The sequence below is a fragment of the Pyrus communis genome, chromosome 3 (genome assembly GCF_041283825.1).
Source record: "Pyrus communis isolate YQ-2024b chromosome 3, ASM4128382v1, whole genome shotgun sequence".
Classification (NCBI taxonomy): Eukaryota; Viridiplantae; Streptophyta; class Magnoliopsida; order Rosales; family Rosaceae; genus Pyrus; species Pyrus communis.
Genome location: NC_142567.1, coordinates 23,783,669 through 23,923,117, shown reverse-complemented (window position 1 = coordinate 23,923,117; position 139,449 = coordinate 23,783,669). Strand labels below are relative to the sequence as shown.

Here is a 139,449-nt window from a genome sequence, read left to right as displayed (position 1 = left end):
GTTACCACCACCGCTGTTGCCACCACCACCACACCACAATCATGTCACCACCACTACCACTACAACCACCACCACCACCACAACCATACCCGCCACCACTACCACCACAACCACAACTGCTACTACCATCTTTGGTGCCACCATCACCACCACCATAAACACAACTGCCACCACTATCACCACAAACACAACCACAACTGCCACCATTGTTGTTGTCGCCGCCCCTACCATCATTGTTACCTCTGCACCCCTTTATTGGCTCCAACACCACCACCAACACAATCACTATCCTCGCCACCATTGTTGTCATCATCGTCCACACTATCATGTCCATTTTTTTCATATATGCAATTATATCACTTTTACATTAAAACTTACCAAACATTTTTACACTACTTTTCATACTCACAACACTTTTAAAAATACAGTTTATCAAGCTCAACTGCTTTATTTTCTGTTCAACTTTTGGCCTTTGATATGTTTGGTGTTAATATAATACTTTCCAAATAAACACAAATAATTTTGGTAATGTTTAGTTGAAATACACAAATATACTTCATTCTGGTGAATAATGTAAGTAAGAATTATGCACCGCAGAGAGCGTCAAAGGCAGTTCTAAAAGAATCATATGAGTTATAAGTGATAGACCTACACTAACAAGAAGAATTGTCCAACTCGCATGGTAGAGAAATCCCACATAAAGGGAAAGAAATCTTACTGATTTTAAATTCTTATGATACATTAAGTATCGAAAAAGTAAGGGTTGAAGGTGGATGTTAATTAATCTTGTGAACCATATGCTAACCTAGGTTATTATATGCTAAAGATACAGGACAAAAGGTGGGAATTCTATCCACTAATTGGGTTTTCCTTTTCTTGTGTAGCTTTGCTAAAAATTATAAACTATTGGTTCATAATAATTACGACGACATGGCAAATTACTGTGATAGGTAGGACTCTTTAAGTAGTCAATTACGGCAGATCAATAAAGAAAATATCTGTAACATGCCCCAACTTTTATCCACCTTTATGTTAGCGTCACAAAATCTTCAACTTGTCTCCCAACTTTAATGCCTAACTCATAATTCAAAAAACCAAGGAGAGAACATCAAAGTTGATATCATTAATTTGTCATTTATATATTATTTGAGGTAAGTAAGAACTAAGGATTAGCAAGCTAGAGTTTCGACCTTTATTTCTTTCTTTTGCTTCTCTTTTTCTGTTTAATCACCTTTTCTTTTTCAGAAAGAGAGCCCATATGGTGTTGTAGGTCGAAAAATATTATAGATTTTATCTTTTTCTGTGGGGCTGCACCACAATGGACGAGGGGACTCAACATCAAAGCTTCAGCTTCGTCTATAAGGAATCTTCTTTACCGATCATAGGCGGTACGTAGTATATCTAAGTTTAATTTAAAAACCATACGCTGTTTAGGTAACATGGAAATAGCGTACTCTCAATTTTCTACTGTTTGTATTTACGAATATGATCATGTAATAAGTATATCGTTAATCGTACATGGAAATTCGCACTGTCAACGATATCAACTTTATTGACAAATATTGATAGCAAATATCCGTAAACTTTGGATACCCAATACCATATGGTCCATGTCCTGGTGTCTCTCTTTCCTCATTGTGATACAGCTTGCTGCCCTCTCTTTATGAAAGAGACATTGCAACATACTTCAAACACATTTTTATAATGTTTTGTAAGGGATAATCCGCAAGTGAAAATTCAAAAGATGAATGTTTTCGATTATACAACTTATACAGTGAAAGTTTATTATTCGCAGGAATGAGTTTTGTGGTCTTCCACGAGAGATGCAAGTATTCTTCAAAGAGTATATATTATTCATAATATATGCAAACAGAACGTCATATTAGCACCCACCTCCAATCCAACCCTTACTCTTTTATTTTATTGTAAATATGTTTATAACTAAGATATTTTAAAATTTATTTAATATAAAAAAAGTTACAAATTTAATATAAGAAAGTTTAACATTATTTGAAATGAACAATTATTTACAAAGAAGGATTGCAATGGCTGCATGCATAATAAACTGAGAAAAGATTGTAATTAAGTGGTATTACGTCTATAAAAGGATGAATTTCATTCAAGAGAAGATAGAGAGCTAATATCTGTCTGAAGATAGTGCGAGAGCCAAAGTGATCCTTCCTCTATCGAGACCTCAATACTATACAACGCAATATGTAGTTAACTTATAGGGTACGTTATTACGAATTCTAGGAACTAAATAAAATATAAAATAAATCAGGCGCTGATTAATGCCTTCATACCATCAAGAATCCTCTGTGGCAAGAGGCCACGAAGTAGGAAATTGCTTCTTTACATGCTCAACATGCTTGGTTTTTAGTTCCTCTTCCATCACATAAAATTTGATGGATCTGTTGTTAGGTATAAGTTAAAATGAATTGTTAAGGGGTTTTCTGAAGCATGTAGTGACTACTCTGAGACTTTTAGTCCTTTTGTCAAATCTACAACTGCTTTAGATTGCCCATTATGGCTGGAAACTCCAACTCAAAAATGTCTTTTTACATGACATTAAGTGTACATGTCTTAACCACAAGGTTTTGTGCATAGTGCTCATCCAAATTTTGTTTGCAAATTGAATGAATCTTAGAAACGATTCACAAAATGTTTGCCTCATTTAGGATTAAAATCATCCTAAGCTGATTTTTCTCTGTTCGTGAAGGCTGATATAGATGGGTTTCTAATTGTTCTGCTTCAGTATGTTGATGACATAATACTTAAAGAGAATCATGAAAAATCATTTCAAGCTATTATGTCTCAACTTTCAACTCTATTTGATACGAAAGATTTAAGGTGTTGAGAGCGATGAATTCTATATCGGAGAAAGAAGGGATTTTGTATGTTCTTACAAGTGGTTGGATTAAACTCTATATTGCCAACTGATTTTATGGTGAAACCTCAACTTTCTTCGTGGCATCAGAGTAGGTTATCCCATGTGTAAAGCCCAACGACCACACGTGCTCCACATCACCAGATTTGTGTTGTCCACGTATTAAGCTTGAAATTTTATCACACATGAGGCAGCTTGTTGGGATTGATTCCCACATCAGGAAAAGAAAGTTCCTTGCATGTGCTTACAAATAGTTGGGCTACTCCCCCAAATTGTGGAACCTTAACTTTCTTCATAGGGGATCCGCACTATTTTTTGGGTCTTAAATTTGCCTATAGAAATCAGGGTTATTTGCTCATCAGTCTAAGTATGCTTCTGACTTTCTTCACAAGGCACAAATGTTTGATTATAAACCTTGTACTACTTTTTATCATCCACATCAGAAACCCCTCAAGAATGGCAGTCCCTTATTCCCAGATCTTTCTTATTACTGAAGGATAGTGGGAGCTCTTTAATATTTGACTTTTACTCAGCTTCACATAGCCTATTCAGTTAATCAAGTTTGTCAATTTATGAATGCTCCATTGGAATCACATTATCTTGCAGTTAAAAATATACATAGGGATCTCAAGGAAACAATATATTGTAGAAATTGTATGGATTACTCAATTGCTCATGATTTGCATATTTCATCACCTTATTCTCCTGTGTTACATTGTGGCAATGTCTTAGCTATGGCTTTGGAAACTAATCCAGTCTTGTATTCAAAGGCTGAACGCATTTAAATTGATTGTCACTTTGTGAGAGAATGTGCTCAGAAGGTTCTTTATAGGTGCAGTTTGTTTCTTCTTCATATCGATATGTTGATATTCTTACAAAGGTCCCTGTTATCCTCAACTTTCTTTTCATTGTAACAATCTCATGTTTAGTTCATAAAATTGCTCAGTTCATAGATTGAAGATTGTTATCAGTTTTCATACCATTATAAAGTCAAAAGCAACTCTTTTGTTCTAGCTAGTATTTTAATTAAATTTAGAATATTATTTATTATTTTAATTAGAAGATATAAAGTATTTAGAAAACTAAAATAACTCCTATTTTGATTTTTCTTTATATACTGACTTTATGTGTTTTAAACAAATGAACAATATATAGGCTATTCCTTCACACCAAAGAATAGAATAGCTTTATCACCATAGGACTTATACGAGATTCTTTTTTTTTCTGAGCAAATCATTCTTCATTGCATAAGCCCATGACAAGTAATTTCCCGCTGGAAAGGTAGCTTTCATACCATAAAAGCCTGGTGGGAACCTTAGCCACAAACAAGTTTTACAAACTCACTACTAAGAGATATACGTCAAACTTGCATCTATGCGTTAAATCTAGAACATGATCCAATCAAGTGTAAACAACTTTTACTCGATCAAAATTCTAGCCAAATAGGAGTTTACCTATAGGGTGGTGCTATCCATACACATATTTTTACCTATCACACACCTCTCTTAATTTTCAGCCGTCAGATCGAATAAATTAAAGAAGATCAATAAACAAAAATTAACAAAAATGTGTGAGAAAAAAAAAAATGGTATGTGAATAACACTACCCACCTATATTGCACTTGCGTCCATGCACCTATATTGAACTTGCGTCCATGTGTTAAACTTAGAACATGATCCAACAAAGTGAAAACAACCTCCACTTGATCAAAGTTCTAGAGTGTACGGTTTCATTTGTCTATATATAATTTTGACCAAATCACAAAACAAATGAGAACTTTTTTTCAATGGAAAACCAATGCCATTGGGTTTTCCCAAGGGATACCAAAAGAGAAAAAAAAGGTTCAGATAAATGTTAAATCTTCAAAAGCATAGAAAAATTTAAGATGAGCCTCTCAAACTTGGTCCCATATGGCTCATAATAATGGACAAAAGATGGGGAGTGGGGGGTTCTTCTTGTACATCTCCTGAAATTAAGAAAGCATGGGCCGGTGGCAACAGATAGGACGGTCGACGTCAATCTTTTTTCAACAGATGCCTGTGGTCGGAAAACCCTACTACCACCTCATCCACTGCCGGGTCCCAACTAGGAAAAACCTTCATAACAATAACCTAGGAATATATAGTTATATACGGACGGCGGAAAATATTAGTTCTTAACCTAAACGCGTCTGAATATTCATTACGTGTTGCTTAAAAATTTCTTTTATTCTTGTTTTTAATAGTTGTGTTGATGAACTTGATATACTGCCTACCGATGTGATGTATCGAATATGCCTTGTGTATTACGTTTTAACTTCACCATCTAAGATTTAAGAGTATTTAGATGTTAAGCAGAGAATAACTTTCACGTGGGAGAGGCATCTTTCAACCTTGCACTTTGATTCTCACACATGTATTCTAATTAGATCTTACGTAGCAAGGACCATGAAATCAATGTCACTAATCATTTAAGTCAATGTTTAAAACATGCAAATTCTAATTAAAATTGATAGTTGTTATTGACACTTCAAAAAAATCATCATATATTCGTCTCTGGTGTGAGACCACTAAACGCCATTTTTATAATCATTCTTGATCATGTAATAAAAACTCAGCAATATATGGTTTCAACAACATCTTTCTTATTTCCCATCTTAATGTTTACAATAATTCTATTTGAACACATAAAATTGACAAATTTGATGACACACTCTTAAATAAAGATAGGTTCAACAATGATTATGTGTCTAAATAACAGAACTTGTTAGTTTATTCCTTGTATTTTTCCTTAACAAAGTTTTAATTTCAATTTTAATTACTTTAACTAACATTTATTAATTTGTACTTTATGTGAAGATCGACGTCTATGCATGGTTGGAGCTACCTCATAAATCTTTTTGTTTGGACACCATTTAATATTGCATGCAAATCATCGTGCTTCCTGCTGCTGATATTAATCTTTGAAATGATCAACGTGCAGGAAGATTCTAGTTGTTTGTAAATCGATCCGAAATCGAAAAGCCTGAAATATATATATATGCATGGTTGGTTAGTGGTGTTGGAATCTAATTCTCCATGCATTTTTCAGAGTACGGCCTTTTCGCTCATTTCCATGGCAAAAGCTACAAACTCTACATGTGGAGAGATTATATTAGTTGGAAAAAGGAAGCAAAATTGCAGCTTTAACATATTCACTTGTCCATTTGATCACGCTCTCTCATACAGACCCACAGGGGATAAGCTCTTTGCGCGTAGACAGATATGTGCTTGCCCCACAAGGACCAGTGCACTTTTGAGTTTGATGTATGTAAATTATGAGTGAATGAGAAACGAATGGTTTCATGGCTGGACCTAATTGCCAACTTTTTTGTTACAAACCCTGCATGGATCAAGCATTATAAGGGGGGTCAACTACAAAAGCAAAGTTGTTCGAATCTCCATTCAATCTTAGCGAAACATGATATTCGTACCACTTCTCAATCAAGACTATAGTCGTGCATTAATCATAGATGGCAACAAGGTGTCAGAAATTGGCTAGCTAGGGCATTTCTAAACTAGATGCTATACGCGCACGAATAATTGGATAAGTTTGTAAAACAGGTGGAAAACATATAGGAGTAGGATTCTCTCCCCTCCTATTACCATCCCTTAGGAGGCGATGGAAGGGGATAGAGATTTAGGGGAGAGAATCCTACTCCAAACATATATTTGTAAGGACAGTCATATAGCTCCTAGTAAAGTAACTGTTTATACTACCCTTTGAAAAAGATGTATTAGCATTCCGTGGGATAACCAAAATTTTTAAATAATGGGGTCATATAATCAATTAAAAAGCTTTATTGGGCCACTTCGTCAGGCACTTAGTGAGTAGGCACCTGCCGATTCATGTTAACATATGTTGAAAGTTTATACCAACATATGTTGAAAACTACTAACACTTGTGGGCTTGTCGAGGGTGGATGCAGGATACTGTGGAGTAATGTTGAAGACTACCAAGTCTTTTCAACTAAAGTATTTCATACAAGAAGAGAGAGAAGGAAGACAAATATGATATAAGAAAATAGAAGAAGTAGGAAGATGAGGTTGTAATTTAGTTTGTTTTAACTGTTTATAGGGGTCAAATACAATATAAAAACAAATATGCATGGGGTTTTGAAGTTATTGCGGTCAAGGACAACCAATAACCTCATGTTGGCTCAGCCACTATCGGTACTTTTTATTTGAACGATAATTATGTAGTACTACATTCACGCATAAGAACTTATCTTGAAGTGCAATAGGATGTCCATAACGCAAACACCCACTTTATTACAGTAATAACAATATGATTGTATTTTATTAACTATAACCTTACTATGACCCTTTTATGTAGCACTGCAAGAAAACATGGCTTAGGTGGCGACACACATTCTTCACATAAACATGCAAATTTGTCACATTTAATTATATGTGACAAAATTTCAACGTCACAAATCTCATCACCTGTATAGCGTCACCTATAGTCCGTATGACGAATTTTACATTTGCCACATATTTTTAGTATATGTGGTGCCACTCGCGTCACTTACTACCAATATGTGTGACAGTATGAGTCACAACATACAACATTATGTCGCGTCACTTACTACCAATATGTGTGACAGAGTATGAGTCACAACATTAAACATTATGTGACCTATTTTTTCGCCTCGTGTTAGATTTATAAGTGATACTTTTGTCGTCACCCAATATGATCCCATAATGATATTGTTGCACTTGGTCAATATGAAATTGTCACATATTCCCTTGATATGTGGTGCAACTTACGTCACATATGTTTAGATCAAATACCTAACTATTTAGGAATAATATTTGACAAATTAATTGTTTTTTTTTTTTCAAAGATTAAAAAAAAAAAAAAAAAAAAAAAAAAACACCAATTCATCACTGGCTCATACCTTTTGCCTTGGGATCGATGGCAATCCATCTTTGTATCTTGCCTGTTTGTGCCTCCACCTTCTTCCTATCTTCTAATTACCTTCATCTTCTGGTTGTGGTCACTCTCACTTTGGTGAGGAGAATCTTTACGGTTGTGATTGCTCTCTTTGTCGAGACCTTTGTAGCATCTATGGCGTACTGCTCAAACTTGAACCATTGAATGGCGACTGGCTGAGATGGTGATTTTTATGCTTCTTGTGGTTTTGTGCACATTGCAAAGGACTATGAGGAGGAATTAAATGTTTTTTTTGGTAACTCATAGCAATGCTTCTTTGTTGATGAATACATTATCATTAAAGGGTGGTGTAGTCTTTTCCTTGTGGTGCCTTTACGGTAGTTCTACAACTTGCAAGGTTGAATTAGTCCTTGTGATTGTTAATATTCTTGATGGTTGTTTGTGGATCCTTTTGGCTAAGAAATTGTATCGTATTCTTGATGATTTGTAATTATGAAGTTGTGTTTCTTCTGTAGTTTGTGACCTTTTGATTTGACGTATGGCATGTCTGCTCTATGTACGATGTCGATCCTTCTTATTAAAATTTCACTTGATCTAAAAAAAAAAAAAAAAAATTTATCGTTATTTTTATGTAACCTTGCATTTGTAAATTTTGACAATTATAATATAACTTTAATTACTTTTCGTTTTCCTATATTCGATCATGTCATTTTGTTGTACTAGATTTTGTGCGAAAATTTGATAAACTTTGTAGGTCCAAGCATGGTTCATCATCAATATTATCGATATTGTCTCCACTTAACCATATATTACTAAGTCTTAAGTTTTATTACAAAAGGCCTTGGTGATATCAGGGGTAAAAACATTTCATATGTTAATTGTATATTATTTTAGGAGAAATTAGGTTCACATCCTTCTTTTTGTTACTCCATTTATTAAAATCCTATTAATTTTCAATTTTTTATCAAGGTCCTTAGGTATTAATAACATCATTAATTATTTGAATAATAAAATTTTTTTATTTTTTAAATATATTCCTTTAGTGTTAAAAATGTTACAATTTGTCACATCCCAGCCCGGGACGGATCACTTCCCGGGCCCACTCCACCACCGTAGCACGATATTGTCAGCTTTGGGCTTACCATTCCCTCACGGTTTTGTTTTTGGGAACTCACGAACAACTTCCCAGTGGGTCACCCATCATGGGATTGCTCTAGCCCCCTTCTCGCTTAACTTCGAAGTTCCTACGGAACCCGAAGCCAGTGAGCTCCCAAAGGGCCTCGTGCTAGGTAGAGATGAGAATATACATTTAAGGATCACTCCCCTGGGTGATGTGGGATGTCACACAATTAGTATATTTATATTTATGGCTAAATCTTTTATCATATATTTTTATTTTTAGTTTGTACCTATTTTTAATTTGCAAATATTTTTTAAGGGGCATTTTGATATAGGCGCCTCGTTTTTTAATTTTTTAGACTAAACATATACTCCTTTTGAAAATTTGATCAAGCATTTTCCTAAAATTTTGGTTATTAATTTTAGTTTTGCACATAAGTTTATTTTGTTTAGAATTTTAGTTTTTCACGACTTTTCCTAAACATTTCGTTTTTTTTTTTTTTCCTTTTCCTCTCATCCCTATATTTATGCATTTATTATCCATCTCTATGCATTTTTTTTATTGCTTGTTATAATTTTACTTTTTTTTTTTTGTGAATATAGTAGAATATTTATAAAAAAAAAATTGTCAGATTTTATTATTTAGAAGACCAACACATAATAAAGATTTGTTTGATTATATAACTACATCTAGTTACCTATAAAATCAACTCATTTAGTTTTATAGTGGATTTGATTTTTTGTATTTCTCGGTACATTTGGAATGTAAATGTAAAGGGTTATCAGATAGAGACATTTGGTTTTGTGGTACATTTGTGATTTTTTGTTCATTTGGTCTTTTGGTACATTTGGAATCTAAACGTACCAAAAGGGTTATCTGACAATGGGCACATTTGGTTTATCTGTACATTTGAAATCTAAACATACCAAAAGGATTACACAACAATGGGTACATTTGATTTTATGGTACATTTGAATATATTTGGTTTCTCGGTACATTTGAAATCTAAAAGTATCAAAAGTCAATACTTTTGTTCTCAAATGTACCATAAGTTTTAAGTATATTTTGTATATATCTATACGTGAAAAAATATATATTGAAGACTTTTTATTGAGACATTTTTAATAGAAAGAGATTTTTTTTTTTTAAATACTGATAATAAGGTAATGAGGAATTAGTTAATTAATTTTTTTTTTATTAAGAAAATGTCATTTAATGTGTAGAAGGGGATTGACGAAACTAAATTCCTATATTGTAGACAATTAGTTGCTAAGTTACGTTATGCCTCTATATAAATGCAATTAAATTAATGACATGGAAATTAAATAAATAGAAAATTATTGAGGTGGCAATTGATCAAAGCACCTTAATTAAATCTTTAAAATGGATGAATGTTTAATCTAACAACTATAGAAAAGATGTAAGGCATTCTAATTTTCCCATTTTTTAATTTGTACCAATTTTCTTTTCATTTTTAATTTGTACCCATATTTTTTAAAGTTTTATTTGTGTTTGTGCCCATGTGTATAATGTCACGTGACATTGTATATTTAATCAATGATAGAAAAATTACATATGGTATATTTAAATTTTATGCCTAAACTTTGTATCATATATTTATATTTTTAGTTTGTACCCACTTTTAATTTGCAACATTTTTTTTTTAATTTGTAGTATTTTCTTTTTAGTTTTATTTTGTACCCATGTATTAATTTCTTTTAGCACCTATATTTTTTTAAATTCATTTGTACTCATAATTTTTAATCTTTTATCTGTACCCTAATTTATTTATAATGTACCCATTCTTCTTTATTAATGTACCACTTTGTTATATGTGAAATGTACCAATTTTTTTGTAAAATGTATCAATTTTTTTAACACTATGGATACATTCTTTTGCCATTTATTATTTCTTATTTTTACATAATTTTTATCCATTTATTCAATCAAAATGTTTGAATTTTTTTATTGTAACCGTTTCTAATAGTATTATAATGAGGGATTGTAAATTTATAGGATTGTAAATCTCATAAAATATCGAACAATTAATGTCAAAACTATAAAAATATAAATATTAATAGTAATTTAATGAGGTGTACAAAGTCAAGGGACCTTGATCAAACTTTGAATAATATTAATAGTATTATAATGAGGGATTTTAAATTTATAGGATTATAAATCTCATAAAATATCAAACAATTAATGTCAAAACTATAAAAATATAAATATTAATAGTAATATAATAAGGTGTACAAAGTCAATGGACCTTGATCAAACTTTGAATACTATTAAGGTTTTAATCAAATAATGTTAAGGATTAGGGATCACATCCAAAGTATCCCATTATTTTATTTATGACCGATATGAGATTCTATTTTGGAACATAAATATGGTTACTCCATAATTTATGTGAGTGTGAATATACAAATGTGACCGAAATAAAATTCTATTGACTAGGTCATATATATCTTAGTCCATCTTTAATGCACGATCAATACTCAAAATCTGACCTGCGAAATAGTACTACGGTCTAGTGGTATTCCTTTTCACTTGTAAGTGAGAGGTCTTAGGTTCAATTTTCGTCAAATGTAAATTTGGATCACATTATTGCTAGTCTATTGTGAGGCTTAGTCTACTTCCCACCCCTTAATGTAGAGAATAACGTTTGTTTAAAAATAAAAATAAAAATAAAAATAACTCAAAATCTGACCTTTATCTAAGATCCAAACATATACCCGCATGAGTTTGACTCAAAATTCAAATGGTGAACCTGCATGGAAGAAAGGAAAGAGAATCTAATTAGGTCCCACCATCCCAAAAATTCCTAAACATTTGAATCATGGCTTAGAGCAAAATTTAAAATAATTGCTACAAGTCTTATCCAGAATTATCTATAAACTTAAATTAAGAACTTGAATTTAGGTTTAAGTTTAACACTGGAATGTGCATGATGATTATATTCCTTGGAGATGATACAAGCCTATAAACTATAACGAAGCTTTTCATCACTACACTTGCAACTCTGACAGCAAATGGAGAGATGCTACTACACAGTTAGCATCGTACCGATATTACTTAGCTGGGTTGCTTTATAGACTAGCTAGGAGCCTAGCTAGGAGGCGTGGCTAGCCATACGAGAAAATAACTAGCACAACCGCAAAGTTACAACTGAACTGACCTCTGCCACCAAAGATTAAAGCCGCTCTTTTTCGATCATGCATCAGCACAGCTTTAATCTGATCAAAAGAATGATCTGGACTGATCACCTACTACTGCTTCACAACACATGATGATCGACCAAAAATATACACCTCCGGATATAGAGATGTGTGTGTGTGTGTGTGTGTCAACACATGAGGATCGACCAAAAATATACATTTCCGGATATAGAGATGTGTGTGTGTGTGTGTGTGTGTGTGTGAACACAATAGGATCGACCAAAAATTATACATCTCCGGATATAGAGATGTGTGTGTGTGTGTGTGTGTTTGTCTCGATGCCGACAAAAAATAGTAAAATTTGAAACGAGGTTTAGTCTAGCCAAGGCTGCATGCTGAGATTAGGATGAGAGAATTTAATTCACTTTAGTAACAGGCAGAAAAACAACTACTGAACTGTTAAACTTGTTAAGTAATTTGTTCTTAAAGGAAAAATGTATGGGTTGGTTTAAGCATTTACGTTTTTTTTTTTTTTTTTGCTTACAATACGTTTTTAACATTGGTTGCAACTCTTACACGATTTTTTATAGGACAAGAATTCAAACTCTAGAGTAATTCAAACAACCAACTACCTTTTAGTGAAATTTTTCTTCCTAAAATGAGCAAAAGTTCCAAATTTGAATCCACCCTACTGCATATTGTTAATGCTCAAAATTAAGAGGTTAACAATGACTAGTGTGGTCGTGTGATTGGCTCTTGGTAGGCTCAAGATTGCAATGTTAAGAATTGAACAACAAAGTTTTAAGTGATTTACTCCTCAAAATTGGGTTACGTCCACTGAGTCATTCATATATCTTGACCGAAAACTAACAGATAGCGCTCAGCACAAACTAATTTCTTTTTTTCTCTTTTTTTCCTACTCGTCCTCCTCCTGTAGGCCTTCAATATGCCCCAAGTCCCTGGGCTAGAGTCTTCCACCACCTTTGCATGTAATGTGACAAATAGACTTAACCTGCTAGCTTCCCCTCCATCCTTTAGTCCACATGCAAGTGGCAATGAAGTGACATTCACTCAGGTCCACTTGCATGTTTTCTTCTTGGGACAACGCGTACCGAGTGCCTTGCTTAGTCTTTGAATTTGTGAGAAATCAACACCCGAGTGCTTGATTTGTGATCAACCTTTACGTCCCTTCATAAGCTCTTGTTAAGAGAAACACTTCAGTTTGGATGTTACGTCAATTGGACATCACAGACGAAGCAGGAAAGCGATAGAAAACGTAGTTTTAGAGCCTCGAATAAAGCATGAAGTGTTCAAGCTTTGATTCAGGGAGACTGCTTTTCTAGAGTTTTGACAATTCCGCTAAAGCATGGTGATTAAGACAGAATAAACCACTTTTAACCCATATCTACACTACCGTCACACCGAAAAATTACTCATCTTGCACCCTCATCCGCCAACCACCATTACCAATTCTCGCTGTTTCTGATAACTAGAAGAACACACAAGAAGAACAGAAGAAAACATCAAACCGCAGCAGGAACACAACCCACGTATGTCAAATTAGCACAGGTGGGTGCTCGATCGTGCTATGATCATCACAATGCACCCACATAAGAATGTTGAGCTAATTCAGCTCATGTTGGTAACAGCATTTATTAAAAAAATAAAGATAAATTAAGCCTTCATTCTACCGAGGCAAAGAATTAGGTTTACAAATTAATGGAAATTTTCCTAAAACCGAATTAAGCTGCAACAGAAATTTTCAAAAATATTATGTCCAGAACTTCCCATACCTATTGAATCAAACAGGGAAATTATACGTGAACATTCTCTGGTGTTGCAATAGAAACAATCTCCATGCTAAGCCTCTGTTACTGATGACTCCAAATAATCATGCATCAATTTAAACGATGTCCCCTGCGAAACCAAACTACTTCCGTCCCCTACTCAGCCTCTGCAAGTGATAATTGATGCTTCCCATTGACTTTCGGTTTTTGTTGCTCTGTAGCGAAAGAGTCAGGTGCATTAGGATAGACTTCAAGTAATGAAAAGAATAGAGCGAAAAACGGAAAACAAAATGGAGATGCATGATCAAAGGAGAACAACAGAAAACCTACCTGAGCCTCCATACAAGTACCCAAAAGTTCCTTCTGCTTTACACACTTATCATCACAGAGCTGGTTAGTAGCCATGCAGTTGAGAAATGCTATCATTTCCTTCATGCAAGGTTTGTGAAAAGTCCCAAATTTCTTTGGATTTATATACACCGTACCAACTTTCCGACCCATTCTATAACTAACACCTGTCCAAGCAAGAAACTGTTAGGTTCACTCAAATCTTGGAAGAAGAATCTGAAAATTCCAGTAGCAATTAAATCGAATAAATCATGGGGAAAGCTGCCATGAACATGACCACAACCATTGCTTTTATTTAAGTTAACACGACTACTTTCACCAAGGTGGAAGGCTCATGTAAGGTCTTATCCAGGAGAAAACCTGAAAATCTGGGTTCACAAAGTTGCACAAACATTTTACATAAAGTGGCAAATGCCGTAACCCCTTGCAGTTCGACTACTGACCCAAAAATGCCGCATAAAACCCAATTTGTTGCTCAGAATTCCAGTCTGCACTCCAAACAACTGTCTCGTCCAAAGACGGTTGTTGTAATCGGGGTGAATAGGTTACCCACGCCCTGTGACATAGGCTCCTAGCTGTTTTAATTCTATAGGTAAAGACTAAAGACCAAAGACCAAATAATGATGGTCCTGAAAGTCCTTTTAGAATTACTTACTGGTTTACAAGTATGCACATTCATCATATGCTTTTTCCCACTGCACCTTACAAAAGATTCGAATTGAAAATAGTAAAATAAAATTAAAACAGCGAAGCCCTGAAAGAACTGTATTCAATGGATGAAACGCACCCATCATTGTAAAATTCTTTATGCGACCAGTTCCACCATAACAGAAACAAGCGAGCTCACAAACTTTGACAGAGCAAAATTATAAAGCTTGAAACCAATAATACACACTCTCTCAAACTATCAAAACAATTGCAATTCAATATTACAAAGCTCGAAAATCAAGACGCGGCACAATCAAATCTTCATTCGATCATCAGCAAGCCCAAAAATGGTACACAGGTATAGGATTCAAAACAGTAATGAACAAAAACCCAGTTTGTACAGTAAATGAGCAAGAACAAATTAACCAATTGCAGCATCAATCAGCGAGCGCAAACTAACCCACTTGCACCGTAAACCAGCTAATAACAATTTATCCCAGCAAGAACATATTAATTCAGTCTAAGTGTTAATCAGCAATCACAAAATTGACCCAATTGCAGTGAAAACAAAAGAATGAGCACTAGATGCAAAATGATTATTATATTCAATTAAATTAACAAACTTTACATTTTCCCCCAATTATCACGACCTAGAACACCCTTTGGATCAAAATCAAGTAAAAAGTAAATAACAAACCCAATTCTACAAACACAGAAACGAAAGCATGACAAGTAGAGAAGAAGAAATGGAGGAAGGGAAGAGTAAATTACTGAATCGGTGGCTTTAACCGCGGAGAATGGCCACTCTAGGGCTTGCTGCTCTTTCGAATTTTTCTTTAATTTTCTCCTGGTGATTGATTTCCAGAGAAAACGCCGAAGTTGTTCGCAAATGGGACGGAGAGCAAAAGCTCCTAAATTGATTTGGGACTGGACAATTGGCCCAAATTGAGTAGCCCCGATTCAACTCGGGCTTGGATAATTGGCTTTGGGCTGGCCTTATTAAAATAGACAGATGAAATTAACAAAAATTAAAAAAAAAAAAAATATATATATATATATATATATATATATATAAAAGGTAAACTGGATTTCTATGATTCTCGTTCTCTCGGTCTCCAAACAAAAACTTTATTGTCACCCGGTACAGGTATATTGCCTCAATTGTCTTTGTGGCAGATATGTATTTGTGTGGTGCTTGTGTTAGTTGTGGTCAGGGAAGGGTTTTACTCTATGTCTGTTTGTGTAAATTCTTTCCATACCAATGTATTAGTCACTGGAGAATACGTATCCATATGAAAACTCATATAACTAGTAACGTTCATCAATTGCTATAACTTCTTGTAAAATAACCATTTTAATCTCAATCCTTTATATCAAATCTAAGAGTGAGTGATCATGTTTTACCTGATCACTTGGTGCATGAGAGCATTCTTATCTTCTCACTTTCATTTGAAGCATTTTCATTAGGTAGAAAATAAAACGGATTTTAACAACAGTTTGTTGGAGAAGTAATAATTCGTGTAGCCGTTGAACGTAATACGTGAATAATGAACTTTGATACTATGTTATAATTGAGTTTAAATGCTCTTCGTATATCTACCACAATTATTTATGCCCATCTAAAATTGACAACCAAGAAAAAATAAGAACATTACGAGTGGACATGCAACGATTTTTTAATTTCTCCGATAAAACCCTTGGGGGGGGCGTTTGTTACACCTCCTTAGGAGGGACTGGCTTGGACTAGCTTAAATAAGACTATAATCCTATGTTTGGTAAGGTTCTGGACTAGAATAAGTGAGACTTGCCTCGACTACAAGGCACTCCGCCCTTCGCTAAACCTCGTTAGCTAGTCCCCTGCTTTCGCTTGGTATTAAGTGGGACTACGGAAACGAGGCGGACATCCAGTTCCAGTTCACGGGGTCCGCTTCTTTTTCTGCATCACTGTCATCGTGGCCATGCCGTGGTGCTTTGAATCGGGAAGTTGGCTTTTTGAGAATTGGAGGAGTTCTCAGGAGGGTTGGGTCTTGGAATTGAGAGGGCTAAGATTTTTTTTTTATTTGATTTGGGGATTTTGAAAATCGGAGGGTTGAGACCTCCAAACCACGAACTCACCCCATCTTCCAAATATGCTTACGGATTTCAAGTGCAAAGGAGAAGGATGGAAGATTTGAATGTTGATTGTGAAAAGCGTCTAGTATGCAAACCAGATCTTGATTGTATAAAGGCTCTACATTTTGACAGCGAGGTAATTTGGATTCCAATACCCCAATACAAATTCTCTTAATCGATGAAGAAAATTAAGAGATTGATGCAGGATTTGACAGAGAGGGAATGATGGGGAAGAGATAAACGATGAAGGATATAGGAAGGAAAGGAAAGAAAATGTTCTTGGTTCCATTCATCTCCAGACTTCACCCTCTTTTTTATTAATTTTTGTTTAATTTTCAAGTGAATTAAAAATTGCCAAAAAATCATGGTATGTGACTTAGTCCGACATTGCACCAAACGCTTCACTAAATTAATCCAGCTTAGTCGAGTCCAAGCCAGTCCAACTTAGTCCCTGAAACTAATCCAGTCCGAAATAGTCCGGTGCAATAAACGCACCCTTGAAGTGTTTTTTTTTTTTTTATAAAAAAATTATAGTTGTTGACTTTTTTTGAATTTCGTATTAAATTTTTTGATGCGTACTCTCAGTATACCACACGCAAGAGTTCCTCTAAGACCTGCTGCATGTGTTATGAAAAGTCAAAAGGAGAAAATTGAAATCCTCTCCATTGTATGGAACAAAGGTAACAACTTACCGTTAGCAATCAAAGCCAACATTGCAAAAAGCGAAGGAAGCTAAAAATCATGTCAGATACTATAAATCGATGTCCTCCTAGTATTACGGCGGGCAGCGTATACGCAATTGGGCACACGGAAATTCCTATGATCGTTGGAGTGGTGAAGCCAATGTGGTGGTATGGTCGTCTATGATGGATTTGGATCCTCTCTTGAGGTAATGGAAAGGATCATCCTCATCAATCATTGTGGGCCGTTGAATTTTTATCCAACGGCTACAAACAGAAGGTTCCTTTAAAATTATAATGATTGTAGCCGTTGGATAAAAATCCAATGGCCCACGATGATTGACGAGGAGGATCCTCTCCATTAGCTTAGAAGAGGATCCAAATCCGTCTATGACCTTAATAATTTTAAAAACTTTATGTATATTTGTACATATATTATATTTGACTCTATAAACAGTTAGGACAAACTAAATTACAATCTTCTCTCATCTTGTGTGAAACTCTATTATGCACACCAAATGCTCGATGAATGCCTAAGTTGACTAGTATTAATAGTTTTCAATATTACACCATAGTTTTGTATAGCCATCCTCTACAAGCCTATACCGATCATCGATGTTGGCAAGAATCGATAAGTTCCTAACAGGTGCTCAACGAAATTGTCCAATAAATTTTTTTTTTTTTTCCAAAATTATGGCCGTGTTAGTTGAAAATCTTGGATCCACCACTAAACCCTTGATTATTATTATTTTTTTTAATTCCTAAATATTCAACACTCAATCAAGTTGATGGATGATGAGCGAGGGAAACAAAAAAGAAAAGTTGGTGGGTATATGGACCCTTCTCAATATCCAATGTACCAACAGCACTCCACTAATTTGCACCAAACAAGCAACTAATCAAGTTATTTTCTTCATCCTCCTTGATTGCCAATTGTCCATAATTCAAATTGCTTTAGCTTGAAGGCGTGTCATGGTTAGAAATCAATCATTTCATCAGTAATTATTAATTATCTAATCTCTCAAAGTATCTCCAATGTTATCCTTAAAATTGTTCCTACTACATATATGTTCTGGTATCCTCCAATGGGCCAAAAATGGAGTCCCTATAGCATAGGGACTCGCCATAGTACTAAAAAAAAATCTCATGTATAGGGGTGTTGTAGGAACTCTCAATGGGGAGGGGTTCCTAATCTTTTTGAGTTGGGTGATGTCCCCACCACGCGAAGAAGGCGTGAAGCTGTTGTGCAACTACAAAGAACGCACCCAACACGCGCGAATATTTCTTACTCGCATTAGTCAGGGGTGGCCCTCGCTGCTTTGTTCTTTTGCTTATCGATAGGAAATCAATGGTCATGATAGGTTTTTTTCTTTTTTTTACTATTTAGATCAACGAATGTGAAATTAACAATAGTTTTTATTTTTTTAGTCCCTACATTTAAGAATTCTACTATAACAACCTCCCTTTGGAAACAATATTCCTCTAAGAACCTAAATATTCTCTTAAAACCTGTAAAAGAGTCCTCAAGAGTGGTGGTAGAGACCCTAAATTAGGGTCTACCATTGGAGATACTCTTAAGGATTGAGGGTTGAAAGAATTAGAATATCTAATTTAAAATCAACTGGGAATGCTCCAAATGTTTAAAAAAAAAAAGTTTACTTTTATGCATTACTATGTTTTCGACGTGATATCCTCTCACTACATGTAATTTTTTGATAATATGTTTACTTACAATAAATGAGAATTGAAATCCTATTGAATCATTTGTGTTTACTTATATGATGAGTGTGGAGCAAAAAATAATCATAAGGCGACACGTGGATTTTTGGATAGAAGAGGATAAAAATACCTTTGAGGCATACTGGGATTTCTACCCGCAAGCAGCAAGCAAACATCCCTCAATCAAGTCAAAAGTGCCCAAAATATGTAACAAATTCAAAACTATTTCATCCACCCTCATCCTATATTCTCCACAAGGTAATTATTTCATAACCCCCAAAACATTTCTTTTAAATTGTGTTAATTAGTCAATTAATGGATTTATTACCTAATCAATATATTAATGCCTAATGAACTACAAATTACACCAAAAAAATACCACAAATGGCGGGTCCTTATTCTCCTAATAGGGCCGGCCATATCCCTATAAATAGCTCTCCATTCTCTCAAAAAACTACTTCCAAGTCTCTTGCAAAGCTCTACAAAATTATCCAAAAACTCTTCCCTCAAAATTCTAACTTTGGTATCAAGGGTTCTTCGACCAAAGCCCTCCCCCCAAGAAAAATTCATCGTGGGCGTGTGAGACTTTTTGGCCTTGACCAAAGGTGTGATTTGTTTTGTAGGTGCAATTTTGTCCAAGAAGGAGAAGACGGCAATTTGCATCCATAGATTGGTGTTTTCATTGAGAGCTGAGTCTCACACTCGTAGAAGACTCTCACATCCAAGGTTTTCTATTTTCTTGTCCATTTGTAGATTTTTCGTACATTCTTATTATTAGAATTTTTTATTTGCAAAAATTCTTTGATAAAATGTAAAAGAGAAGTACAATGGCTAGAAATTTAGAAAATTCAACAAATGAAAATTTCAACATTCAAGAGATGAAACCACGACGATCCACGAGGCTAAATGTGACAATAGGTGGACTGGCACCACCACCACGAGTTTCCACCACGGGAACCACCACGGTGGCTACCACGATAGCTACCCACGGCAAGGTCCATAGTGTCACCATCACGGCCCGAGCCGTGCCATCCAAGGAGGCTCACGGCACTAAGGCCACGGCCCAAGCCATGTCATTCCACGCCCAACATGAGCCCAATGTGTTGCTAAGCCGAGCCCAAGCCTTACACCCACGTGCATCATATGCCGAGTAGCCCACGTTCATGGCCTAGCCTACTCTCGCCAAGCAACTTACTCCCGCGACATTCTAAGCAGCCCAAATCGGCCCAAGACTATCTCAACCATCTGGACTAACAATCTAGCGGGGGGTATTTTCACCACGTTTCTCCGCAGATTTGACATTTTCCAATTCAAATCTCGTGCCCGGAAGGAGGCATATTTCTTCCAAGCTCTTCCAATCCAAATGGCGAGCGCCCTTGCATAATAGACAACCTTGGTGAATCAACTCTTGTAACACATCGAGATCCAACGTGCCCTGAACGAAGTGTCCCGAAGAAGGACAAGGGCAGACGAACCTTTCCACGAGTGTTCTGGCAAACAACCACTTGACCAATCACAAACCAAGCGTTCTAACAAATGACACTCCCGACTGGACCTCTGAGATAGTGTATACTCCCATCTTAGCGTGTGGAAGAGTGTGCACTCTCAGTTAGGCCCATGGACAAACATACACTCACTGTTAGGGCCACACTCTGATAATCAACATGAGCAACCTTCCAGGCGAAGTGCTCGTTTGCGGCAAAGCCCGCAAGGAGCATCTTCCACCTTACATCGGAGTAAGTAGCATAGAGGACGAAGAGAAGCAGTCACTCAATCCGGTTCAAGTTCAACCAGTAGCCTGTAAGTTACCCGCTCGCCTGCTAGGAACATACCACACCTACCGCATACGCAGCATAGACGAGTCGAACACATGGAAGAGCAGCCTAGACCAACAGGTCACCACCGGGGGCAGCCGATAGCTTTGCCACCCCAACAAAGGCAAATTCAGGAAGAAGTAGAAAGGCTCCTGACTGAGCGATTGCGTAATTTCCTGCGCAACGAAGTTATTGACAAGGCGTTCTGATAAGACATGACCAACATAAGCAAGTCATCTTTCAATGACAAGATCGAGCAGACGGGACTACCCCATTTAGATTGCTGGATATAAAAACTACTTCTGGTCCGACAAATGTAGCATCTCAACCTAATGACATGCTTGGGGCAGACGAATACCAGAAGGACACACTAGCCCAACTACCAAGAATTGGGGGCAGGCTAAGGATTATTTCGGTTATCCCAAAAGTCCAGTTTTCCTCTGATGTACTCACGATAATGATTTCCATGTTCTCCAATGCGAAGGGGTAAACCAATTCCCCAACACCTAAAAGGGTATGCTCTCCAGCGCGAGAGGATAAACTAATTGCTCTCCAGTGCGAGAGGGTAAACCAATTCCCCGACACCCATATGGGTCTGTTCTCCAGCACGAGAGGATAAACTAATTGCTATCTAATGCGAGAGGGTAAACCAATTCCATGACACCCATATGGGTTTGCTCTCCAGTGCGAGAGGATAAACTAACTGCTCTTCAGCGCGAGAGGATAAACTAATTGATCTCTAGTGTGAAAGGGTAAACCAATTCCCTGACACCCATATGGGTTTGCTCTCTAGTGCGAAAGGATAAACTAATTGCTCTCCAGTGCGAGAGGGTAAACTAAATCCCTGATACCCATCTGGGTAAGCTCTTCCGTGCGAGAATGCCACATAACTCAAAAGATCGAATGCTTGAAGATTAACTAGGCAACAAATGGTCAAGGGGCAGCAGCCACTTTTACACTTAACAGTTCACTCATCCGACACTTCATCTTCAGCAACTCCGATCTTGGCAGCTCCATCGTTGACTGCTCTATTTACGACAGCTAAGAAATCAAACTCAAGCAATTTCGTCATTTTTGGCAAGCAGCCTAGATGTGGCAGCCCAAACTGTTGCCCATGCCACACCACTTCCTCAGCCCATGCCAAGCCAATCCTTGGCTTCAATCAAGCCGAGCAGCATAAGCAATGGCCCCTGCCAAACCACCTCTTTAGCCCATGCCAAGCCGACTCCTGGCCCCTGCCAGTTAACATGTCGCACCACCCTGACGGCTGCCTTGTGACATCATTTTCCACAAAGAAGACAAGAAAAATGAAATTTTTCTTGCAACAGTGTGGCATGGAGAAAACGAAGAAATCAACGAAAGACGGTCCTTTGCACGGGTAATATGTAAAAGATTGCTAGAGGAGGGGGAACAAATATCCTCTAAACTTTCTCTCTCTTGTAGGGTAAAATAAATCACTCTTCAAAGTTGATTTAATAACCCACTTAAGGCGGACTTAAATAGGCTTTGATAGAAATTTATTTCCCTTTTCTAGAAGGATCTAATTTCCTATTAAAAAGGGAATCTACATCAAAATAGGAAGTAGTCCAAAGTTTCCTACAACAAGAAAATCTCTACACCTGTTGTCCTTTTTTGCGAGCAGCCCAATAAATGTGGGGGCATCCGTAGAGCCAAAAATAATCACAAGGCGACACGTGGATTTTTGGATAGAAGAGGACAAAAATACCCTTAAGGCATACCGGGATTCCTACGCGCGAGCAGCGAGCAAACATCCCTCAACCAAGTCAAAAGTGCCCAAAATAGGTAACAAATTCAAAACTATTTCATCCACCCTCATCCTATATTCTCCACATGGTAATTATTCCATAACCCCCAAAACATTTCTTTTAAATTGTGTTAATTAGTCAATTAATAGATTGATTACCTAATTAATCTATTAATGGCTAATTAACTACAAATTACACCCAAAAAATACCACAAATGGCCGGTCCCTATTCTCCTAATAGGGCCAACCATATCCCTATAAATAGCTCTCCATTCTCTAAAAAAACTACTTCCAAGTCTCTTGCAAAACTCTACAAAATTCTCCAAACACTCTTCCCTCAAAATTCTAACTTTGGCATCGGGGGTTCTTTGGCCAAAGTCCCCCCCCCCCCAAAAAAAATTCATAGTGGCCGCGTGAGGCTTTTTGGGCTTGATCAAAGGTGTGATTTGTTTTGTAGGTGCAATTTTGTCCAAGAAGGAGAAGGCAGCAATTTGCATCCACAATGAGTACTAGAGAAAGTGTGAGTTTCTCCATAAAATCTCTAATCCAATACTTGAATATCATGAACCAAATCAACTAGAGCGTACAGTTGATTTGATTCATTTTCCTTGATGTCCTACTGCATGTTATCAGATTCCTTACTTCTCCAATTCCTTTATATATTAAGTAAACAATCCTTAACATTGAAGTCATCTCATTATTCAATTTATTGACAAATCTCAAAGTACATCCATATTCACATGTAACGGGTATAATCGTTTAACCATTGCCTCTCCTATAGTATTCGTCAAGTGAGCAACACATGATCTATTGTGAGAGGATTAGTGCATGCATTCGTTACGTGTAAGTTTTTCTGTTATATCGTACGTACAATGTGACAATAATCTCCTTCTCAAACATGTTTTGTTACAAGCCATGGAACTCCAATCATCTTACCAAATAATTATGTCTTCAGATTTTTGCACTGCTGAAATGACTTCAGAAATTACAGCATGCATGTGCGAGTGATAAAAGAAAATTCGCAGCAATTGATCTCCATATATTTGCTTGTCATGGGCCATGGCTGGTGTGTCACTTCCAGAACAAAACTACAAAGTAAGTATAATATTATTCTAAATTTCATTTATGTATGCAAAACCAACAGCTTTTGAATATTCGTGGAACAACTCGATCTGCTTTTGTTTGTCTCTTTATATATCCAGGAGGCCGCCATGACAGCCAAACCTTCGATCGATAGAACCCTAGAAGGAGGATAGGCCAAGAAATTCTGGCCAAGCTAAAAACTGAGGTCCCACCTTATTTTCTGCAAAATTCTTCGGATTAAATTATGATTATTTGCTTCAAATAAGATAGATAATGTTGGATTTTGGGATTCTCTTGATTATATATTTCAAAAGTAATGTTTAAGATATGTATATTTCAAAGAGTAATGTTGAAGAAACTATTTTTTTTGTTAATACTACGACATATTTGTATTAAGAGGCGAATAGGTTATATAATCAGATCATCTGTGTAAGTCATAACGCGTTAGCGCACGTACTCTTTCTCTATCTATAGGCAAGATTCTATCCGGATCTATGAATCTTCTCAGCATCAAATTTTGAGATAAACCACATAATGGGACAATCATTACAATTTAGTATCAAGCTCGTAATTTTTATGAGTCGAACTTAAGACTTTTACGGTACAAGTATAGAAACGAGCTTTTGATATATGTATTAATGGAAGCATGTTTCATTCATCTTTAGTAGTGGCTCACTTTAGAAATTTTTTTTTTTTTACTAACATAAAACATTAGGGGTAATTTACATGAGGTTACAAAATATTTACATTAAGATTATTGGATCAATCAACATTTTATGCGTTTAAGGAGAGGTCAATGAAGAGAAAGTTCAATAAGTGATATTGATCTTAGTTTGGACGAAAAATTGTTTATACTAGCTTTAGTTGAAGGTCAAAATTGTGTCTGTTGACCTACGTTAGGAAATAAAATATCTATCAACCAATGCCAAACTATGAAATACCTACTAATCATATATATTTGGACGAGAAACTTTCAAAACACCAAGAAACTTTTAACTCAATTGCTAGAAATGAACTACAAGGCCAATAAACAAAGAACTTTCGAGGTACCAATGAACTATCCAAGAACTAGAAACCTATTACTAAAACACTACAAATGCACCACAAAGATGACGGACTTTCAATTCATTTAGTCATTTTTCAAGTCCTATTTAATTTGTGTGGTGCAATCCTAGCACATTTGACCTAAATTTCATGAAGCTTTAAAGTCCAGGAAAACTAAACGACTGTATCAGTTCGTATTAGATCCTAATGGAATGAGTTGGTGTCTCAGGCATATTGATATTTCAATCAAAATTATAGGATTAAACTTGCATACAAATTAAGTGTAACGGAACGAGGATATTGTAATGACTAATTGGCTTATTGTACGTTTGTTGTTTAGTAATATGAAAATAAAGTGTAGAATAAGATATTTGAAGTGCTAATAACAATTCCTTTGAGTATTTGGAGAAGTTGAAAAGTATTAAAATTTAGTTGGGCCCACCGACCCAAGGTTTTAATCGGATGGGGCCATCAAATTGACAGCCGCTTTGGGATTTTTTGGACCACAATCCACATGGAGTGGAACTTGCTATGTTTGTTTCCCAGCTCTAAAATATTATCATTTTGGATAAACTAACGATTGACTCTCGAAATTATTATCCATCGTTGAAAATTGAACCGTTGAATTATTTTTTTGTTACATTAACTATTTGAATTATTGAAATCAGCCAATTAATTTCTTACCATCAGATTTGATGAAATTTTATCCATTTTATCGTCAAATATTGGCACGATTTTACCCTCAAGAGTGAATTATGCACTAATCACGTACCAGTATTTGATGGTAAAGTAGAAAAAATTACCCAAAAAAAAAAAAGTTTAGGTCAATTTCAATTAGAATAATAATTCAAAGGCTCAAACAACAGCTTACTCCTTTTTTGTGCATTAGCCAAACACACAACAATGCTTTCTTAATTCAAAACTTCATGAGGAAGGATGTTATCTTTGTCCAAGTTTCCAAGTAGTAGTGTGTCTTTAGGAATTCAAATTTTGAAAATTTGTATTATTGCAGATTAGAATGGAGGAATAGATACTTGAAGAATGGGCAACTTTTGGCCAAGTCGCGTGATAACAGCGACATTACTTCTTGTTTAGGTAAAAAGTCTAACCTCTCACAAGCAGCACTATTTCGGCCAAGTCGAGTACAAAGTCTTCCTCTAAAGGCAAACCAATCATGACACCTGTCCTTTTGAGCTTTAGACTGGCCACTCCAAAGATTTTATGATCGAACTTGAAATGAGAAGATAAATATCACGAGACTAAGAACTAGTTAGTGTCTGTATCAAGATTCAATAATGCATATATACTTGATGAGATGATTGTGAAAGCAGAGCGTATATGAAACCTGATGTGCCCAAAATCGTTAACTAGTTAGTCTCCGTATCAAGAGTCAATATTGCGGATGTACTTGATGGAATGATTGCAAGAGGAAAGCATATATGAAACTTGATGTGCCCAAAATCTTCTACTAGTTAGTCTCCGTATCAAGCTTCAATGATGCAAATACACTTGATGGGATGATTGCGAGATGAGAGTGTATATGAAACCTAATGGGCCCAAAATCCTTTTCGGGAAAATGGAATTTATCGTTGAATGGTGTTTGTTTTGTTAATAAATGTGACATTTGAAAGAGAAAATATGTTATGTCGTCGATGATATACGTTTTTATGTTTACAACACTCACACACAATTGCAAGGCAAATTGTCCCCCTTCCTTGGAAGACGAAAAATAGAATAAGTCCTTAAACTTAGCTCAAGCGGTGAGTGATAATAGTAATGTGTTAGAATTAGCATAGCTAATCACCTCCAATAAGACCCCAAAAAATTGTTAAATAAGACCCACAAAGCAGATTACCTGTGGATCAATTTTTATTAATTGCATTAGCTGAACAAATTTCAACAAAATGCAATACCCACTTCTGCCCAACATGGCTTAAGATGAATACGACTGTACTAAGTGGAAGCCACCTAAGAACATTAAGAAACCTACCTACATCGAGAATGTTACTATAGCGGGATTCCAAGTCAATCACACACTAACACGTTACAGTCTGTGACTGAAAAGAATATCCTTACAGTAGCATTTCCATTGTAGTTCTTCTCGAACCGAATCTTCAGACAAAGGATTCTAAAACCCTTTTCTAGCAAACATGACTTAAATTGGTAATTATACCAATATAAAGGTGAAGAAAAACAATGGTAAAGGAAGAATGAGATTAACCTAACCACATGATAGTGAATAATGATTAACCCACAAGGTCCCCACTTGAACTAACCAACACCTTAATCACTCCGCACAATTTGTCAATTTTGTCCGGAATCCTTCATGAAAGCTCAGACAAAAATGTTGCAGACCATTCATGGTTTTTTTACCCTACCTCCCCCAAAAGCCCGAGTATACAGTATCTCAAACTAATAACGCATGCACCTCTAAACAAACCCGCAAGCTAAAAAAATATAAGTAATGGCAGTGTAATGAAGAAGATAAAAAACCCTTGCAACCTCTAAGATTAATACAGAAGTAAAATCCTTTTTCAAGACTAATTAACAGAAGAAAAGAATTAACAGAGATCTCTTGGTAATTAGCAGAGATCTAATTGCCCCATCTTGTCCTGTTGGTTTGAACATGTAGGAGAAGAAACCAGTGGAAGTACCTTGGAAGAGCTTGGAGGATTCTGATGATTCTCCTTGTTCTTGCCAACAATGAGTCTTATAAAGGACCCCTCTCTCTCTTCTGCTGTCGTTGTTGAATTTGTTGAAGCTTTAGCCCCACAATCTTGAGCTGCAGAAGCTGCAGAACCACCATTTTTAGCTGCCCTTTTCTCAGTTTCCTCCATCAATCTCCTCAGCAGCTTCTCCTCTGCATCTCTCAAGAACTTGAACTTCGGAGGGGGTGAAGATTTCAGCCTGTTCATCTCAGCCTCTGTGGAGGATTCAAAGAGTGGGTTGAATCCATGGTGTTTGTAGGCCTCCAAATTGCTCAAAGGTGAAGGTTTTACTGATGGGGAGGGCATAGGGGAGAGAAAAGGTGTGTCCACAGCCAAAATTATATCACTCAAGCTTCTAGTTCTTGACCCTTTTCTGCTACTTCTAGATTTCCCATCTTCTGATTCCAAATCCTCCTTTTCTTCCTCCTTGATTGTGAACAAAAACCTTGGTGGGCCAGCCAGATTGTGCAGCCTCATCAGCTCTGAGATTTCCACATTTTCTTCCCCATTGAGCTTCAACAGCAAATCCTTTCTAGAACCCTGTTCCAAATCCGGCTCGCTACTTCCATTGACATTCACATCTGGCTCTCTCAAATTCTCATGGGAATTTGAATTTCCATTGCTGCTGGTGTGAAGAGAATTGGGTTTTTTGAAGCAATTAAATTGGAAGATTTCCTTTGCCTGGTTGCTGCTGATGTAGTCATCATCTTCTTCCTCTTCAATCTCTCTGTTGGTGATTCTCTTCTTCCACCATAGCAGGTAATAAAGCTCTGCAACAAGTGCCAACAGCAGGCACCCAAAAACCACGCTCAACCCAATTCCCAATCCACTCAAAGACGTCATATTTCTCTCTGGAATTTCATAGCCTCATAGCTTCCAAAATCTCTCAGTTTTCTCTACTATAAACGAAACCCACAAGCAAAAAATAAGAACCCAGAAATTTAAGCCACTGAATAACAGAATAAGTACAAATTCTCTAAAAAGCTAAGAACCCACAAAGTAAACTTTTGAAACTTCTGAATTTTTCACACGAATTTTACACACTACAAAAATCTCCACGGAAGTTGCCTCAGACGCACGCAACGAAGAAAAAGAAATCAGGGACTGTGAAATTCGGCGGAAAAAGAAAAGCAAAATATAAACTTACCTTTAAAGTCCAAGATTTCAACCACCCAGAAGGGCAACAGCCACCACCACAACTTGTATAGAAGTAGAAGAATCAACGGAGGGTAAAAGCTCGAAGCTTTGTTTGCAACAGAAGGTCAAATTAACATTTTATTTTTTGCGAAGCATTCAGTGAAAGTATAAGGCTTTTTTTTCTTCTTTTGAAATTTTTTTTCGACTTTGATGGTTTTGGTTTTGATAATTGGAAAGCAACCCACATGGATTTGGAAAAGCGTGTGTGCCAATTTAATCATTTTAAAAAAGGAAGTTAAAAAAAATGGAAAGGAAAGATTAGGGTTCAGAATTGACAGTAGGTGAATGACAGCTTCTTGTAATATTATCTAAATTAAATATCCTCCGTAATAGAGAAGTGTTAATCGCACTCTAGTATTTTATCTTTCCACTCAAATAATCGATAAGGATTTTAAAAGATACATAATGATAATAGGTTTGGTGCTAAAAGGTAACATCATCTCTAGACTTACATTGAATTGTGGAAGGAATGAAGAAGCTGAATACAACAAATAAAAAAAACAAAAAAAACATCAAGGGTGATGATATAAAGAATTCTGGAACGAAAAAGTTTAGATAAGCTTTCTACTTAAAGGATAAGAAGCTAGCAACTAATGATGATTGGATATTCATGATAGTTATTGGAATGCATAATCACGCAGCAGAGCATTTAAAGGATCATTTATTTTGTTGATAGATTATCATTGGAGGAGACTTCGTTGTTAAATAAATAACATTTTAGTTTTTTTTTTTTTTAAATATCGGTGGGAAAATAGCATGTTAAAGGTTATAGTAAGAATAATAGTGGATTTTAATTTTTTTTTTTTTAACTTTTAAATTGAATGAAATTATTATATAATTAAAAAAATAACACATTAAGGCAGGTCTAGCAACTCTCCTGCAATACTATTGTTGAAACAAATAACTTCTTTTGTTCCATAAATTTCATACATGTCACATCCCGGTCCGGGGCGCATCACTTCCCGGGCCCGCTCCACCACCGTAGCACGATATTGTCCGCTTTGGGCTTACCATTCCCTCATGGTTTTATTTTTGGGAATTCACGAGCAACTTCCCAGTGGGTCACCCATCATGGGATTGCTCTAGCCCCCTTCTCGCTTAACTTCGGAGTTCCCATGGAACCCGAAGCCAGTGAGCTCCCAAAAGGCCTCGCGCTAGATAGAGATGGGAATATACATTTAAGAATCACTCCCCTGGGCGATGTGGGATGTCACAATTCACCCCCCTTAGGGGCCCGACGTCCTCGTCAGCACACACGCGACCAGAGTTAGGCTCTAATACCAATTTGTCACATCCCGGCCTGGGGCGCATCACTTCCCGGGCCCGCTCCACCACCGTAGCACGATATTGTCCGCTTTGGGCTTACCATTCCCTCACGGTTTTGTTTTTGGGAACTCACGAGCAACTTCCCAGTGGGTCACCCATCATGGGATTGCTCTAGCCCCCTTCTCGCTTAACTTCGGAGTTCCCATGGAACCCGAAGCCAGTGAGCTCCCAAAAGGCCTCGCGCTAGATAGAGATGGGAATATACATTTAAAGATCACTCCCCTAGGCGATGTGGGATGTCACAATACATGTAGTATGTAGTTATTAGTTATACGATGAAGAAGAAAAATCACGTGTGGAGTGCATCTGACAAATTATTTATTCATTTTTCTAAACAAAACTTATTATTTTCTATTCATTTTTCCATATTTCATGCAATGTGGGAATTAATACCCTCGCACCAATTATTGTATATCTATTTAATAAGGGACAGATCTTTAGCATTATTTTTTTTCTAACACATCTTTTATTATATGTTTTTGTGAAACCCATTTCGTAACGTATTTCAACAATTTAAGTCATCTATCTTTTATATATTCTCTCAAATATCATGTTTATCAAATTTGAAATCATATGGCGGTTAAACAGGTTTTAGAATTTTTTTGTAGAACTATATTCGTCAATTTTCTTTCATGCAAATGTCTTAATAATTTTAAAATTGCCTAAATTTTTACAAAAAATTATTTATGAATAATATTTTAAAAGATAGAGTTTAGGAAAAAAGTGCATCAGCCAAGCTGCCCATCAGCCAAGCTGCCCATCCACATATTATTTATGAATAATATTTTAAAAGTGCATCAGCCTAGCTGCCCATCCACGTAATACAGCGTGATTTAGAGGGACACCGCCAAACAATACACTTGTCACCCATCATCATCGACCTGGCCTTTCCTGGTGACCTTCAACCTCCTGCAAAAGCTTCTTCGGCCAACAGATATAAAATCCTTACTTTCTGCAGACCCAAAAAAGCAGGAAAAAGGGTTTAGTTTCCTTCTTCTTCTTTTTTTATTTTTTATTTTTATGTTTTTTTCTGGTTTCTTTTTGTGTAGCTAGTTTCTTAGGAATGAACTTGGCACAACAGAAATGTATGCTCTTTTACGACTGATATGATCAAACGATCACGGTTTTTAGTCTTTATTTGCAAGGCAAAGGTAAGTGCGTACGAGAGACGTTTCATCCTCTCTCTCCAAGCAAGGAGTTTTGTTAACTTGGTGTCACCCCATTATGGTTGGTTTTTCTAGTTTCACACAACCTTCACTTATATGTCACTCTATGGAAAAAGCTTAGAGCGGTGACCTTCCTTAATTCTAGCTTTGGCATCTTTCCTAGTGGACAGAGAGAAAATTACAACAGAATCTTGATCAAATATATTGTGTTTTGTCTTTTAAGTTAAGTAATTAATTCACCTCTTTTCCACACATATTCCCCTTTTATCTTTTGTTTCCTTGTAACTTTTAAAGAAATTCAAGCCTACAATTACAAACCGCTAAACTCCAATGAGGAGAAATGTTGGTTGGAAAAACTATATTTCATACAAGTTAAACAAAACCATGTGAGTATGTTTTCTTGTTCAACACTTTAACTTTGGATTAACGAAAAAGATCATAACAACTGAGGCAATATGCCACTTTGTTCAACAATATTATTTATAAATATTGTTTCAAGTAGCGCTTTTTTTTCTTCATAAAATACTTCCAACAAAAACACTTACGAATCTTAAACCATTTTAAATCGACATTCTAATTTATAAATCTCCGTCTCATCTCTCTTATGAGTTTGGCAAAAAGTATTTGACTATATTTTTTGAATTCCTAATATTTCAAATAGTTATTATGCGATTTTTTTCCTTAATGAACTAACTAAAGGAGGCAAATACGGGGTGACTCAGTGGTTAGGGACGAATTCTAGGCTCGTATTCCACACAATACGTCTTAGGTTCGATTCCTGATACTGGTGAATTACACGATGGTGGTCAGAGGGAGGTTGAAATGCTTCTGTGCGTCTTACTAACCTTCGAAAAGTAGATTAACGTGACAAAATCATTAGGTGATCTTAAAAAAATAAAAAAATAAAAAAAATAAAAATAAAAATAAAAAAAAATAAACAAATAAACTAACTAACTAACTAAAAACTAAATAAAGGTGGCAAGATTTGGGTTTTTGTATATTTGTATTGGCAAGAAATAAATAAACTCCTCTAATTTACGTGGAGAGTAATTCCTTTTTTATTTTTTATTTTATGAATAAACGAGTATATTAGAAAAAGAAGAAAGGACTAAGCCCAATTAACTCTTGGGCTTTTGGCACGTGTCATTGAGAGTAATTTCAAAACAACTGCATGGCAGGTCAATTAAAGCTTGGGTTGGCGGATGGAATTCAATCAATGAAAATTGGTGGAGGCCCGAATCAGTAGGGGCTTGTGCAAGGCATGCGCCCCTCTAGTTGTCAAATTAACATGGACCTAGGGTGTGCCCATTTTTTGAGTCATTGATGATCAATGCGATGTCAAATCGGAAATATTTGTGATTTGCCCCGTCATCAAATGAAAAGTTGATTATCATAGGATCATGATTTTTCAAAATTGAAGTAAAAAGGATCGGAATACACGTACTTTAGAAGTCTGTTATGAATTCAACAACCTTCATTATAGAGCTGATTAAGCAGATCATCAATCCCACCATCATTCTGTTCCAAAATCAATAGCGCAAAGTCCGTCAACTTTGCTGAGATAAACTATGCTTGTTTCCCAAGATTCGGGAACCTAATCCAACAATGAATCATCAGGTTTTCTATAATATTAGAGTTCTTATAATTGGCATACGCATCAGGTAATCACATTATAAAGAGAATACAATATATACTTCCTAGATATCCAATGGGATTTATTTGTTTAATAAGGATTATACTATCCTAAAAAGCCATCTCCTCGAATGGTGTAAATACACGCTTTTAGGATTCATCTATGGTAGTGCAATCTTTGCATACTTATTTCTTGCATGTTGCTTGAGTCTTAATATTACTTACTAACTTGACCGCCGAAAGGCATTTGACCGACACACCCCGGTCCTTGGTTGTTTGTTCTTTCACAGGTTAACAAGTTTGGGCATCTCCACCACACGCGGCAATGCACAAATTTAGTTCCAACATCTACCATTTTCGATCCAAATCTGAATCGAACCATGTTAGCCATCTAGGCAATTTTGGAGACAATGATATTTACACGTGTTTGCTAACGCATTTTATTACAGATGAGTCTTACATAAATTAGTAGATTTTACTTTTATTAAAAAACATATTAACAAATGTGTCAATTTTATATCTACAAATCATATTATTGAGTGTTAGGATGTCTTTTAAATATAGGAGCCTGTATCGTATGGTTCGTGAGCAAGGGGGATTGGAGTGGATTTTCCTTTCCAATACTATCCAAACCTTTTTATGATAAACCAAAAAACACCCTTTCGAAAAGCTATCTCACAAAACTCTACCTACACACTTTTGAATAAGGATATTTTAGTAATCAACATGAGTGTCTCACTCCCGGTCAAGCATACTCCTATCGTTACTAAACAGCTTAGTAGGAATTGTATCACTCCCATCCCTACTCACTCTCACTCTAAGTACGTAAACATGCCGTCAAAGTTATTGGCTTAACATTTGTTACTACTACTCTGTACGTGCAAATTAAAGTGATAATGACTCTATTAAAAATGGGTCATAGCTACATAAAACTATTAATAAACGAGAATAAAAGTTATATCTTATATGACTGTATCCACAAAAATAGTTAATAGATGATAAACAATAGATGTGAGTCAGACTATAATCACAAATTTTACCAATACAACACAACACGAAACGACATCTACCCTAATTCGAATGGAATGAGCCTCAATCCTCAATCCTCAATCCTCATCAACATCAACATCAACTCACACGTACGTAGTCTGTGGATGGACACGTGATACAAACCCCTTGGACTTTATAATGACAAATCACACAGAGAAAAGGTTACGGGTCAAAGGAATGATATGAATCATAGGTCGGTGGGTGGACAACGGTTGTATCATATATATATTACTAATTTACTAGTACAAGTCTACCTGGAGAAGATATGAAGATATCATTTAATTACCATTATAATTATTAATTAATGTTAACCCCAGGTTGGGGTTGGCTGCTTAAAGAAATCATTAATTAGTTAATTAATGTTAATGAGGAGGAAAAGCAATTAGCTATGAGGCTGTGTGTGTGTGTCGTGTGGTCAGTGTGATGGTGAAATGGTTGGGACTAATATTTGACCGTTTAAGGTGAGTGGTGTGTTGGGGTTCGGAGGAACTGCCACCTGTTTTGGATGGATTTTATTTTCTAAAACAATAACGCGGACAGCTGGCTCGTTCTTCTTAAAAACGCGGTTTACATTTTATTTTATTTTTAAAATAAACAATATTATTTGCTCCTTATTATTAACTATTCTTTTTTATTTATAAGTAAGATGCATTAGGTTTGATTTTCGTTAAAAGCGAATTTGAATCACATTATTACTAGCCTATTATAAGGCTTAGCTTACTCCCCACCTCTAATTAGTGTAAATAATATATCATGTATCACGTGTATATATGGGCATTGGAGGCTTTTGTGGGATGAGATTTCCATTTTTTTTTTAAATGGGGATTAGTTGTAAGGCTCACACATTGAACTTCAAAGATCTGAACCGTCTACTTTTTAAGTTGCACCTCATAGATTATCTTCACAAAATAGTAGCAAATAAATAAGCCAAATTGGAAATATTTGAGACATCTAATTTAGTTCAAAGCAATTGACGAACACTTTGTCTATAAGAGACAATAAAATTTCATTGTGATAATTAAATAGGCAAATAGTTTTGGATTGAATTGAATTGTTTCAAGGGTGATCTATGAATCGAGACTTACAAAAAAAAAAAAAAAAAAAAAAAAAACAGTTCAGATCATTAAAGTTCGATTTAGAGTAGGTCCCACAACTAAGCCCCATTTAAACAAAATGTGAATTTTTTTCTCTCTTAAAGCTTGTATTTGTATTAGTGTTTGAGAAAGGATACTTGCTAGTTCCTCTTTGTGAAGATCCTGGAGATCCTCAAATCACATTCGTTCTGACACATCCCGACTGGAGTTGAGGCATGATGGCCGTCATCCGAAGGTAACGTAACCAAAGGTGCAATGATGTAAAAATGTGGATAAATTAAAACCAAAACTAGAACTTATTTAAACTACTAAAGTGAGTACGCAGTAGTGGGTAGAACCCATAAACTACAAATGTTCAGAGTATAGATAACATAAATGTAAAGCAATTGAACTAGAGAAGTACTTATAACACTACTGGGGATAAGTTCCTACGTTAAAATGGAGATATATCAGAATCACCGGGTAATCCTCAAGTGCCACAGAGTAGGTCAGCTATCTAGGAATTAGAGAGGTGAAAAACAAAAGGGTCAGTGGGCACAAAAATAAAGGTTTATAAAACACAATTATTTTCCAAACATATTAACCCCTCGCTGTAAAACATTTATAGTTTCCAAAAAAATCATACTATGTATAGGTATGGAATCAAATGCATGCCAATAGTAAATCCAGAAGTATGCCACAACACAGTAAGTCAACAGCAATATAAATGTAATCACGTGCTCAACAATCTATACTAGCATGCAAGTCAAAGTTGCCTAATGTGACATGTACGACTGCACCTATGGCTCATCAATATATGATAGCACACGAATCGGAGTCACCTAATGCGACTTGCACGATAGGCTAGGTGTAATAATAATATACGCTCTAGTGCTATAATCACATGAAGACTAGCGCTATTCGCTATCGTATACAAGTTGGAATTGCCTATTGCAATCTGTACGACAGGACTAGCACTTACTTAGATCCAAGGCGAGCGTGCGATGCTGATGTGAACAACACGTGAAAGACTAGCCTGACCCTTGGCTGAGCACTAACACCTAGGTGTAGCAATGATAAGCAGACTATATGAATGTAAACATGCCATAATGATTCAACAATTTCAATCAACATAATAACCTTACCTAGACCTACCTGCGAGTCCCGTAATTATCTTAGCATTTCACAACAGTATAATATTTATGAGTAGGTAAAATGAATATAAAATGCATATGAATATGCCATACAATATATAAACCTCAACCACATAACAACATTTTTAAAATTTAATAAATCATGGCATAAATGCATAAATCAATTTAAAAGCATTTGTCGAAACTATAAAGTGTGTGCGTGTGTGTATACGAAAACAAAAATGCCCATTCACTGGTATGTCGATGGATCGTAGCCCTTTAGTCTCGTTTGTCCTCGGGGTAAGTCTTCCCTTTATGCGAAACAACTAATACTAAAAACTAGGAATAATTCTCATAGTTTGCTCAAACGGAAGGTTTGAATATAAGAAAAATGTTCTACTTGAAGTCACGGACCCACACGTATCAACCAATCACCGGTCGAAGGCCGGACACGCCCTCATTCACGACCCAACTCAATGCCACACGCGCAGGCGTGCGCCTAGCAGAAATTGACAGAACCCTAACAGACGTTGGGAATATTTCGTCAGAATTGATGAAATATTCCGTTAACGCCGTTAGAATATTCTGTGAAGTCTGACGGAATATTCGTCATCTTCTTCGATGGGTCGCCGCCATCTACCGTCGTTGGCCGCTGTCTGGTTTTGCTGGAAACTGGAAAAAATGGCTGCATTATGGGGAAAAATTCAAACTCGCATAACTTACTCAATTCTCAACCATTTTTGATGAAATTTATATGGATTTGAAGCTTGTGACAAGGAGAAAAAAATCGTACCTCTTAAAAATCCAAAAGGTGGACGAAAGAAGACTGAAAAAGGCTCAAAAAGTTTGGCCAAAAACTTAACTCCTTGAATTCACTGGTTTCGACGTCAACTCGACTCCAAACTTAGTCTAGGGACTCCAAGGAGTTGTGTAAAAGCTTCCCCGCATTCTAAAACCTTGTGACTTGGCTTAAAACTCGTCGGAGGAAAACTCACCGAGTCGGACCTTCCGAGTTGGCGAGTCAAAACTCATCCATTTCACAATCTGGTTATATGGTTGGGTTCGTGGTGATGAGAGGAACACAATGAAGGTGATTTGGAGTTCGATATATGAAGTTTTGACGTCGTTCTTGAGGGTTGCAGAGAAATAGAGCTTTGGTGAAAGAGAGAGAGAAGATAGTGAAAGGCAGTTTCTGATTGGTGGAAATGGAATAAGGGTAATGGTTTCTGATTGGTGCAAGATTTGAGGGATTTATTTGATTGGTGAGGAGGGGAGTTAGGGAAAAAGGAGTGAAGGTGAGGGTTTTAGGAAAAGTGATGGATTTTGGTGAGGAAAAGAAGGAACACGGATCCAATTTTTAAGGAAGATAAAAGATAGGGTTTGTACAAAAGAAGTCAGACGAAATCTAACATGCCTTATCTGGAACAGTAGTTTCCAATACTAAATAATTAACACATACGTGTACAATTCTACTCGTTGTTAACATATTTTAACGAAACGTAACCTTTTCGTTACAAGTCTGATTCGAGCCTAACTCGTACTCACGCATTCGCAACAACAAGTACTATTTAATTACGATAGCAAGAAAAATAATTTAAAGCTGCATAGTCACGTCCACATCACGTTGCCAATAAGGGCACAAATGTCAATTCACATACACGGGGAGAAATTACATAGAAAATTAGGGACGGGTCGTCACATGTTCATCTTACATCATGCGGTCAGAAATCATTGTAATTTTTTATTATTTAAAATTGAATATAAACAGTACCTGACGAAAACTGGCCACACGATGCACAATAAACGGATGTGATTGGAGGATCCCCTCTCTTAATGTTTAATCAACAACTCTGGCATGCACGGTGAGCACAAATTGGTCTCTCTTAATCTTGTTTTGCCTTCATATTTGCTCATTCTCATCGTAAACATGTATAATATAAGAGTAATGCTAAGTAAACTAAATTTATAGACTAAGAGCTCGTTTGGTTGTGCTTTTAAAATGGCCAAAAGTGCTTTTAGAGAAAATGTTTTTTGGTTCCAAAAGCACTTTAAGTGTTTTTCCAAAATTTACTTGCATTTTTACTAAGGATTGGTTCCAAAAACATTTTCATCAAAAACGCTTTTAGTTACTTTAAAAGCACATCCAAACAAGCACTAAATTTGCAAACTAAATGATGTGTCACCAATAAGAATAAGCACGTTAATCAACACATAAGTAATAATTCAATCATTAACTTCTATGTCATTTAGTTTATAGAATTTAGTCTACAACATTTAATTTACAGAATTTAGTCTACACATTTTGTCTCTCTAGTATTACCCATAATATAATATAGAAAATATTAGAGAGGCCAAATTTTTAAACCAAATAATGTATCACCAATACAAAATAAATATATTAATCAATACTTAAATAACAATCTAATCATTAACATCCATATCATTTAGTTTATAAAATTTAGTTAAAAAATTTGGTTTCCTTAACATTACCCATATAATATACAAAAATACTAAGGAGAATCTATCACTCTATAAATTTTATGTCACTTCATATTTTTGGTAGTATTTTATAATATTAGCTCGAAAATTTAGTTAAATTATAAGATAAGAGATAATTCTTAAAAAGTATCTTTGTGGGAGAATTCCTTAGCGTTTCCTTTATAAAATTATCACCCTACCCCACCCCCCGCACCAACCCAAACCGTGTGCAAAACTCGTACATCCAACGGTCCACATAGTAGAATCCATATGGCACACATTATTATATATATATTACCATGACTTTTCTTTTACTTACTCTACTTTTATATCTATGTTCACTGTGAAGTGTTGAACCTGCGAGGAAATACAAAAAGCGGGAGGCCGGAGGGTATTTGAGGAAGAACAGCATGAAATTGCGTCACACACACACACACACACACACACACATATATGTATATATGTCAGTCGTATCATAAATGTCATCACCAACTTTACCTTATCATCAACTGAGTAAACGAATGATTCTCAAAAGCCCAAACGCCACACTCATCTTAATTTGCACTTCCGCTTCCCCTTCTACTTTGATCGTTGCTTAAGTAACAGGCACAGCCGCACAGGCACCCCCAATTGACTTGGGCAGTGTGTGGCAGCGGGACTAGGAGGAGCCCCACTGAGTAGTGTACGCAGAGCTTATTGTACGACGGTCATGGCGTCAGATGATAGTATGACCATCCGGTCTTGTATCTCCATGCAGGAAGACGAGTACGATGAGGATACCGATGATGGGTTTGATCAACTGCCCCATCCCCATAACTTGTCTAGGCTATTCATGTGTTCCGTATCTGGTACAGATCGTGAGGATGTTATGGATTATGATATTGATCATGATCATCATGGTAACTATTACTACCATGGCCAAGATAAATCCCAAGCAGACACTACCGCCGGCATGAATATGTTCATGTCACTCTTGTCCATGGAAAGCTTTGACCGGGACGTACTGGAAGTTGGGCTGTCATCCGACTCCGACAAGGAACCCAGCTCTTACTCACTTCCGGCAACACCCCCAAGACGAAGGGCTCCAGGTGGAATGCCCCATTACAAGCATCGCAATCCCATGCTGCATAAAGAGTACGCCAGCGAGAATGAAGCTCAAACAGTCATGGGCAACATTTCCAGGAAGAGCAGAAGGAGAACAAGAAGGACGCGAATCATAAACGATCGACACTCATGGCTATCGGCATCACCAGACAGAGGATACATAGCTGAGAAGAAAGTTGATGATGATGATGACACGAAGGCCACCAATAATAGGATGATGGCGCGGACGGATAGTAGTCACCTTGGCCATTGCCATAGCTTTAGCGGGGAGACTGAGGGTGGGAGTGTGGTAGTGATAACGAGGCCCAAGGGAGGGAGGAGGTCCCTGTGCATGGACATGGAGGAAGTCAAGGCTTGCAGAGATCTTGGGTTTGAGTTGGAGCACCAGCATATGCTGCACGAGATGCCCCTTAATCTTTCTCGCGCTGCCTCCACCCTTGACACCAACACTTCCTGCAGTAGCGGCGGCAATTCCCCCATCGCCAACTGGCGCATCTCCAGCCCCGGTACATATGCCTATGCCTGCCTAGCTTCCATCTTATATATGCCTTTCCTTTTATTCCTTCTCAATTCTCAAACTGACCAGCCAAAAGTCATTTTTCATTGCATTGATCTCACAATTACCGGCATCATCTAAATTCGGATCTAAATTATCTCTACTCCAGGTGACGACCCACGGGAAGTGAAGGCTCGAATCAAGGTCTGGGCGCAGGCTGTGGCATTGGCATCCACATCACGACAAGGCATCTGAGCTGACTAATCCACAGAAATGATCGCTTATTCTCTCAGCATGTGGTTTTTCAATTTACCTATTTCGCTTCCTACAGTTATGTTTGGGTAGACCGTACAAGAAAGAGATATCACTGGGGTGGAGGGAATTCCCGGTATGTTATGTAGAATTTCCATTTTTGCTTCCACTCAGCACATTTTTTGTTCTTCTGGGTTTTGGATAGATTGCATCGTTTCGGTTTCCCTCGAAGGCTTGAGGTTTCTGGTTGACGTTCCTCGATCTTCATCTGAGTTCACCGTATTTCAGCGCTACCACTGCAGCGCAGCTTCTCCACATTGTAAATATAGTAATATACTGTAACTGATCATTCTTTTTCGTGATGACAGTTTACAAACATACATGATTATGTTCATTGTGTGTAAAGATTTTCAAGATTCAGTTTCATGTATCCATTTTGTGAGGCGTTTCCCATTGGATATTGGCAATGGGAACGATCGATATTGATATTGTATTAGTTATGAAACATATATACAAAAGTTCATGTTCCTACATAGTCCTAACGTTATCTGATATCCGCTGCCAAAAATCATCGGAATATCACTAACAAAATACTAAAGCAGAGACAAGGGAAGAAACAATGCCATGTTTTACTTGGACGAAACTCAGTGCAGGAGGCTTAAACCAAGTCACTGGCCGCTTTTAACCCTAATTCGGCTCTCAAAAGTAAACTGTGTTAACGATTACTACCCGCAGTCTGGCCGAAGGAGAAAAAAAAATACAATAATAGAAGGCTACAAATTCCAAAATCTCTGCAAAACTCACTGAACAGATTGATACCACATGCAATGGACAACAACAAGGCACTTAGCAGATCGATTTAGCATGGCAAAAGATAACCTTGTCGACTGGGAATAAGTCATGGGAGAGATATCCTCACTGCAGATAGAAGATTCATTTCAGTCTCTCGCAATTGAAATGGAGAGAAGAAATTGGGAAAGGGTATCAAAAGCTGAGAAAAACGAAGGCTCTTCTCATAATTTGAATGCTCAACTTACTCATTGGTTGCTAACAAGCTGAAAGCTTGTGACTGAATTAACACACCAAGGAGCCTTATTCAAACCAACAATTTTTCCCAACCCAACGATGGACACCCAAGTTTCACGAGTGACGCCGGAGGCTCAACTAGCATGCTAAAAATGAAATTACCTTGGAGAAACTGGATGTGAGAATTCATTCCTATACCAGGAGGATCGGCAGATGGAGGGTCTAAACTTGCTTGGAGATGATGAAAACAACTACAAAAGTCAAAATCCTTGACAAACTGATAAACAGTGAGTACCGTTTCTGTCATGCCTTACATGTTACGCATCAAGGAACATTCCGACGTCACTCGGGCATTTCAACAAGTCCCGGAACTCATCACAATGTAGTATGGACGCCAGACCCCCACCAGAACATCCAGAAAGAAGGGCCTCGCGCACAATTTAACAGGAACAAGTTTAATGCAAAACCTGATCAGCTTTCTGCATTCCTTAGGACAATACATTAACTCTTCAATCATTCTTTACCAAATTTGTATTAAAATGAAACAAAAGGCCCAAACCAAACCCAATCCAACCCATCTAAAATGCAACTTTCTTTTAAAAAGTTACGTTCACATGTCCATTTTTACATTTTTTACTCTCTTATTAATTTTTAGTCGTTAATTTTTTTTTTTAATTCATTCGATTTGACAATCAAAATTAAAAAAAATATGTGAAAAATACAAATAATTGTTAGCTTTTTTTTTTTTTCCGTTTTCAATTTTCTTTTTTACGTCTCAAATTATTTCTACCGAAACCAAAACCATTTGATAACTCCCCCAAAAAAAAAAAAAGGATACTCGTTGTCCTTGACAACCGAATCCCAATGTATTGTTTATTATTTTGATATATTTACTCATTTGTTTTTAAAGTAAGGTTTTTAATATAAAGAAAAGAAACACCTGCATAACATTTTGCCCGCCCCTATTTCACTAATTTTCTTGCTCTGTAGACTCTATAAGAGCAAGTCCACCATTGTTCGCTCGGTGGACAGTGGACCAAACAGGGCTTCAGGGCTCCATAGCCCGACAAAAGCCCTCCAGCATTGGGAGCCTGAGGGACTGGGTATGCCCAAGCAAGAGGCTTGTGAGGAATCGCCAGCCAGTGAGTCCGAGGTGGATCTGACGCAGGGCTGACGTCAGCCTGGCGTCAGTCACATTTTTAAATTTTTTTCTGTCAGGCGCGTGCACCTCACCCTCACGTGGGGGCGCATCAGCCGACAAGTTTCAGACCCCAGGGACCCGCGGTGCAGTCTGCCTCAGTTACCGTTGGGAAGCCATGTGGCTTCCCACGATCTGTTCGATCTCAACGGCTTTTTAAAATTGGCCGTCCGATTTGCAACGGTGATAAAAAAAATTCTGATTTAATATCAACCGTTCGATCTGAGATCGACAGTTGATATTAATCTGCTTTATAAATAAAAAATAAAAGAAAAAATAGTTTTAAAATTAAGAAAAGTTACCGTTGTGACATGTGGCACAATTTGGAGTGTTAGAATTCAAATTTATTTATATCCAACGGCATAGATTAAAAAGTGTAAAAAAATCTGAATTTTTTTTTAAAAAAATTGTTTTTACTTTTCTATAAATACCCAATAATTGTCTTTTCGGATTTATGACAAGTGACGCAACGAGAACGATTAAAAAACTTATTCGAAATTACAAATAAATTTATTTTGTATTATTTAATAATACTTCGAATAATGACACGTGGTGCAACGAGAACGATTAAAAATCTTATTCGAAATTGCAATTAAAATTATTTTGTATTATTTTATAAATAAAAAAATACTAATATTTTAATTGCCTATTGCCAGAGCTATTGAAATGCAACGGTAAAGATGGAAAAAATGATTACTATTCATTAAGGGTAATTATTATTCATTAGGTGGAAAACATTATATATTGCCGGAGAGATTTCACACGCTGGAAGTGCTTTAACGTGCCCCATCTTCTCTCCATATCCTTCTTTCTGCCCCCCTTTCACTAATCTTCTTGATCCTTTCTCAACAGTCACCGATGCTCACTTGTTCTTAGAAGGAAACTTGTTACTTGCCATCCCGTATGATTTAATCAATCTTTAAGCTTTGCATTGTATTTGGATATGGATTCCAAATGGGTTTGTTTTGCTGTCCTCGGCGCTGCTAGATCTGTCTGCCTCCCCGCTCGATCCACTACTTTATTGATACTTTGACACACTATTCTCTTCCCCACTAGGTCAGATCATGGAATTTCACTCTCTCTCCTTTCCTTCCAGTCACCCTCTCTCTGGATACAAGATTGCATCTTTATATTTCCAGCTTTGATTAATTGATGAGATACTGTGAAGTGAAAGTGATGCACAATCCAGAAGGTGGCGGTGGAGCTTGGGAATTTGGTTTTGACTTGGAGCTTGAGGTTGGAGGTTTAACGGGGTTGATGCTGATGCATCATGCTTATGCACTGACGGTAACCATAATACTTTTGAGTTTGAGAAAAGATTATATGTATATGTATATATTTTGCTAATGCTGCAGCAAAGTTAGAGTCTTTGTTTCGGTCACAGAGGTGTCCGTTATTCTGAGTAATGAGTAACGGCACATCTCGAGTTATGGGTTGTTTTGTGCCCTTTTATGGCAAGGGCAGCGGCGGCGTGGATTTGGAGTTTCTGGAGCTGCTCAACGAAGGGTTAAGCCATTCTTTCTGTTATGTTAGACCGTCAATTTTTGAATCTCCTGCCATTACCCCTACAAACTTTGAGAGGTTTACCCTTGATTCCAGCACTTTTGATTCCAAAACTTTAAGTGGCTCATTCAGACATGATACTACCATAGATGATCATCCCTCAGGTTTACACAAGCCCACCAAGTTATTCTCAGAAACCACATTCAAGACTATCTCGGGGGCTTTTGTTAGTGCTAATGTCTTTATCGCTCGCATCGACAACCAGACTGCACTCATTACTACTGATGTTCAAGAACCCGCCGCCTAGTTCCAGAGCACCTCCTCGTTCTCTGCAATTCCTTTGCAGCCTGCACGTCATGGCTCAGGACCTTTGAATGGCTTTATATCTAGGCCTCGGGAGAGATGTTTTGTTTCCGGTCATTTGGAAATGGGTGGTGGTTTCATGTATGAGCCAATGGAGGAGAGTGTCATGTCTGGTCCTATTGATTCTACTGACAAATCTAACTTCTCTGCACCGCTTGCACGTGGTCGTGGAAGACCAGGCTTCAGCGTCTTATGAGGAGTGTTAGTGTGCCAATGAAAAACGCACTCTCTTGGACCTTCTCAAGACATTCTGTGGGGTATGGTTGGATGTAATGGTTCTTCTTGCACCCAGTGACTCAACTTTCCCGGAATCCTAAAGAGCCAAAATATTGGCCAGAGGCTTCACAAAACCATCATGAAGGGGGGTCGTCTGAAGGGGAGTATAGAAATACTCATAACTTGCAATGGGCTCATGGCAAGGTTGGTGAAGATAGGGTTCATGTTGTGCTCTCCGAAGAACAAAGGTGGTTATTCATTGGGATATATGATGGGTTTAGTGGCCTAAATGCACCATATTTTCTGATGAGCAAGCTCTATAGAGCAATTGGCAAAGAACTCGAAGGTTTGCTTTGGTATTATGAAGATATATCTCCCAGCGATCCACCAAAGCAAGAACCTCTTAGAACCGGAAATGCCAAGGTTAGTCTAGTGACCAGTAAGAAGGATCCTTCAAATCTTTCTTCAAATCAAGAAATTTTTAGTAGTGTAATAGATCCATGTAATCCAGGAATTGCCAAGCGTTAATCATCTAGGTTTGAAATAGTCGAGGAAAACAATGGAGTTAGGATGGGTACTAAATAGGACTTACCTCATTGCAAACAAACCAGCATCTCGGATACTGCTTCTATTTATGTTACAGCTGCAACTGTAACTGGTCAAGGAAAAAAAAGCTTGCGGCTTTATGAGCTGCTTCAGATGGAAAATTAAGATGGACAAGATTCTCTGTCACCTTCAGAGCTTGATAGGAATACAAATACTTTGGATACACAAGATAAAAATCCTAAGTATAGCTATGTGAATCCCAAGGGAGATGCTTGTGGCCTTCGGGGTGAAGACCCCACTACTTCAGGATGAGGAGGTGGAGGTGCTGGTATTGAATCCAGTCATCAAGATGGTATTGATGTGGTTTCCATTTCAGGACAGAGGCAGGGTATACGAAAGATTTCAATGAACTCAAAGATTAGAAAACTAACAGAAAGCAGAGATCATTGCATAAAAAACTATTGCCTTGGAACTATGATTGGCATAGAGAAAAGGCTTGCATCGATGAGAAAATGGGTGAGTATGTGGGACCTATTAGGAAGTGCAAATCAGGAATTGTGGATCATGCATCAGTTTTAAGAGCAATGGCTCGAGCTCTTGATCAGACTGAAGAGGATTACATGGAAATGGTGGAAAAGACTCTTGACAAAAATGCAGAACTTGCTTTGATGGGATCTTGTGTTTTAGTGATGATAGTGAAAGATCAAAATGTGTATGTCATGAACCTTGGTGATAGCCGTATAATTTTGGCACAAGAAAGGCCAAACGATCGCCATCCTAACCCAAATTTCGGAAAGGATGAAGTGTGGCATAAGAATAAATTCAGAGAGTCATTAGCGTGTATGGAGCTCGACAGAATATCAGAGGAATCTCCGGTGCATAATCAGAATGGTCAAGTAAATAAAAACGGAGAGATTTCTTTATGCAGATTAAAGATGAGGGCGATTCAGCTTTCATCCGATCACAGTACATGTGTAGAGGAGGTGTGTGTCTCATTTTTGTGTCGTTTGATCTAGTTGCTGTTTTTTTATTTGTTATGAAGATTTTAATTTGTATTGGTTAATTGTTATATTGATGTTCATTATTTCACGGTTATCGAACGTAATCGTAAACAATGCTTTGTATATTTGCACATGCATTTGCACCTGCATCTGAATCTCCCGCCTACAGTGATTTACTCTGCAATGCATGCATTTTTGTTGGGTCTTACCTTCTTCCTTTATAGAAAAAAACTGTTTACGAGTAGACAAGCTGGTGGTCGTCAATATCTTGGATTCGTTCATGATGATTATAAGAACTATTTATGTTCCAAACGAACAAGAGAGAGGAAGTTAGGTGATACGGACAGAGTGTTAGAATATTTACAAAAAATTGTAGTTAAATGATCCTAATTTCTTATATGCTATACAAGTGGATGAAAATGATTTGATTACTAATATCTTCTGGGTCATTTCAAAGACGAGGTGATGTGGTATGTTTTGATCCTTTTTGCGATATTTCGTAAACAAACGGTTGTATTTGGTGCTGCATTATTGTGTGCTGAGATGGCTGCCACGCTCAGTTTGTTTTTTATACTTTTGTCAAGGCAATGCCTAGAATGAAAAAAAAAACTACTCTTAACAAATCAAGATGCAAAAATGGCCAAAACATTGTTTGAGAAACAGCTACAAACATGTCATCATTTATGCATCTGGCAAATATACTAAAACGCAGCCAAGCAACTTAGAAGTGTTTTTGAGAACTTTGATGATTTTGCCAGAGTTTAGTAGTTGCATATACGACCACAAGGACGAAGATGATTTTCTAGATGGAGCAACATGATGTAGAATTATAATCTTACATACGATGATTGGTTGAACCAATTATTTGTTGTAAAAGAGGAATGGGCAATAATTTATAGGCGGCAAACTTTTTTTACTGATATTACCACTACTATTTAGCACAGTTAAAGTATGAATAGTGCTATCGAGAAGTATGTCAATTACAAATAATTTGCTACAATTTTTTAAACATTTTAAAAAGTTGTTGACGATCGTTAGTATCAAGAGTATGTTAAATTATCAAAAAGATGAACTTAATATCTGCCTCCAACAACATCTATATTATCTTCAATTATTTATTATTAAATGCACAATCTGACATATGTACGGTTTAATCACAATTAATTAAAATGAAATTAAGATATTTAAATTCTTCTTGTTTTTCGTCTTTGTCCATGTAACACGAGGGGTGATCACGCAATTGAATATGTCAAATGACGAAACGATCCTTCCCACCCTGACGTGGTCGCTTCCCATTGGTTCCCACAATAACCACTCATAAATCGCCGCGCCAAAATCAACGACTCGGAAAAAGAAGAAGGAAAAGAATATCTCATCCTCATCTTTCCTCTTCCACTTCCTGTACTCTACCATGAACCACTGACAGAGCCTGGGACCCACTCTCAAATTCCTTTCATGGCGAAGACTCTCATCTCATCCACACCGTTCGTCGGCACATCTCTGCCGTCCGTCTCCCGCCGTGGGTCCTACACTCTCCCCTACCGCAGCAACGGACTCGCCACCACCAGAATCAGGTTCAGCCTCCACGACTCCGTTCCTCCGATTAATCCCTTCGACCATTCCCCCGTCGACGTCGCCTCGCTTTTGAGCCGCGCCGAGGGGCTTCTTTACACGATTGCCGACGCCGCCGTCGCCGTCGACCCGAGCTCCGCCGATGCTGCGGCTCAGAAGAATGGCGGGTGGTTCGGCTTCATCTCCGACGCCATGGAGTTCGTGCTCAAGGTAGTTTGAGTTTCATAAATCTATTTAATTTTCTGAGAAAAAGAATGAAATTTCGGATATTATTTGCTGATATTTTACCGCTGGAAATTGAATTTAATAGATTTTGAAAGACGGACTCGATGCCGTGCACGTTCCGTATTCATACGGTTTTGCAATTATACTGCTTACGGTGATTGTTAAACTTGCCACACTGCCTCTCACAAAGCAACAGGTTTGGTGTTTGTTAGTTGATAATTCGTTTTATTTTTTTTTCTTCAAAAAACCCATTTGTTTTGTTTTGAATTTTTTGGTGTAATATTTGTAATATGCAGGTGGAATCGACGTTAGCGATGCAAAACCTTCAACCAAAACTTAAAGCCATACAAAAAAGATATGAGGGCAATACGGTGAGGCTTTACCTTTGTTGAAATGGGTTTCCTTTAACTGTTGAGTCGGAGTAATTGCCGAAATGTGGTTAAGTGTTTTCCTGCCTCTGTTTTCTTGTGGTAACTAATTCATAACTATGGTTTTTCGCTATCTAGGAAAGAATACAACTTGAGACATCACGGCTGTATCGGCAGGCAGGGATTAATCCATTGGCAGGTAAGAAGTTTAATTAATCACTATTATATTATGTTCATGTATGTGTGCGTGCGTGCTGGATTGATCATTTATTGCGTCACTTGAATGTGAAACACCTTCAATATGAGTTCTAATCGGACTTATTTTGCATATTCTTACATGAACTTTAAACACAATTGTTCGCTGTGTTGGTTCATCGTGAGATATTTAAGTTTTACTAATGGAACCAATTTTTGTTTATGTTTAACTTTTAAAACTAAAGATTTTGATGTTTTGCGATGCCATGTTGAGCTGGTGTGTTGAATTTAATTTGATTTCTTGATCATATTCTGGTGTGTCACCTTGAGCCAAATTACGAGGCTCTTATTCAATTTTTGAATGTAGGGTGTTTACCAACTTTGGCCACAATACCGGTTTGGATAGGTCTATATCAAGCTCTTTCAAATGTGGCAAATGAGGTAATTAGTAGGTTGCCACTAAATTTTCAGTTGTGAGATGACTATTTTCCTTAATAAAAACAGTGGTGCTGATATTTGCAAATTTTTGTTTACTCAAAGGGATTGTTGACAGAAGGTTTCTTTTGGATCCCCTCTTTGGGTGGCCCAACAACAATTGCTGCTCGACAAAGTGGTTCTGGCATTTCGTGGCTGTTTCCATTTGTGGTAAGATACTTTGTGATTTCATGAATTATGAAGCCAACGATTGTTATACTGCTAAGCTTAGTCGACCTTAGTTCTGGAAGCAGTCTACTAATTGTTAGCTAGCATTGCCTGTCTAACAATTGGTAAAGTGTATGGATAAATATGTTGAAGTTTTAATTGTACATATGAAAGTGAATTTTAACAACTCTAACTTAGATTTTTTAATAATTTGATCGGTCTTTCATTCAGTTTGTGTTCTACTATTTTACTTGCATTCTTAGTTGTGGATCTTTAATATGGATGATAAATATGTTAGAAAGGTGAACGAGTTATCAATGAACCTTGAAGCACTTTACTACAGCAATTTAGGCATAGTACCTGATCTAAGCGAGTAGCTGTATCATATTACTACTGAGGCCAAGTTACTTTCATGTGAATTCAACTGGTTATTACAAAGTATAATTTATGACGCAGGATGGACATCCACCATTGGGCTGGTCTGACACTGCAGCATACCTTGTTTTGCCTGTCCTCCTTGTTGCTTCTCAGTATGTTTCAATGGAGATCATGAAGCCTCCACAGGTAAAGACTTGTGTGTCTGCATTTACATTGGTGTCTTCATTTTCGTTTTGATTCCTGTTTCCTTTTGCTACAAAAATAAAAAATAAAAAAAATAAAAAGTAAAAATTATGGTTGCGGGGATTGAATTATGGGCCATTCAGGTGTGTGGTTATCTAGACTAACAGATTTTTATTTTACTGTTTGTATTTGGCAGACTGATGATCCAGCTCAAAAAAACACGCTTCTTGTATTCAAGTTTCTTCCCCTCATGATTGGTTACTTCTCCTTGTCTGTTCCTTCAGGATTGTCAATTTACTGGTTAGTTTTTCATTAACGAAAATTTACTATGTATATCATCTTTCATATATGTTGTATGCTAATGCACAAAATTAATGCCTGGATTTTGCCTGGAACTTCCCTAAAGGCACCTGTTAAGGAACGTGACAAGGGCTTTAAGATTATTCTGACAAGGGCTTTAAGATGTTTCTTATTTTCCTTTTAATGTCTTAGAACTCTTATTCTTTCTGACAAAGGGATTGAAGATTATTCTGATTTGGCCTTTAGATGTCTTAAGGTATTTCTTTATTTTATTTTATTTAACGTCCATGGTTTTTGCAGTTTTGGTTAAAAGGGACAGCTTACTATTAATGATTTTTCTAGAGTCACTGTCAAATTTTGTTGGTACAGAAAGTAGCGCTTTCATATCATACTGTAAAAACTTATCGTTCCACTTCATTTTAATTTTTCATTTTTAATTATTGTTCTCTTGGTGTTTGCCACCATTTTCATTTAATGCAATCTATCTAGGAATAAATAAAATATGTTTTCTTTCCTTTGCAAGCTGTATCTGGTGTAATTCTGAAAAATGATTCAAAGTGACCTTGTTTACGCTCATTCTTTATCAGTTGTATCATGTGTTTTTCAGGTTCACAAACAATATCCTCAGCACAGCACAACAAGTATGGCTGCGCAGATTAGGAGGTGCAAAGCCTGCTGTGAATGAGAATGCAAGTGGAATCATTACAGCAGGACGTGCAAAGCGATCAGATTCTCAACCAGTAGAGGCTGGCAGTAGGTTGGTGTTATTCTCTTGGAGAATTGTATAAAATCTTACATAAAGTCCTGTTCCTGACCAAAGGAAAATTGGTGATCAACAGATTTAGGAAGTTTAGAGAAGAAGAGAAAAAGAAACAACTGAGCAAGGCGTTAACAAATGAAGAGGTTCAAACTTCTGATTCTGAAGATGGTCAAAATAAAGAAAGCAATGACAAGGTAAAAATTCAAAAATTTAGTGTTAGGATTAGATTTAACCTGTTAAGTAGTCTTCTAAAGAAGAAACCTAAGCATTATGTCTGAACAATATGAAAAGATGACATTCTTTTACGTATAGTTTTAATGATTATTGAAGAAGATAGTAGTTGTGTGTTTAGACTCATCTTGCTAATCCATTTTTCAAAGCGGAAGTTTTTATTGGATGGTCAAAACATTCCTTGTTTGTTGTATTTGAACAGTCCCGGCTATAGTACTTAATAATCATCCATGCGTTCTTTGAATGAAACTTATCTACTTTGTCTTTTTGTAATAGTTTGTGGGTTCCACTACTTGTGTGTCAATTGAGTTAATGTTGCAAGAACTTGTGCAAAGTAGCCATTGAATTATAATCAAATAGTCATGAAGTGCGGAGGTCTTTTATTCCTGCACCGACATGCATGATCACATGCGTGTCTGCAGTGCATTTCTTCTTTGGTACTGGATGCAAGGCAGCTCACTTAATTTGATTCCCCACGTAACCATCTAGAAATGGTAAGTTATTTGTCCTCCACCTTACTAATAGAAGAAAGACAAACTAACGGATAAATGTAAAGGGGGTATTTCATGAAACGCAAATGGCACTTGCTCTAATTTGTTATAGTTAGAAATGAAATGATAATCATATCCATTAATTAAATCTACTGTTAGAATGGTTCATTCTTTGTTATTGTATTGAACATTATACATTATGAACAAGTACCAAACATGAATGTGACAGTTAGTGAACATTAGGTTGTCTAATTGTATTTAAATCTTGTTTAAGTTTTGCATCTGGAACTGATTTAGAGGTTATATCAGGGGGAGGAGGTTCTAGAAGAGGTGTATGCTTCTAGTGTTGGAAAAGAGCTTCCAAATGATCCTCGACGAAGGAGAAGCAAGCGATCTAAAAGGAAGCGTGCCGTATAAAATGACCATATACTGATTAAGTTTGTAATTCACGGTGAGTCCCGTATATCTCAGCCAAGTTTATTGTCGTTAATATATCACCGGCTTTATGCTGGCTCATTATTTTTTAGGTATAATGAAAATCATGCTAATTACTTCTCATCTACTTAGTCTCTTCATTCCACAGGGTGCTAAAAATGTACTTTATTGTCAGATTTGTTGCATGGACTACCAAGTAGATAATTAATGCCTTAGAAAAATGGAAAACAGTACGCATGAAGATTTAACATGCTATTAAGGTTTTGCATTATTGCACTTTTCATTTTTGGAAAACGAAGCAAAGTTGTAAGTTTGTGTATCAATGCAGCTGGTTTTTCCAATTTAGAAGCTTTTGGCCTGTTTTCATATTTTCCTTTTCATTCTTCTGCAACTTACCCGAGCCATTAGGATGACAAGTTATATTTTGACTGTCTGTCCTTTGAACATTAAGAGGATTGATCGGGTAACTGATATATGTGAACATTTTTCTTGCCTTTTAGTAGTGCCAGTATTAATATTTACGTTAACAGTTCTACTGTAGATTTATATTATGAAACTCCTACACTAACATTTTTGCTCATGCACAAATGCCACAAAAGCTTCTAGAATTCAAATGTTCTAAATCCAATTTTGCACAAGCACATGCCTCAGATGAGAGTTTTTTTGACCTACATGAAAAGTTGAAAACCACTGATCTCCTTCAGGCCTCTAACAAATACAATAGTCTAATTAGTTCTACTTGCTAAGTTAACTACGATTGCGTCAAATGTTCATTGCTTTGATGGTGGGCGATGATTCCCTACTGGGTTTGGTCCTGATGGAGTTTTATGGATGTTCCTTCCACTGACCTGTTTTTTAACGTTGAACAAAGATGCAAGGAGTCAACGTAAAGTTGTTTGGCATTGAGCAAATGAAAGCTAATTGATAAATTCTATTATATTATATACACACCTTAGTAGGCAGACCATATCTGGTTCTTGACCCCAACGACCCTGAACCTGAGGCGGGCTGTGCAGTATTGAGCTTGAACTGAACTGTGGCCAGCAACAAAGAAGGCTAAATGTATTAAATCTTGAAGAAAACAAGGTACAATCTGTTCAGTTGTATTGCATTTTCTTTATACTGATGAATCATGTTCAAATGTTTGTTACATTTTCTCACATTATTTAGAAAGAAAGAAGATAGGCCACCTTTCGTGCCTAGGATTGGTTTATATTGGATAACTCACTAAATTCAAGTTACGTTGTTGGAAGAAACCGAGGCCAACTTCCATACATTATCTACATAATGGTAACAACGTACCTTGAATCTAGTGCATTATCTAGTCCAATCCAATCATAAGCACCAAACGTAGCCGAAGTGTCTTACCTGATTCAATAGCTTGAACATAAGTAGTGTGGTGGTGGTATTGAGAAGCTGCAAGCAGGAGCCAAACCAAGAGAAGATGAGTGGGAATTTGTCTTCTCATGTTGAGCATGCTAACAGTGAATAGGAATGTTTTAGGATGTCTGGTGTGGCAGGGCTTCTTATAAAGCAGGAAGAAGTAATTTTATATGCCACGTAGGCATTGCCCTAATCATATCCAAAAACTTGTGGGAATGTTTTGTTAGAAAGTTGGATGGGAATCCTATGCCATTTTAGACACAGTGAATACACAACATGTAGAAATCTAGGTTGCTTGCTCCTCATTATTTGTTGACTTCTTTGTACTTATGATTGCATCCATGATAGATCTATTGAGTACTCGAAAACCATGCTGTCGGCAACTCCAACTGGGAAGTCCTGAATCATTGTTCTTCTCTCTTTTCCAAGACAAACTTTACATTTTCTTTTTGTCGGGCTTCTCTGTGTGCGGTTGAAGACGATGTTTGATAACCATTTCGTTCTTTAGTTTTCAGTTTTGATTTTTTTTTTTTTTTTTTTTTTTTTTTTTTTTTTTTTGGCCAGAGACGGAGAAATAAGGGATGGAGAAAAGTGGTATGAGGGATACGGAAAGAATGTACATGAAATAGTAAGAACCTTGAAATCCTTCCTCTGCCCTTCTTCATCTCTCCTTCCTCCCACGTATTTCTCATTTGACTCTAACAAGAAATGAAAACCAAAAACTAATAATGAACCGAACTAGGAGCTTCCATAGTCTAAATCCCGCATAGAGTGAATCGCGTGGGTTACAAATGGATATTCACAAGAAAGCGCAATGAGAAAATGAGATTGCAAGATATAAAGCACGACTCGTTGCACAAGATTTTTCACAAAGACTTGAAATTGAATAAGAGGAGACATAGTCTTCTGTAATAGACGCAATTACGTTTCATTACTTAATAAGTTTGGTGGTTTTAGAAAAACTTGACATTTGTAACCCGTTTGCAATCTCGTTTTAATCTTTAGTGGGTGCTTGTTGTAATGATGATGTTCACCGCACATGACTATGCCTACAAATGAAAATAAGCATGCGTTTTCGTTTTCTTGTCTGCTCTGATCCGGGAGCTTCAGTAGAGAATGTGCTTTCTACTGGAGTCAATTTTACTCATTTTCATTAAGAGCTCTACACTCTACCTAGAAAATCTTTGCAAGAGCAGAAGCACCTGAGAGAAAAAGCACTTTTCATGATGGTGCTTCTGCTGGAAGCCACATAACTCCTAATAATTTATTTCCAAATGAAGATAGGGTAGGTTGTTAAATGTGTCTGGATTCCCAGAACCTAACTATTGATCTTGGGCTCACCCAACTCCTCCCATATGGATTTAACTGTGAAAAGAGCTGCTTAAGGTTTTTATAGTGTCTGCAAAGTTGGAAGGTTTTGTAAAAAGGATAATATTATTCATACATCTATTTTTACCTCAAACACGTCCTTGTTAATATTGTTAAAATGAGTGTGTGAGAAGTAAATATGGGTGTGTGGATAGCACTGCCCTTGTAAAAATTTGTTGCCAAGAGGTGGAACGTGACACATACATCTTCGACAATACTAGCTAAATTTTTGTTATTGTAGCTACCCAAATGATCCAAATATTAATTTGGCTAGCCACAACTTCCAACAATACTAGCTATTCAGCTTTTAAGTTAAAATATTTTTATATTATTTTTTTAGAAAAATTAATGAAAAGAGCTTGAAAACTTTGAGTTTTAATGATAAGGACAAAATAAAGGATAAAGTGAATAGTATCAGGATTGACTTTTTAGTGTAAAAATATGGTTCGTTAAAATGAACAATACCGTAGGCTTTTCGTTAAAACTCCTACTTTTTTCCTAAACTTAACAACCCAAACTCTTTTTCTTCTCGTGAAGCCCAATATTTTGTAGTTTTAGTGTTTAGCAAACAAATTAACTTTCTCTCTCCTCCAATCTTAGTTTAGTTCGTTACTATTCACAAAGTTACGATAGCTAGTCATTTAACTAGCATGTTAGTATTTCATTTTTCTGTATTTTTTGTTAAAGTAGCCAAAATGCCTTATTTAGCTAGGTAGGTTGTTGAAGATGCTATTATCACTAACTTTGAAAGAGTACGAGATGACAAAACTAGCTTCTTGTTCAAGATGTAGTAGTCTAACTTTGGAACCTAATTGAATCGAATATGGTTTATATTGAATAGTTTCACTACTAAATGCATTGATGTTTGTTTACATAAAACCGTGCATTTGCTAGTACATGCACTTGCAAGTGAAATACTTAACTTCTCTATAGGTATGGCGGACTGGGCCTTAGACCATCTCCAACCCTGACCCAAAACCTAAAAATATTTAGCTCAAAAACAGATTTTCTGCTCCAACTATTATGGCCTAAAATTTTAGCGTGAGATTATTAAAAAAATGAATTTAGGCTTTTTTTCTTTTAAATTAACTTTAAAAAAAATTATGTAGACTATCCTAAATTAATTTTATGAACATTTTAACCAAAAAATATTTAAATTCCGATAAATTTTGAAAAATCACTCATTCAATACATGAAAATCATGGTAAACCACATAAACTTAATACAAACAACATTTAATAAACCACATAAATTTAATACAAATGACAATTAATAAACCATATAAACTTAATACAATCGAAAACTCATAAACTACATAAACTTAATAATGATATCCACCAACGGTCCAATTTTACCGTTAGATTTGATTATATTTGATTTAAGCCGTTGGATTCAATAAATATATAAATATAAAACTAAGAAAAACATTTGAATGTGGACCGTTGGATTAACCAACGGTCCAATTACCACAGCCGTGCGATGGAGAAAATTAGCCGTTGACTACAGACAGATTCTGACAAGCTAGGGGACACACCCAAGTGGGTGGGGTCTACCTCGGCTAAATGATTTGCGCGTCTGCGCGTGGAGCAAGTCTGTTTGGGCGTTTCAGCTTCACAGCCCAGGTTTCAGTCACAGAAACTGGGGTCCACTCCAATTTGTAGCCTAAACTTGGGGCGATATTTGACCTACAGATCAGTTTTAGGTCATGGGTTGGAGTGGATTTTTTTTTTTTTGGGGGGGGGGGGGGTAGGGGCAAAGGGGGAATTATAGGTTTTAGCGTAGGGTTGGAGTGGGTCTTAGGAAGGTGGGTAGGTTGGAGTGGGTTACAATGGAAGAGTATAGAAAATTGAGAGAGAGAAAAAAAACATACTTAAGGACACTACTGTTCTTGTGTACTTGTAAATAGAAAGTCTTCGGTACAACTCTTACAAACGAGTTCATTATCAAATTATTAATGTCAAATGTGTGGTTTAGCTCTTCATTCCGTACGATAAGGTGCCTAAAGGCGATATTAACATTTACAAATAATTAGTGTCTCATAAGTTGATGGCCCAATTTAAGAAGAGTAGTGCTACACTTATCATTTACTTATACCATTATTTGTATCATCTCTTTAACAGAAGTATGGAGAAATCCAAACATGATCATGAGTAGCTTTCTTGTGGTTATTGAAAGTAAGTAAAGGAGGCTTCTTTATAGGGATGGTAATTCAAAGCGTTAAACCCGATATCCATGGATAACCGTCCGAATGGAATGAATTTGGAGATGAAAACTCACTTATATTTCGGTTATGGGAAAAATCGAAAACATTATTCGGTTGTGGTTATAGTGGTCCCCAATCTGTGTCTCCGAATTCGACCTGAATAATAAATATTATATATAGTATAGTTTATATAGGATGGTGCTATCCACACCCCTATTTTATCTCACACAAACCTTTCTCAATTTCTGGCTGTCAGATTGAATGAATTGAAAAGGATCAATGGACAAAAATTAACAGCAGACTCATTACCTTGAGATTTACTAAAGTTGCATTTTGTAGGAAAGTTCAAATGTTTTGAATCAAAACCAATGAGAATTCAATGGTGCTTATGAGAGAGATCAAAGATCAGCCAACATCATCAATGTATCTATTATATTATAATGACGAAATTAATATATATTATATTAAAATGCATCTATTGAACGAATATAAATTTTTGGTATTGGCGAAGGTAATATAGCCGTTAACTGTTGGGGAATCCATTACCCTGTAGGTATTGTTATAGATAATCCCGATGATTAATTTGCGATTATGAATATGGTTAATTTTTGTGGTATGGAGATGGATGTAACATTTTCATCTCCAAACCAAACCGTTGCCATCCTTATTTCTTTATCTTAGCATACATGTATAAGCTTTTGTGTTAAAGAAATTATTCTCTAAAACCTTGTTAAAATTTCAATTTATGTTTATATGCCATTGTTGGGGGTTTTTGTGTTGACATTTTTGGGCCTCAGCTACTATGCATATAAAAGGTTGCAAAAGTCAGTGTCTAAAATATTTATAAAATTGTTGATATTTTCTTCGAAACATCCAAAAAATCAAGAATTGATATGAATATCAACGATAATTACAGGTTCACTAAAATTTACCAGAATTCATTGCAGATTTCGAACTTTTGCATTTTTTTTGAAAAAAATTTCTCCAATTGTGATTAATTTGAATGAGTTAATCTATCAATTCATTGCAAATTTTCATAATTTTCGTCAAAAAAACCGATGTCAAGATTGATATACATTGATACTGTCATATATATCCATATTGATATTTACACATATATCGATATTCTTAACTGGCAAAAGTAAGAAACACATGAAATTTTCACTTAAAAAAGAACACAAAAGATCTTTTTTCCTCGCGAAAGGTTCGAAAAACAGACAAGCGGGCATTGTAGTCTCGTAAACGGTGTTTGTCGTGACCGTCTACCTCGAACTCTATGCAATACTAAAACCCCACCTCTTCGTTGATTGATTCCAAGTTTCCAACCAAGGATTATTATCAGTTTTGAATTTTGAATTTTTGTTTTTCTGTTTTCATTTTATGAAGCAAGATACATTCATTACATTAAAACTAGTACAAGGTTACAAAAAAATAAAAAAGACAAGGCAAATAACTACAGATAAAATAAAATACTTAAGCAAAATGAGAGCTGTAACCCAAGATACAACGGGAGGCCCACACAAGTTTAGACTTGAAGATTGCAAAAGCAAACAACAAAAAACGCTAATCTCCAGCATCATAAACCACACTGTCGCCGTCATCGCATCCTCGGAGGAAGCCAAACTCCGAACCAAGAGAATAGACATTAGATCCAAGTCCCCTTCATGGACCCCTGCAAATATATACAACAAAGTATCTTGAGTAGAGAGTGAGGCTAAGGGGGTATGTAAAATACCCAACACTTGGCCTCGTTGGGAATCTGACATGCCGACTGAGGGAGGGGGGAATGAAGGAGGGAAGTGGATTTGATATCTAATTTCTGATCGAAACCCGCCGATCCGAACATATGGTGGGACGAAGATGAAGTGTCACAGCTAGGGAAGATGGAGGAAGGAAAACTAAAAGACATAAAGCAGTAAAAGCAGACGAAAAACGTCAGATAAGGGGCATGAAGTCCAAATCTAAGACAAGTTCGAGGGATAATTGAGGCCCGGCTCAGGGAAAATTGAGATAAAACGTAGGGAAGAACCGAGAATGAAAATGAAGGAAATAGACTAGAAAGGGGGAAGGAAGAAGATGTGGATGCATGAAGGGAAGGGGAAGGGGGAGAGGAGATGAGAGGGGAGGAAAAGGAGGGGTAGTGGCTGCCGCTTACCCCGAGCAAGAGCAAAGAACGGCGACTGAAACTTGAAACTGGGGATGCTTCTAGATCTGGGATTTGAAGTTAATAGAGAGATGCATTTTCAAATCTTTATCCTCTTTTCAACCAAAAAAATAATCTATTTAGATATGGTATGACCGTATAACGGAATCAAATATTTTTCAATGGTAATGCTAGGGAGACTAAATTTGTAGACAAAATCTTGGAAACTATAGAACTTAAATGTTAATAATTGATTTATTACTTAAACGTTGATAAACGTGTTCATTATTATTGGTGACAAATCATTTAGTTTACAACCAAAGAAAACAATTTAACAATAAACTCTATTTTCCAAAGAAAAATCAATCAATTTATATATTAATTTTATATGATACATGCATTATGCATCTCATATCAATTATGCAAACTACCCAATTATATTTTGGACAAAAATTTATAAACTTTGTAGGCTCATGGAGATCCACTCTAATATCATTAATATTGTCTCAACTTAACCACCTTTTACTAAGTGTTAGATTTTATCGCAAAATACTTTGATAATATTAGGACTAAACTTCTATATATTAGTTGTATATTATTCTATTAGATGACCGATGTACGATCATATTCACCAACAAATATCTACTCATACTATATAACACATAGATAGTCACGCGACCTAACGAGGTACCGTCACACTCGCTTCCTATATCCTTTGTTTCTAGTTATTTACTTACAATTGGTTATGATTGTAAACGACACATTATAAAAGGTTTTATTTTTATCAATGACTGAAAATCATCTAAATTTCGTGCCAATAGTTTTGTGCATCTGCGGACGGCTTGGTGAGTCGTAGCTAAACATGACATCCGTTCCTTTGAAGTATGCATTGCAATGGATTAAATCCATCAAATTAGAATGCATATGGGTTAAATAGGAATGGTATAAAGTATTAGTACGTAAATTGAAAAATGACAAGTCTTTTAAACTTGAATTTCTATTTCTTTGTTAAATAATTCAAAATAATTATTCATTTCTTTTTACTCGGAAATTTTAAGGAGAGATGCATAACCTAGGGATGTCGACATGTTCGACAATTGGCAAGTTCCGGTTCATCCCCAACCAGTAAAAATTCAAACTTAGTTTCAAGGTCAATGGTGGTCCTCCATCTCCCTTAAGCTTATAAGATATCTGTGGTTTCTGACCATTACAGACTCCTGAATTATTTAGAATATGGAAGAAATTATATTTTTACCAGATAAATTGACCTAGCTAATGGTAACTTTTTTTACCTAGCTACTGGTAATTTTCTTTTGTTCAATTTTATAAAATTATTTTTAGGGTTTTAGATTTTTATGTTGTATTTTGACTTGTTGGTTACAGTTTGAGACGTTATTTCTGTTGGTTTTCGAGTTTGTAAATTATACTAGGATTGCTGGGTTGGTGAGGTAATGGCTTCATCTGTTTGGGGTTTTTCAAGATTTGATTTAAGTTTCTTAATTTCTCTTGTTTAGTTACGCAGGATGCATCTTATTCAATCTCCTTGTACTATTTTATGATTTAACGGTGAACTTTTGTTGATGATACTCATTGCCATTATATTTGGTGAACTGCCATCAGTTTCTGTAATTCAAGGATTGAATAACTTACACTGGTATGTCACCGTAATGATATCCCAAGTCATTTACGACTGTTGAGCATTTTAATTTTTTTACACAACAATATGTGATTCGGTCATCACTTTTTGCATTTTCTGCAAGGAGTGTGATATCCACACACCCTATTTTACTTCTTACACATTTTTTTAATTTTCGGCCGTCGGATCAGATGAATTGAAGAAGATCAACGGACAGAAATTATCAAGGGGTGTGTGAAAAGTAAAATGGGGTGTGTGGATAGCAGCACCCTTTTTGCAGACTCTGTAAAAATTCTCGTCAAAAATAGTAATCTTTCTTATGCATGAGCGGCTATGAAATAGAGCGAAAGCCGTTGTATTAGGTCCATGAGGCATCAAAAATCAAGTAAAGACTGATGTTTATAATGTTTTAAGCCAACAGAAGTAGAGAAAAAAACCGATGCATTTACTAAAGAGGGACATCAAAGTTTTTGTAAATTGTGATGCTATAAGCCTCTTTAGCTACAGAGAATAACCGATGCCTTTTCTATGCGATATATATATATATATATATATATATATATATATATATAAAATTGTTGCTAAAGACCATTTTTTAAGTAACGTGAGACTATTACAATGGCAATGCGTTGTCACTTTTAAGTGGTCGGTTCCTTATATATAGTTGTTTTTTGAGCTTGAAAGACACGAATATGTAATATGTGACTAATCTGAAAAAACATGAAAAGCTTTTATTTGTGCTTCTGTGTATGGACGACTAACATAACTGAACATCATATTATTCACTCCAAGTATGCACGCAATCGATAAAATTGATCAAAATACGCATGTGGATATGGGTTAATTAGGAATGTTGAATTGAGAGAATTGACAATTGGCAAGTCCCAGCTCATCTCTATCCACAAAATTCAGACGATGTTATAAGGGTAGACGGAGGTTCTATATCGAATACTTTTACCATGTTAAACGAATGCATGCTATAAAATACATGTCCTATATAATCCTCCTATCTCTGTTCTCGTTTCTGAATTCTGACCAATACAAGACTCCCGAATTAACTTAATAAATCCTATCAAAATATTGAAAAGACGAATGAGGATCCCCTTTGGATCCTCTTCGTGAAGATTTCAAAAATCTTTTAATCACATCAGCTTTTTGTATATTATGTGGATAATTTTCGTTAGATACTATTTATATTTAATTTTAAATAAAAAAATTTATAATAATTTCTTACTAATGTAATTGAATGATCATCTCACTCCTCACAAAAAGAATCCGATAAAGATGCTAATCCCTAATACTAAGCTAGTACGTACTGTGCATTACAAGAACCCAGAAAAAGCATGCTCCACAAACCTTCTGACACACCGAACCATAAGGGTAATTTCGTCTTTCCATTCATACATGGCCCCCATATCGGTCTATGCCATTTCTCTATAAAACCCACCCAAAACCCTACACGTTTTCTCACACACATTTATCCAGAAAACCAAAAGAAATGGCTCTCTCCCGCTCTTCCCTTCACTCCCTTCCGCTCCTCTCCGCCACCACATTCCTCATCCTCTCCGCCGTCGTTCACGCCAATTACCCTTCACCCTCCATCCTCACTCTCGTCAACAACTGCCCCTTCCCCATCTGGCCCGCCATCCAGCCCAACTCCGGCCACCCCGTTCTCGAGCGCGGCGGCTTCTTCCTCAACGCCCTCACCCACCGCTCCTTCCCCGCCCCCACCCAGCCCTGGTCCGGCCGCATCTGGGCCCGCACCCACTGCACCCAAAACGGACCTCACTTCTCCTGCCTCACCGGAGACTGCGGCGGCCGCCTCGAGTGCAACGGAGCCGGTGGCGCCACCCCCTCCACCCTCGCCCAGATCAGCCTCCACCACGGCGGCCCCGCCGACCTCTACTCCTATGGCGTCAGCCTCGTCGACGGCTTCAACGTCCCACTCACCGTCACTCCCCACGAGGGCCACGGCGTCTGCCCCGTCGTCGGTTGCAAGGCCAACCTGCTCGCCACGTGTCCCGACCGACTGAAGGTGACGTCACCGAAGGGCGTCGTGGCGTGCAAGAGCGCGTGCGAGGCGTTCGGCACCGACGAGTTGTGCTGTCGGAACCACTACAACAGCCCCCAGACGTGTCGGGCTTCGGGCTACTCGCAGTTCTTCAAGCAAGCGTGTCCCACCACCTTCACGTTCGCCCACGACAGCCCCACGCTCATGCACCAGTGCTCGTCGCCACGCGAGCTCAAGGTGATCTTCTGTCACTAGACAGCGAGAGAGAAGGATGATTCCTACTTCCAAGTAGTTCAACTTGGAGTTGAGTCCGTGTCTAGGTTTTTAATTATTTAAATAAAAATTAGGATTTAATGGGGGGAAATATTAGAGAAAAAAACGGAAAAGAGGTCTAATTAGTGCGGTTTAATTAAGGTAATGTGTGTTATGGGGTTACCCTAGGAAAAAAAATGTGTATTATGGGGGTGTATGAGGATGGTTTGGTTGTGTAATTTGTGTGATGTTAATGGATGGTTACGTAATGGTAGTGTTTTAAACATAGCTCTGTTTGCTTACAAGTTTTAAGTTCGATTTTTTTATAAAGATGAATTTGAATTACATTGTTTTTTAAAATAAAAAAAAAACATAATATCCTTTGTTTTTTTGTTGTAAAAAAAGTGTTGCCATAAGGAAAAAGAAAGAAAATAATTGAGGGAGTTTTTTTTTTTTTTTTATGTCTTTATAAAACAAGATATATATCTTAATTTTGACCGTTTAAATAGGATAATATATAAAGCAAGAAAAAGAGGGTCTTTCTCCATCTTACGGATTTTACTAAGGAAAATAAAAATCTTTGTGATCTTATAAAAGAGAGAACCTAGTTAAACACAAAAGGTCCGAATATTTTATTGAGGAAATTATTGTTAAACATAACGCGCGATCGACTTCATTTAGGAAATTATTGTTAATCGACTTCATACTGCTGGATCTAGTTAAACATAACGCGCGATCGACTTCATAACGCACGCTAGTTCTGCATTATGAAGATTAATCACTAATCAACGTACAATGAGTTTTGCATAGTAATTGCATGGTATAGTCATTCAGTACTACGGTCTGTTGGTATTCTTCTTTATTTGTGAGTGATAAGTTTTACGTTCGAATATCGTGAATAACGAATTCGATATCAAATTAGGTTGTTCATTATATGGTTTAACCGAACATTCTCCTCTTTTGAGTATAAAATATATTGTTGTACTAAAAAAATTGCATGGTACAAATCACTAAATCAAAAAACCAACCACGTTAGTATATAAAGCGATTAAAAAGCTAAATCGATTGATAATCTGTACGTGATTAAGTTAATTAACAATGTTCAAGGATTAACAGCTTTCACTTCTTTTTCTTTTGGTCCAAAAGTTAATTAGTGGGAGTTTAACAATGTGCAGGGTTTGTGACAATTAAGGCATCTTAAACGGACATATATAAGTTAATTAGTGGGAGTTTAATATGCTTTTTGTTTTTGTTTATTTTAAGCTTTGGAGAGCTTAACTAATAAGTTAAGTCGAGAGTGATAGGAAGAACTTTCATTCGTATTATTTAATAGTAAGCAATTAGAGACTAACCCAGAAAATAAAAGGTGATCAGAAGTGGTAAAGCTGTATTAAGAGAGAGTAAAGACGATAATAATAATAATTTGCGGAAAAAAAAAGTTGGACTTGCAATTTGCAAAAGTAAGTAAAAGCAGAAGCAGATCGTCGGGAGGAGGCCGAAGGATCGTTCAAATGTTCCTATCTTTAGAAAAAGCAGTTCGATTCTGTGGGGAATATCTGATGGGTGCAGGAACCAAGGGGCACAGGCTTACAGATATATATAGCCTCTGAAGAAAAAGAAGGAAAAATAAAAAAGAAAGAGAAATGGTGAGCCTTTTCAAGCCACACAAATCTTTTGCTTCTTTTTTGCTCGAAATTTACCCATTGTTTATTTTCATCATGAGGTAGTGTGCTATCATGGGTAAATGTTTATCCTTTTGCTTTATTTGAGTTCCCTGCTTTTGTTCTACGTGGATAACGTTGTACATATTAAATTTGTAACTTAAATTTTATAAGTTAAATAATATAGAAGTTGTTAATTGAATTATTATTTAATTGTTGATTAATGTGTTTATTTGAAAATACAAAAGTCATAATTTAATGATTGAAAAGTCTAAAGCACTTTTTTTTTTCCATGAAGAAATAAGATTTAAATTAAAGAGAAACTTCTGTGACACCCAACGCTTTGAGAATCATACAAGAAAGCATTTTTTTGCTTGGGGAGGAACACACCCTCCCAAACATATAAATTAGCATAGTTATGCCCAAGGGAAGTGATGGCATTTGTTGTGAAGTTTGCTTCCCTGTAAGCATGATTCCATTCTACCAGCTCAAATGATAAGACAAGGCATATAATGTCCTCAACAATGGTCCTAATTCTGCACGGTACTGCACACTTTCTTGCAATTGCATCAATGACAATCTTCGAGTCCCCGTCTACCACAATTTTCCTGAATTGACAATGGTTGGCAAAAGCTAGAACTTCCACCATGGTGATAGTGTTTGCCCTAAGATGACAAGCCCCGCCAAAGAGGGTTGCCCTTGATGATTTCTGATAATAAAACCCTCCGCAGCAGAAGAACCCTCCACCAACCCATCGAAGCCTTATGCATGAGCTTTCCAATTAATGGTGTTAACTGAGATCTTACTCTTGCTTGGTTCCTGTTTCATAATAGCATTCAAGAAATCCTTGCCAATTGAAGCCGCTACCATTAGAGAACGAGTTGGATAAGGTTTAATTTGTTTAAAAACAAAATTAATCATATCATTCCACATTTGCTAACAAAGAATTAGTATTTTACTAATATCAGAAAGATCATCTTTATCTAAAGTTGACATCCCTATTAACCAATCATTCATATTGGTAATAAGGGGGTGAAGACAGATTATTACAAAGTTTCCAAACTTCTCGAGCATAAGTATAGTAAACAAAACGGTGTAGTTGATCCTCCTCTACAATATTGCATAACGGGCAAAGAGTTTGACCATTTGGGTAATACTTAATCTCCTATACATGGACAATCTATTTCTTATAAGCAACCAAAGCAAAAAACTTAACTTTATGAGGTATATTAAGTTTCCACTTTCCTTGGCAAATCTTTGAAAGGTTTAATGTGAGCATCATTAATTTGATCCAAGTAGCGGATTTAATTGAGAAATTTCCATTAGTAGACGGTCCCGAGATAAACTCATCCTCATTTAATGGCATAAGGAAGGCAAAAATTTTATTTGCCACATTGTAAAGTCTAGTCTTAATGTTTAGCTTTCCTTGTCAAATATTGCATTTGTGTACCACATGCTCAATTTAGTTTTAGACTATATTCTCTGATTATGGGCTACTGCTGTTGGGATTAAACGATCAAAGATGTGGCTCACTTCACTTCAGAAGGTTTGATCATGCATGTGCATTTCACATCTATATTGCTTGCTGCTTTCCAACTGGCTGGGCATGCAAATTAAGAGTTGCCCACATGGGCTTCCTGACAACTTTCTGCTGATGGTCAGATCTCAGCCCTTAATCTTTTTTTGATTAGTTTGTCTTACGACAAGTGTCCTTGGTAGGTGAAAAACAAACTGATGCTTTTGGGTTAAGATCCCACAACTAGGGTTCTTTGTTTTTGGAGGTTTAGAATTTATTTTAGAGAGAGAGTGCTTTCAAAGCTTTGAGCTTGCTTCTTCTTCATTTATGGAACTCTAGCTGCAAAATCAACTTTATGCATTAAACATCCAATCATTGTATATTAGGGTTGCATTGTTTTAAGGTTTTGCATTAGGTTCTTGGTCTGATTTTAAGCTTTAAATCCATTTTTAGACCAAACTTTTAGACTCAAGTAAGATTCTTCCTTCAACTGTTTGACTGGAGAATCTGCCTAGTCGTTTGAATTTCGATTTTATATGCATATCATAACATCTTATCATTTCGTAATTTGAGTTGATATCGGTGCCACAAGGTGAAGAGCCCAGGAGGGGCTGCCATTTAGTGAAGACCGAAATAGTTCATCTCGTGTAAATCAATGTTGCACAAAGGTAAATCTGCTTCGTAGATAGGGATCTAAGAATTGAGCTTGTGTGGTCTTTGTAAGAATCTTATTTACACTAGTGGATTGGACTCATTGGAGAGCCCCTGGTTTTTTAACACATAGGTGAATTTTTCTTGCCAAAAACATCCCGTGCAATTTATCGCTTTTCAAGTTTACTTATCTTACTCTTTGCTTGTGATATATGTTCATCATTATTGGTAAATAGATAAGTCCATGCAACTAATATTGTCAAAGTTAAAATGTGCACTGAATTGGATTTTAGTTAACTAGGAACACTTTAGTAAACTGAGCCTTGAATTGACTATTTCTGCTATGAGTAGACTAACATATCTGATCTTAGTTGATGAGTGTTGCTAACTAGTCAGACAAACACGTATATAGATTTTAAATTGTAGGTTATTCCATTATGGTACCAATTTCAATTGGTATCAGAGTTTTGCTCTAGATATACATCGAGTGATCTATGGGAGCTACTAGTAGTGGGCGGAATCTTGCAACTCTCCTCCATTCTTTGATGGTACAAATTATGCCGCTTGGAACGAGAAGTTTCAAATCTTTTTTTAGGCTCAAGATCTCATTGCTGTTGATTATCTCACCCTTGAGTGGAAGACTCCATCAAGACTAGTCAATGAAGAGTCTGTGATTAAGCCAAAAGGTGAATTTACTCAAATAGAAATTGCTTCGGCCATGGCTAATAGGAAAGCAAAGAATGCTATTATTTCTGCCTTTTCGTCTAATCAGTTTGCTCATGTTCGATATTGCACAACTGCCAAGTAAGCTTGAGACAAATTCCTAATTCTTCATAAGGGTGATAAAAAAGTGTGAGAAATAAAGCTCTATATGACTCTTTCAAAATTTGAGAATGCTCAAATTTGAAACCTTTCCGCCTTCTATAAGAAAGTTAAAATGTTGACAAATAAAGCTTTAAGATTAGAAAAACCTATTGATGAAACAACCATTGTTCAAAAGATTTTGAGATCTGAAATTCTAATTTCCAGCAAGAGAAAAAAAAGGTGCTAAGCAACAATCCCTGACGGTGGTCCCCACAAGCGATCCCGCAAATCCTAGATCTGAGCGGTAAATTCACACCCTCGCGCAGAAGCTACTAGAACTTCCTTTCACGTTGACCGGCACCACACCTTTCCACGTGGCACCACATGAATCGCCGTTCACCGACCCCATCACAAGATACGCGTAGACGATCATAACCAGCTCGGCGCCCGCACTAAAGAGGGAGAGGCCGCATTCGGAACCTTCTCTGTCTATAAATACACGCAAGTGTCGGCTTTAGAAATCTCTCGATCTTTCTCTCTCCTCTCTCTTTCTCTCTCTACACCGTCGCGGGAGAGCTCCACCGCCGATTCATGGCGGCGACGCAGGCGAGTCTTCTCCTCCAGAAACAGCTCAAGGGTATTTAGAAAGATTTGGATTCAGTCAATTTGTATTGATTCCGATTGTTGATTGGTTTACCGGATTGGGTTTTCTCCGACCTGTTTGATTTTTGGCCGATTCTGATTCTTTAATTTTGTTTTGGCAGATCTTTGCAAGAACCCGGTCGATGGATTCTCGGCCGGTCTGGTCGATGAAAACAATATCTTTGAGTGGAGCGTCACGATTATAGGACCGCCTGATACGCTCTAGTAAGTGCCTTTTCGGATTCGTTTCCGGCTCAATTTTATGGTTTTATTGATTGGGTTTTGTGGTTTAGCGCATGATAAGATAGTCGATTTCAGTGTTTTTATTATGTTTTTATGCTGGATTGGATCAAAGGTGATTGAAATTCTTGGGCTTTCAATTTGATTGTGGTTTTCCTAAATTTTGTGTTTGACTTTTAGCTGAGGTGACGAATTTAGGGTTTTTGTCCAATGAAGGTGGTACGAGCTCGCGAAATTGTTTTATTTCAAGCTAGAATTTGTTAAAGTTTCATATTTAAAAAAAAGTTGTTTAGTTTGGTTTTAAGGGTATGTGAAGGCAAAATTGAGGTCTTTTAATCGGTTGCACATTGTTAGGTTGGAAATGTTTTACAAATTTCCTAAATTTGGGAAGTGTTTTTATAAATTGGGGAAATGTTTTACAAATTTCCTAAATTTGGGAAGTGTTTGTTGTTTACATTATCTCGAAAAGCAACCTATTTTGTTGGTTTGTTTTATTACTAGTATGGATGAGAATATCTTCTTCTGTTTTCACTAGTAAGCAAAGCATTAATTTAAGAAGTTTCCGCTCACTTGAGATTTGTTGTGTCCATATCATATTCTTCACTATGCATCATCCTATTGAAGCTCATCACTACATGTTATCTAATTGCAGTGAGGGGGGATTTTTCAATGCCATCATGAGCTTTCCAAATAATTATCCGAACAGCCCTCCGACGGTTAAGTTTACTTCCGAGATATGGCATCCAAATGGTTGGTTTCAGTCCTAAGTTTTGGATAATTTGCACTTGTTTTTCGAGTACTGATCTTGGCTACTTTACATATGAAGTTTATACTGATGGGCGTGTTTGCATATCTATTCTTCACCCCCCTGGTGAGGACCCAAATGGTTACGAGCTTGCAAGTGAGCGCTGGACACCTGTCCATACGGTATGGAATTAGTTTAAAATAGTGTCCGCACATTGCTTCATTTGTAGGAAAGAGTATCTGTTGCCATGGTAGGAATTCTTGATTCAAAGATTGTCTTCACAATGTTCACATTGATACCTATGATCTTGTTCCTTGTGTAGATAGCTTGTTCGGAGGTGGATGGGGAATTTTCTGTTTTTCCGTATGCTAGTATGAAAATAAAATTAAATAGACAAAAATTGAAAAATAAAATTGAATAAAGTATCTAATAGTCCCTTGTTTAGCCAGTACAAAATGAACAAGGAACTTTTGTATAACTAGTAAAATATGCCATTAGCATGCTTTAGAAAACAAAACTAAAGGAATGTTAAATATGTATTTAAGCCAAAGTAATCATATAACAGATGATATAATAGCGATTTGAGTCAAATTTGATCAATGACTCATAATTCCATTCATTTGTGATCACTTGGTATTATTTCAGAATGCTACTACAATTAAAAAATGAAAATTGATATGCTTGAATATTACTTTTTGTCCTCAACAAAAACAAGAAGTACCCTTCTCAATGAGGAGATAACTTGTTGCATACATAAGAGCTTAGATAATCACTCTGAGGCTTTCACCAGTGACATGAAGCCGCACTGGGGTCCCAGTTTGAAGTGAATCCTCGACCAGGTTTAAAACAAAGTACATAAAGTGGGAAAGGTCAGTTACAGAGGGATCCAAGAGAACGGGGGTTGGATCATGACTGGATTGTCTAGTTGACTTTGTTGCCTTTGGACAATGAAAGGAGTAAATGGGGACTGCAGAGTTATAGAAGGGACATGAGTGGCTATGTTGCGGAGTCAATTTTGAAAGGGGAGAGAAAGTGAGAAAGATTGGTGATAGGGGAGAGAAAGCATGGTAGGCAGATGAATTTGAGTTTGAGGAGGAAAAAACATAACATGGAAGAGAGTCTATTTGTCCTAACATGGTTATGTTTTATTTTATTTTATCAAATGTGCAGTTGTTCAGATGTAGCAAAGTTGGTGGGATTAGAAATTGGCAGCTTAGTGAGGGTGATGGTTCCAAAATTCATCTTTTATCGAAAGAGTTGGGTGTAGCAGATAGTCTAGAAGTAATATTTAAGCGGGGGCTTTTTTTTTTTTTTTCCTCCAAAAGTCATGACCCCTTTTAGGGTCTATATTACTGGCTTTGATTTCGTAACAGTGGACATAATTTTGTTCCATATAATGCAATTACATTTATTTCTTAACATTTTTGTTTTCTTCAGCTGGCTTGATTGTTCTGACAGTTATATATCATCATGCGATTATTATGTTTACTTTTTGCCTAATGGATAGGAGCAGATTCTCTTTTTGTTCGGTTAACAGTCATTCCAATATTCATAATATATTGTCAATAAGTGGAAATCATGGAGCTTCATTCAAACTCCTCAAATTACAAAGACATTCTCAAAGAAAGTTTTTGGTTTATTAGGAATTGTGAATGTTCCATGTAATGCAAGTTATAGACCTATATAGTGTCTCGTCCACATGGTAGAGTTTTTGGTGGCATGACATGTATCACACCTCCACTTGAATGCTAAAAATGTTGTGTGTATTACATGACTCCTTTGCAGTGGGAGTGATTTCTCCTCTCTCATGGGTATCATTAGAGTTGGAGAGAAGGCTTAAGTTATGAGATTTTATGCAGTCGTCAGATCATTATTAATACATCACATAGATCTGCAATCTATCATGCCTTGTGCCTAACAACCTAAGGCTCATCTTAAGGTTCAATAATACGGATTTGATGTCTGACCTTGGGGCTCTTCCACTGGATCTCGAGTCCGGAGGAGCTTGTCTCAGTGGTATCACATCCTGCTGTCATTTGGCAAGTTCTCATATTTCCTTCCTGCTGGTTAAAACTTGTGGTTTTTCCCCGTTATAATTTTTGTGAAAGAACTTGGTAATCTAAGGTATTTCTGAAGCAAAAAGTAGGTGTAAGAAGCATTTTCTCAATGGATACGTTTTGCTCTATTTTTATTAAAACCATGGTACTGCATTTACAAATGTGGAAATGTTGTTTCCAGGTTGAAAGCATAGTCTTGAGTATAATATCAATGCTATCCAGTCCAAATGATGAATCTCCTGCAAATGTTGAAGCTGCAGTAAGTGATCCTTTATTTTATTGTCACAACTCATTTAGTTTTCTGAACTACTATATTTGATGCTGAATGTCATAAACATGCCCCCACATTGACAGCTAAAGTTATATTGAGAAGCAATATATCTCCATTGCATGAGTTTTTCATATGGTAGAGATTAACGTAATTATATTGTTGGATGACATTCTTTATAAGTTCAGTTGGTCCTGCAAGACAAGTTAGGTAAATATAGACACCCAATGTTCCGATTTGAGGACTGCTTTATACATAGCACATCGGAACATATTTTGAGCCTGCTGCTGCGAGACTAATATGTGGATGATTGTGTTTGTGGCAATTTTTGTTGAACCTAGGTTTTTTTTTCTTTTTCTTTCTGCTAGTTGATAATGTGTGTACCATTTTCGTTCTCTTTCTTTTGCACATAGTTGGTATCTGATATATTGATATAATGAACTTGTTGTGACTGACTAAGCGACTATGGCACATAATTGTTGTGGTTGTCTGAATATTCGGAGATGGAATTTGAATTTACTTTCGTGCAAGTATTCTGAGGTTGTGCCGGTGTGAATATTGCAGAAGCAGTGGAGAGATCGGAGAGAGGAATTCAAGAAAAAGGTCAGTCGCTGCGTGAGGAAATCACAGGAGATGCTATGAAGCTATCAAATATGATGTTCGCTACCAAGTTGAACATTTTCTCTGCACAAGCGTGTGAGAGGAGGTGTGAATTGGCAAAAACGTTTGCCTTTGTAGAATGTCATTGATTTTCTCACCCAAAATATCTTTATTTCTTTTTGCTTTTTTTTTATCTGTTGGTTTCTTCTTCTTCTTCTCTCTTTTTCTTCTCATTGTCTAGTAATTGTTAAAACATGGAACATCTCTGTATTCAATTATCCGGTTCCTTGGTTGCCTTTCATTTGGTTTTGCTTGATGGATTGGATTCGAGCTTCATGTCGTTTTCAATTTCAGTCGACAATGTGGGACCATGATTTCTCGAATTTGGTTCCAACAAATATCTTTTTTTTTTGGGTACAACGGAGGGCAAAGCCCGGCAAGCAAAACAACAAAAGTCAGGCAAGAACAAGTTCCAACAAATATCATCGTGCTGGTTTAACTCGTATTTCGCAAACAAAATTATTAGCTTCTTCTTGCCCGTTTGCGAGCATTTCACGTGGACTCACATGTATAAAAATGGTGGATGTTCATGCAAATGGATGTTCTAGTATGTACTGAGGTATGTTACTGAGACATGCCTTCAACTCTTGGAGTAGTAAAAATTTAGCCTTTGAGCTTTAGGTTCTAAATCTACTCTGACTTGCTCTAATCTTGGGGTCAAAAATGAATTTTTAATTCAAAACTCGTTTTCTGGATCAAATTTAGATCAGGATTTCCATTCAAGTTAGCGAGTTAACCCACTATATATTTATATTTTTTTTAGTTCTATATTTATAAACTTAATGAATCTAAAAGCTAAGATCTAATATGATTAAATCTAATGATATAAAAAAGATTCAACGCTCCAAATTTAAATCTAATGACTAAAATAATTTTATAAAAACCTTTCATGAGTTCCATATTCTTTCATAGTGTTCCACTAGTTTCATTGTATCGATTTAGTGATTTTTTTAATATTTATCGAAATTTAAATATTTTTAGTTAAAATGTTTATAAAATTAAATTAGAATAGTTTACATAATTTTTCTTTTAAAAGATACTTTAAGAAAAAAAAAAATTTCAAATTCATTATTTAATAATCTTGAGCTAAAAGTTTTTTGACTCAAATAAATTTTTTTTAATAATCTCAGACTAAAATTTTGTTTACTTTAATAAATTTTTTTTTTAATAATCTCATACTAAAATTTTCGAACTCAAGTAAGTTTTCGGGCCAAATTCCTTCTTTAAATTAGGATAGTTTATATGAAGGCCCTTGCAAATAAGTTTTCGGACTCAACTGGCAAATGACATACATGATGTATACAACGGAATAGGTTCTTCTCCAGTTCTTTTTTGTGCAGATCTGAAAGATCAATCAATCGTGTCTGTTCATCGTACACGTGCGGTTAGAAATTATTTTAAATTTTTAAATTTAAAATTAAATATAAATAGTATCTAACGAAAATTAATCGCACGATAAACGATAAACTGATACGAGAGGATCCGGAAAGCAAGCAAGCTACCAGTTGGAAGTAAACACACGACTCGTTTATCCCAGTAACATATTGCAGATTTCATTTATTCATGATTATCTCAGTAACATAAAACTGGGAAAAAAACGTATTACAGATTCATTTATTCATGATTATCTCAGTAACAGGATCACTGCTTTTTTGGTGGATTGACATAGCTTCCCAACCTCGCCACGATCCCATAAAGATCTCTTACGTACCCTACTTTCTGTCCCCACTCTCTCTCTTCCGGCTGGCTCACCGGCACCGCCCCATTCTCCACCGCCCTCTGCTCAAACCCAATTTAAACAACAAAAAAGGAATAAATAAAAAATAGGGAGATTTTGGATGTAGTATGTAGCTATGAATATTCATTGACTGAAACCTTGGTTTTCAATTTTTGGTCGAAGTGAATTAAAAAAGAATGTAGCCATATAAATTAAAAAAAAAAAAAAAAAAAAATAGATTTTATATATATAAAAAAATGGTACATTTTACATATAACAATTGGTATATTAGCCATATAAATTAAAAAAAAAAAAAAAGATTTTATATATAAAAAAAAGGTACATTTTACATATAACAATTGGTATATTAAAAAAGAATGTAGCCATATAAATTATAAATAAAAGAAAATAAATAAATAGATTTTATATATAAAAAAAAAGGTACATTTTACATATAACAATTGGTATATTAGCCATATAAATTAAAAAATAAATAAATAAATAAATAGATTTTATATATATAAAAAAATGGTACATTTTACATATAACAATTGGTATATTAAAAAAGAATGCAGCCATATAAATTAAAAAAATAAATAAAAAAATAAATAGATTTTATATATAAAAAAAATGGTACATTTTACATATAACAATTGGTATATTAGCCATATAAATTAAAAAAAAAAATAAATAAATAAATAAATAGATTTTATATATAAAAAAAAAATGGTACATTTTACATATAACAATTGGTATATTAAAGAGTGAGTACATTTTAAGATTAAAAATTTGAAAAAATTACATGAATAGGTACATATAAGATTAAAAAATTGAAAACATTTTTTTTTAAAGCTAATAGGTACAAACTTATTCTAATTTTTTAATTTATTTTTGGAAATGTTTTGAATTGAAAATTAGTTAGGAGTTTAATAAAGGTGTGTGTATTAAAATTCTAAATCAATTATTAATTTTATTTAAAAAAATTATGTAACTGACATGTAAATTCATTATTACATTAATGCTAACTTGGATCAAAATCTAAAAACTAATAAGATTTCAATCAATGAACATTAGTAACTAGTACAGATAAAAATATTAATCCTTAACTCCGCGCATATTCAGAAATAACTCATTAAAAAGACTAAACAATCCAATAATTTATAAACGCATGTCAACCTGTGAGATTTCTAACACTGACAAAAACAAGATAGGTTAAGGCAGCTAATTAGGATTTTAGCTTGTAGGCAGCATCAACGTCAAGGTATGCAAAGCAAACCTCAACCGGCTGCCTCTTGCGGCCGGAGGTTGGGGTGTGGACAGCACCCGTCAGAATATCGGTCTCGTGCTGTCGTAGCGGCGTGAACGCAATAGTGGTTTGCCCGCTTTCCAACTCCCCCCATCTATCAACAATATCATCATCATCATAAATCATTAAATTTCCTCTTAATTATTTACGACACCTCTGTATATACAGTTAATAAGTAAATAACAAATAATTGAAACGAGAAAAAATGAGTGTGCAAATTCATTCCCTAACTATTTTTGCACCTGTTAGAGCCGTCCAAGCGACGAATATTGTAGCCGAAGGCTTTGGAGTAGAAGGCGGTGGATATAGCCACGTCCTTCACGTACACCACCGTGTAGGCAAACACTGTGTTCATCTTCAACGCCGACGCCATCTTCTGGTTTTTTTTTTTTGGTTATTGATTGAATTAACTGCTTCGTTTTGATGCGTTTGATTTCATTAGTTTCAGTTTCAGATTAACCGACTCTTAGATATACGTGGCGAGTTGTCGGGATTGGATATGCGGCACGTGGAGTCTGTGCACCAAAGGTTCTATCGCGTGATCGGTGATTCAGTGTGAATGGCGACGAGGGCCAAGATTTGTTTGTTCCTTGACATGCAAGGGCTCTTGACGGTATTACAAGTTACAAGAAAGGTATTTTCACCAAATAATGTTGAACAAAGTAAAATATATTTTTGTATAAAAAATTTTGAGAAAATTCTGAGTGGACTCATTTCACTGGTCTAGGACATTGCAACTGAAGAGGAGGAACCTTATGGGGAAAGTGACAACGATGCTGGTGGCAGCTTACAGTCATAATGTTGGTGGGGGTTACTACATATTAAATTAGAAAGTTAAGGTACTTTAACTAGTGTAACATATTAAATCTCACCTTGCACCAAGTTTAAATAAGCTAAAAAAAGGTTGACGATATTTTATATTAGTTAGAACGGACTGTGCTTGACTATGTACTTGAGTTTAAATTAATTTGGAGCAGAATATCAATAGTCTTCAAAATAATTAAGAAAAGCTACAACAAACAATACAAAAGAAGTGGAGTGGGATACTCAACGACAAACATTATCCTCATTAACTACCTACGCTTTTGAATTGAAATATCTAGATCTACTTGTAGAGAAATTTTTCAATCTGCAGGAACATGATCAGGTATACTAAGATACAATTGGTTAAATTTTATTTATTTATTTATTTTTTTTGAAGTTTTCAACCAATTGTATTATTACACTTACGTGCGAAGTAATGTTCTCATCATACTGAAAAATCTCTTCTAGTTGTACCATCTTTTTATAATACCAAGTCTCAAGGCCTCCTCGCTAGTGAAGGCATAAGGCAGTCCTACCACAACATCGTTTGACACTTGATATGCTCGCATGGTAAACTTGTAACTCAAGTCCCTTGAGTGCATTCATCAATCTAGCATAAGGGTAGTCTTGATCCGGACACTGAACTCGAATCATGGCTTGATTTGATCCCACAATCTTCACATCCACTTCCAAAACATTAGTTCCTCTAACCTTATCATTATTATTATTCAAATTTAAATTATCATTATTATTGTTGTGGTTGTTGTTGTTACTATAATTATTACTACAACTTGAACATTGATCATGTTCCTGAGTTATGGATCTGGTGCTTTGGCTAGTGAGTACGGGTTTTTGGGGTGGTTGTGCTTGGATTTTGGCCTCCAGTTCGTCAACCTTACCTTTGAGCTGGTTCATGTACGCCACGGCATCAGCGAGCAAAGAGGACCTGTCCATTTCTGACACGTTGGGAACAACAGAACGAAGGAGACATATTCGATGGTTGAGCTTATCCCTCCCTTGTTTCTCTGCCTCAACATGGTTCAGTAGTTGTGATTGTCTACTTGTAGCTCCATGGTTTGAAGATGATGGTCTTCCCCTCTTTTTTGATTGAGGGTTCTCTGTATTCGCAGGGGTGAAATTGCCAAAAGAGTCATAAGATGAGCCTGTTGATGACCTGTCTGTATGGATAATGGGTTCATTTGCACCACCTTCTGGTAAAAAATAATAAAATATTGGTGTTAACGAAAAAATTTAGGGTTTTAATCAAGAATCCTGTGAATGTTTAGGGTTTAAGGTTTCAAGGACATAGACTTACCACAACCAAAGTAAATAACAGTAGTAATAATAATGCTTTTATTTAAAGATGACAATCTAATTTCCTACTAATTAATTTTAGGGTTATTTAGATTTAAACCCTTGCAACTCTTAAACTCTAGACAAAAACCCACATATATTATAACTTCTAAATAAAACCCAAATTTTAAAGATGATATCATGTTAGATAAAAGATGTCCATGAATTTGTGTTTATTTACAAAATTATGCCACCAAATCTCTTATACATTTCTTTTAGCTAGACATTTAATTTGTTTAGTATATTTTTTATATTGTGTGAACTCCTCCAATCCAAAATCTAATTAGATGAAATATATACGGACATATTCTACATTTATGTATACTAATACCATAAAAAGAAGTAGGTAAATTAATTTTGTTACAAATTTAAAAAGTAGGCACATTAATTTTCATGTAATTATACAGTAGGTAAATTATTTTCATAAAATCAAACAATAACAGATATTGCTTTCAAAAAATTAATTTTCATAGTAGGTAAATTTTTTCATGCAATTATACAGTAGGTAAATTATTTTCATAAAATTAAACAATAAATATTGTTTTCAAAAAATTAATTTTCATAATAAGTAAAATATTTTCATGTAATTATACTGTAGGTATAAAATTAAACAATTGATATTGTTTTCATAAAATTAATTTTCATAGTAGGTAAATTATTTTCATAAAATTAAACAATAGATATTGTTGAAAATAAACGCTAAATTAGGTATATTCAAATTGAAATTTATTGTCGAAATTAAAAAAAAAAATCCACATTAATTCCTCTATCTAGAACCATATTTCATGGCTACAAGACCTTGCCAAATTCAATGCACGTGATCAATTAAAACAAAATTACAAGAACTTTCCATACTGGCTTAGATGGGGTATATTAGGGATCCAAAAAATATAAAAACGGACACACAAACTTAATTTGGTAAGTTGCTTAGTTGGATCCTAATCATTGGGTTTTATTCGAATAAATATTTTATGATGGGCTAGAGGCTAGGAAAAATGAGTTTGGAGGGGGAAAGTTAAATTTTCAGTTAATTTTATCAATGCAGAAAAGATTATTCGGTACAAATAACTAGTTGACCATATTATTGCGAATATTCTTCTTAGATTCTAACCATGTGGCATGTCCGACTATTCAAATTATCAACATATCGACACTTTATCAATTATAAAAAATGTCGTTCATATCATTAATAAACATCGATACTTAAATTACATAATTGTCGACCAGCTGGCTAGCCTTTGGTACCAAGTAAAAAATCACACTCTCTAATTTAATATAATTTAAAATAATTATTATTGACACTCAAAAATGTCATCATGCATTTACAAAGTCATAAAATCACAAAGAAAAATTTAATTAACAAAAAAGTGCATAATGACATATTTTTAGAGAGGGCACTCTAAATCTATGTAAATAATTGGTGGTTACCTTGTATGGTGAATTCTTTTTGACCTCCTGAAAGAAATATCTTTTCTAGGGGATCAGGAATTTGTTGTTCTTCTGGTCGGATCCAAAGAGTGATTTTGATAGGTGCACAAGACCCCAATCTTGCATGATTACATCCGAAGAAGCCAGTTCAAGTACCCCACATGAAGTAGTAATACAAACCAAAGTTTGAATCCCATGCATTCTTGCTTCCTTCACTCTCTCACACTCGTATAATTGAAGCTCATGGTCACCTGCAAGCCAAACAAAACCACCAGAACAAAATGCACGTCCCAGAATATTTTTACTCGCTTGGCCTGCAGCAAAAGATTGGTTTAACGAAACGCCGTAAAAGTAAAACCGGTCGGAGTCATCAATAGCATCGCCAGTGCCGTCATGATTGTTGGCCAGCAGCCGCATGTCCAAGTCCACCACGTCTTCATCTCTGTTGCTAATTACCGCCGTCTTCTTTTTCTCCATATTGCTGAACCCTAATTTGGGTTGGTAGTTATTGGTGATCACTCTGTTGCTTCTGTTGGATGACACGCGATCCCTAGGGTTGTTGAAATGGCCACCAGCCCATGATAACGCAACTTGGTCACTGATGCTGTCTTTGGAGGCTTGCCAGAAAGCATTCAGGCCTGTTCTGAACTATGAACCGCGCACGACGTTGAAATGTGGGTGAACAACGAGAGGATGTAAGTTCTTCCATTTTTTGAATAGTTTTTGGTCCAACTGAATCTTTTATGTAGGCAAAAGCAAGTCAGGTGCGGAAGCAGAAATTCAGTACGGGAGGTGCGCGCCTCTCATCGATCGGGGTTGGGACCTGTGAATTGTGTGATCAGTTCCTTAGTTTTTATGGGTATTTATAAAGGGCCACCTCCTATCATGTGAATTGTGTGATTTGCTTTTATCATGTGAATTGTGTGGTTAGGTTTTATGGGAGTTTATACAGGTTCACCTTCTATCACGTGGTTGAACTAGAGATCACTTTTTTTTCAGAAAGGATGGACCCACACACATCTATTTTTATTTTTCACATATTTTTTTTTACTTTTCAGCCATCGGTTTGAATGAATTGAGAAATATTAATAGATAAAAATTAACAAGAGTGTGTAGAAAGTAGAAAGGATCGAGTCTATGAAATTCACTCGGGTAATTAATGTTAGGGATACTAAATTTTATAAACAAAATGACATAGAAATTGATGATTAGATTATTACTTAAATGTTGATTAATGTATTTATTTCTTATTGTGACACATCATTTAGTTTATAAATTTAATCTCCCTAGCATTACCCAATTCACTATCCCTTGAGAAAATTCCTTTTTCTTAGTTTCAATAACCAAAGTTGTTGGAGCATTTCTAATTATGATGTCAAAATTTTATTTGAAAGCTGAAGTGGGCATTAAAGAAGTCAAAATTTCTTTCATTCCCAGAGGTGTGTTAAATTATTGTTTTATTATATATTGATCCCAGTACAACCGCTGTTAAAGAAAATAAAAATAACAATAATTTAAAATAGATAAAAGTTGTAACCTATTTGTGAATGATAGGACACCCACATTAAATAATAAAACTAACTCCATCTTTGTTTGTTGTTAAAAGAAAAAAAAAATTGCTATAAAGCAATGAGCCAAATAACTCAGCTGCCGTGTCAATTATGACATCTCCATTAGAGAAAAGCTGATGTATTTTAGTCTTATTTAGGAACGAGTAGCAAAAAATTATTATGTGGATGGATTAAGCTAAAATTATTTCTACGAACTCAAATTTTTAATCTTTTGTTGCCTATATAACGTTATATAATAGTAAACTTGAAAGTAATGATTTGAAGCAAGAAATGTATACCATGTTTTCTAGGCTTCTAGCCTTCAAAACTTTTAGGTGAATAAAATAAGAAACCATTTATATCATGGAAGTTTTAATTTATTACTATTTAAATTATAATATTGGTTAAAGTGATGAGTTTATTCAACATTTGTTAACTCTTATTTTCTTTAAAAGCACCTTAAGATTCAAAATTTTCATTTGCTAAGTGGAATATGATAATTAAAAATAGTAAAATAGCCTAAAATTAATATTTTTAAGCACAAAGAATCAAAAACTCTCGCCATGCTATAGAAAAGCCTTGTACTTGGCACCGCTAGTGTGTGTTAGTGGATTTGACATCTCGACGGGGAGAGCCATTGTTGGTGGTAGATTAGGATAGGTTCCACTGCGATAGTGGTATTTCATGCACTTTTGAGAAAATAGTGGTAGATTAGACTAGTTTCCGGAAACAAAAACCATTACAAAAGTGGTAGTGATCAAGAGGTCCTCCAATATAATAATCATCGACATAGATTTTATGCATTGTAGGACATGCTTTTAAAAGGTATAACATTCTATTCAGGATTCTTCCTTTCTACAAACATTGAAATTTTTATTGAAAATCTCCTCCAAAAACCGCTTATTTGAGCCAAAATACTTTAAGTTTTTTTACCATAACTCATAAACAATCAGAAGTGTTTTTGCTATTATAAGCTGCTTTTATCATTTTAAAAGCAATCTCAAAACTTCTAAAATCACTTGTACGAACCAAAAATGCGATTATAGAAGTGCCATAGCCTAGGCCTTGTTTCAGTAGACCGGTTTGGATAAGATAAGCCTGATCAAATTGGATATGAATCATGTCTGTTGTTTGGTGGGTTTAAATCCAAAATTAGTGGGGTTTAAATCCAACCTTAGACATATACAGGTGCCAAGCCAATCTAAATCAGTCCAATCCAATACCAAATCTCAGTCTAAGGTGACTTGCTCTGACTTCGAAAAATATTTGTAAAGTGCTTTTGATTCGTAAAAGTACTTTCTACTTCTAATGCTTTATAGAGGTTACGCTTGAACTGTTAGTAAGAAAGTTAAAGGAGGAGACAATAAAATGTAAAATTGTAAAACATGTGACATGTAAAAATTTCAGTACCTATTTATACCAGCTTCCCACAGATTTTTTTTTGTTGTACAAAGTGATCGTATTGAAAAGCTGAACAGGGCCAGCAAGCACAAGAAAGGTGCAACATGCCCAAATGAAAAGAAAAGGAGAGAGAGAAGTCGATACACTCTAGACAACTTGCAACATGTGCTTTTACGCAACATGCCTAGATGAATTAATAACCAACCAAAATTTTTTGGTACCCCAAATGTTTTAACTGTTAGATCTTTATTTTTGTATTTTTCAAACAAAAATTTAACGACTAAAACATTTGAATCCGAAGTACAGACAATCCTAAGCACCTTCTTCCATCTTCTCTTTCACCAACAAGAACAGACGCATATACGTCCACCACCCATCTCCCTCCCCTTTCTTCCCATGGCCATGGAAACTTTGCTGCCTCCACCCATCCTCATTGAAATTTGAACCTAATCTACCAATTCAGTGCAACAAAAGCAAGAGGTGAGTTGGGAAAAGCATACCTTCACAAAGCAAAAAGCTTTTGATATGATACACATTGAAAGCTCATATGCATTCTATAAACAACATAAATTCACTTGGAATTTACTGTTAAGCCAAGCTACTAAGAAATTGGAACTTATTTTATAAAATAATTAACCTTTTTTCAGGTTGAAGCACTGCAAACTTGGGGTTGGTGACCTCGAGCATTGTGCCAACTCTTTTGTTCTCATCATAAAAAATGGCTCCTTTTTATAAAGAGATTATCATCAATGCATTGCTGCTCAACACCCAAATCATCAAATGTGAGACAAAACAAATTTTAATGTTTAAAAGGAATTCCAAGAAATAAATAATGTCTTTATCAAATCTTTTGATTATTGCAAAACCCAAAAATTTAAAAGGTTTTAAAAACCTTACATGACCACTCAACAGCAAGGTCACGGCAGCAAAACCCAACAAACCCAAAATATTCGAATAAATCCCACAGAAAGGGAAAAAAAAAACCATTTGAAAAAACCTACAAACAACAAATAATTCACTACTTTTTTATATGAATTCGAACCGAGCTATAGAACATACCGATTTGAAGCAAGAAACCTCAGTGAAAATAGTCGAGGAAGCCACGTCGATCTCAAGAAGCAGAGAAAATTAGGGATTTTTTCCTGGCTCCAAATTATCCTTAGGCGCCGTTACTCTTTTAAAATAAAATAAAATAAAAAAAAGAAGCCAAATTAGGGATTTTTTCAGTGAAGAAAAAGAGAAAATTAAAAGAATGATCCTTTAATGTACACACGCATTAAAGATGTAATGCTTTGATAAAAGATTATGAAAGAAGAATGATCCTTTAACGTTATGCTTACTACTCATGGAAGATCTCCTCAAGAATTCTGCCACCAACTTTGAAATTGCAAAGGAGCTATCTTGAATTACCGAAGCCGGAGAATCATACCCTACAATGAAAACAAATTAAAGAATCTGGTGATGGATGAAAAACCTCATACCTAACCCACTAGCTTCATTTTATCCTTATCGTTAAAACTTAAAGTGTTCTTACATTTTTTATTAGTTTTCCTTTAAATCAAATGTTACTCTTTCAGTATATATATAATTTCTTTGTTTTTGTCCTTTGTAGGAGGACGGGATGGGGAGTCGATGGACGACAGGGGAAGGATGAGTCCTCTGTAGGAGGACGGGATGGGGAATCGATGGGTTGGGGGTGCAAGCACATAGGAGAAAGATCAAAGGAGGGGATGGGGTAGGGCCGGTTGAGCAGCCATTGCAGGCAAGGGGAGGAAGAAGGTAAGTGTTTGGCTGTGAATTGAAAGTTAGAGTGTTTGATAGCTCATTTGGAAGTCATTTTAAAATGATTGAAAACGTTTTTGAAACCAATTCTTGTAGAAATGCAAATGAATCTTGAAATACACTGAAGTGCTTTTAGAACTCAAAATATTTTCTCTAAAGTGCTTTCAATCATTTTTTAAACACTTCCAAACGAATGTAAGCTAGTACAGGTTTTGAAATAGACTTTGAACAATAGATGTAATATTATTAGACCACAAAGTCAATGTAAGTTTTTAAAATATAGGAGATATTTTACCACACATTGGTAACAGACATTTGGTTCCTAAACTAAGGCCTAGTTTAGTGTTGTTTTTCATTTTTTTACCAAAAAATACTTCACTTTAAAGTTAAGCAGTAGAAACGTATTTGGTAAAAATAAAATATATTGTTTATTTTAAAAGCAATGATATCTAGACAATAGCTTTTAAAAGCAACCTGTAAGTTGCTTTAATAAAAAGTAGAGTTGAGCCTTATAATATTTTTAATTTCTATAATAAGTTCATTAATTTTAAATATTGACATTATTTATCCTTCTAGACACTTCTTTTATATTGTTTTTCATATCCACAACACTTTTAAAAATACAGTTTATCAAACACTTAACTATTTTATTTTACAGCTGATTATTCTTAAAATACAGTAACCCCAAGCTGGTCCTATATGATACGTCAAAGCAGAGTTTATGACTTCAAAAAATGCATTCGTGCTCCAAGTCTTTCTTCGCTTTCTTTTTAAGGTCACAAAATCAATATAATTGAGTATTAATTAATTAATACCAAATGTTATTTTACTGTGTCTTGTATTATTAATTTAAGATGCCACGATGTCGTGTAAATCCTGCGTCCCAAGTCCCAACGGACATCAAACCCGCGCGACGGCGCGAGGTTCCTAATCAGTTTACTACCAAAATTCCCCATCAGTCTCCAATTTGACCGCCAAATCATCAGTCCGCACACTTTTAAATCAACCGCACGCGTGTCGACGAATTGTTCCGAGTCACGTGCGACGCTCCACCTGCCTCCCTCTCATTGATTCCCCCTTGGTCGTCCCTCTGTTACCGATCCTGACGCCGACGGAACTCCAACTTCCCCAAAAATCTCCCTACAAAATACTTCTGATTGCTTCCTCCGAATTCCTCAATTCCGCCGGATGCTCCTACCCCTAGCTCCTCCGACTCCATCGTGTCCGCGCCAAAACTCCAGATCCCTGAGATTTTGAGGTGACAACTTTTACTTCGATTTCGAGCTCAGATTTCATGATTTTTTTTCGATTTAATTTTGTATGGGATGTGATAATTGCGATTAGATTAGCTATTGTAGAAATTCACACCGAGTATTAGTGTTTGGATGGTCAGAAAATGAGAGAAAATGAAAATTACTGATTCTCTATCGCTGAAATTACTGAACTGATTTCTGATCGAGTAATTGCACCGGGTTTTTGTTCCGAATTTTCTAAATACACCCAACCCAACATCCGATTGCAGGTGGTTTTCCACCCAATGGGGGACGCATCGCGTAGAATCCCTCCAGAGGCCAATGTGGTTATGAATGGAAAGACCAAGTCGCAGAATCATATAGTTGCTTCTCGCCCCAAGGGCTTTCTGCAGGATGTAGTGTCGCTTCGAATTGGGAGTGGCGTGGTGAGCCAGGCAGCTTTGTTTCTGCTCAAAATGGCTGCATTGGAGACAGTAAGGCGGTTCTCAAGGGCCAAGTGCCCGTGGGCATGGCGTGGTTTCCAGGCTTTGCAATTTCTGTGTTACCCTCCGTTCAAGTGGTTTCGAAGATTTGCGCCCTTCAAGGCTTTGGTCAATGGCATGCAGGTTTGGTCATATAAATTCTCAACCTTTGGTAAATTGTAACCATATTTTAGTCAGACTCATATGGATGTATATACGTTACTTATACACTACTCAACTCCCTTCTGACGGGGAACGGAAAGGCAAACAAAAATAAGAAGCCAGCCTCGGTCTTATAGGATTCCCACGTCTTTGCATTCTTGCTTTTTTGGGTATTTGGATGTAAATTTGATTGCCTAAACTTCTAGACATGTATCAATATGAGGGAGATTTGATGATGAAATTTTTTTTGCTGACAGGTAGTTTCAAAGCCATTACTAGTGCTTTCCATTGCAACGGTGTTCTCTGATGAAGCAGAGTTCTTTAATAGAACCTCAGATGGCATTAACAATTCTGATGCATGTTCAGAAGTGCAGTCGGAAGTATTGTCTGAGGGTATTAACGATTCTACTTTGGATACAAGGTAATAAGAGAAATGAGGTTTTTGTTGTTGGCATCTGATGCATTATGTGACACCTTATCAATTCATTTATATGAGTATGCTATAATATGACATTTTCGATAATACAAGGTCAAGTTTGCCTCATAGCATTTAGTTCCGTAACATCTTCTAGCTTTGGTCAATTGGATTTGTGGATATTAAAATTGTGTTTTCTGAAGAAAATTTGTTTTCTAAATAATTTGTCATCTGAAATGCCCAAAAGCAATGACAGTTGTTCACATTATTACTGATTTGTTTTTATCATGAGTTGTCTCTAGGACCTAATTTTACAGCTTATGTAATGTCCAGGGTTCCTGATCAATTTCCTCAAAATGTAGAACCTGAAATGTGGTTGGTAGAACTCCATGAAGAGCTTGAAAGACAAGGGATTAGCTTGCCAGAAAGGTGATTGGGTGATTTTGTGTAGTCCAACTGTGCATATAACATTTACTAATTTCAAATTTAAAATATGATAATAATATATTTTACTTGTTTTTGTTATCTTTCTCTTAATAGTTTGTTAATAGTCAAACTGTACATATGACGTTTGTTCGCCTCTAAATTATTTTTTTGTATGTCTTTTTACGTATTTGGCGTTATGCTTAAATTAAACGGTGGGGTAGGGTTCAGGTTGGTCGAAGTTATAATATTCAAAATTTCAAATTTAAATATGATTAGAACGTATTTACTTGATTTTATTCTCTTTCTTTCTTGGAATAGTTTGTCAATACTAAAACTGTACATATGACGTTTGTATGCCTCTAGAATATCTTTTCGTATGTCTTTTTACGTCTGTGGCATGATGCTCAAATTAAACATCTGGTATCATTTCCATATTTTTATGGATTTATCTTACTCTCTGCAGTCTTGTAAATGAGTTGTATCCACCAGTATCAGTATCTTTTGTCCATTGCAATGCCTATCAGAAAATGTAACTGGAAAAAAAAAAAAAAAAAAACTGTTATTATTACTTCCAAGTTGAATTGTCCTCCACTTCTTGGTCTCCTATGCTTACTGCTTTGTAAAACACTGAAAGTACAAAGTTTATAATCTGAAATTTATTACTTTGTTTACTTCCTATCATCTAATAATAATATTGAGACTATGAGATGGAGGCTCAGGGCAAAAAGGGTAGAGCAAGACCTAGGAAGACTTTGAAAAAGACTATAAGAAAAGATACGGAGTACTTGGAGCTAACGGAAGACTGGGCACAAAACAGAGCACAATGGCGTTCTAGGACTCATACAGCTGACCCCACTTAGTGGGATAAGGCTTGGTTGTTGTTGTTGTAATTTTTAAGGGTATTGTGTTATTGTTTCATTCCTTTCCTTTGGTGGCAATACTTTTCCTGCAGCCCTTTGTGAATGTTGTTTTCTATGTTCCTCTCAAAAAAGACCTAACCTTTTTGTACCGTTCTACAAGGTCTCACCTAATATTTTCTTCTACATGCCTATATGTATGAACTTCTTTGCTTTTTGTTGCAGCGGACCATGACATGCTAATGTTTATGCAGAATTGATGAGGAGGAACTTCGTAGGTTTTACACTGCTGCAAATGGAGACTTTTCTCGCTTGCTATCATCAGTAAAGAAGACAATCCATTGGAGGGAGACTTACGGAATTCTTTCAATACAGGAGCTTGAGATGTGGTCAAATATGGTTTTCTGGCATGGATTTGATGTTAAGCACCGACCTTGCCTCATAGTGCGACTTGGGCTAGCTTGCACTAGCTTGCCATCTCATGATAGACCTCGCTTTGCTCAAGCTATCAGTATGTTCATTTGGTCCCTCTGTTACTTTTCTTTGTTTCTATCCATACAACCTCTAGACTCTAAAGCCACTCCTATTTCTGTAAGATGGATGTGACCAGACCTACTACGACTCACTCTTGTTCAGCTCTCGGTTTATTGGAGTCTATCTTATTTTTCAATTAGTTTTTCTTCTCTTTTAAAGGTGAAGCATCCTACCGAGAAAAAAAAAACTGAATGCATACATAAATATCTATTTCCATTCAGCCAATACTAGTAAATTTCTGCCTTGCCCATTCTTGTGAATTGGTGATTTGCATTAAGAAAAGGCCTGTTTGTTTGTTCAATTAGTGAACTGTAAGGCTTGATTTTTGCAAATAAGTAGCATTATTTACATTAGCTAGCACTAAATTAGAATTTTCTAGTGTTTTGGTCATGCTTGATTAGTTATTTCGGGTTCATCAAGTGTGCAATCCTTAAATTCTTTGGTGACAACGAGGAAGTCAATTTCTCACTGTTGATATGGTTTAAATGGTCGTAAGTAGTTTATTTTCTCTCCTGTCATGAAGAATATAACATTGTTTTTGCACATACATATTTTTGTACGCATTAGATCACTCTTACATGAGATGTTCTGACAGCAATCAATGATTGTAACTGCAGTTTCCCAAGTAGAGCATGGAGTCTATCATTTGCTCGATGCCACCAATGCTCAAATTACAGTTGTAGTAGATTGTGAAGGTCTATCTCCATTGAAAATTCCCATGCAAGTTATGAGGACTTGTTCTTCTCTTTTGCAAGATCACTTCCCCAACCGTCTTGGCTGTCTGTTTGTTATTCGGCTTCCTCCAATGCTTCGTGTTATTGCTCAAACCTTTATTCAAGTAAGTCTATTACACTCTGATCTAGTCATGATTTTAATAGTTTCAAATTGAGCACTCAAGTGCATCAGCAATGCTTTTATTCATAAACACGCACATGTGTTGCCTTGTCAGGTTTTGAAACCTTATACCCGAGAGAAGTTGAGGATTGAAGGTGAGAGTTACCGGAAGATTCTCTCTGAGTACCTTGAGGCACTTCCATTATATCTTGGTGGCAAATGCCAGTGCAAAATATGTACAGATATGTGGCACCCTCGCACAAATGAAGTTATCAAGACAGAGCTGAGAGAAGATTTGCACGAGGGTCGAACTCCACTTCCAGCCCATCCAACGTATGAGAATGAGGTTGACATGGAAGATAACTGGGATCAGTTGGTGAGGACTGCCATATTTGGTCTCCTTATGGTATGGGTTTTCATAGTATTCCTTTCTTTATTCTTTGACCCCGAAAGCCGTCCCTTTCCCTTTTCTCCTAAGTGAGGTAAGACCAAAAGAGCGGACAAGCTTCTTTTTCTCCTCTTTTTTTCCTGGCACTTAGTTCTTCTCCAAAGTGTGTATGCTATAAGTTTTCCACGTCGTATATTAGTTCTTCTCCATGTTGGTGTGGAGCTAACGGAAGACTTGGCACAAAAGCGTACACAATGACGTTCTAGGATTCATATAACTGACCCCACTTAGTGGGATAAGGCTTGGTTGTTGTTGAAGTTGTTGTTTATCGTTGAGGGTCAACTTGCACTAATGGTTCTTGTAGTCTTACCTGGATTTTCACCTCTGTCCCTATATTTTTTTTCTTGCATTTTTTGTGCTTGTAGTTTCTAGTTTCGTTTAGTTCAATCCGTCAACTAAGTTAATTGTTCCATCCGGAGATGTGCACATCTTTGCATTTGAAAATCCCAATTTTTATTTGTTTGTTCTTGCTAAGACTTGAAGCACATTGTTTAAGTTTATAATCTATTTTTAGTTTTGATTCTCATGCTCATAGGGCGATATGGCTTCAAAACTTTCTTAGGAGAGTTTTAAAATCAAGTTAGAGTTGTCGTGCATGTTTTTTTTAATTCATTTTTAGATACCTTTGGAAGGTCATATGATAGTCATTTTAGTGTTTCTTTACAAAATCGTACTTGTCTATTTTCTTCACTACAAATGAATGTTTTAATGATTTTGAATTTGTCTAATTTTTTTGCAAAGATGATATAAGAATGATGGATTAAAATATAGATGGTTCGGATCCTTGAAAAATAAAATTACAAAACAGGCCTTACAAAAATGGGTGTTAAAATATGTGACAAAAATAGGTCTCTTGGATTGTAATCCATAGGTTTTTTGGGGACAAGGATCCTCTATGGATCCCTTCCTTCTAATCCACCAAGTCCGGGATATGAATCGTTGAAATTTGATCCAATGGCTACAAACAAGGGCTTATTTTAAAAGTTATAATAATTGTAACCATTGGATCAAATTTCAATGGTCCAAATTTTCGAACTTGGTGGATTAGGAGGAAGGAATTCGACGAGGATCCCTGCACGTTTTTTTTTCGTTGGACAAGTCATCCAAAATTGTTGCACACACAATGGGAAAGATAACCATCAATAAAATTATGTGTTACAGTTGGCGAAAGTAATATGCCATTATTACCAAAGATTATTGGGTTGGGAAAGAGATCCTCTCCTGAACTCTCCTACTAAGCCACCTAATCAAGTGATCTGAGCTATTTAAATTTGATCAAACGGTTAAAAACAAGGGTCTCTTTAAAAGTTATAATAACTTTAATCGTTGGATCAAATTTTAAAGGTCCATATCACTTGATTAAGTGGTCTTTGTGAGAGAGATCAGGAGAGATCTCTTTCCATTGAGTTAATCCCTTGTTTCCATCTTTCATAGAAGAAAAAAATGTGACGTCAGTAATATTTGATTCATTCAATCAGCACCACGAAATAATACCATAGTAAATTTAATCATACATTTCCTTCAATGAAAAGCAGCTGGTCAGTAGTTAATGGGTGCTTCTGTGGGAACCCTTCTTTGTACCATACGAGCACGTCCCTTGTCACCCTCCAACTGCGCTGCTCCATACCCCAATTTAACTTGCTCTGGACCCCAGTCTTTCCTTTTCATTTATTCCGTTACCTAAGCTTTGTTTTCTTGTAAGTATTTTTTAGTAACAGCTGCAAGTTTAATAATTAACAGATGTCCTCATTGGCCACATTCGAGTTTCGACTTTTCTCACTAAATAAGCCTATCAATCCTCAAAACTTTTTTAAGGCATGAAATACATTATTGTTCCAAGCTTTAAAATTCCCAAATTATGTATCATTCGATGGACTAGTTAGGGTGCCAACGGAATGAAACTACAAGGTAAAAAAGAAAGTTGGAGTAAACAACAAGGACTATTAGGGCAATTTTAGCCTATTTTTAAGACTAAAGAGTGCATTTTTTTCTTCTTGTTTTGCTTCTTCCCTGTTGAAGTGCTATTTCTTGTTTAGCATTGGTGTTTTTGAATCTTGGCTGAAGTGTCGTTGAATAGGGTTCCGAAAAGACCCCGAACCAGTACGTATAATCAAAGTGCGATTGCATAATTTGCATCCTGTTAAATATTGGTGTTTGTTAATTCATCGTAAGGATCCGATCAGCAGTCTATTCCCCCTTTGCGAGGGGGCAACCCTTCTCCTGAAGTTACGGGGCTATTTTCCCGAGTTCCTTAGAGAGAGTTTACATACAAAGCAAAGGATTTACTTGTTACTAATATAGTCTAGCCTCTGTTCTTCTTTAGATTCCTTGTTTCACTCCGATGGTATCATAAATCGAACTTTATTCTATGATAAAGGATCTAATTGATAGAAGTAGCGCCGCAAAGATCAATTCGCGAGGTTTTGGTCCAATACAATAAGAACTGCTTGCTTATGTCACAAAAGTTAGGAATCCACTTATGTAATAGAGTTGATCCCCTAAGGTATTGAGCAGCAATAAGAAAGAAGAACTCATCTTCTTTATTTTTTTTATTACCTTCCTCGCGTATGTATAAGACCGAATCCATTCGATTTCTAAAAAATATTACTAACCCTTAACTTTTCGAGGAATCCTTCATCATGGTTTGTGAATGACTCTCAAAAAGGATCAGCTCGATCATTTCCGTTTAAAGTTATTTTAGGTGGCCGAATAAACATGCATACGCTTGAAATTGAAGATCACTTTGTTTATTCCTTTCCAGTTTCCCATTGCCAATTTGCCATGCTTGGAAAGTTTTGTTTCTTTCCACTTTTTGCAGCAAACCTTGGGACGACGACCTTTCAGATCCTGAACAGGTGGGATGGCTGACGTAGGCAAAAAAGGAACCGATAAATATAGAACGCAAATATTTTTTGGCATTATCTTGATCGTGACCATACGCATGATCCTTTTTGCTTTTGGAAAAAGCCATATTCATCTATTAACTTTCGTAAATGGCCGATGACCTTGTGGTGCATGTAATGTTAAAATTATCCTGGGTCGTTCACGTGCGTAAAAGTTATTGTGAGCATGAAAAGCATTAAGCTTGAGTGACTTGGATCCATTAACGGCGCACAGTTATTCATGTATATACGTACGTACTGATGTACAGACGTACAGTATGTGGGCAACTGCACATATAGCATGCATGAATTAGAACTTTTTGCAGCTTCAATGTGCTTCATCTCTTTCCTAAAATTAATTAGGTCACGCATGGTGTGCATAAGCATCTGCAACTTTGCTTTTTTATCTAATAAGCTGTAATATTATATTTCATAAGAATGTATATTTGGTCAGCATTCGCCGCTTCTCAAACGTGACCCTTGCAGCCTGGGAAGGACGAAAATTAGGAACTAATGCTGTACTGAGTGGAAACCCCACTTCGATTCTATTTTAATCTTTGTATATAGCCACTGTTTGTTTGCTTTATTCCTCAGATTTAGTGCTTTGGTTCTTCAAATTGCAAGACAAAGGAGTTTTCACTGGATTTTTGCTCAAGCTAAAGCATATACTCAGTATTGAACTTTTGTCCTTCATTAGGAAATATTGCAATGCCAAAGGGATGAAAAAAATCAGTTGAAAGCAGTGAAGGATTATAATTACTTATTCCTAAGCCTGGAAACTTTTATCAACAAGAGTTATTTGATTCACTGACGGAATATGATCTTATTATGTGTTTTTGCATAACTATATATATTGGTAATATGTAAAAGGCGTCTCCAAAGTGTTAACAGGACACAAAGATTGCACGTTCATATTTGATGGTTGGAGGGATAAGATTATCACATCATGTTATCATTAGTCTGATAAAAACAATGTTTAGCATTCTACTCTATATTCACATGCAATTCTGAAGTTAGTGCACTCAAGAGAGAAAAGAAGACAAACTCTAACCACACGAGTCGGCTCCAGAATGTAATGGAATATGAAGATTGCACGTTCACATTTGACGGTTGGAGGATAAGATTATAACATCATATGTTATCATCTAGTGTGATAGAAAGAACTTTTAGCATTTCATGATCTATATTCACAAGCAACTCTGAAGTTAGTGTACACACGAGGAAAAAAAAAAAAACTCGAATCACACAAGTCGGCCTCACAACTTGTGTAATAGTTCAGAGCCTGTAAATCTCTAATTAACACTTTCTCCCTCCCTCAATCATCCCACCAACCAAACTTCGGTAGCACCATCGACATTACTAGTGAACACCTAATATTAGCATCACATCAACCCATTCACCAGATTGGTAGGTCCCCCATTGGAGCCTTTCGCATATGGTTCCTGATACCAATTTTGCCCTTCCCCTAACATATAACTCCAGTCTCTCCCCAAACCTCAACACCTCCATACTATAAATCCATCACCAAAACCCCCACAGACAGCTAAGTACGTAGAAGCTTCTAGCTGGTGCAAAACGAAACGATATACCGACTTTTCTTGACCACACCAACCGAGCCCGAGCCATGTGGCTAACATGCCTAGCCTCTGCATTCCGTACAGGTCTTGCTTGCACCATAGTTGCCCTAACCACCCTCTATGGCCCACAATCTCTCCGAAGCCAAGTAGCCTTCCCGGCATTCTCTTATGTCACAGTCCTCCTCATTGTTCCTGACGCAACTCTGGGGCACACACTTTGTGGCTGTTGGCTAGGGCTCTACGCCACGGCACAAACTATTGGGCCGGCGGTGTTGAGTCTGTGGCTGATTAAGCTGGCCCGGCTTTCGACCAGCACGACCGCTCTGGCGGTGGGGCTTGCTGCATTCGTGGTGGCTCTGCCGGAGTTTACTCACTTTGTGACCAAACGCATAGCACTTGGACAGATTATGATTATGTATGTCATAGCTTATATAAATGGGGGCCATACAGATGCTATCATGCACCCTGTCCACGTCGCTACAAGTACTGGAATTGGGGTGTTGGCTTGTGTTTTGGCTCTGTTGATTCCCTTCCCACGCCTTGCTTCTCGAGAGGTGCTTTTAATCCATATACATATTTAATAATGCGATCAAATTAGGTGCAGAATGACAACCTGAAAGTGCAAATAGTCGAGATTACTTACATTTTATTGTATATAAATTAAATATTCAACGCGTTCGAATATATTTTGCAGGTTAAACAAAACGCAGAGCTACTTACCGGGAATGCTTCACAAAGGCTCAAGATCTTTGTAGAGGCGTTCTGCGCAGAAGATAGCACATCAGCACTTGCATCACTTTCTCAAGCAAATTCGTTGGCTTCCACTGCAACTATGCTTTTTCAAACTATCAAAAACCACCAGGTAAGTAAACCTTATGCAAAATTACAAAATAACAATATATGCATGATGAATAATCATGTGTACATAATTTATAGCATGATTCAACAAAACTATGCGTACATAATATATATATATATATATATATATAGGGATCCCTCTTGTTAAAGGATCTGTATGTATATATATATTTGACTTCTTTAATTAAACAAGTGAATCTCACCTCTTTTAGTAATGAAGTACGTAGTATACGTAGCTAGCTACTACTGATCAATTAAAGTACCTTATAAATTGAACTCTCATTTTAGGCGCGCTGATCAATTTGAACTATGTTTTCTTCCGTGCAGGAAAGCATGAAGTGGGAGAGAGTTCCGCTGAAGTTAATTTCGAGATGCGGCTACGTAAATCCAGGAGATAGATTGCAGGGCTTAGAGATACCCTTTAGAGGAATGGAAATGGCATTAACCTGCATTCCTTCATTTCCAGTTAAGGTGGTGAATGGAGAGCTCAGTAAAGATACTCTACTTAGACTAGTAGAGCAGCACATGAGCCTAGACTTAAGCACGCCTTGTGATTCAGTAACTGTTCCTGAATCAAAAGCAGAAAATGTTGGTTTCCTCCAAACACTTCAAACCATCCCACAAATCCACCAAGATTTACCCCCAATTTTCTTTTTGTTTTGCATCAATCTCCTCCAAGGCAAGTTATTATCCAGAAGTAAGACTGTACAGGAAAAAATTTTGGTTCACCAGAATGGAGGAGCAACTAATTCGTCCAAACAAAATGGATTGTATTTCAAGATATGGAGTAACTTGTCCACCAAGGTAAGCAGCAAGAGGCTTATGTCAGCTTTCAAATGTTCACTCTCCTTGGGTCTTGCCGTGTTTTTCGGTTTGATGTACAGCAAAGATGATGGCTACTGGGCAGGACTCCCATTAGCAATCAGTTTTGCATCAACCAGAGAAGCAACATTTAAAGTTTCAAATGTTAAAGTACAAGGGACTGTTTTAGGAACTGTATATGGAGTTTTGGGTTGGTTTCTCTTCCAAAGGTTTTTGTCAATGAGACTTTTATCTCTGATTCCTTGGTTCATTTTCACCAGTTTTCTCCAGCGTAGCCGAATGTACGGTCAGGCAGGAGGCATTTCAGCAGTAATTGGAGCCGTACTAGTTTTGGGGAGAGAAAACTATGGTCCTCCAAGTGAATTTGCCATAGCCAGAATCACAGAAACCTTCATCGGATTATCTAGTTCTATTATCGTTGACCTAATCTTGCAACCCACAAGAGCTTCTGCTCTTGCAAAAGTTCAACTCTCTAGGACTCTTGGGACGTTGCAGGAGTGCATCAACTCGGTGAGTCTTCAATCAGGAAGAGCCAATTTGGAAGATAATCAAAAGAGACTGAAAATGCATACTGAAGAACTTGGGAAGTTGATTGGAGAAGCTGAGGGGGAGCCCAATTTCTGGTTTTTGCCTTTTCATAGTGCTTGCTATGGAAAACTCTTGAGGTCTTTCTCCAGAATGATGGACTTGCTAGTTTTAAGTGCTCATGCAGTTGGAATACTTGAAGAAAATTCACAAACACTTGAGGCTTCATGGAAGGAAATTGTACATACATTGGAATGTGATCTTGAACATTTCAAGAAAATGGTTGGAAGTTTGATAACATGCTTCAAGGAGATCACCTTGATAAAATCAATCACAGTTCTTGATCAAAAGAGTAACATATCTCCTGACCCCGAGTTGGGAAAATCTCGATCACCGAATATTTTTAGGGCTTGTAGTTCAGAGATGGATAAGATTATGAGTTCTTATCTCCAGCACTCGGAGGAAGTCGTTGATAAAATTGATGCTAAAAGTGAGGAGCTCAAGAGCCAAATGATTTTGTGTTTAAGTGGTTTAGGATTCTGCATAAGTAGTTTAATAAGAGAAACAAGAGAGATTGAAGAGGGAATCAGGGAACTTGTTCAATGGGAGAATCCTTCTTCCCACATTAATTTGTACGAAATCTCTTGTAAGTTGCATGATTATCAGAAATAATGTACCCATATATGCATGCAAAATTATATATAAAGAAAGAACTGACAAAAATATGTAAGGAATGATTACTCGCTCATGAAAATTGTAAGGATCAGCTCGATCATTTCCTTTTAAAATCATTTTTCAGCAACTTAACACTGTTTCTTTGCAATTTTTTTGGTTGAATTAATTACTCGCTCATGAAAATTGTAAGGAATGAGAGTGTGATTCATATTTATGTGTTTACTAACAATAAAATGAATGAAAAAGTAGGTAACTTTCCTTGATTTTTGATATGGCACACTTGAAAAATGAAGGTACGAGATAGTCGACAGGTTTCTCATCTCATTCATTTTCATTCCCAACCGTTTAATGAAGTGTATTAGTGTTTGAGCAGCTAGAATGAGATTGCCAATATACAACCATATGAATTTAATCGTAAAGTGTATCAATGCATCCCATTGAATTTTTGGGCTCCTATTATTTAGTACAGTAGCAACAACAACAAAGTCTTATTTCACTAAGTAAAGTAGATTGTATGAATCTTAAAACGTCATTGCAGTCATTTTTGCACCAAGATTTCTATCAGCTTTGAGTACTCCATGTCTTTTGATAATGTCTCTTCCCAAGTCTTCATCTACCATTTTTGCCCCAAGCCCTTGTCTCATAATTGCATTTTCTAATTGGAGCATTTGTAAGTCTTCATTTCACATATCCAAACTACCTTAACTGATTTTATTTCATCTTATCTTCAATTGCGGCTATCTCTATTCTACCTCAAATATTCTTGTTTTTAATCCTGTCATTTTTCGTGTGATCACTTATCTAACGAAATATTCTCAATTGCAGCTCATATTATTCAGTAAGTTAGGTAATTACAAGTCCATCACCTTGAATTTTTTATTTATTTACAATAACTCCACCCCATTTTGAGAAAGAATTTAAATGAAAATAAAAAACAAATACGAACATTGTCTACTAGAATTTTCTCCTAAAATCAGAATACTAATCAGATTTGCTTTGTGAATCTGTTTATCGTTTATGATGGAGTACCATTAATTTCAACCCAACTTAGAAAGAAATTCAAAATCCTAATGCAGATAGAATCTTCCAGGAATGTTCTTATCATGACACCATTTGTCCAAGTTGTATTATACACGTGGCAATACCTCAGATGCGTAAGCGTATAAAATGACAAACTCATACAAAAGAGAGCATTGGGTTCCAACCTTCAAAACAAAGCAAGGAACTTGGTCTTACCTGTCTCTCAGACAGTCACCAAAGTCCCACTAGATTGTCACATCTATATCTTTAGGACTCAGAACCCTAATTCCCCTCTAATTATAGGCTATAGCTCACTAATCACTGTTATTAGGATCACTAATCCTATATATCCTTTCCTTTTTCCCAAAATTCATAAATTAGATAATCCCATAGACCTCTCAAAATCCAAGATTCTCTAACTTCTTCACATGGTAAATAAATAATTACAATCTTCTTTATTTGGTACATAATTACTAATTATAGTTGGATTACCAAATTTGAATTATTATTATTATTTGGTACCTTTAAAAGAAAATGATTTCTAAATGAGGAATAATAATACAGTTTGCTTGCAGATGACGTTTTAATATAGTGACGAAAAATAATCATGTTTGTGCGAATGATATTTTACCGCAGTAGCGAAAAATTAATCATGTCTATACACTCTAATATGAATTCAATTTCCACCAATCTTCATTTAACAACTAATAATTTAAACTACTAACATTGTTATTTGTCAAAAATAAAATAAAATAATACAGTTTGGATTGTCACTTCAAATTGAATTTATTGTTATCAAGGAGCTATCAGTAAAAGGCCACAACTTTCCTTGAATTTGAAGGCTTTCCGGTTCGTTATATTATTTAAATGTTTATATTTCTATTTAAAATTCATCGGTTGGTAGAAGTTCCGATTTTTTGGAATTATTTTGAGATTTGAGGGACTATAAATATTGGGTTTCTGCTAACTTGAACTTGGCGGATCCAAAGGGTATTGGGTTTTCTTCCTAAGCGGCTTTATCTTTCAGGTCAACTTCAACTTCAAGCTCTAATCTTTCCTTATAATTCGAGTGATTTTCTAGTATACTCGAACTTTTTAACGGTTAGATCATTGGTTAAAAATATAACGATTAAGATTTAACGGTTAAAAATCTCCAGAGTCTAAGATATTTCGAAGCACCATAAAATTTTCGATGATTAGAAACTAGAGTTCAAAACTTTGTTTCAATTTCTGCAGAAAATTTGATCTTTTAGTGCTTGTAGTTTGAAGGTTTTGGGTAAATTGTTGCAGGTATTTGGATTGCAGAGAGGATCTGAGAAAATGGCAAACAATTCTACCAATGGGGAGCACCAGACCACAACAAAGCCTCCTCCTTTGCCATCTCCTCTGCGGTTCTCCAAGTTTTTTCAGGTCCTTGTGCTATTTCTTTTGTTTATTTACTCATCTATCTTTTTCGTTTCTTTGGGTTTTTGTGAACTGCTTTTTACAGTGTTGAAATACCTTTTTTTGGTGTTGATTTTGTGTATTTATTTTGTTTCTGATATTTATGCCACTGGGGTCGTTGCATTTCTCCATCAGCATTTACTGATTACAACCTAAATCTTAGAAATATTGTAATTAACTGATAATTATACAATTATTTTGTTTTGCTAATACAGATCGCATTTTCCACACGATTGGTTTGTACGATTAGATCTTGAAATTATGTATCGTCAGTGGTCGAGGTTTTGCGCTCGTATCACACTCATTCTCCACTTTCTTGGTTCTCTGTTTTGTCCCCAGTTAGCAGAAAGTCAAACCACATTTCTGAATTCTCTGAGTCCAGAAGAAAATGTTGCATATCCTTATGATCTTGCCCGTTTTGAAATTTTGGTGTCATCTAACTTTGTCACGTTTCCATTTTTTCGCTCGATTGTTGTTATAGCAAAGATGAGTTCATTACGCTTATTGAGATAAATCGTGCTGCTTTTCAGTTCCAGGAGTATGTTTTGTTTGGTATTAGTTGGCTAGTAAATATCATTGTTCTGTCCAAATTTTCATGTCGGCCGCTTATGGTTATTGTAATGCTTTGATTGTGTGTTGTTTACTGTGGCAGTCCAATATGAGAATTTTGGTTACTGGAGGAGCTGGATTCATCGGTTCTCACCTGGTTGACAGGTTGATGGAAAATGAAAAGAATGAGGTAAGCATATTATTTACTTTTAATAAAGTCTCGGTCAATTTTTCTGTTCAGTAACGAGTTCAAGATTCAATGTTTTTATATACTTCATGTTGGGAAACTTTTGTTAATACTAAGCTTCCATGATGAACAAAATTGCAATAAGTTAGACGTAGTATAAGATCATATATCAAATGATTTGTTTCATCATGGTTTATATTGTTTCCATTCTCCACAGGTTATTGTCGTTGATAACTACTTCACTGGCTCCAAGGACAATCTGAAAAAGTGGATTGGTCATCCCAGATTCGAGCTTATTCGTCATGGTACATACATTTTGGTTTACTGAGCAAGCTACTTTCATCTGGGTTTTTTTTTTCTGTTAAGAGTCATTAATCTTTGCAAAGGCATGACTTTTATTTAAATATCTTTATGTTTGTTTGCTACAGATGTCACAGAGACGTTGTTGGTCGAGGTTGATCAGATTTACCATCTTGCTTGCCCAGCTTCACCAATTTTTTACAAATACAATCCTGTAAAGGTAAACATATGTGATTGGCACATTAGATATCGAGATGGCATTTGGCAGTGCATGTGTCGCATGCGATTCAAATTGCTGATTAAGAGAAAATGACTTGTAAAGCAAGGCGGGCAACATGTCATTTGACCTTAATCAGGAACGGAAGCTAATATTTTTACTTTCTTTTTTCCTGTTCATTCATATAAGATCTTTCACCTCCAATAGAAAATGTACGTTAAATCTGTAATCTAACATTTGAGCATATGATTCTCTAACAGACAATAAAAACAAATGTGATTGGCACGCTGAACATGCTTGGACTTGCAAAGCGAGTTGGAGCAAGGTGGTCTATTAATCTTGCACTTATAAAAGATTCATAATTGTATTCCATCAAGTTGTCTTACTTTAAGTAAATATATTTGAGCAGGATTCTGCTGACATCCACTTCAGAGGTATATGGTGATCCTCTTGTGCATCCACAACCTGAAAGCTACTGGGGTAATGTTAACCCAATTGGTAAGTGCTCGTCTCATTCTAAGCTGGAAATTCCGCTTCATTCTGTTTTTAACTAAACGCTAATATCTTTTGTATTTGACACCATGTTACCAAAAAAATTAACTCTGAAATGGCTTACCTGATTTGAGATGGACTTCCTTGATGGAGATTCCAGAAATGCTGAACTGTTCATGGGTATTTAAGTTCATGAGACCATGACCTTGACAAGTACATATAATAATTGCAGGAGTAAGGAGCTGTTATGATGAGGGGAAGCGTGTTGCTGAGACTTTGATGTTCGACTATCATAGGCAGCATGGGATAGGTATTTTGTTTTTTCTCTTTTTCCGTTTTCCATGAACAAAGTATTGTTATTTTTTCTTCTTTCACATGTATGGCCCTCGCATGAATATATAATTTCGTTTACACTCTTTGACAGAAATACGTATTGCGAGAATCTTCAACACATATGGCCCTCGCATGAATATTGATGATGGGCGTGTTGTGAGCAATTTTATAGCTCAGGCCCTTCGGTGAGACCTTAGGGTGCCCCAACTGTGGCTCCTTTCATCACTAACTAATTCAGTCTTGACTTAAAGACTGCTAATTTCATCACTTCCCTTTCCCTTGAATATTGATACCTTTGGATTAATTTTACAATGTGTTTTCAACATTGTAGTGATGAACCGTTGACAGTTCAGAATCCTGGGACTCAAACTCGCAGTTTCTGTTTTGTCTCCGATCTGGTATGGAACTTTTTTCGCGTTTCATTTTGTTTCCGTGTATGGCAATGAGTTGGGTTTTATGTATAGTTACCCATTTAAATTTTTGTAGGTGGATGGCCTCATTCGTCTCATGGAAGGAGAGCACACCGGGCCTATTAACCTCGGAAACCCAGGTAATCTATTAGATATATCATACTGTGATGAGTGTATCTCAAAAATCTGTCATAAGACTATGCTCTAGTTGTATTGACATATCTTGTGTACTTTCAGGTGAATTTACAATGCTCGAACTTGCAGAAACAGTAAAGGAGGTCAGTCTCTCTTTTTCCATCATTTTTCCTTTTGTTGGCTGTTAGAGTATGGTTTTGCAGAAGCCTTTTTTCAGTTAGAATGTTAGAAACGAATATTTGGCGAATGGATACAATAACGATTGAAACATTCAAGTTTTGATGTGTCAATTACAAAACAAGAGGACCAGTGATCTTGTTGGTTTCTACTGTCAGTACTATGTCAGATGTATCGATCGATTTATATGCTACTTTTACAGCTCATCAACCCCGAGGTGGAGATCAAGAGGGTGGAGAACACTCCTGACGATCCAAGACAGAGGAAACCCGACATCACGAAGGCAAAAGAATTGCTGGGATGGGAGCCGAAGATCAAGTTGCGCGAAGGCCTACCCCTCATGGAGGAGGATTTCCGATTGAGGCTTGGAGTAAACAAAAAGAAATGATTGTCTGTCTGTTTGCGTTGCCGGAAATATAAACACCGGCGGGGTTTGAGGTCTCGGTTATGGAATGTGTTTGACAATGTGGCGTATGCGCGTCTTGGATGATTCCCGTAACCACATTGTGTGCTTCCTTCTTGTTTTTGTTCTAATTCATTGTGTTATAATATAAAATACGAAACGGTGTCTCTGTAATTTCAATTCAATAGAATCCCTCCTTGCAACGTTAACGCATGAGATGGACACACATGTTTTGTCTTCGATCAAACAATACGTGTAAAACGTCATTTCTCTTTATGCATGTGTAAGATCTGTCATAAGGACGAATCAATAAGGGGGAAATTTTGCATTTCCAGCTACATTTGTCGGTAAGAAGGAATGACTTTTTATACGAACAAAAGTAACTCGCTAGAAGAAAAATAACGGGCGTGTTGAGACTGATTTAGCAAGATTTGTAGGTAAGGAGGAATCAGTAAACATAAAATGTGCATTTCGGACCGGACTGTAATTGCCGATAAAGGAGGAATCACCAAACCTACACGAAGGCAAATTATGCGCAGACTCTATCGGAAATAGGATTGACTATGGATTCGAGCAAAGCACATGGTTTCAGACAACCGTACGATTTTCCCGATCTAAATAAAGTAGGTTTTACATGAAGAAGATAACAAATTTGGTGATCCCCTTCCCCTGCCGGTCGCCACTACCTAACAAATTTCTTCTCCCAAGATTCTACGGTGCCACATTCCACAGCACATCTAAAAGCATACAGAACTTTTTTGCTGAAAAGAAGGGTGACACAAAACTAGAAACAGGAAAGAAATCATAAAACCAGAAACAAGCGACGCGATAACACTACTTCACTATAAGCCCGTAAAATTAACATGAATATGTAACACAACTTTTGTTTCATTTTTGAAGAATGTCGGGCGAATGCACCAAATTCAAAACCAACGAATAGCAGTCTTTCTTCCCATGTTATTCAAGTCATTCAAAACATATCAGAAAACTCAAAAAGAGTATCTAGAACATCTCTCTTTCGTTATTATAGTCCTTGAAAATAGCACGAGAACCTCCTCCTCCACAACTCGAGTACAAAGGTGGCTACCACGGCATTCAGAAATCACCTATAAAACAAATGAAGAACTAAGTAAAGAATTTCTACAACAGACTCATAAATTATATCTAGCAATGCTATGGCATGCTATTGATGATGTACAAACGGTACATGCCAAAAACCAAGACTGACCTAAATAGAAAGATCAGATTATAAAAACAAAAACTACAAGAACAAGCACTAGAGAAAACTACAGCAATCCAAGTTAAGGTTATATCTATGCCAATAGATCCCAAGGGAAGCAGAAACATTGTATCCTGGACAACCCCCTGGTATACGTAAAAGCATTGCAGCGATCATGTCCTGGAAAGGTATTCATTTGACATACATCCTTAACTGAATGTTGGCAGTTTAGACTCGCCTAGTGCATCCTTTAGAAATTTCAAACCCTTGTTAACATGCAACTATGCAAGTTAATGTTTTAAATAACTCATCACTTTAGCATTTTCAAAATCTCCATACCCAATACATATGAAACTCATCATACTAGGAAAAGTAAAAAAAACCTATAAAATTTTAGAAAGAAGTCAGGATGCAACGAGTACCAAAAATTGTGTAACCAATTATCCCCGGCCCACAGAGAGAGTTTACAACTCAACTGTATGGTTTTCATGGTGGAATTCAAAATTTTGGTTTTTGGCCAAAAAAGGAATTCAAAAACAGATAAGTATGGGCTTCATATCCAAGTGACTTTTACAACAATTATGATAGAGTTGAGATGATCGATGCATGATCTAGCAGCAGAAGACCAAGTCTGACCATCTGATTCTAAACCACGTTGGGAAGTAATCTCGACCAACTAAATGCATTAATGCCTTGTTCTTTTTCTAAAAACTGAACTATAAGCGCTGAGAAAACACATCGGTTTTCAAGTTTTTGCCATAAACACAATGTGTACCAAAATCGTCGTAAGTAAAATACTTCTGGACTCAACACCATATACCAGAGAATCAACAAAATTAACTCATGATTCCAAACTTCCTACCTAAAAATGATGTTTCCGCACATTAAAGAAACAACAAAGCAATCAATTATAGTAACAGAATTAGGATCTAGATGCCATTCATTACACCCAATGCAACAATCAGCAAAAGTTTCGATGAAAACTCGAAAGAGTGCATTTTTTTTCACGTGCTGTAACAATTACCAGATAATCAATTTACTGCATTTGAATGATAACTATTTTCTCTTTATCTACGGCCTAACGAATCAACGGATTAGAAGAAAAGCTACCTCTTGTGCCTCTGAACGAAAGGCGAGTTCTTGGCATCTTCCTCTGCGAATAAATTAACACAAAACAAATGGGTCAACGAAAATTAGGGTTTCGAATTTCGAATTGGAAACGAACAGGGGAGGGGGACAGCTTACCAGTGAGGCCGAGAGAGAACTTGGTGATTAGGGTTCCGGTGATGGCGAACCCAACGAGGAACGGCCAGTTCCGGTTCCACTCTCGCTTGAAGAAAATCGGCCATGGATCGAACTTCCTCATTTCTCTGAGTTTTTTCTGTTTTCGCGTTCCTTCGACAATTGCTCTCTCCTACTCCGTCTAGGTTGTGAGCTATTTTATTGGCTACTTGTAACCGTTGGATTTCAATCTTTGTCGAATCATGCTTAATAGAAATTGGACGGCCCATGATTTGAGTTGCACAAAGTGGGCTACTTGCTATTTTGTTCAGTTTGGAGCAGCTAATCTCAGCCCATTGATTGGTAAGAGGTTCTAGGTGCACCCAAGAATTGGAGAAATTTTTGGGGCAACGAAAGCACACACCGTAACAAGGCAGGTGGTGATCCCAACATATTAAATTTTGACAGCTAGATTTTATCATTTGCTCACTTAATCATACTTAGAAAAGCTGAAAAGTCAAAAACAAAAAGATGCCTTTTAACTCTGTTACATCCTCCGTTTCTTTCTTTCAATTGAAAAGCTCTTGCGTCGTTGGGAATTTTGAGGGAAGTTGCACAGACTCAATTCCCTCTTTTATTTCTTTGAAAAATAACAAGAATTCCCTTCATTTCTCACAGACTCAAACCTAGACCAAGGTATTATGGATGGAGACTCAAACTCAAACGAAGGTATTTGATTTTTCCTTTTAATAAGTTGTATGTGTGAGCTCTTAAACATTTTGCATGATTATAGGACATTGGTTTTTGGCTCTTGGCCATGATATTATTTTTTATAAAATCTGATTATTGTTGGTCGATATTCTATGAAATTTTTGGCTTATAATATGGTAAAAATGATCTCTTAATGAATAATGAAGTCAATGATGTCGAAAGCGATGAAGAAAATATTGAATGCAACGCTTGAGAAAAAACTCCACCTATTGTAAATCTTGAAGAGAGTTATGCTGAAAATGTGTATGGAAAGATTGTGAAAAATGAGCAAGAAGCTTATGATCTCTATAATGAGCATGTGGCACGCATTGGTTTTAGCATTCGAAAGAGACAAAGAAGATATGACAAAAATGGAGATCTTACAACACTTAATTTTTGTTGTTCAAAAGAAGGTTTTCAACAAGATAGTGACCCTTGTGAAGAGAAAAAGACTAAGAGACTGGACGAGAGAATAGGTTGCCAAGCCAAAATTCGATTTTTACTAGAATATGGTGTGTGGAAAGTCTCTACCTTTGATCCTGAACTTGCAATGCCAGAGGAAAGACAATTTTTACAATCAAACTGTAAAATTTCAGAAGCTCATATGGATGTGATTAAAACCATGGTGAATGCAAGTATAAGAACTACAAATACGTACTCATATTTAGCGGAAGAAGTCGGCGGGTCTCAAAATGTTGGGTTTACGAAAACAGATTGCTACAATTTTGTTAGTAAGGAAAAAAGAATTATGCTTGAAGCAGGGCATGCTCAAAGCTTGATCAATCATTTTAAGCGCAAGCAAGCTGACAACCTAATGTTGATCAAGAAAACCGAATGACTAACTCTTTCTGGAGGGATGGAAGGTCCGGAATTGATTATGAGTGCTTCAGGGACGTAGTAGTTTTTGATACTACATATCAAATCAGTAAGTACAACATGATTTGTGCTCCTTTCGTTGGAGTTAACCATCACTGGAGCAATGTGTTGCTGGGTTGTGCCTTTTTGTTAGATGAGAAGGCTGCTACATTTGAATGGTTGTTTGAGGCATTCTTAGAATCAATGGGGAATCGAAAGCCTACAACCATTTACACTGACCAGTGTCAAGCTATGGCAAATGTCACTATGGCGGTGTTTCCTGGGACATGCCATCGTTTATGCACATGGCATATATCAATGAATGCTACAAGAAATATACCAACACTTTATGGAATCCCTGAGTTCAAGAGGCTATTCAACAAGTGTCTTGACGGATGTCAAATAGCGTTAGAATTTCAGCATACTTGGGATGAAATGATTGAGGAATTTAACGTCGCACAAAACAAATGGCTTAAAAGTCTTTATGCCATTCGTGGTAAGTTGTGTCCAGTGTTTAGCCAAGATGCTTTCTCTGTGAGGATAAAATCCACACAAAGAAGTGAGAGCATGAATAATGATGTAACATCCCACATTGACCAACAGATAGGGGGTGATGTGCCTTATATGTACATGTCCACCTACCTCCATATAGCACGAGGTCTTTTGGGAGCTCACTTACTTTGGATTCCATAGGAACTTCGAAGTTAAGCAAGTTCGGGCGAGAGCAATCCTAGGATGGATGACCCACTGGGAAGTTCTTACGTGAGTTCCCAAAAACAAAACTGTAAGGGCGTGGTCGGGGCCAAAGTGAATAATATCGTGCTACGGCGGAACCAGTCTGGGATGTGACAAATGATTTCCATCGTATGTCTACTAAAACGATGACTCTTACTGAATTTGTGCTTCATTATGAAAAACAAGCAAACGGGATGCGTTCAAAAGAATTAGAAGAAACCTTTCGTTGCAAGGAAGGTTTGCCTTCTACAACAGCTAAAAACAGTGGTTTTCTTAAACATGCTGCAAGTGTCTACACAAGAAAAATTTATAAATTTCTTGAGTATGAGTTTTGTTGGCAATTTGGCAGTAAAAATGCGTGAAATTGGAACTAATAGAACCCTCCAAACCTTTGAACTTAATGAGGAGGGTCACAGAATAGTTTATGTTGTCAAATTCAACGCCTCAACTTTTAACATCTCATATTCGACATTCGATATCGATCAATTTTTTGTAGTTCTATCCAGCTATGAGCATGCCAACTGCCAATTCCCATGCTTGTTTCCCTTCACCTAATTAGGTAAATTAGTTTATATTTTTGAGCAAGATTTTATAGATTTTGTTTGATTATTCATGTTCCGTATCATATCAATGTTTGTAGCTCTATCCAACACTGAATGTGCTAATCAGCAATGCACATGCTCGTTTCCCTTCATCTAATCAGGTAAACTAGTTCTATGTTTGATTTAAGTATATTTTATTTAATTATTTATGTTTGGTCTCGTATCAATGTTTGTAGTTCTATCTAACCACGAGATTGTCAACCACCAATGTCCAGACTAGTTTGCCTTTATCTATTAAGGTAAACAAATTTATAGGTTTGAAATTTGAGTTGGTGTTCTTAATATTTATATATTACAATTTTCTTTTTTCTTTCAGAGTCCCAACTACAATTGGTCATGTTCCCCACCAAACTTTACCTTCACCAATATGCTCCAAAGTCAAAATTGTATGACACATTTGAATCAGGTATTGTGTTTTTCCTTCTACCATTTGCTTTGAATTAGGGATTTGTGTAAATTCATTGTTGAAGTTAAATTCTATGTAATGCAGGATGCCTTTACTTGTGGCTTTGAGGAACATCATGATGCTTGTAACTCCTAATTTTGATTATTTTAGACTTCACATCAAGATTCCAGTAGTTTTGACAAACATCAAGTTCATGAGAGAATGTTTTCTTGTTGTACTATGTTAGACTTGTTATCATAAATCTGAAGCTCCATAATTTGACATTAGAATATGTAGCTTGGAAGCTTGGAATTTGACATTAGAATACATTTATTTCGAAACTCACCAATTTGATCCTCTCAGCAACGACCAATTAGAATTGGCAACGTGGAAACACCGAATTTTGATAATTTAAGCTCAAAGGCAGCAACCCAAAGAGCAGAACCAAGCCTCAGAAAATTGACTTCAGCCGGTTTCTATCCTTTGACACACATGGACAAAGCCAGAATCAGAGAGGCAACACAAATTGAGAGACAACAGTGGAATGGAAAACAAAAATCCATAGGATAAACTTGAAATAGAGAGTTGATCGATGATGGTTTCTATGGCTTGACAGGCACAAAGCAAGCCGTAATCGGCGAGGCACCCCAAAATGAGATCAACAAAGGGTAAGCTCGAGAAGAACATAAGAGATCTAGATCTATGAGAAAGCAAGAGAAAAACCTAGAAGACTCAGTCCAAATAGAGCATGCATCGATGATAGATGTGTGGAAGTAATGGCCAAAAGCGGCAATTTGCTGTGGCAAAACCTGAAGAGAATATAAATTGGAGAAAAAAAATAAAGGGCATTTCTGCCCTTTTACTATTGCTGAACAGTGCTAAAACTCTATATAATATGACTTGAAAATGGTTAAATTTGATTTTGGAATTTTACATAATTTGCAGCTCTATGGCATATATCATTTAGTAGACAACCAATGTTTTCTTTGAAACAAATTTATATATGCTTCAAAGCACCATTGCCTCACACAAACTCAATTAACGACTAAGATAACGACAACTCCCAAACAAAGCATTTTAACCCAAAAGAAATAAAATAAAAAATTCAAATCACCCGGAAAGAGAAATTACTTCATCAATGGAAGGGTTACTTTTCCCCTTTTTTTTCTTTTCCCTTTTCCAGCAGGGCAATTTTCCTCCATTTTCTCTCATTCTTATTATAAGAATGAGGAAGAAGATGGACTTCAGATTGCTGGGAGCCCTGTTGTGATGAGGCTAAGTCTCCATCCAGAATTTGGAAAAACCCTAAACTGGAAAAGCAAAAAAAATTTGGCAGTAGCCCTGTTGTGATCGCCAGACGGTGCAAGAGCTTTTCAATTGAAATCTGGGTTTGGGTCTGTGAGAAAACAACTTGAACTTTTAAGGTTTTTACTTTAAGAAATAGAGAAATCAAGGGAATTCTTGTTATTTTTCAAAGAAAGAAAAGAGGGAATTGAGTTTGTGTAACTTCCCTCAAAGTTCCCATCGGCGCAAGAGCTTTTCAATTGAAACAAAGAAACGGATAATGTAACAGAGTTAAAAGGCATCTTTTTGTTTTTGACTTTTCAGTTTCTCCAAGTATGATTAAATGAGCAAATGACAAAATCTAGCTGTCAAAATTTAATCGGTCGGTAGCATCACCTGCCTTGCTGAGGTGTGTGTTCTCGTCACTCCCAAAAATTTCTCCAAGAATTGGATTAACTTAAATAGTGGGCTTCAACCCGCCTAAACCCAATTGTTAAGCTACTCGTCGAGAAGAGAAAAACCAACTGTTGATGTTGATGCGCACGTGGCTGTTGTCTTCGTTATGGTGATTCACTCTTTCGGAAATAAAAAAACTCACAGAGGCATTTCAACCTCCTTCTGATCACCATTGTGCGATTCACCGGCCGAATGCGCGTAACCACTCTCTGATGCCTAAGTCGGATGCACGTAAGGCACAAATTGAATAAAATCGATTGAATTACATCCTTAAGGAGGTATCCTTGTCGATTTTCTTTGTTTAGGCTGTAATGAATGAGCCAATTTTGATATGTTGCAGTCATGCCACATTGTATATGTTACATGGTTTCATTGTAGCACTATAATGCGTGTCATGATGCTTCGAGAGAAGGAATCATATCTCTTGCTCATGATTTTAATTGTACAAATTGTAATGCATTTTAATTTTTCAGATATTTAATTATTTGAATGTGCGATGATTTTATACAAATAATTGAATAATTTTGTATTGTAGCTATTTGAATATTCGAGAACCCAACTATAAAATTCGAGTTTATTGTAGTATTTTCAGTGAGGGGCTTTATATGAGGCTAGAAAAGTAGTTGATATAACCAATTTTAGAGCTCCGAGGAATCTTTGGAGCTTTATAAAAAAAATCTCTTCCAATGAGAAGATATTTTTTCATGCTCTATATGGAGCTACATATATTTATTTATGCAGTAATTTGATTATGTGATATTCTTTTTTTTTTTGTGTTAACTTTTCTCAAGTTAATTTTTAGACGTGTTATCTTAAATTTTTTTTAAACCTTTCAACTCAAAAAAGTTCAAATTGTGGCAAAGTTAGAATTCATCACTTATGAACTATTCGTTGGATTAGATTCTCTTATCGTAATCTCATCCGTTGAAAGATGCAAACCCTCACTTTGCCCTCTGAAATAATTTGATTTTAACGTACAACACAACAATTTACCTAACACCAATTGGTAAATTAGTATCATATAATTTTGAAAAAAATTATTTGAAAACTTCACCCACCCACCAATGCCCATAAATGTTAAATCAATTGAAATTTTAATTCTTATGAAATTTAAAACAATCATTAATTAGCCAAATTCCAAAAAAAAAAAAGGTAAGAAAAAAGAATAAAGGAGAGTATAAGTGCATTCACAAATGAAGGGACAGTGTTAGAATTTTGCTTGCATGAGTTGCTACTTTTTTGTGGGACCTACTGTTTTTTGGAGTTAGATGTAACCCAATTTAATGCTACCCAAGAAAGAAAATTGCTAACTCCACTAATAAATCTAACCTTATTTTCCGATTCTTAGGTATGAAATTTCTCACTAAAACTAAAAATGTAATAATCTCACGAAAGATAAAACTCCATTGAAGATGCTTTTACAACAAGCAAGCAGGGGAATGATCTTGTTTTCACTCCATTTTAGTTTTTGATAGAGGGGAGAGAATTCTGAGGCTGTTGTCACGTGCTGAGCGCCTATTTTTCCCACAATTTTCATGCGAAAAAAAAACCCTCAAATTTCAAACACAAAATTCGGACAACTCCCGCCGTGCTCTTGGGCTCGCCTTTCAAAAAACCGCCACTGTCACTAAAAAAGCACAATCCGTGCCACACAAAAATGGTAGAATTCCGAACCGTAGATTCACACACCATCAACGACGCAAATCCACTTTTACAACACGACGCGGATCGAATCTCTCAGCCATCGATAAGCATCCGCATCGAACGGCAGATATCACCACCGGCAACCTTTCCAAATTCCAAATCCCTAGCCCCAACGGTATAAATACACAAAATCCCTCAGTCTGCCTGCCCATCAAATCAAACTCCAATTTCTCTTCCCAATTAAAAATAATACTTTTTCGCCCAAAAATTTTCCGAGAAGATGACAGGCCGCGGAAAGGGAGGCAAGGGCTTGGGCAAGGGAGGAGCGAAACGACATCGTAAGGTGCTGAGGGACAACATCCAGGGCATTACCAAGCCTGCGATTCGCCGTCTTGCTCGCAGAGGTGGCGTGAAGCGTATCAGCGGTCTGATCTACGAGGAGACCAGAGGGGTTCTCAAGATCTTTTTGGAGAACGTGATTCGTGACGCCGTGACCTACACCGAGCACGCCAGGAGGAAGACTGTGACCGCCATGGACGTGGTGTATGCTCTGAAGAGGCAGGGAAGGACCCTCTACGGTTTCGGGGGTTAAATTTGGAATTTTAGGCCTTTATTTTGGGAATTAGGGTTAGTGTTCTTCAGATCTGGCCTTTAGATCTGTCGATAACAATTAGTATTGATGTAATTCGGACCCTTGTTTGAAGTAATATAAGCTTGATTTGTTAGTGAATCTTTGCCTCAATTTGTTACGTTGTGAATTTTTTTCGTTTTTGTGGTAATTTTCATCTCTGATATCTGTTTGGTTGCTGAGAAAATCATACAGGTTAGGGTTTTCTTATTTGGTTCAGAAAGATATGACCTAGTAGGAGCATTTCTCGAAGAGTAATTGCGTAATGGCAACGTATTTTGCGTGGACATTATTTATTTATGTTAAAGGGTAAAGACTAAATTGAAGACAGTTTTAAAAAATAAATAATATGAAAGTTAATAATTTATTTATTAATTAAATATTAATAAATATGTTTATTTTTATTATAAATATATTATTTAGTTTATAAATTTAATTTATAAATTTTATAGATTTAAGCAAAGTGTTGGAAAGTATTAGTTTTGGTCTTTTGCGTTAGAAACTCAACAATATCATCCTACTGGCATGCTTATCTTTGTCGTCTTCGTCGTTACCGACAAAATTTCCAATAATTTGCTTGGTCAAAAATTAATCAAATAAAAAAGTAAATTAAAATTAGTTTTAAGCCGGCATAATTAAAACCGTAAATTTTTTTTTACATTCAGTATATTTAGAGAAATGTTAAGAAAAACTATGAGTTATGTAGGATATTAGGGCGGGAATTGGCCATCGATTCCTCAAGAAAAAAAGCAAACAGATTTTAATCTTAAAATTGACTACAATACTTATTTGTACTTAATATAAATAAATTAACAAAATTAAAACACAAAAAGAAGAATTGAAATTTAAATGAAACACACTCGCTCGAAATTCCATTTAAGCTAAATAATATGATCCTTTTTTTTTTCTCTCTTTCTTTTGGTCCAAATAAAAGAAAGGAACGAAAAAAGGAAGCAAAAAGATTGAAATTGCATCTGCAGTTGTTGGGACAAGGCAGGATTTTTTAAGTAGCTATAGATATTACACTTGTAAAGTAGTTTTTACTTAGCATTAAGCAAAATATAAATTCTTTTTGGGTAAATTACATAAAATTATCTCAATTAGGGTCAGTCACAGTTTCATATTCTGTTTTTAAAAAATGTCAATGTCACACATCGTCTACGAATTTGTTACAATTTCATACCTTCCATCAGTTATTTGTCAATTCCTCCGTTAAATGCTAAAGTGACTTGAGGCGGGACCCACTTTCCTCCATCATTTCGCTTATCATAGTTGCTTGCTCGTATAAAACGATTTGAATCGTTATTTGTTTTCAACATCAAATGGTTGTTAGCTACCTATTTATTGTGGTTAGGATGTGTTCTGTGAGTCTAGTACCTACTTAATTTTAAGTGTTATTTGAGGGAGCTCTTCTAGACCATATTCATTAGTCACCAATTCACAATCTTTCACGTATGCGTAAACAAATGAATGAAATCCATTACATTTTAAAGCCATGTTAATTTCTTTACTTCTTCCAATTGCCTAACCAAAACACATGAGATGAGGTTAAGAAATAGAGCTCTACGAACTACATACTCATCTGATGATATTTCTCTTATTAAAATTTGAAGAGGGTCCCAACTTTGAATCCCCACCTCGTAATATATAAAGAAAAACAAATAGGGCTTCAAGTCCTAACAATATATGCTTATTTATGTAACAAGGGTTGATTGAGTTGGTAATGATCGTTTTCTACGCTAAACCAAACTTTAAGTTCGAGTCTCACTGTCAACAATCCCTATTAGTGAACGATCTATAAAAACCCAAAAAGGGCTAAGACTCCACTGTAAGAGCACTTCCACCCATGGAGGGCAAAAATCTAACCCGTCCTCTAATTATTAAATAACTGAACTATGTATTAAAAAAAAAATCTAACCAATTTGTCATGGTCATGGCAAACCAGGTGAAGTTTCACAATGTCAATTACTTTTTATAGTGAACGGCACTACCACTGGGTAGGGCTACCCTTGCCACAACAATGACAAAACATGTGGTAGTACTCTAAAGTTCTCAGCGAAACTTGTGTTATGCCCAAACCTTGAGATGGCGTAGCCTCCTCTCCCCGTAAACTTTTTTTTTTTTTTTTTTTTTTTTTATATATATAAAAAATATATGCTTATTTACAAGTGGTCCAATCCTACTCCACCCGTGAGCCAATTACTTCCTCTCCAAATTGACTCAGTCAAATCCCATTCAATTATCCAACTTCCGTACCCAAATAGAGAGCTAGATACGTACAACGTATTGTAAATCCGTACAGTCCAGCACTCAACCCGACCTCCATTGCATTGCCAACCACTTCCACTCCGCCCGCCCGTCCGCCACATTGCCTCCCCGCCACGCCACGCCACGCCACACCACATCACCACCAGCCCACTTTCCAATCTCCCCTTTTAATTTAAATAAATAAATAAATCCAAAAAAGATTACGTTCCTTTTTTTTAAAATTAATTTTCATTGGGATTTGGGAGACCAAAAAGCAGCTCCACTGTATCTCTCCAGGTCTCTTGGTGTCGACACACACGTGAGTTGACACGTCCCTTCGTTCGATAATTCCGAGACGAAGACCGTATCGGTTTCGGTTAAGGCCGCGTTTGGATCGGAAGGATTTTGGGTTTCGGACTTCTGCACCTCTCTCTCTGTTCGTCTGTAATGCTATTACTCTTCGTTCTGTATCAGCATGGCGCAAGCTTCTTCCTCGCCTCGAAGCTCTGCGTATCTCGACGCGCTGACGCAAGAGATCGAGAAGAAGCTCCAGCGGGTATGTCAAACTATTTGTTCCCTTTTGGTTACTCAGAAAATCTAGGAAAATAAATGAATTTTGGCTGGTAAATTGGTAATTGTCATGGAATTGTTTGATTTGGCATTTGTGTATAGAAAGTTTGGATTTGGAGAGCATTTAATTTTGGATTTGGGAGTTAAATCATAAGAAAAGTACTTGAGAAATTCCGGCCTAACTTGGTAGAGATCTGTGTGTGTTTAATGTGCTGTAGGCGCTGGCTTCTCCGTCGCAGCGGCGGAATTTGTTGCAGGAGTTGTTTGCTGACATTGCTTTGGAGATCGATGAGCGAGCCAAAGGTGAGTCGAAATTCTCCATGGAGTTGTCTGTTTTCAGTCTGATACTGCTGCAATCGGTTGGCATTTTAAAGTAAAGTTTTTACTTTTGAGACTGAACATTTGATGGTGTTGGATTTTCATCGTTTACAAGATATGGTTGCGGTACTACCTTGGTAATACATGTCAAATGAGTATTTACTACCGCATACGCTTGCGGCTAAAAGTGCCTCACAGGAGCATTGGGTATTCATTGATTTATTGCAGTCTAATTCGTATGTTGTGGAACGTTGTTTGCAAGTGTAAGGCTTTGCATGCAATCCGTATGACTGGTGTTCTAATTTTTGGAGTTCAAATTGCATGTCAGAAATGATTCTCAGCAGGGAAGAGGATGCAATTTCTCCTGCTGAAGATGACATTGAAGGACAGCTATGCTTTTACGATGTGCTCACTGATCATTATGTTCGGGTGCCTGAGAGTGGAAAACGCATCCTTGATTTGATTGTCCAACTATGGAGCCAGTCATTTGCATCTCATATTTTTGCCTTGTTGTTCCACAAATGGGTATGCAAACTCGCACCCAGTGTATTGATCTTTTCCATTCAATTTTAAAAGTTGCCATTCAGGATGCAAAATCTCTTCTAGCAGTTTTTGTTTTGTGAATATAATTTTGTCTTTAATTCTGTTTACCTTTTTGGAGCTTTCACCTAATATCACGTGGATGCACCAAAAGGCCGTAAATTATGTTTCTTAAACTGGACAAGCATGTAGAATGGCTTTGACAATTTGTCAAACTCATCAAAATTGATTTGGAAGTTAACAACATCCTTCGTATACAAAATTCTGATCAAAATGAGTGACGGTTTTCAGACATTCGATTAATGAAGTTTGTGTTCACATACTTAAAGTTGATTGTTAATTCTTCATTCTTTTGTCTTGATTATGCCATTGTGATGCCGAGAGTATTTAATATTTTTTTTTGATCAGCTGTTTGAAGTCCAACTTGACAACCCTGAAGTACTTCTTCGTTACTCATCTGCTCTTGTTGAAGGTGCAACAAATGTTTTCTGGTACGAATATTAGCGTGTATCAACTTGTTGATTTTTAATGGTTGATTGGACTTACGAGTGGACATAGATGTCGTATTGAATTCTTAGTGCCTTTTATTCACTTTTCAACGGGACTCCCATGATTGATGATACTATGTGAAAAAAATGAATCTCTTGTATCTTGTCCTTATATATGTATATTTATATATTATGTTATTAGTATTCTCAGTTATCAGTTCCTCCATCACATGGTGCTGGGTTGGTTCTGTCCAATTAAATTATTTGTCTTTGATTTTAAAAGCAGCAGAGATAGAAATAACTTGTTTTAAGGAACCTTGCGTGACAGTTTCATAGTATCTTACCAAAGAAACTCTTGTGGACATTTTGAATGGTCTATCTGCTTCATTCCCATTGTTCTTACTCAACATGATGTATTTTTATTTTTGGCTGCTGCTGCTCCTCCTATCCATATATACTGACAAAAGGACAACTTTGGATTATGAATTTTGTTCTTTTGTTCCTTTTTTGGAATGGGAATTCCCCCATCCAAGGTTTAATTTGCTTCTTTTTGTTCCATTCTTTCTAACAAGCTTATCAATGTACTGTATGCATTTTTGCAGGATTGATACGCAATCAAATGCAAGGCGATTTCAATCCCTCTTTCGTGTAAGAGCCCCTTTAACTGTGAAATTTATTTGCTTTTGTTGAAGAACTGTATGAAATATGTATCACATTTTGTGTTGTTTCACCTCACCTTGTACTTCAGTATCTGCTTGAGGATGTTGCTTTGGAGCCCAAACAGCTAAATAAAATTCCTGTACAGGTCAGAAATTCCGTTTTCAGTTTTACAGGAAATTTTTTTTCTTGGTGTGGATAACTGTCATTCTAACAATGATAGTGATTGAGGAACCAATATCTATGTAGAAGCAGCATTTTAAATTAACTTTAGAATTCTTCATTAATTCTCAGGTCCAGCGAGATCTATTTCTTTTACTCTCGAGGTTTATATTTTTTTATAACTCAGGTGGGTTTTCTGGTAATGCATCTTCTGCCCCTGAATCAAGAATTTATAAATTCTCCAGTAATGTGTTGATTCATGCAGTTGACAAGCTCGACAGCTTCTTAAGGGCATTTCCTCTTTTTCCCAACGCTTTTCTGGTTGGTAGTTCAGCAGACTTCTTTGTTATTGAACTTGCAGATCAGGTAAATTTCAAAACACTCAACGCAGTAGAACTTATGTGTAGTTTCGTTCCCACATTGCAGTGATATTCATAAATTAACAATTTAATATGAAGTTCGTATATCTTTACTGGTCAGCTTCAAAAACTGAAGGTGGAACCAGTATTGCTGCATTACCTTTTGCACATAAAACTTCTCCAGGGTAATATTCTAACCATTTTTTCGGGTTTAAGATTTAAGGAATCATGTGAACCTGGTATTATAGTTTAGTCGCATTGTATTCTGGTTAATGTATTTTTAATCTAACAGGAATGGAGCTGAGAATGGCCACAAGTACGAGGTTAAAGGCGTGTTTGTATAGCTTCACTTCTCCTGGAGGTCCAATGTACCCCACAAGAGCTGTTCGTCATGCGGCATGGGATGCATTAGATTTGCTTTTTCCCGTGAGTATATTATTCCCTTCAACAGTTTTCTGTTAAACTTGATATTTTACTGCAGTCTTACCACAATCTTATATTGTTATCATCTTTGTTATCCCGAATAATGTGCTATTAAATATGATACAGATTATATTAGTAATCTCCATCTTTATGCTGCTAACCCCCAACCAAAGCAGGAAGAAACAACTTTTAAAGAGAGACGGAATCCTACCCATGCATGTAACAGAAAGAAAAGCTTGGAACACCATTAGTTGCTGCTTTTGTTAGTATCTAAATCAAGTAATTTGTTGCCAATCGTTCCATCTCCGGTTGGATGTGAGCAAAGCGGAGATCTTTATTGTTAATTTGCTGACCGTAATTCTGATGGAATAAACTTATAGTACCTTACATGATGCTTTTAGAAGTCATCCACAGTAGTCGTGGCTTCAGATGGATCGTCTGCAAGGACTTACCAGTGTTTTCCACAGACCCATGATTAGATAACTTCATGATTAGATAACTTCGAACCGTTATGCCTTTTGTTTAGCAGGTGCAGGACATTAACTTTTATTCCATGGTGCAGGTTGGCAGATATCCTCGGCATCTTATAAGCCTGTTCTTCCGATTGCTATATCCATGGTACTGGCCCGTTTCTTGTTGGAATTTCGTAATGGATTGCGTGAAGGCAGTATTGTACTCTCTGTTGGGATTAATCTTTTCATGTTTGGAGAAGCTGAGAAGGCCAAAGTTTTAGATGATGCGAATTTCGAAGGATGTAGCTTCCTGTGAAGGTAAAACCGAACCCCTAGGAAGTAGGAACCCAGGCTCAAAGTTGTTTGTTGTGCATTGTGTATGTGATTTTGTTCCCTTCGGCGGAATTGAAGTTTGTTTCTTCCAAATTAGATTGCAAACAATATCTCGGTTTGGTTGAATGTTTGTTCCACATTTGGAGTATTTGTTTGCCTTTTGATCTGCTTTTCCTTGCCAGATTCTATTCAGTGTGAGCTTTCCCTTGAAACTAGCCGAACTATATAAACGATCCATAAGAGAAGATAACGTTAAGAGCTTCTGTACAACTTCACAAAACCGGTGGAAAACGACGAGTTGTATCACACTTTATGGCGCTACTTAAATGTCGCGGCAATAGGTTTCTAAACAGGAAATCAAATCAGAAAAGAATAATGCGGCCCTGCGTTCGAATTCTTTTTCATTTGTAAATAAGAGGTCTTAAATTCTATTTTCGTCAAAGGCAAATTTGAACCACTTAAATTCATTCTCTCCCTTAATGTAGATAATATCGTTTGCTCAAAAAATAAAAATGAAAGGCCACGTTATCAAATGTGGCATACTGATCAAGTTGGCGGTTCACTCGGTGATTTCGGAGTGGAACCGGCCAAACCGGCTCTTGGCCACCCCTAGCAGAATTAGCTGCGTTTCCCCAACTCGGACACACAAGACTGGGTTGCACGGCTAGATATTGGAAAAGTTTAGTCTCCCTAGGGTTTTTCCTCTAATACGAGATAGACAAACTCGTCTCTTGCTGCATACTCCCTTTGTGATCACATAAATAATCACATGGTAAAAGAGATAGATACGAGTACACAACATAGGAAAGTGATGCGTTAAATTTGGAAACCGGGATTTTTTTCGGCGCATGAACCCCGTCTCTCGCCATTTCTCTTTCGCTATCTAGCATCCTAATTCTACTCGACTATCGAGACAAAAATGAATCGAACATACCTATATGAATTCCGACATCAAAACTTATAAAGATTAACAAAGTTCACATGGCATGCAGAGAGCTACTTTTAGAATTCATGAACCAAACACGAAAAGGAAAATCATAGCAGAAAATAAGAATTCCTATTTCAAAATTCGACTAGGTTAAACCAGTCGCTTGGACGGAAAACCAATCATATTCCTTAGTGCATATGGAACCCCAACCATGGAATGATAGAACCTGATTCATGCATGCTCCAATGCAATCTACTGATCTAGGCAACACAATGATGCTCACAATCAAAGCAGCAGACACAGAATACAATCAGAATTAACAATCACCCCCACTGTCTTTACCGAGTCACCGAATAAAGACGGTCAAAAGACAGCCATACCTGGAACTCCTTCCAGGACTAGGAAGCCTGAAGGGGCTGCAGATCTCTGAATATCATCGGTGTGACTTCTGTAACCCAATTCTACATGTAGAACCGGCTATTTGTTTAGTCCATACAATTTCTCTATACGCATAATGTCAGGATCAATGCCAGTTAAACATGGAAACTATCATTTTCTGGGGCAGGATATTAGAGAAAGCTACCATAAAATAGCAGGAAATAACCAGCTCAACTGCACCAAATACAAAGGACATAACTTAAATAGTTAACAAGACTTCAAAGCCAAGGAAAACAGAGATATCTACCTCATGTGAAGTACGCCACTTTACATGCAGTAGAACCAACCAAACACATTGCAGCAGTGTGTGAATTCTCTAAGGCTCAATCCTTTCACACGTTCTGCAGCCAGTTTTGTCTTTGCGTGTGGAGATGCAGAGAGAGAAGCTTCCCGATCCCACCAACTTCTTGAATGTATAAAAGGGGATCGAAGAAGCTAATGAAGTAGGAATTCAGTTCAAGTACTGAAACTGTCCATTAACTCACATATTTCATACCCATGTTTAAACAAACATAATAAGCACCCAACATCCGTAAGCAAGATTCTAAGAGTTGTTCCTAAGCATGATTTTTCTCTCTCTATGAATTTCGGCTTCAATAGAAATACAGAAAATAGATGAGGTTGTCAAATCACCAAGGACCTAATGAGCCATAAAAGATGTAATATAGCTGACGCTTCACACAGCTGATTTCAATTTACTCTTGCATTGATTCTGCTGCTGCATGGTACTTCTCTAGCTCGGCATCAAGATCTTCAGCAGAAACCTTTTGGTCCTTTTCACCACGGCCTCTTCCACTTCCACGTCCACCACCGCCCCTTCTAGGACCACGGCCACCGCGGCCACCACCGCCACCACCACTGCCACCTCCACCGCCACGTATACGTCCAAATGCACCACCCCTACTTTGTCCACTGCTCAACAACCACAACAAATACACAATCAGGACTTCAGATAAATTAATATGTGGCACAGATAATACGTTCACACATCCAACAATAATATATGTTCAGTCTTCCCAACTACTACATCTCATGACTCAAACACAAGTACAAGACAAAACATCATCTATATTTGAAGGGGTAACCGAGGCATGATGGAACATCAGTTTAAGTATCATACAAATGCATTCTAATCTAAATAAATAAGTATCGAAGTCACTAATTCTCAACTACAACTTTATTAAGGATATTAAAGACTACAAATTCTAGAACTTCCCACTACAATACGACCACAGAGACCCTACATATGGCCTGCAAAACAGCCATAATAGACCAAAGCCAATAATGCAAGGTCTTAAATAGGCCAACAGCATCCGGCATATGTAAAATCAAAACTTGCGCCTTGATGCATTCTTATTCCAAACATTTGCCAAGAGCTTCTTATTATACCAATCACAAAGCAAATAACCTCTTATCCTTTAAGTCATAGAGAGTAGACATTTACTATAAAACAAATTATGCATAAGTGCAAACATCATTGAGAGCTAATTCTTTAGTAAAAAGTATGGTACACAACATACCCCATGGGTGGTCCATTCTGATTTCCAAAAGCTAAATTAGGAGCAGGCAGGAACGCAGGTGGGGCGCCAGGTGTCCCAATGTTCGTTCCTACAATCTCAATCTTCATCGGCTTCCCATCAAGTTGAACATTGTTGTATCTTTTAACAGCCGCCGCAGCATCTGTTCGTCGTGAGAAAACTACGTCTGCCGTTCCCTATGGAAAAGGGTTTTTGTTTTAAACTACAGCAGGACACAAAAAATCCTCCAGAAGGACCAATAATACGAAACTTCACAAGATACCTTTGATCTCCCACTTCTGTCATAATGTACTCCATAACGTTTCAGGTCACCAACCTCAGAAAACAATTCCTGTACATAACAATTCGACTTTAGGAAATCCAAACTGTAAAATGTAATAAAACTCAAACTCCAATTGAATCCATCAAATTTGTAACCAGAAACCCACTAATAAATACCAAACAATGCAACAGTACAAATGAGGATCGTAGCAGCAAAAGCAAACTTTTGATTCAGTCCAAAAGATAAAACACCGAATATGCGGATTCGAATTCTTAGTTGTTTGCTTAGACTGTTGAAAGAAGGCAATAAAGGGATTTTCCAAGTCGCGCAGACTTAAAAAACCGATTCTTGAACCATCAAAACTACATGCATGTGAATTCAAATTCAAACCTATTACAATAAGAATTTAAATTCGAACAATTTTAGGTTCAAATCCAACATCCAAATACAATCTATACGATAACTAAAAAACCCCCAATTTTGATGGATTCACAAATCACAAATCGAAATCAGCTTCTAAAGAAACAGATCAAAATTTTCATTAGAATTTTGAAATAACAGCGAACTCTACCTTAATGTCCTCGTTGGAAACGCCATAATCGAGATTGGAGATGTAGAGCTTGGTTCCGGTTTCGATAGCCGAGGCTCTTCCAGCTGGAGCCGCGTACGCCGCAGCCCCAAGATCCCCATACATGTCGTGTTGCCACGCAGTCTCCGGCGCCTAAATCCCCAAAATTTATTATTAACTCAATTCTATTTCAATTGGAGAAGATAAGATCAGATCAGAGCCAAAGCCAGAGATTTGCTTCTACCTTGGCCGCAGCCACGTACGGTGCAGCGCGATTGGCGCCTCGATTGGGCAAGCGGCGGGCTGGTCCGGGTCCGGAAGGCCCCCGGCCGCCGCGACCTCGGGTGTTACCGGATCCGGATTTCTTGCTGGTCTTGATGAGGTCGTCCAGGGACATGCTTAGAGGGTCCTGCATCTTGTTTGACTAGAGCAAGAAACGAAACCCTAGGAGCGAGAAAGTGGGGAGAGAGAGAGAGAGAGGGTTAGGGTTTTCTAGTGGGGGTGGGTTAGGGCTTTCTAGTGGAGGTGGTGGTTTGAAGTGAGGGGCCGAAGGTGATGAGAGGGGGATTGAGGTTATGTGGTTTTAATATATATATATAAAGAAGCAAAATCTGACCGCCAAGGTTTCGTGGTGTAGTTGGTTATCACGTCAGTCTAACACACTGAAGGTCTCCGGTTCGAACCCGGGCGAAGCCACTATTATTTTTTCGTTCTTTGTTTTGCCCTTGTCGCTAACATGCAATGCCTCCTGCAACTCAACTCTAACTTTTTTTTTTTTTTTTTTTTTTTTTTTGGGGTTCGCTATTGTTTTTTGGTTCCTTGTTTGTCACTTGGCGTTTACATTTGCAATGCCTCTTCATAACCGATTCTGATCTCCTTTTTCTTTAGGATTCAAATTTTTTGCCATTTAAGTTTGAACCCCACAAAACTGACATTCTCTAAATTTTTATGGATTTTCTTTTTTTGCAATGCCCTTGGAGCTCGATTTTAGTCTCACTTTCTCCCTAGAAATCAAACTTCCAACTTAACCCTCTAGAAATCGGTTTTTGTTCCACCTTGTCAAATTTGAGTTCTAGAAGAGAAAATGATTATATACGAGTTATCAAGACTCAAGAGCATTGCAAAAAATAAGCATTTTCTTATCCAACATGTACAATCACGTTTTATATGCGAGCGAAAGTGAGGGGTTGAAAATTGAACTCTAGACTTTGAAGGTAAAGATGAACACTTTTAACTATCTCATCTACAAGCCTTTTCCTCTTATGAAAGTTTTAAGACTACATTTACAACTTTCAATTTTTCGTTTGAATGGTGGATGATTGCCACTTTTTTCTTTTTTCCTTTTTGTCAAAGACTATTTTCTTTTATTCTCAAAATTGGAAATGTTTCTAATTGGGTTGATTAAAACAAACAAAATCAACAGACAAAATTAAGAGAAATAATGTAGAAGTTAAAAAAGGAATTGATAGAAAATCAAAACCAAAATCTCCATAATGGATTTCTCCTAACAAGAAATTATGTTCAATCGTTTCACAATTTGTATTGAAAGTAGAGAGAGACTGAAAAAGTTGTATTGCGTAACAACTTTTGACAGCAAAGGTTAATTCTAGCCTTGTCGAGGTGAGTATTGCATAACAACAATGGTAGTGTCACGCCTCAATCCACGAATAAGAACTATTCACGAGTTGGGGTGTGACTCATATCTTAGCTATGAAAATAAATTCTATAATCAAGACATGATGAAAGAAAATATTACTTAAAATTTGTAACTAAATTTGCACTTGAGTTTACAACACAAAATTTATCGAATACAGATCGGAATAAAAATTATTGCACAAGTTACTTTACAACCAAAACTACCAACTAAATAATAATTAAATTGTAACAATTCTTTCAAATGCATAAAGTATATATTGCAAATGAGATGCATGGACTCACTCCCTTCTAATTCTGCTAACACATACCTAAGGCACCCAAGTCTCCACGTCCCATATCATGCTTATACCACTTGACTATGAATACCTTAAAATATGAGTTAACTCCCGTTCACCCCTTGAGAGCAATTTTTCAGAATTAAATTCTCAATTTCCACTTTATTATAAAGGCACTTCCACCAACGCCCAATTGTATATAAAGCCTTTCCCCTGACGCCTGACATATATAAGATTTCATTATTTTATATTCAAGGCATTCTCCAGCCCTTGAATATCTTCACAAGTTAAACACTTAACACAAGTGAGCACTTGACACAACTGTAGACATCAAAATTTCAAGAAAATAAATGTTCATCAACACATTGAAATTTTGACATGTCAGGCATAAGTGGCATATGCAATGTGTCTCACAAATTGTACACATGGATGTGACTCATCAAAATCGGACGAGTCATCAAAAGAGATACGTGTCAACACTTGGCTGAAAGGAATTAATTAATTAATTTGATTTTAATTTAATTAAATCAAATATTAATTGATGGAGTCAAATCACGAACCGGCCCACAAATCGAGTCTTGGTTTTTTCATCAATTAATCAAGCCCACAATCAAGGCCAAATCCATTCGTAGTCAAGGCTTGGAGAGTCTAGAAATATTGAAGCTCCAAGACAAAGAAAAGGATCCAAAAATCGTTCTAGCACCCAGATGTTGCCAAAGTTCAAGCACCCAAAGCCCCAAATACTCAGAAGAATTCAGAAAGTTCTGTACGTTCGTCACCAAACCTTCAAAGAATCATCAAGCACTACTACCCGTGTCGATCCTTCAAATCACCTAGAGCCAAAACCTCTCGGCAACCGTTCATTCAAGACCAAGTCATCGGCATCGCAACCCTTGGATCAACAACATACACATTTATACATCTTTCGGAGATCGAATCAAAGGAAACTTGTAAACAGAGATTGTTAACCCTACTAATTTATTAATACAAATTTACTTTGTACACGTGTTCTTATGTTATTTGCTATAGAAAATTTGTGTTTACAGCAACACAACTCTTGTTCTTACTTTGCATGAATGCTTATGTATATGCAAAGTAATATGGATATCAATTATCGCCTACTCTATAATAATCATACAATCTGCAAAACTAATCAAAATAGTTAGTAGCCAAAATTGTATTATATTATCAATAATAAAGTATTGATAACACACATAATAATATAATTGAGAAATATTACTTTACCATTTTACTCCATCTCTCTCTAGGTGATATTCATACATAACCCCATTTGGAATCCATAGAGCAATTCTGGTAGAATATAGCTTTCTTGGTTGTACGAGTCTTAATCACGACACCGTGTTCGTCTGCCATGACTCCCATTGGTGAGGTTGACTGGCCAAAGGCCACGTTGTCGTTGCAGGTTGGCGTCCCTGATACATTGAACTTCTTGCTGGCAATGCAGCTTTGGTGGTGATAAATATGTAGGATAGTATTTTATGACGATATGTGAGGTCGTGGTTTTGATTTGTAGAAATTTGATATGTGAAAGATGAGACTAAGTTGATGATAAAGAGATAAGGATTTGGGTTGGCCATGGTGAGCTTGACGTGATGATGACCAAGAGCATCCATTTTTTGTTTCCTTTGCTTTCTAATGCTATCTTCTTCCTATCATTTGTAGTTCGGTAAATCGATTTGCACATGCATTTGGATTTCATTATGTACAAGAGATTTACAAAATATTGTGAAGATGGTTTAGAGCCTTTACATAAGGTAAAATAACTGGTGAGTGAGAAGAATGGTCTGTAAGGGAAAGGAGGTTTTTCCTTTTTCTGTGTGTTCTTCCCTTCCTTTCAGCTCTTCTCCTTCATTAATTTATATGGAATGGAATCATACCTCTTGTTGCTATTTCTGGATATTACACATGTCTTCACTTGCGCACTCCTAATTTGCAAGATACCAACGTATACAATGCTAAGACTCCCACCTCTTCATTTTAGATAGTGAATAATCACCAATCATTAACGCATAATGATGAACTTGTTAATACACCCTTATTTGGTAAAATTATCGAGTCAATCTCGTATAATCACCTTTCTCCAATTCAAACTAAAAACATCTCTAATTACATATGAACATGAAATAATACTAGCTAGTTTTTTGAAATAATTTTGTAGCAAAAATGATTTTATGTTGAGACAATTTACATATCGAAACTAAATTCTTGTAAAAAAAAAAAAATTCTAATAAAATCATTATGTAAAAATAATGACCCACGTACACATTTATATAATCATTTTTTTAAATACGTGATATTACAAGTAGATCGATGAAAAGTAGCATCATGTAACAAATGACCTGAGTGATCAAGTTCAGTGGTTCCAACTGGTTTGTTTCAAGGTCTAAAAACCCTTATTAGTTTTCTCCAATATTTTATCTATAAATCTCAACTAGCAACTAAAGCAAACACGATTACATTCAAGAGTGCATTTACATACATACTTAAAAGATTTATATCTATTTAGTAAATGACAAATGATAAACACACATGTCACATCCCAGTCCGGGATGGATTACTTCTCGGGTCCGCTCCACCACCGTAGCACGATATTGTTCGTTTTGGGCTTACCATTCCCTCACGGTTTTGTTTTTGGAAACTCAAGAGCAACTTCCCAGTGGGTCACCCATCATAGAGATTGCTCTAACCCCCTTCTCGCTTAAGTTCGGAGTTCCTACGGAACCCAAAGCTAGTGAGCTCCCAAAAGGTCTCGTGCTAGGTAGAGATGAGAATATATATATATATAAGGATCACTCCCCTGGGTGATGTGGGATGTCACAATCCACCCCCCTTAGGGGCCCAACGTCCTCGTCGGCACACCACGGCCAGGGTTAGGCTCTGATACCAAATTGTCACATCCCGGCCCGGGACAGATCACTTCCCGGTCCTGCTCCACCACCGTAGCACGATATTGTCCGCTTTGGGCTTACCATTCCCTCACGGTTTTGTTTTTGGGAACTCACGAGCAACTTCCCAGTGGGTCACCCATCATGGGATTGCTCTAGCCCCCTTCTCGCTTAACTTCGGAGTTCCTACGGAACCCGAAGCCAGTGAGCTCCCAAAAGGCATCGTGCTAGGTAGAGATGAGAATATACATATAAGGATCACTCCCCTGGGTGATGTGGGATGTCACACACACCATTTTGAGCATCACACACAATCATGTTTGATCTCTGTTATTGTTTTCGTTCGATACCTTTAATTTGATGACCAAAAATAAGAATGGATGTGTGAAAATCATTTCCCTTACTAAAATAGAATAGTTACTTTGAATAATATTGGATCTTTATAAATCTTTTACACAACTAAAATCGGAAAAAAAAAAATTATGCATTTTCAATGTTGTAAGATAAATGTGATAAGTAGGTAAACAATATTTTCATGTGACAAAGTATTAGGTAGAGGGGGTTTGCACATTTCATGTGATTTTATCATGCTTTGCAAATTTCATCCAAAAAGAATTTTCTTTTATTGTCAAAAAATCCACTCCATATTATCAAATTGGGCATTTATCTGTAAATAGCAGCAAAAATAAGAACAACATTAAAATACTTGAGGGCCCAACCGGGTTCGAACCGGTGACCTCTTGATCTGCAGTCAAATGCTCTACCACTGAGCTATGGACCCAATTGTTTTTTAATTTCAGTGTTAACCATTGTTAACCATTAATAACCTGTAGACACTTAATATTATGGGCTAGTGATATATATTTTTACTTGTAAGTGAGAGATCTTAGTTCAATTTTTGCCAAATGTGAATTTGAACCACATTATTATAGCTAATCGGGTGTGAGGCTTAACCCACTCCCTCACCCCTTAGTGTAAATAATATTGTTTGTTAAAAAAAAAACATTAATAACCCTTTATAGCTACTTAGTGCTACAGTTCAATGGTATTCCTCTCCATTAATAAGTGAGGTCTTAGGTTCGATTCTCGCCAAATACGAATTTGAATCACATTGGTAGCTCATTGTGAGGCTTAACCCATCCCCTGCCATTTAGCGTAGATAATATCATTTGGGGTTCCTTAGATATTGACCCTTGCAACTCTTATTTCCTAAATAAAAACTCACCTAATTCTAAACATCCAAATTTGTAAAAGTTTGCCAGATAGAAAAGTAATTGACCTATTATTACAAAATATTTACAACTTGTGCCACAATATTCAAATCAAATCAATAAATATTTATTACTTACCTTAATTATAATGAACAAATAATTATTGCACATACTATTACCTCTAACATGTGTATGTGTATACACACACACACACACATAAATACATTCAAAAGTATGTCATACTACTAAAAGTTCAATATACATATAATTTGCCTATATGTATATAGTAATACTATAAGTTCAAAAAAAAAAAAATATATATATATATATATATGCATAGTATGAACATATACGTTAAAAAATTATTATATGTAATCAATTTACGTATTTGTAAATTTATGATTAGCAAATAATAGATTTTGTAGGTAAATTAGTATTAAATAAAATAATATTGCTTTATTGCTTTATTATGTACGTAAATTATTTTGCATGTATTTTACATATATTGAGTTTGTTTATTATGCAGGTAAATTATTTTTCATGTATTTTAAATAGATAGGGTAAATTATATTGAGCAATCTAAAATTTTAAAATTTTAATAGTAGGTGCACTATTTGAATCAAATAACATTTTTATAAGGTAAATTATTTTGCATGAAATTTTACGTATATTAGTCTTTTTTCTTTTATATATGTGTGAAATAATTTACCTACATTAACATTAAAGTATAATTTTAGTGACTTAATTAAGCATGTCAATATATTAGACATGTTTTATTGTTATTATATATTAGGCAATGAATTTATAACAAATGTTTTTTTAGTAAAATTATTAATTCTCCTTTATAATTTGCATGACATTAATTGTGTACATCAAAGATTCAAATAGGGGTATTTTAGGCATCTAGAAAATTTTAAATGTGTTAAGTCAATTAAGTCAAATATAATTAATGAATTTGCTGATGCTGAATCTAGTAAATGAGTTTTATTCAAATAAAAAACTTATGTCCGGTTTTATGCGAATAAAATTAAATTTTAAGTGCTAAAGTTATATTTTCCTATCTACATTTAGAAGCTGCTCACACTGGATAATAATATTGTATGAAATGGTCTTTCGAGCTTTCCCCAGAAACCCGCAGATATCAGAAAAATTCAAACATTCAACACAGCCCAAAAAAGAAAGAAAGAAAAAAAAAAAAAAAAAAAAAGAAACCATGTCTTTGTGCTGAAATTCATCATATAATTGGGTTTCTCTACACCAATTCATGAGCAACCTCTCTGCGTCTCTCACCCTCCCACAAACCCAAGGACCGCACGACCAAAACCGACCCCGCCACGATCAAGGCGGCAAACACCGTCGGCACGAAGAAATCCAAGCTCGACCGCTGAATCATGTGAGCCGGGAAGCACATTGACTCTCTCGGATAATCCAAGGGTATCCTAACAAACCCCTCGCTGGTGCAAGACTTGGCTAAGGGAGAGAAGGGTGATATCGCCGTGAGGAACGCCATCTCAGGAGAGAAAGCCGCCACGGCCACTGTCACTGACAAAAGAAGCGTCCAGGTAGTCATGTAGAGAAACACCGGCCACCTGGAAGCGGCAGCTCGGAGAATGGAGTGGAAGAACGAGAGAGACATTTCACAGAGTTGTGGAAGAAGGTGGCTTTAGGGTGTTAGGTTGTTGACAACATTTATGGGAGCAATAGAAGGGGGTGGAAGCACATCGTATGTTGAACTATTTGTCCAAGTTTTTGGTGTTACGACTAAATTGTCCTCATCTGTTGGTTCGGTTGCATGTTCTCGCCCGTAGAGGGGGCCACGATTTCTTCTGTGAATGTATAGGGGCGAATAGGAACACGCCACGTCAATTTACCCCAACGTGATTTAGGTACTGGGAAATGCTTGAAACTTCATAGCGGTTATTAAGTACGAGTTGTACAGCTGCGGATTACCCAAACTCACCATTCTTAGCTCCTTCACAATGTTCATGATCTCTCCCTCGTCTCCAGACCACTCTATTTTCTCAGTTGGAACAAATCTGCAGATGCCTGCCAACGCCAAACTTTCTACCAAGTTCGAATCAGAGAGGAGTTTTGTACAAACCTTATTGATTCCACCAAGCATTTTGTTCAACAAGTCCTGCATGATTGCAGCATTATTGATTCCACCAAGCGTTTGAGTGTCAAATTCCAAATCAACAAGAACAAATAACCCATCATTGAAGTTTGTCTCAACTTTGTTCCTGTAAAGCGGGGGACTGTGGATCTCTCGTGTTTCTTTGGTGAGACCAAACTGCACCATTTGTTTTAATGAGGACCTTCCTGATAGTCCTTCAACAGAAAAGCAGGTTTACCCAAGTTAAATGATCTGAAGATAATTCCCTGAACCGGTTTTACATTAGTAACGAGCAACAAAGTTAGGATATATCAAGCAAATGGGCAAATGGTTATAGCAGCAAATATATATAGCAATGAGCAGATAAATGTAGAGGCGCAAGTGCGATTTGCTTAAAGGCGAACAATTAAACAGATAAACTGGAAATTAACGAACATAAGGTTTTGCTGGTATGAAATATGTTACCGGATCGCTCAGGCTCAGCTACTGTATGAAATATGGGAAATAGAGTTAAAGAGCAGTCAATAGCAGCCAAGTTCTCTTCCTGTATTTGCCCTGAGGGCCATTGACACCGTTATTTCCAGAAAGCTTCCCAATACTGAGGAAGTGACCACTTATGCCTTGCCTCGGAGCAGTCTTTTACTTTCAGGCCTCAACCAAAAGGCAAATGAGAAGGAGCAACAAACCAGAAACCAAACTAGTATCAGAGATAGAATAAAACTAGTAACATTGCTTATATACGTCACAACTCCGACTCTAAATTACACAGCATGTGGTAAAATAGTATACTCACCAATGATGCTTCTCAAAACTAGTATCAGAGCAAATCTCTGATGGTATCCGGTTCATGTCACACCGGAAAATAAACACAAGAAGATGATGCAGCATATAGAGGCCAGGCCAGGGCCAAACCCAACACTTTATTATGTCTACAGACAAGGATAAAACTACTTTGCAGCATACATGGTACAAACACCACCTCAGGCATACATCCAAACCCAACACTTACCAATCCGATAACGTACTTTTGCAGCATACATGGTACAAACCCAATACTTACCAATCCGATAACGTACTTCTTCTCCCATACGAAAAGTGATGAACAAAAATGAACTCGTTTAACAGAACAGATAAAAGCAAGGAAAATGTTAATCGAATCATTAATACTTACATAATCAAAAGCATTAAAACCCTAACATACAAGATAGAAGAACAAAATGTTTTGAGGGAATCATGGAACAAAAAAATGGGCCACACATATTGCAACATAATTTTGGGCAAATTTGAGCATTTTTTTCCCAACTTAATCAAATCATTAATAATAGAAATACCAACTTAAATCAGAAATTGAAGAAAATAATCAAATGGGTAACACTAACAGAGGAAATGGATCAATTAGGTAAATCATACTTTCATTTAGAATTTAAACCGCAATAGCACAAGATCAGTACTTAATACTTACATAATCAAAAGCATTAAAACCCATAAACCCCTAACCCTAACCCTAATTCCTTCACAACCAATCTCAAACCCAAATCCACAGAATTAAACCCATTAACCCTAACTCTTCAAGAGCTAGTAAACTTAGTCACCGCCTTAGTCCCCTCAGACACCGCATGCTTAGCGAGCTCACCAGGCAGCACCAATCTCACCGCCGTCTGGATCTCCCGGGAAGTAATCGTCGGCTTCTTGTTGTACCTCGCGAGCCTGGACGACTCCTGGGCGAGCTTCTCGAATATGTCGTTGATGAAGCTGTTCATGATTCCCATAGCCTTGCTGGAGATCCCGATGTCAGGGTGGACCTGCTTAAGCACCTTGAAGATGTAGATCTTGTAGGTCTCCACGCTCTTCTTCGATCTCTTCTTCTTCTTGTCTCCGGCGGCGGCTCCGGCCTCCTTCGGCAGCTTCTTCCCGGCCTTGGGCTTCTTCTCAGCGGGTGCTTTCTCCGCCACGGCGGACTTTTTCTCCTCCGCGGGCTTCTTCTCGGCCGGCTTCTTCTCAGCCTTAGGCGCCATCGGAAATCTTCTTGATTTTTCTTTCTCGGAAACCAAACGGAAACTCTGAGAAGACGAAATTGGGAGGACTTGGAATCTGTGGGATGACAAATAATGTGGGTTTGGTCTGGTATTTAAATACGTCGTTGATAAGGGGCAGACGCGGATCGCTGACGTGGCGAAAAGTGCCCGTTGGATGCGGTGGAGTAAACTGGGAGATCGACGGCTCGAATTGAAGCGTAAAGGAGCGCTTTGCTGGTTAATTAGGCTGTATACGTGGTGAGTTATGATTGGTAATGGTCAAAGGGTGTGGATCGATGAGCTGCGCTAAATGGGCGATCGCAATGCTTATTTGGATAATGTTAATGCAACGAAAATTTTAAACCAAATGATGTATCACCAATAAAAAATAAATACATTAATCGATAATTAAGTTAATAATTCAATTATCCACAACCATTGTATTTAGTTTATAAAATGATTTAACATTTTCGTCTCTCCAGCATTGCCTTTTATTTTATCTTTCTTGACAACGAAATTTTCGTCTCTCCCGCATTACCTTTTTTTATTATTTATGGAATAAATGATTTTTGTATTAATGTATTCCTTTTAGTTTAGGAATTAACAGTATTCCCTTATGCGTATTCGAGGTTTTGTATTTGACTCCTATAATATCGTTTTTGTATTTTTTTTTTTAATTTTTTTTTTTGCATTTTTTTGACACAGAATATCGTTTTTGTATTAAAACAATTGTTTATATTTTTTTTATAGGATTAAGTACTTAAACCTAATTTTTAGTGTCATTTCAAATTGATCTTAATATTTTTTATCATTCTAAATAAGTATCCAACCTATTAAAAATGTCACATCCATTAAGCCCCCCATTAAAATCTGTTAAAGTTAACAGTGGTTACTTTGTCTCCAAAATCAATAAACGTCATGAAAAGTATAGCCTACACCAACTAACAGTCATCACCACCTCCATCATGTTATCACCTCCAATCCCGATGCAAAACCACCAACTCCACCCTACAATTCAAGCTGCCAATATAGAGAAGAAGGTCATGGAGGTTGCTGAAAGAGCATGGACTATCATGTTGGCCATCACCATCTTCACGCCCTACAAAGAAGAACTAAAAGCTTTACAAGCCAAGGTTCGACACATGAGGAAAACACATGAGCAGGAACAAGTTCCATGAAGCCCTATCATTGTTCAATCTATTTATTTTCATATTCGCCTCACCGTGAAGTTTTAACAACAATGCCCAAAGTCAAAAGAAAATCTGTTGGATGTGAGTAGTCATCCTAGCACGTGGCAAATGGTACACGTGACATTCTGGCATCTGCAAGAATTTGGAACATTTTTATACATTTTTGTTAGTTTCACTTTTGTTTCTCTAACTATAACAACAAACTATCATATTCATATTCTTCAAAATATATTTTTCCGTGCAAAACCTAAATGTACAGTATACTTATCAGGGGTTTTTGCAAAGTGGGCAAGTTTCAGGAAGCTTCATAGCTCCTCGTCGAAATGACAGTCAATGGTATTCACCCAGATTGTATCACGTATTCAACATTTATCTCTGAGTAGTGTAGAAGGGGCAATTTGCTAGAAGCAATCAAGCTGTGGGATGTTATGCTAGATAGAGTTGCGTGATGCCATGATGAGAAGAGGGTTGAAGCCAAATCGAGTTACATATAACACACTCATCCATGGGACTTGCCTTAATAGTTAGGTTCTGTCCATCAAAAACGCGAACTAAGCCCGTATGTAAGTTATTGTTGTCATGTTTTACGTACATTTAAATCTCTAACAAGATTTACCAGGAATTGTAGTTGCATCTATTTGATTTGGCCGCACTCGATGTTTGTGTCACATAGATGATCTACGATCCCTTAGATGCGGCTTTTTGTAGAAATGATGCGGTTTTTTGTAGAAATTATGTTGCGTAGGTAGTTAAGAGAAGGTGAACTGAGTCTAAATAAGATGCACTTGCACGTATTTTTCCTTATGTCCGGCAACTTTATAATGTTTTTTTTTTTTTTTTTTTCCTGGTACAACGGCGATTAGCCTAAGAACAGGAACAAACAACTACCCGGGAATAGCCCTGGCCAAACTCAAGGGCATGAGAAGCCACCCGCGAGTTTATAATCTACAATGTATGAGCTCATCATCTGTATGAACCCAACATGCAGGTGGATCTCTCCATAAACAGTGAATGATTCACAGGTTTTCAGAATATAACCGGCGGCTATGTGCCCAGAGAGAAAGTCATACGTATTAATCCAGCGTCTGAATGACAAGAACCAAAATGGTAAGACAGGCACACAAAAAGAATGACAAAATTACTGATTTCGGAACCAAAAATAACAGCATAACAGCTCTTTTCTGCATTCTTAAAAAGAGTACGACGCGTTGAAGTTTAACAGAACAAACCCAGTTTTTCTTCCTTCAGGGGATGATACAACTTAGCTTCTAGATGTAACCATACGGACACACATTGCATAAGTTCCTTCACCTCGTCTATAACTGAGTCCTGCGGACTCGTTCAAAATGAAGAAAGACTGTAAGGTAAATTCAAACCGAGAATTATAATCTAGTCAAGTTCACAACCCCACAAACTATGAACATTTCACATAAAAGTAAAGCAGAGCTTGAGAAAAACGGGCATAACAAGACCAAGCTTCTTAGTTTGCACGACTTTTGATAACATCGAGACCTATCTCAGTCGGATCAGTAGCCTGCAGCTCGACTTGTATGCCGTCCAATTCTCTCTTGAACCTGTCCTTGGAGCTTGCATAAATCATCTTGTTTCTCACCCTTGCTGTGTCGGGAGACCTATGAACATGGTAAAGAACATAAGCAAAAATGATGGGAAAAAAGAGAGACGCGTTTTTAGGTTAGAATAGTACCATCCGACAAAGAAAATCCTGCTTTTCTGACAATTCTCCACAGTCACAAAGTCAAAATCATAGACAGCATATCTGCATTCATTATCAGGAAGGTTTGCAGTAAAGTCTTCATAGCTTTCAGCTGGCTGACCGAGTTTCTCCACAATCACCTCATTTTTCTTCTCGTCAATCTTGAACACTATGAAGCGATATGTTCTCTTAGCCTTCAATTCCAGAAACTTCAGCTTGCAGTCATCATTCACAGCAAATCCGGACGCTGCGTTAGCCTGATCATATGATGAAACAGAAGATACATGTTATTCTTATGCAACTTATTTCCACAAAACCAACACACACTGGTTTTGAAACAATAAACATGTATTCACTCTCCTACTCAGCCAAAAAAAATAAAGCTCAGAAATTCTCAAGAAAACAATTAATAATATCTACAATGTTGTGCCAAAGTTATCAAACAACGGAATCAGATATTAAAATGCCACAGTGCCTCTCCTTGAATCTAAGGGCCCGTTTAATAACCAATTTTAGTTCTACATATAGATAGAGAAGTATGCGGGAGAAAGGAGGATCGAGGGTCAACGTGGGATAGTGGAACAAATGTGAAGGGATGTGTATGTAATGGCACACAATGGAAACTGAAAACAATTTCGAAGTTGTTTTCGCTGTCAAGTTTTGTTTTCATATAATCTCCTTCTTTTCTCCCCCTCCCATCACCCCTCCCACCACCTTCCTTCATCCTTTACATTCCTCATTTCTCCTGTATACTCTCCCTCTACCTTACCACAAAAAATGAAAACTAAAAACTAAAAACAAAATGGTTATCAAACGGGCGACAAAGGTTGCAAGTTTTCCGGTCACAAAAGGAAGACAACTTGGATGCAATGATCATTGTAAAACATCCGATGGAGATCCTAAGAGACTATTCTAGAGATTTTCCGATCCTTGAGGTTTGGTCAAGCCTGTACTATGCAGGTTGGTTAGAGATTAGATATCTAAACTAAACAGGAATCAACCAGCAATCTGAAACCGAGAAACCAAGAACGTGCCAGTTTTAGCATAACAAATGAACAAAAAAGGAATAAGACTACTTGAGGTACTTTTCTTCTTTACTTTAGCTTCAATCGTAGACTACAGTCTCCTTTCTGATGCGTCCAAGATTAAGATCAAATACAATTCAGCATCGCAACATCCGTAAGGAATCAAATTGGACCGCTCCAATTAGTTCTGATCAGTGATCAGCTGGTTGACAATATTCCAATACCGAGCACTTGAATCCCAACTCTCGATCAATTAACAGCTTTCTAATCAGATTTAAATCTCGATGCATCTAAATATTGACACCCACATCAATTGTTAGACTAATGGAATCGGTGCAACGCAACTTGGTTCAAATTTCACAATCAACATGACAGCATTGCCAGTTTGCCACCAACACCAACGCAATCAGATTACCAAAATACCAAACATAAAAGAACCCACAAACCCACCACAAAGAACCAAAAATAAAAATACCCAAAACTCAACAAACGAAGAATATATGTGAATGTGATCAAAATTATTTTATGAACCAAAAATCAAAAGAAAATTTTATAACTTTAAGCAAATATCTTCAGCTACTGTAAATTAAAATGATACAAAAACCCAAATTCAGATCCACAACAAATTACAATCGATTGAAACAAGTGCATCCAAACCCCATCACAGATGATAACCCAGAGATCAAAGATCATAACCCAAAACACATTAAACATTAAAAAAAAGACAAATAAATAAATAAAAACAAAAGCAATGGGCAGGGAAAGAGAAGCAGGAGAGAGATGCAGACCATTGCTGTTGCAGAAAGTGAGCTGAGTTGCTCCGACTATGGCAGAAAATGGAGGACTGATTGCTCTCCGGTGTTTGGTGTGTGCTTTGGAGCTGGAGGGCTTTTGCTACGGAGTACGGAGACGGTGGTGGCTGAGGCTTCTCTTTCATCCGCCTCCCACTTCCTCTCTAAATAGTAAATATCATCATGGAGGGCATGTCATGCGTGACAACGGGGAAAAGAAAAAGTAGGTCTGTCCTATCGTGGCTTGACGCGTGTGGGGAAGGGTTGCGAAAAGACTGATAGGCCCTTGGTTTATGCGGAGGGTCTTCCGACTCGCCATCCAGTTGGCAATTCTAGGGGCTTTCTTATTGCCGTACTGAAAGCGAAGTTTATTGAATACGTGTAATGTTATATTGATTAAAATTTTAAATTAAATTGTGTTGTGATTGTTGATGGTCTGATTATTAATTAAGAATCGATTAATGTGCTTATTTCTAGTGACGGATAAATTGGTTTAAAATTTCAGTCTCTTTAACATTATCGTAATTGAATAAATGAGACCGTAGAAAAGAATAAAAATAATTGATAATGTTTTTTATTAGTACCTTACAGGTGTGTTTGTTGCGTCGGATTATCTTGGACTAAACTAGTTTCAGGGACTAACTTGGACTAACTTGGCTTAGACTAAGTAAGATAAAAATAGCAAAGCATTTGATGCAGTGTCATGTAAGTTGTGAGTGTCAAAAAACATGTGCTCACTGTTTCTTGACATACAACTAACTTGGTCAATCCGAGTTAATAGTTGAGAAAATTATGGAGCCTTATTTGGTTAGGTTTAAGAGTTCTCATTTAGTGCAATTAATCATGAAAACCTTAATTAGTTGACAAAGAATTTGTTATCATTTAGGACTATAATGAAATCCTAATTGATTTGGAATATCCCTTTAATCAGCGAATAGGCCGGATTAAAGAGATGAACATCTATATATTAGGAGGTCCCTACACTCACAGTTATTATCCTGTCTCATGCTAAAAACCCTATTTGATAGCAATGACTCTCGGCTGCTTGAGTGTAGAAGACTCCTTTTAAAACCCTAGCAGTCATGGCATCTTCTTCCTTTGCTTTGGAAGATAAGTTTATTTCCCCTAATCGTTTGATTGGTTTATTGTAATTGTTAATGTTTTATTTGTGATCCTAGTAACTTGTTATTTTTCAATTACCTCTTACATATGGTATTAGAGCCTCTCAACTCGCCTAGGATTCAGAATTTCGATCACGGTTTGTTTTGAATATAATGGTAACGTTCTAATATCATGCCATCACTTTTTATCCTTTGCAATGTGTAAAGCTTCTGCGAATAATATGATTCATTGATTTAATTGCTGATAATTCAAGACGTGGATTGATTATCATATTGGCTTTGCAAATAATTATTTAGATGTTATTATTATTATTTTTAATCTGACCCATCTGCAGAAATTACTTCTGCGTGTAGTTGTATTATTTTTGTCTACAGATAAGTATAATTAATAATAATTTTGCATTGGATTTAAAGTTCGAAGGCTTAACACATATGCATCTAAATAATTTGATTTAACTATTATTATTTTTTAACATGATTAATATCAAGATTGGCTTTGATCCGCTTGGATGGCATTTGTGTTGCTCCTGGGCAGTTGTTAGGGTTCCTTGTTTTGAAATCCCATTTTAAATTAATAATTATTTTGCACGCTTCTCTCTCCTAGCACACCGTGTCAATGATCAGATTTAAAATTTTGGTTGTTTTCGAAGGTTTTTCAATGTGAATCACTTGCCATCATGAGATAACTTGGGTGAGCCATTATGATCTTATATCATGTTCACATTTTATGTTTACTGGGCCTGCAATTCCTAATGCCTAGAATGAGGCTTTGAGGATTTTCCTCAATTGCACTTAGGGTTGGTTTAGTATTGCTGTGCTTTAAAAAAAAAGTTGTTTCTGCTGTGCTGTGAGAATAAGCAGTTGTGAAATAAAACAGCAGAGTGTTTGGTAAACTTTTTTTGTAAAAGTGTTTTTGAAAAAAAAAAAAAGCAATATTATAGTGTTTGGTAAACTTTTATGTAAAACAGATGTGAAAAAAAACTGGCTTTTCAAAGCTGGGTTTTGCAGTTTCTTGTTTTTGGCTTTTTTTCACCCAAAACTATGAAAAAAAAGCTGAAGCTGAATGT

General features: G+C 36.5%; 19 protein-coding genes, 2 long non-coding RNA genes, 2 other non-coding genes and 1 pseudogene across 34 annotated transcripts; 12 read left to right on the top strand and 12 right to left on the bottom strand.

Moving 5' to 3' along the window:
- Positions 1–13,713: 13,713 nt before the first annotated feature.
- LOC137716274 (uncharacterized) lies at positions 13,714–15,772 on the bottom strand. Its single transcript, XM_068455701.2, has 3 exons — positions 15,634–15,772; positions 14,197–14,381; positions 13,714–14,081 (listed from the first exon to the last, which is right to left on the bottom strand). Exons 2-3 carry the CDS (start codon positions 14,365–14,367, stop codon positions 14,010–14,012), a joined length of 243 nt encoding a protein of 80 aa, XP_068311802.1. The 5' UTR covers positions 14,368–14,381; positions 15,634–15,772; the 3' UTR covers positions 13,714–14,009.
- An 11,783-nt stretch (positions 15,773–27,555) lies between these two features.
- Positions 27,556–29,179, bottom strand: LOC137716131 (uncharacterized). Of its 3 annotated transcripts, none has more exons than XM_068455532.2 (2): positions 28,935–29,179; positions 27,556–28,683 (listed from the first exon to the last, which is right to left on the bottom strand). In XM_068455532.2, the coding sequence occupies exon 2, from the start codon at positions 28,628–28,630 to the stop codon at positions 27,662–27,664; it is 969 nt and encodes a 322-aa protein (XP_068311633.2). In that variant the 5' UTR covers positions 28,631–28,683; positions 28,935–29,179; the 3' UTR covers positions 27,556–27,661. The 3 variants fall into 3 exon arrangements, with proteins under 3 accessions (XP_068311633.2, XP_068311632.2, XP_088547552.1); XM_068455531.2 differs by having other exon boundaries at positions 27,556–28,686; positions 28,935–29,178; XM_088691426.1 differs by lacking the exon at positions 28,935–29,179 and adding an exon at positions 28,784–28,873 and having other exon boundaries at positions 27,556–28,686.
- A 6,350-nt stretch (positions 29,180–35,529) lies between these two features.
- LOC148698167 (uncharacterized) lies at positions 35,530–37,676 on the bottom strand. The gene is made up of 2 exons (XR_015960347.1): positions 37,158–37,676; positions 35,530–37,049 (listed from the first exon to the last, which is right to left on the bottom strand). It is a non-coding gene; the product is annotated as an uncharacterized LOC148698167 (long non-coding RNA).
- Positions 37,677–39,172: 1,496 nt separating this feature from the next.
- Positions 39,173–41,227, top strand: LOC137716092 (uncharacterized). The gene is made up of 2 exons (XM_068455489.2): positions 39,173–40,452; positions 40,612–41,227. The coding sequence occupies exons 1-2, from the start codon at positions 39,552–39,554 to the stop codon at positions 40,695–40,697; spliced, it is 987 nt and encodes a 328-aa protein (XP_068311590.2). The 5' UTR covers positions 39,173–39,551; the 3' UTR covers positions 40,698–41,227.
- A 3,096-nt stretch (positions 41,228–44,323) lies between these two features.
- On the top strand, positions 44,324–46,755 carry POL (Protein phosphatase 2C family protein). The gene is given in 3 exon segments (XM_088691425.1): positions 44,324–44,960; positions 44,963–45,973; positions 45,976–46,755. Coding segments are annotated over 3 exon segments (2,235 nt in total). The 3' UTR covers positions 46,563–46,755.
- A 1,126-nt stretch (positions 46,756–47,881) lies between these two features.
- Positions 47,882–54,078, top strand: LOC137715840 (inner membrane protein PPF-1, chloroplastic). Of its 5 annotated transcripts, none has more exons than XM_088691422.1 (12): positions 47,882–48,329; positions 48,430–48,540; positions 48,641–48,715; positions 48,851–48,911; positions 49,275–49,348; positions 49,448–49,552; positions 50,006–50,113; positions 50,307–50,410; positions 51,018–51,167; positions 51,250–51,364; positions 52,202–52,343; positions 53,344–54,078. In XM_088691422.1, the coding sequence occupies exons 1-11, from the start codon at positions 48,003–48,005 to the stop codon at positions 52,307–52,309; spliced, it is 1,338 nt and encodes a 445-aa protein (XP_088547548.1). In that variant the 5' UTR covers positions 47,882–48,002; the 3' UTR covers positions 52,310–52,343; positions 53,344–54,078. The 5 variants fall into 5 exon arrangements, with proteins under 5 accessions (XP_088547548.1, XP_068311293.2, XP_088547549.1 ...); XM_068455192.2 differs by having other exon boundaries at positions 53,284–54,078; XM_088691423.1 differs by having other exon boundaries at positions 53,199–53,468.
- Positions 52,928–53,824, bottom strand: LOC137715841 (uncharacterized). The gene is made up of 3 exons (XM_088691424.1): positions 53,696–53,824; positions 53,279–53,361; positions 52,928–53,175 (listed from the first exon to the last, which is right to left on the bottom strand). Exons 1-3 carry the CDS (start codon positions 53,802–53,804, stop codon positions 53,098–53,100), a joined length of 270 nt encoding a protein of 89 aa, XP_088547550.1. The 5' UTR covers positions 53,805–53,824; the 3' UTR covers positions 52,928–53,097.
- An 8,390-nt stretch (positions 54,079–62,468) lies between the features above and the next one.
- On the top strand, positions 62,469–63,607 carry LOC137715082 (osmotin-like protein). The gene has a single exon (XM_068454304.2). The coding sequence runs from the start codon at positions 62,484–62,486 to the stop codon at positions 63,324–63,326; it is 843 nt and encodes a 280-aa protein (XP_068310405.2). The 5' UTR covers positions 62,469–62,483; the 3' UTR covers positions 63,327–63,607.
- Positions 63,608–68,419: 4,812 nt separating this feature from the next.
- On the top strand, positions 68,420–72,808 carry LOC137714977 (ubiquitin-conjugating enzyme E2 7). The gene is made up of 6 exons (XM_068454164.2): positions 68,420–68,592; positions 68,720–68,822; positions 69,490–69,587; positions 69,664–69,764; positions 71,821–71,898; positions 72,472–72,808. Exons 1-6 carry the CDS (start codon positions 68,547–68,549, stop codon positions 72,547–72,549), a joined length of 504 nt encoding a protein of 167 aa, XP_068310265.1. The 5' UTR covers positions 68,420–68,546; the 3' UTR covers positions 72,550–72,808.
- Positions 72,809–76,775: 3,967 nt separating this feature from the next.
- LOC137714115 (transcription factor bHLH14-like) lies at positions 76,776–79,821 on the bottom strand (annotated as a pseudogene). The gene is made up of 2 exons (XR_015960346.1): positions 79,176–79,821; positions 76,776–77,605 (listed from the first exon to the last, which is right to left on the bottom strand). The product of XR_015960346.1 is annotated as a transcription factor bHLH14-like (transcript).
- Positions 79,822–84,786: 4,965 nt separating this feature from the next.
- Positions 84,787–89,623, top strand: LOC137715993 (uncharacterized). The gene is made up of 7 exons (XM_068455379.2): positions 84,787–85,166; positions 85,431–85,766; positions 86,042–86,205; positions 86,533–86,628; positions 87,737–87,993; positions 88,634–88,854; positions 88,966–89,623. Exons 2-7 carry the CDS (start codon positions 85,446–85,448, stop codon positions 89,329–89,331), a joined length of 1,425 nt encoding a protein of 474 aa, XP_068311480.2. The 5' UTR covers positions 84,787–85,166; positions 85,431–85,445; the 3' UTR covers positions 89,332–89,623.
- Positions 89,624–93,686: 4,063 nt separating this feature from the next.
- Positions 93,687–96,750, top strand: LOC137714277 (uncharacterized). The gene is made up of 3 exons (XM_068453524.2): positions 93,687–94,311; positions 94,452–94,619; positions 94,943–96,750. Exons 1-3 carry the CDS (start codon positions 93,805–93,807, stop codon positions 96,632–96,634), a joined length of 2,367 nt encoding a protein of 788 aa, XP_068309625.2. The 5' UTR covers positions 93,687–93,804; the 3' UTR covers positions 96,635–96,750.
- Positions 96,751–98,396: 1,646 nt separating this feature from the next.
- LOC137715994 (UDP-glucuronic acid decarboxylase 6) lies at positions 98,397–102,512 on the top strand. Its single transcript, XM_068455380.2, has 13 exons — positions 98,397–98,684; positions 98,948–99,067; positions 99,753–99,839; positions 100,054–100,141; positions 100,265–100,356; positions 100,614–100,678; positions 100,763–100,851; positions 101,078–101,155; positions 101,270–101,363; positions 101,510–101,576; positions 101,665–101,728; positions 101,826–101,866; positions 102,103–102,512. Exons 2-13 carry the CDS (start codon positions 98,978–98,980, stop codon positions 102,286–102,288), a joined length of 1,041 nt encoding a protein of 346 aa, XP_068311481.1. The 5' UTR covers positions 98,397–98,684; positions 98,948–98,977; the 3' UTR covers positions 102,289–102,512.
- A 663-nt stretch (positions 102,513–103,175) lies between these two features.
- Positions 103,176–104,959, bottom strand: LOC137715995 (ATP synthase small subunit 6, mitochondrial). 2 transcript variants are annotated; one of them, XR_011065615.2, is made up of 3 exons: positions 104,768–104,864; positions 104,633–104,675; positions 103,176–103,409 (listed from the first exon to the last, which is right to left on the bottom strand). XR_011065615.2 is itself a non-coding variant. In XM_068455381.2 (2 exons), exons 1-2 carry the CDS (start codon positions 104,886–104,888, stop codon positions 104,629–104,631), a joined length of 168 nt encoding a protein of 55 aa, XP_068311482.1. In that variant the 5' UTR covers positions 104,889–104,959. The 2 variants fall into 2 exon arrangements, 1 of the variants encoding a protein (XP_068311482.1); XM_068455381.2 differs by lacking the exon at positions 103,176–103,409 and having other exon boundaries at positions 104,629–104,675; positions 104,768–104,959.
- A 1,368-nt stretch (positions 104,960–106,327) lies between these two features.
- LOC148698166 (protein FAR1-RELATED SEQUENCE 5-like) lies at positions 106,328–108,226 on the top strand. Its single transcript, XM_088690393.1, has 4 exons — positions 106,328–106,927; positions 107,724–107,786; positions 108,002–108,091; positions 108,176–108,226. Exons 1-4 carry the CDS (start codon positions 106,328–106,330, stop codon positions 108,224–108,226), a joined length of 804 nt encoding a protein of 267 aa, XP_088546519.1.
- A 3,424-nt stretch (positions 108,227–111,650) lies between these two features.
- Positions 111,651–112,184, top strand: LOC137715194 (histone H4). The gene has a single exon (XM_068454436.2). It carries the CDS (start codon positions 111,735–111,737, stop codon positions 112,044–112,046), a length of 312 nt encoding a protein of 103 aa, XP_068310537.1. The 5' UTR covers positions 111,651–111,734; the 3' UTR covers positions 112,047–112,184.
- A 2,090-nt stretch (positions 112,185–114,274) lies between these two features.
- LOC137715234 (uncharacterized) lies at positions 114,275–118,795 on the top strand. Of its 3 annotated transcripts, none has more exons than XM_068454485.2 (11): positions 114,275–114,885; positions 115,118–115,202; positions 115,546–115,742; positions 116,166–116,248; positions 116,848–116,893; positions 116,994–117,050; positions 117,197–117,251; positions 117,330–117,430; positions 117,545–117,608; positions 117,716–117,849; positions 118,409–118,795. In XM_068454485.2, exons 1-11 carry the CDS (start codon positions 114,805–114,807, stop codon positions 118,577–118,579), a joined length of 1,074 nt encoding a protein of 357 aa, XP_068310586.2. In that variant the 5' UTR covers positions 114,275–114,804; the 3' UTR covers positions 118,580–118,795. The 3 variants fall into 3 exon arrangements, with proteins under 3 accessions (XP_068310586.2, XP_088547543.1, XP_088547545.1); XM_088691417.1 differs by having other exon boundaries at positions 117,973–118,795; XM_088691419.1 differs by lacking the exons at positions 114,275–114,885; positions 115,118–115,202 and adding an exon at positions 115,333–115,424.
- Positions 118,796–119,875: 1,080 nt separating this feature from the next.
- LOC148698165 (uncharacterized) lies at positions 119,876–120,384 on the bottom strand. Its single transcript, XR_015960921.1, has 2 exons — positions 120,245–120,384; positions 119,876–120,020 (listed from the first exon to the last, which is right to left on the bottom strand). It is a non-coding gene; the product is annotated as an uncharacterized LOC148698165 (long non-coding RNA).
- Positions 120,385–120,436: 52 nt separating this feature from the next.
- Positions 120,437–122,913, bottom strand: LOC137715235 (THO complex subunit 4A). 2 transcript variants are annotated; one of them, XM_068454487.2, is made up of 5 exons: positions 122,610–122,913; positions 122,369–122,518; positions 121,798–121,866; positions 121,518–121,711; positions 120,437–120,909 (listed from the first exon to the last, which is right to left on the bottom strand). In XM_068454487.2, exons 1-5 carry the CDS (start codon positions 122,778–122,780, stop codon positions 120,693–120,695), a joined length of 801 nt encoding a protein of 266 aa, XP_068310588.2. In that variant the 5' UTR covers positions 122,781–122,913; the 3' UTR covers positions 120,437–120,692. The 2 variants fall into 2 exon arrangements, with proteins under 2 accessions (XP_068310588.2, XP_068310587.2); XM_068454486.2 differs by having other exon boundaries at positions 120,437–120,912; positions 122,610–122,872.
- A 74-nt stretch (positions 122,914–122,987) lies between these two features.
- TRNAV-AAC (transfer RNA valine (anticodon AAC)) lies at positions 122,988–123,061 on the top strand. The gene has a single exon. It is a non-coding gene; the product is annotated as a tRNA-Val (tRNA).
- A 4,850-nt stretch (positions 123,062–127,911) lies between these two features.
- TRNAC-GCA (transfer RNA cysteine (anticodon GCA)) lies at positions 127,912–127,983 on the bottom strand. Its single transcript has one exon. It is a non-coding gene; the product is annotated as a tRNA-Cys (tRNA).
- Positions 127,984–129,631: 1,648 nt separating this feature from the next.
- LOC137714847 (uncharacterized) lies at positions 129,632–130,181 on the bottom strand. The gene has a single exon (XM_068453975.2). The coding sequence runs from the start codon at positions 130,047–130,049 to the stop codon at positions 129,666–129,668; it is 384 nt and encodes a 127-aa protein (XP_068310076.2). The 5' UTR covers positions 130,050–130,181; the 3' UTR covers positions 129,632–129,665.
- Positions 130,182–131,921: 1,740 nt separating this feature from the next.
- Positions 131,922–132,638, bottom strand: LOC137715828 (putative histone H2B.1). The gene has a single exon (XM_068455176.2). The coding sequence runs from the start codon at positions 132,539–132,541 to the stop codon at positions 132,095–132,097; it is 447 nt and encodes a 148-aa protein (XP_068311277.1). The 5' UTR covers positions 132,542–132,638; the 3' UTR covers positions 131,922–132,094.
- Positions 132,639–134,893: 2,255 nt separating this feature from the next.
- On the bottom strand, positions 134,894–137,453 carry LOC137715359 (actin-depolymerizing factor 1). The gene is made up of 3 exons (XM_068454655.2): positions 137,259–137,453; positions 135,437–135,702; positions 134,894–135,362 (listed from the first exon to the last, which is right to left on the bottom strand). The coding sequence occupies exons 1-3, from the start codon at positions 137,259–137,261 to the stop codon at positions 135,212–135,214; spliced, it is 420 nt and encodes a 139-aa protein (XP_068310756.1). The 5' UTR covers positions 137,262–137,453; the 3' UTR covers positions 134,894–135,211.
- Positions 137,454–139,449: the final 1,996 nt, after the last annotated feature.

Bases quoted from the DNA above. Each gene is read 5' to 3' on its own strand.
- LOC137716274 (XM_068455701.2), bottom strand. From the start codon at position 14,367: ATGGGTCGGAAAGTTGGTACGGTGTATATAAATCCAAAGAAATTTGGG. The intron at 14,082-14,196 runs GTAGGTTTTCTG...CTTTCGCTACAG, and splicing joins GTACTTGTATGGAGGCTCAG to AGCAACAAAAACCGAAAGTC.
- LOC137716131 (XM_068455532.2), bottom strand. From the start codon at position 28,630: ATGACGTCTTTGAGTGGATTGGGAATTGGGTTGAGCGTGGTTTTTGGG.
- LOC137716092 (XM_068455489.2), top strand. From the start codon at position 39,552: ATGGCGTCAGATGATAGTATGACCATCCGGTCTTGTATCTCCATGCAG. The intron at 40,453-40,611 runs GTACATATGCCT...TCTCTACTCCAG, and splicing joins CTGGCGCATCTCCAGCCCCG to GTGACGACCCACGGGAAGTG.
- LOC137715840 (XM_088691422.1), top strand. From the start codon at position 48,003: ATGGCGAAGACTCTCATCTCATCCACACCGTTCGTCGGCACATCTCTG. The intron at 48,716-48,850 runs GTGAGGCTTTAC...TTCGCTATCTAG, and splicing joins AAAGATATGAGGGCAATACG to GAAAGAATACAACTTGAGAC. The intron at 49,553-50,005 runs GTAAGATACTTT...TTTATGACGCAG, and splicing joins CGTGGCTGTTTCCATTTGTG to GATGGACATCCACCATTGGG.
- LOC137715841 (XM_088691424.1), bottom strand. From the start codon at position 53,804: ATGCTCAACATGAGAAGACAAATTCCCACTCATCTTCTCTTGGTTTGG. The intron at 53,362-53,695 runs GTAAGACACTTC...TGCTGGCCACAG, and splicing joins TGTTCAAGCTATTGAATCAG to TTCAGTTCAAGCTCAATACT. The intron at 53,176-53,278 runs GTGTGTATATAA...GTTAAAAAACAG, and splicing joins GATATGGTCTGCCTACTAAG to GTCAGTGGAAGGAACATCCA.
- LOC137715082 (XM_068454304.2), top strand. From the start codon at position 62,484: ATGCCATTTCTCTATAAAACCCACCCAAAACCCTACACGTTTTCTCAC.
- LOC137714977 (XM_068454164.2), top strand. From the start codon at position 68,547: ATGGCGGCGACGCAGGCGAGTCTTCTCCTCCAGAAACAGCTCAAGG. The intron at 68,593-68,719 runs GTATTTAGAAAG...TTGTTTTGGCAG, and splicing joins CCTCCAGAAACAGCTCAAGG to ATCTTTGCAAGAACCCGGTC. The intron at 71,899-72,471 runs GTAAGTGATCCT...TGAATATTGCAG, and splicing joins CTGCAAATGTTGAAGCTGCA to AAGCAGTGGAGAGATCGGAG.
- LOC137715993 (XM_068455379.2), top strand. From the start codon at position 85,446: ATGGGGGACGCATCGCGTAGAATCCCTCCAGAGGCCAATGTGGTTATG. The intron at 87,994-88,633 runs GTATGTTCATTT...TTGTAACTGCAG, and splicing joins TCGCTTTGCTCAAGCTATCA to TTTCCCAAGTAGAGCATGGA. The intron at 88,855-88,965 runs GTAAGTCTATTA...TTGCCTTGTCAG, and splicing joins TTGCTCAAACCTTTATTCAA to GTTTTGAAACCTTATACCCG.
- LOC137714277 (XM_068453524.2), top strand. From the start codon at position 93,805: ATGTGGCTAACATGCCTAGCCTCTGCATTCCGTACAGGTCTTGCTTGC. The intron at 94,312-94,451 runs GTGCTTTTAATC...TATATTTTGCAG, and splicing joins CACGCCTTGCTTCTCGAGAG to GTTAAACAAAACGCAGAGCT. The intron at 94,620-94,942 runs GTAAGTAAACCT...TCTTCCGTGCAG, and splicing joins AAACTATCAAAAACCACCAG to GAAAGCATGAAGTGGGAGAG.
- LOC137715994 (XM_068455380.2), top strand. From the start codon at position 98,978: ATGGCAAACAATTCTACCAATGGGGAGCACCAGACCACAACAAAGCCT. The intron at 99,068-99,752 runs GTCCTTGTGCTA...TTACTGTGGCAG, and splicing joins GGTTCTCCAAGTTTTTTCAG to TCCAATATGAGAATTTTGGT. The intron at 99,840-100,053 runs GTAAGCATATTA...CATTCTCCACAG, and splicing joins TGGAAAATGAAAAGAATGAG to GTTATTGTCGTTGATAACTA.
- LOC137715995 (XM_068455381.2), bottom strand. From the start codon at position 104,888: ATGAGGAAGTTCGATCCATGGCCGATTTTCTTCAAGCGAGAGTGGAAC. The intron at 104,676-104,767 runs GTAAGCTGTCCC...ATTTATTCGCAG, and splicing joins GTTCTCTCTCGGCCTCACTG to AGGAAGATGCCAAGAACTCG.
- LOC148698166 (XM_088690393.1), top strand. From the start codon at position 106,328: ATGACTAACTCTTTCTGGAGGGATGGAAGGTCCGGAATTGATTATGAG. The intron at 106,928-107,723 runs GTAACATCCCAC...CAATGTTTGTAG, and splicing joins GTGAGAGCATGAATAATGAT to CTCTATCCAACACTGAATGT. The intron at 108,092-108,175 runs GTATTGTGTTTT...TATGTAATGCAG, and splicing joins GTATGACACATTTGAATCAG to GATGCCTTTACTTGTGGCTT.
- LOC137715194 (XM_068454436.2), top strand. From the start codon at position 111,735: ATGACAGGCCGCGGAAAGGGAGGCAAGGGCTTGGGCAAGGGAGGAGCG.
- LOC137715234 (XM_068454485.2), top strand. From the start codon at position 114,805: ATGGCGCAAGCTTCTTCCTCGCCTCGAAGCTCTGCGTATCTCGACGCG. The intron at 115,203-115,545 runs GTGAGTCGAAAT...ATTGCATGTCAG, and splicing joins GATCGATGAGCGAGCCAAAG to AAATGATTCTCAGCAGGGAA. The intron at 116,894-116,993 runs GTAAGAGCCCCT...CTTGTACTTCAG, and splicing joins GATTTCAATCCCTCTTTCGT to TATCTGCTTGAGGATGTTGC.
- LOC137715235 (XM_068454486.2), bottom strand. From the start codon at position 122,780: ATGCAGGACCCTCTAAGCATGTCCCTGGACGACCTCATCAAGACCAGC. The intron at 121,867-122,368 runs GTAGAGTTCGCT...TGTTATGTACAG, and splicing joins TTTCCAACGAGGACATTAAG to GAATTGTTTTCTGAGGTTGG. The intron at 121,712-121,797 runs GTATCTTGTGAA...CCTTTTCCATAG, and splicing joins ACAGAAGTGGGAGATCAAAG to GGAACGGCAGACGTAGTTTT.
- LOC137714847 (XM_068453975.2), bottom strand. From the start codon at position 130,049: ATGTCTCTCTCGTTCTTCCACTCCATTCTCCGAGCTGCCGCTTCCAGG.
- LOC137715828 (XM_068455176.2), bottom strand. From the start codon at position 132,541: ATGGCGCCTAAGGCTGAGAAGAAGCCGGCCGAGAAGAAGCCCGCGGAG.
- LOC137715359 (XM_068454655.2), bottom strand. The intron at 135,363-135,436 runs GTACTATTCTAA...CCATGTTCATAG, and splicing joins AGGATTTTCTTTGTCGGATG to GTCTCCCGACACAGCAAGGG.